At 37.0% G+C, this 144,179-nt stretch overlaps 1 protein-coding gene across 4 annotated transcripts; it reads right to left on the bottom strand.

Annotated features, from left to right (window-relative positions):
- Positions 1–50,034: 50,034 nt before the first annotated feature.
- Positions 50,035–127,440, bottom strand: crlf1.S (cytokine receptor-like factor 1 S homeolog). Of its 4 annotated transcripts, XM_041579946.1 has the most exons (9): positions 126,898–127,440; positions 95,295–95,480; positions 76,958–77,236; positions 69,657–69,786; positions 68,377–68,546; positions 65,634–65,791; positions 63,854–64,022; positions 59,910–60,088; positions 50,035–50,771 (listed from the first exon to the last, which is right to left on the bottom strand). In XM_041579946.1, exons 2-9 carry the CDS (start codon positions 95,314–95,316, stop codon positions 50,739–50,741), a joined length of 1,140 nt encoding a protein of 379 aa, XP_041435880.1. In that variant the 5' UTR covers positions 95,317–95,480; positions 126,898–127,440; the 3' UTR covers positions 50,035–50,738. The 4 variants fall into 4 exon arrangements, with proteins under 4 accessions (XP_041435880.1, XP_018099191.1, XP_018099190.1 ...); XM_018243702.2 differs by lacking the exon at positions 95,295–95,480 and having other exon boundaries at positions 50,035–50,808; positions 59,906–60,088; XM_018243701.2 differs by lacking the exon at positions 95,295–95,480 and having other exon boundaries at positions 50,035–50,808.
- Positions 127,441–144,179: the final 16,739 nt, after the last annotated feature.

Below are 144,179 nucleotides of genomic sequence, written 5' to 3'. Positions count from 1 at the left end.
ATGTAAATATTTATAATTTTTAAATGATTTACTTTTACCCTGTAATATTAAAAATGACACTTCTTCAGCCCTTAAAATAACCGGCAGTAATTGGCTAAAAATGTGAATGGAGGCCAGTATCTAAGCCACATATTATATAACAGAGTCCCACAAATTGGCTTTGTTGGGTAGTGTAAGTGTGTTCCTTTTAGAACACAGCGGATACAGCTTGGGCCATGATTTACTTTTGTGTGGTTTTTAACAGTATCAATTTGGACTGATCATGAATTTTCTTAGGATTTTATACAATGGAGGCATGTAACTGATGAATTGCAAATTAATTCTAGGGGGCACATTTACTAAGCTCGAGTGAAGAATTCGAAGTAAAAAAACGTTGAATTTCTATGTATTTTTTTGGGTACTTCGACCATCGAATAGGCTACTACGACCTTCAACTACGACTTTGATTCGAACTAAAAATCGTTCGACTATTCGACCATTCGATAGTCAAAGTCTCTTTAAAAAAGACCTTGACAACATACTTCGCCACTTTAAACCTACCAAGCTTCAATGTTAGCCTATGGGAAACTTCCCCATAAGGTTTCTAAGCTTTTTTTGATCGAAGGAAAATCCTTCGATCAATGGATTAAAATCCTTCAAATCATTTAATCGATATTCGAAGCCGAAGGATTTTACTTAGAGGGTCGAATATCGAGGGTTAATTAACCCTCGATATTCGACCCTTAGTAAATGTGCCCCTTAGGTGTATTTAACACCAATTCAATCTCATATAAAACTGATAATGAATTTTCATGTGCAAGTTGATGAATTCTTAAGTAAATCAGTTGATATAAATACATGCACTTTATAACTTTTTGTAATCTATTTATGTGCAGGCACAGTTAATATATTGATTATTGTAAATATGCATTAATTCATTTTTAATATTTGATAATGAACTGGGTGATCTCAAAATAATTAATAAAGATAGCAATTTGAAGTAAAATTACTGAGTGCGGAGTAAGATATACGTTTGTCTATAGTTTAAATTTATAAGTTGTTTATTTCCCGCACCACCCACAAACATGGGTAGTGTAAATCTTGTAAGATTTTAGTAGAGTGCTCCGCCATCTCTGTAATATTAAAACAGTATAAAGAAATACAGTAGTAATCATAGGCTCTGAGAGATATGAAACGCGTAAGGCGGTGAGGTTGCATCCTTGAGTTCTACAATAAATTACTATATGTATTGACAAGCCTGCATGGAAGACTGGTCTCTGCTAGTGAGTGCCTGTCCTTTTTTCTTTATATGGTGGTCCGCTCCCTAAGCTGAGGGTTCAGGGCGGTGCACCTGGACCTCCCTTCAAAACTGGTGAGTTCTACAAGTACCTAAGAATCTTTCTACGTTTTCCTGACTACTATTAACTAATAGTGTGTGATTAATATTCAATATTAAAACAGTACCATATAATTGATGGTAACAAAGCTGCATGAATCCATATTGAAAATTTAAAATTGAAACATAGAAATATGCTGCTCACTTTGGTTTGTAGCTTGATGCCTGCAAGTAATTTGTTGATTGAGACTTGTTCATAGTTTCTGAATAAGAATCCAGATTAAAGGAATGCTTAAAATGTTAAAATTATTATCATGCTTTATCATGGGTGTATACTGGTTTGATCTAGTCTAAGGTTTTACTATATATCTTTGTATCACAGTTGCTATAACTAATGTAGATGTTAACCTGCAATCTTCTGTTGAACAGATGTTGGAAATCTACCTTAGACAGCTGAACTGTTGTGTCCCAGCAAGGCTAAGTAAAGCAATATGCATGGTCATGTTTTACTTTGATATTTAGATTTGACATCATGCTCATATGTCGTCAATATAACAAAAACTCTGAAGAGCCAAACATAAGATCCTGCATTGCATGAGAGAACTGAAAGCATTTGATATATGGTCTTGGTCTAAAATAAGTGAGCTAATTTATTTCTGGCAGACGTATATCGAAATTCCAATGGAAATTAGCTTGTTCTGAAGACCCAATGTTGCATGATCCATTTACTCTATTATCAATTACTGTAATACAACCCATTTGTCTGATTGCACATATTATTATATTATATTATTATATTTCCTTACAAGGATTTCATTATGTTTTATCATTAATACAACACAATTTGCAGGTGACTGTTTAAAGGTTATTGCAGAACAAAGTTTTGTTGAATACAGAAGGAGTTTACAGTATTTTACATTTTTCAGGGAACCAGAAAAAAATGGTGTAAATGTAAAATCAGGGAAATGTAACATGGATTATATATATAGGTGTGGGGCCACAAAAACAATATAAAATAAGGGAAAACTTAAAATCGGGGGATGTAAAATTGTTTTTACTGTATTTGATTAAAATATATGACTTGTACAAACACTAAGGGGGTTATTTATCAAAGTCCGAATTTATCTGAATATTTTCTGCTACAAACTCCGATCAAATCCGCTCGGTTTTTTTACGCTTATTTATTATTACATTTTCTGAAAAATTTAATTTGCTTTGCCGACAAAAATACGATTTTCACGAATTTTTCGGACTTTTTCATTCGATTTTCACATTTCTTTCTTAATTTTAACTCGAAAACTTCAGGGTATTGCCCGAAACCCATCGCACGTCAAAAAATGATTGACTTATATGCAACCTCGACAGGTCTGAGATGCCGAATTTTCAGATAAAGACTTTTCCATCCTGGTCTGGTTTTATATTTAAAAAAATCATGAATTTTTTGTTATTTTTGCATTCACAGTTTAGTAAATAACCCCCTAACCAAAGAGAGATTTTTGTTTATTCTCAAGAGGAGTTGGCAGCTTTAATAATTAAAAATGGGATTGCACTGACACTTCTTTAGAGTAACTAATATAGCATCCCAGCTACAGCACAAGCAAATGTATTGCAAGCAGAACTGTGTACACAAGTTGTGAATGGCCCTGTATTTCTGCTGATTTCTTATCTAACAGAGGGATATTGAAGAGTGCTTACCTTGTTTTTTTTGGACATACATTTACTGTAGTGTGTTCTATATTAAGCATCCATTCTGTTTTGCTTAAAAATAATATTGAACTGCAAACTGTCCATATCACTGTCTATATCAAAGTAAAAACGAATCTAAAGGTTAACTACCTCTTGATTGCTATGCTAATATGCCATAGCTAGCCTTCAACTATTTTATACTAATATGACAATATGCTGTTATGCTATAAAGCCATGGAGTACACTGTATAGTAAAATATAACTGTTATGTTAGAACTGCTGGCACATATTTTTTTATTATATAAAGTAAAAACTTTTTTATGTTATATACAACAAATACATTTATTTATAAATATAGAACAAGACAGACATTCCTGCAACAGAAAGTCATAAAAGTTATAATACTCTTTTAAAAAGAAAATGTCAGTTCTGAACTAGTATGGACAATGTATTTGTAGCTCTATAATAACAGAAAACGTTATTAAAAATGGCATTCTAGAAATATCATTTATTTCTAAGGGTAGAAATAAATTGTGCACGTAATGAAAAAGAAAAATGGACAGCACTGTGGAAAGTACTTGGCTTACTTTTACAATAGATATGAATGTTTCACACTTGATCCAGCAATAATCATATCCTTTGAAAGTATATTCATGATCTATGGTGATATTTAGGCCCACTTTAAAAACAGGGGTAAAAAGCTACTCTATCCGTGAACATTAACTATATTCTAAAGATGGTATTTATATGCAGATGAGGCAGCAGATTCCAGTGCAGAGGGTATATATCAGGTTAGTAGAAACACAGGGCATACCAATACAGGTATGGGATCTATTATCCAGAACGCTCGGGACCTGGGGCTTTCCGGATAACGGGTCTTTCCATAATTTAGATCTTCATACCTTAAGTCTACTAGAAAATCATGTAAACATTAAATAAACCAAATAGACTAGTTTTGCTTCTAATAAGGATTAATTATATCTTAGCAGGGATCACGTACAAAGTACTGTTTTATTATTACAGCGAAAAAGGAAATCATTTTTAAAAATTTGTATTATTTGATTATAATGGAGTCTATGGGAGACGGCCTTTCCGTAATTCGGAACTTTCTGGATAACGGGTTTCCGGATAACGGATCCTATACCTGTATTTGTGAAGTACAGGGCATCATGCAGTCTGTATAATTTTCTATTAAATTTGATTGGTCTGAACTATACCATCAAGACAGGCTGGGAGAATTTGCATCATTAACAATTGAAGGTATAAATGTCTGCAGACCACAGTGGAAACAATTCAGGTATACCCAAATGTCAGCAGGTACCTATAAAAGTCAGTATACAACAGCAGTATATAGTATACAGTTAGGGGGTTATTTATCAAAGTTCTCATTTATCTCAATATTTTCTGCTGCAAACTCCGACCAAATCCGCTGGGGTTTTTTACGCTTATTTATTATTACATTTTCCCGAAAATTTGCCTCGCGGGAGAAAAAAATCAGATTTTCTCGGATTTTTCATCAGAAAAATTCGGGTAATCGCACAAAACCCACCTCACATCAAAAAATCTCCCATTGACTTATTTGCAACCTCGACAGGTCAGAGATGCCAGGTTTTCTGATTCTGACTTTTCCATCCTCTGGGTTTAATTAATTCCGAATAATTCGTGATTTTCGTGAAGTCTGATTTTATAAAAAAAAATTAATTTTTTTTCGGGATTTCTGCATTCGGAGTTTAGTAAATAACCCCCTTAGTATTCCACAAGCAGTATACAACAGTCAGAATTCACAGCAATGAATTTACACAATAAACAGCATAAATTAATACATAAATAAATGTTTAGGATATAACAGTTTACAAATACAAACATGAGCTGGTTATCTTTTCTTTGCACTAAGCAGATACAGATTATAAGGTACTAGATATTGTATAATATGAAACACAATGTAATTCTGTCTTGTGGGGCCACATATACTGTATGATACATTCAAACTATAATATGAGGACATTATTAAATATATATAACAATGATTCTGTCAAGATTAGTGATGGGCGAATTTATTCGCCAGGCGCGAATTTGTGGCGAATTTGGGCGATTCGCTGCCAGCGAATAAATTGCCGTTTCGCGAATTTCGGCGAAGCAAAACGGCGCAAATTCGCCCATCACTAGTCAAGATGCAATTACTGGGTCTAATATTCTCAGTTTCATTCAAACCTACTTGAAAAGGAGGAGATAACTGGAGACAAGAGGAACTAAAATGTTCTCCAGAACATACTCAGATGCTCAAAATAATCTATCCATTGACTGAAAAAATGTTTTGATTATCAAATAGAAATAAAAAGGCTATAAAATGAATATTAAAGGCAAATATTTGGTAACAGAGGAAAATACTTACTACGTCATAGAGTCAGACTAATGCTGTTGCATCTAAAGGGTTAAGCTATACTTTGTAGCAGTTCCAGCCTTGCGTTCCATCCAGTGCATACTTATGTAGTTGCACTCCCAACAGTGATTGCGGTAGCAAACGTTTCTATATAGTAAGCTATTAAACCTTGCACATTTTATATACATTCCATTTTGTCCATGTACGTTCAGGAAAAAAATGAAAAGGGCTGATTTGCGACCTAGTTTTATTGAAAACAGCAATTTGTTCAGTTTTCTGTTGTTTTATTTTTTGCAAGTATAGAGGCTCACACACATACAGTACACACACACACACACACACACATGGATAGTATATATTATAAATTAAAAATAACATGAAATCAGAAAATATATGTGCAAACCCCCACAAAGGGGAACTTATTTGTTTCCCTAATATTCAAGAACAGTTTAATAAGCTTGAAACTAGCTGCACATGTACTGTATGAAAGCCCTCAAGGGAGACTCAACGTTAGGAACATTGGCATTATCACAGCATTCAAAGATATTGCTTGTTTGCCCCAGTGCTCACTTCATTGTAACCCGCTGTGACACAGATGCTTTATAGGAGAGTGTTCATTCACGTATCCTGTATTTACATCCAAGCATGCTCCAAGCACTAACGGCCCTGTGCAAGAAGAAAGGAAATATAATGAAACCTTTCACACATAGGATTTATAGGAGGAGCAGGCCATTGGAGTCAAAGTCTATGCAAGCATTTTTCCTATATTAACCCAGATTTTACAGTTCCTAATTGCTTTGTGAAGCACATGTGTCACTATGAAACCCCATAAAAGAAAGGGTTGATACTGCAAAGCGTGTGTAAATCCTGCGAGGTGGCAAAGGTGTCGGATGCATGATTAGAGTAAAATAAGAAACACTTTTGTTTCTTTAATAATGCTTTTAACTAATAAAATATTTTAATCACTGAATGTCTGTGCAGCCATATTAAATTAAAAATAACACTTCTGCCCACCGGGTATTTTTTGAATTTGTACGATTACCTTTATGACTGAGTTTTAAATGCAATAAAAATCCTTATATCCGGCATGAGTCTTCATTATGCAAATTAGAAGCAGCAGGTCCCAACTAGGCCAAACCTCAGTCTGGGCATTTATTCATTCTCTCTGCAGGAGCGTGTGAAAGTGAAGCTGCTTCCAGACCAAGCTTCAGCTACAGCAGGCTCCACCATGTTAGTGCACAAGAAGAAGAGGATGTGAACGGGCAGCAGATAGCACCTGTGAACTTGCACAATAACATTAGCAGAGTAGAAATGGGACAGCACTACAATCCACTAGTGTAACTCTGGAAGTATATATAGGGTAAATGCAATGCCCATGGATGGTTGAAAGTTATGCATGGAGAACAATGATGCTCAAGTAATTCTGAGTATCGTGGTTAAATCTGTAAACAAGCCTTCTTGTATTCATACAATAAAACTACATAATGACATAGAGTGGCAGATTTATCAGTAACAGGAGTGTACTGATTGTGGGCTCATTTGACAATACCCCACATTCTGCACTAGCATGGGGGTTGGACTGGGTAGGCGGAATGCCGGGAAAAAACCCTGTGGGCCCAGGTTCTTTTGGGCCCCACCAGCCCAGACTTTCTTTAAAGTGGTACAGCCGTGTGTGCACGTTCCAGTGGGGGGGAGGGGTGAGAGTAGTGCAGAGAGGACTTAGCAGCTGGGAGGCCCAGGGGACAGTGTGAGGACCCCTGAGACTGCAAACATGGTGTGCCCTGGGCCCCCCAGGAGTGCACTGGTTGTGGAAGCACCATTCCTATGCTAAGCTGTGAGTGCAGTTTCTATTTTGGATTTTCATAACCATAGTGATATTGCTCCAGGTATGCAGGGAACATCTGCACCACCATAAAAATGTTTGCTTTTTTGTGTGTGGGTAAGCCACCACAATACTTAGATATATAATTACCCTAGTATTAGAACTGCAATTAAAGGACACATATGTATCCATATGCACATCCCTGCTCACTTTGGGAGGTCATTTTGGCATGGATTAACTGTTCTCTAAAGTTTGAAGATGTGTTGTAGGCTGTGCAGGGTAGTAGTGAAACCCAGATGGTCATGCATTTATCAAACTTACATTCCAGTTTCTCATGAATATGTTATTACCTTTCCCAGACTGTGCTGAAAATATTGTGACAAATGGAATTGTATTCTATTGGGGATCTCACTGTTCTGTTGAACGGAATCTCTTCCTTTTATTTTGACACTGTCAAGGGCTTAATACAATATATCTTGATCATGCCCCTGCTCTGTAGTCATTACCAATTGCCCTTACAGTGAACCTATCAACAATATTCACAGATCTCTTCTAAATAACTGACTAGGCATAACCTTGACTAGCATTTATGTGTGGGGTGGGCAGTGAACGTTGTTTAGACTGAAATAAGTAATATTTTGCTTTGGTTGTTTACTTGGTGGCATCAGTCCTAAAAACTTGAGTGAAAGAAGAGTAGGCACACACTGCTTTCCTATAATAAATTACCTCGATGTTTATGTCCATGAGTTTGATAAAAACAGAAATGAAGTAGTGCAGTCCATGCAAAATGTATAGTGACATATTTGCAACTGTTTTGCTATGCTGCTCAATTATTTCATGGCTTGTGCTAGTTACAGTACTGCATCTAGCTTATTGACACAATTTCCATGCTACGTCATATTGTATGCCTCATTGTATTAAAAAAATTATAATACACAAGAAAACTGTGTATCCACTGGGCAGGTTGGAGTCATAATAATTACTTAATGTGTTGCATTGAGACTGTGGCCATCTTTTGTCTAGGTTAGCTGACAATGCCTTGTATAGTATTGGCTGAGAACTTGCCCACATCAATTATATAAAGGCACTCTTTTTATTATGTCTAAATACTTTTGGATCTAAGAAACGTATTAACTAAATTTGTGATATATTATGAAGGGGAAATATAGCAACATATTGGATGAAACATACCCCTTTAACTATTTCTTTATAGGTTAATCTACTGGATTACGTCTTCAAGTTCTCAAGTTTACTTATTTATTATGTGATAGATTCTTCACAGATATTTGAGGTGTTTTGGTAGTGTTGGCATAATGAATAAGTCACCACATTAAGGGGCAGATTTATCAAGAGTCGAATTTCAAAGTAATGGGAACTCCCAGAACTTTGAAATTCGAATAAAAAAAAGATCAACCAAAATTTATCAAAAAAACGGAAAAAAAAAATTTCTGGGTGAATGGGCTGTTTCATTCGAATTCGAAGCGTACAAATCAAAGTAACAACGCAGTCGATCGATTCGATCCAACGTTTTTCAAAAAAAACAAACATTGATTTTTCAAAGTTCACAAATTGACTCCAAGGAGGTTCCCCATGGGTTAAAACAGCAATTAGGCAGGTTTAAGATGGCGAACGGTCGAAGTTGAATTTTTAAAGAGACAGTACATGATAAATTCAAATCGATTTTGGACTATTCCCTAGTCGAAGTACACAAAAATTAGCTCAAATTTGAATCTTTTTAATTAGAATTTTCACTTCGACCCTTGATAAATCTGCCCCAAGTGTTATTTACATATGTATGCTGTGATTTGTAGAGCTAAGAATTATTGTTTTGGGAAATCCAAAACAGAGTTATTGATTTGGGATGATTGTCCTAAGCATACAGTATGTACAACATGGTAAGTGAATCTGAGCAGGTAGGAGAAGTCAAAATTTGAGAAATGTCTGTACATTAAAAGCCTTTCTAAAGCCTGGTATATCTGCAGGTATTATTTCTTACAGTTACTCTGCCTCCCCAAAAATTACTACACTGTGAGTTTTTTCTGTTTGTAGACACTTCCTGCTGAAACAGATACAGAGCCTGCCATATCCGATTATTTAAAAAAGGATAAGGAGTTCAATGCCCATGGTCTTGGAACACACTTCCAACAACAAACATATTTAAATACAACTAGAACTTTGTTTAAACCCAGACACTTCTGCAAATTTTATATTTTAAAAGGCATCTTAGTGGTACTTGCACCCTTTTTATTACCAACCTAGCTAACATTCATATAGCAGCAATCAGTTCTGATGACTCTTAGTTTAATACACCAATTCCAATTTGAATTCAAATTCTTTCTGGAAAAATAAAAGCTCATGATATGCAGCATCCTAGGAGTCTAAACCCATTACATTCTCAATTTGTTCCAAAATTTTCTGATTGGTGATCAGTCACAGGATGTAACTTTTAAATTCTCCCAGCATTCATCTCTGACTAAATACTTGGCAAGATAATACTGATTGAATTAACCTTTAACCAATGCATCTTATCTTCAGATAAATGCCTTGAGAGTGGTTTGTCTATTTCTCATTTTAAACTCCTGTAGAACATTCCTCACGATGCGAATAATTGTGGCAAAATTGATATCATGTCTTCTCCCAGACATGTGTTTGAGATTTAAATAGAACCGAGGTGTGCTGGCCTGCAGATGTTCAGATTTACGACACACCTTGATCCTCTCTTCTCTCCAATTTTGTCAATAAAGGAGCATCAAGGGTTTTTTTATTTGTCATCTTGAGGATACAACACAAGGTAACTGTTTGCTTCTTAATCTCTGCTCCAGATTGAAAGTAACACATGGTTATGTTCACAATGTCTATGCTGAACTGCTGAGTAGGTTTGATAGTCTTGAAATGGCCAATTAAAATGCCATGTGCTTTTCATAGATCTGTTATATATGGTTGGAATTAAAAAGTTATCTTCAGATCTATGAACTCTGGAGTGTGTGGTGACTTAATTAACATAGCATTTGATACTCCTGATGTTCTTTGCATAGTGCATGTCTACTTTTGACTCTTGCATGTGCACTGCTCTATTGCTGCATCTGTAGGAGCCATGGACCTAGCACCGCTGTTGAAATCGTGGTACTGTAGCTTCAGGGTTTACCTGTGTCAATAGTTGCACTATGAGCAATACATCCAAACAGACTGGTGTGTGCACTTACATTTTGCAGCAAGCTGTACATGTAAAAGGAGCGTCTTTAGACTCCAGTACTTTTATTGAATGCTGACAATTCACCCAACAACTAGAGTAAAAAGTTGTGCAACTACAACTGTTGTGCTTACTTAAAGGGATACTGTCATGGGAAATTTTTTTTTTTCCAAAATGCATCAGTTAATAGTGCTGCTCCAGCAGAATTCTGCACTGGAATCCATTTCTCAAAAGAGCAAACAGATTTTTTTAATATTTAATTTTGAAATATGACATGGTGCTAGACATATTGTCAGTTGCCCAGCTGTCCCAAGTCATGTGACTTGTGCTCTGATAAACTTCAGTCACTCTTTACTGCTGTACTGCAAGTTCCTCGTTTGAGGAAGAACTCCCTCTTTGCCAAGATTGAGAAGTGCATCTTCGTAGTGGCCAAGATTCCTTTCCTTGGCTATATCATCTCTCCAGAGGGTTTCGAGAAGGATCCTTCCAAAGTGACCGCAATTCAGGAGTGGCCCCTTCCTTTGTGCACCAAGGCAATACAAAGATTCATCGGGTTTGCAAATTACTACCGACAGTTCATCAAGGGGTTCTCCTCTCGCATTGCGCCTATCCTTGCCCTCATCCGAAAAGGGGGTAAACCCAACTCATGGTCCCCTTCAGCTGTAGAAGCATTTCAGTCCCGGAAGGATGCTTTGACCTCTGCCTCTGCCTTCTGCCCTCCGACATCCAGATCCGATATTACCCTTTTTCATTGAGGTGGATGCTTTTGAAGTTGGAGCTGGCGCTATCCTGTCCCAAAGACATCCTGCTGATGGGAAACTACATCCTTGAGCTTACTTCTCAAGAAAATTCTCTCGTGAACTCTTGGCAGTAAAGCTTGCTCTCTAGGAGTGGCGTCACCTTCTTGAAGGATCTTCGATCCTGGTCACTATCTATACTGACCATAAAAACTTAGAGTTGAAGAGGTTGAATCCCTGACAGGCAAGGTGGGGGCTCTCTTCTTTTCTCGCTTCAACTTTGTTTTGACTTATCGCCATGGCTCCAAGAATCGGAAAGCGGATGCACTGGCCTGAAGTTTCACTGCAGTGGATCGTCTTCCTGAAAGGCGAGACGATCGTCAGAATTGATGCAGGTGTCAAAATTCGAGTTTTGCAAATTTTTCACCGTTTTGTGAATTTTTAATTTTTCGCTTATTTTTCGGCTAAGCGAAACGGGAGAAATTCGCCCATCACTACTCACCAGTGGGACATAATAAGAGACTTGACTCATGTGAGGGAAACTGGTTATTCAATGATCTACAGTATATTTAGTTTTATAGCAAACATGTCACAGAGATTTGATGTTAATTTTCCCCTATTTTCTGTGATGGTTCATGTTCTTTTTCCCAGATTCTTAGAACTTTTTATGTCTCCCAGATGTATTTAAAGTATGTTCGTACTGAACATCATCAGACAGAAAGTAGTTGCATCTGAAAGTTTGCAATAGCTCTGATACAGTTCTTTATTAGTTTTGGCAATGTATAGTGTCTTCTATATTCTGATTAAAATAATCTTCCTAACCTATTTTAACTTATTTACATATTCCTGACATTTTATTCAAAGCCCCACAGAATTCTTTAAAGAACTATTATTTTTCCTTGGTCAAGTAATTTTGTCAGTGAGTGGTTTTTGTAATGGTTTTGCTAACATGGATGTATTAAAAACAAACTTGTCAACATTTAATACAGCTACCTGACCTTAGTTATTGGCCACAACTCGGGGTCAGGCATTTATCATATCTCCTAACACTTTCCCGACTATTGCCCAGCTAGCTATAAAACCGAATCACCGAGACATAGCATGGCACCGCTACTTCCAACTTTCACATGCATTCACAGCTCAATTTGGTGCCCTGACTGTCAATACCGAAACCCAATTGCACGAAGATAGGCTATGGAACCCTGACCCTCAAAAATCAGTATCTGGGCTATATACGATACTAATATCCTCCCTCAGTAACCCATTTAGTAAACAAATGGAATGACATTATTCCTACTCTGGATGACGATACATGGGAAGATGTAACAGGGATACTATACAATTTTCTGATTTCTACCAAAGACAAAATGGTGCAATTTTGTATTATACATTGTACATATATCACCCCACTCAAGCCTAAGGCCATGGGTAGAATTCCCAATGGAAACTGTCCTAAATGTCAGCACTCAGATACCGGTTTCTTTCACCTGCTATGGTTGTGTCCTTTAATACATGGGTTTTGGGCCATGGTAATGGCGTATTTGTCCAATGAAATCCTGCTCCCTGGAATATTAACGCCAGAGGTATGTTTATTGGGGTTAGTTGATACCGCTGAACAAAACTAGATGCCTGATGCGAACTCTCCTTTTTTATGCTAAAAAACAGATTGCCATCAAGTGGATGAGCCCTCGGCCCCCCACGGTAAAACAAAGGGTGAAATTAGTCAATAGCAATCTCCCGATGATAAAGCTGACATATCTAGCTAGGCATACTTGAGAAAAGTATGGGAACCCTGTCTAGAGGCCTGCCAGAAGCAGACCCGATGACCCAATAAATACAAACGAATGGGACAACGTACTTAATATGTCTATTTTCCCCCCAGCCACTGTTGTATAGCCCTAATGCGATTTATGTCCTCTGTGACTAACCCCAAGTTTGTCTACCCCACGTGGATACGCTATATTGTGTTTTCAATGCTCCGAATGTGCAATTGTAAACCTTAATTCAATCAGCTGTGGTCCTGCGAGACTAAATATACTGCCTCAATAATGCCTATCTTGCTGTTGTTTTGTCATGTCTGTTAAAAATGCAAAATAAAATCCTTGTATATTTGTTTTTATTAATAAAACATATAATGCACCAGCATTATTTATAGCAATGAAGAATAGAAGAGTATATTCATCACGCATACACAAAGACTGACCAACACAGGATGTAAAGAAGGACTTGCGAATTAGAGTTTTTATTGTTTTCTAATGTTTTCGAGAATTAGAAAGATTGTGTAACTTTAAGGCTTACTTTATTGGAGAAATACTTTAACTTTTCATGTATTGAGCGGATGGTCTGGGTATATTTATTTACTTTGTATTTTACGGTTGCTCCCTATCCTAAGCTTTTTGCTGATCTATTTATTTTCCCCCATCCTGCACTATGGTGGCTCTTTGCAATACAGAGTTGCCAAATTTGCCCTCAAGGAGGAATATCAGTAAACATACCTTTCTGGGTTAGACTAATTTGTCATTCCAACTACAGGCTGATATAAGACTGGACAAATATTGGACCACAAAAGGGGCTAAAAGTGAAAATGCTATAAAACTTCTGCTTTAGTATCTTATGTCAGTCATCACGTAATAAAAAAAATCTAAGACATGCATTACTGGATGATACTCCACAGACTCATTTCAGATGACATCTTTAACCTGTGACTTCCTTGATGTTGTTGATCTACAGCTCCCAGCAACCCCACAACAGCTGAAGGCTTGACTATAGTTTGAAGTTTCCTGCATCACCACATTTAATTCTCTGGGTTACAGGATGTATTTCTGACCTGAAACACAGTCATCTGTACTCAACATGAGCCTAAAAGTCAAATGCCTCTGGTTTTAATTTTGGCAGGGTGAAAATGGAATTTAACAGTAACATTGTCCGTTTGCCTATTTTAGGCTAAAGCTTCTCTTAAAACGTATACCAAATCCGTGGATCCGTAGATACAGGTTTTCAGCAGGCAATACGTGTGGAAAGGCTGCTATTTGCCACAGTTTCTACATCACAATAATGGTAAGAGAAGAGAATAGACCCTTCATATCTGGCTATTAATCATACATAAAGCTGATGTGTTTGGCCAATGTTGCTTTCCAATCATATCAATTAAAGCAACTGAGCTTCAAAAATGCTTCATTTTCATTGAGAAGTAATATTCTTCTTGTGTTTCTCAAAGTGAACAGAGTAGAGTATTTAGGTAGCTGATACCCCATCTGATAAATGTTGTTAGAGGTTTCCAGTTGTAGGACGCAATTTATATTCCCAATGAACAGTAATCTACAGTAACATCTTTACTGACAGAAGACAAAAGTCTGGCTTGACCTTTAATCTCCTTCTATGTATGATACACAGAATTGTTAAAGAAGTTGAATATACAAGTTACTTTATCATCAAACAGATGGCTTTGGGAGTAACATGTCTGCCCTGATACATGTAGGTGAGGGCTAACACACATAAGAGTGTCTCCCACAGATATTTGGCATTAGAGAGGAAATGGAAATCTGTTCTAGAGTTCTTTTTCATTTTAAGGGGACTTAAAAGCAGTTAAATTACCTGAATCCTAAAATAATTGTAACAAAAAAATTTACTCCTTCCAATCCTGCAAAATACATTATCAAGTGTGAATAAAAAGGAGTGTGAAACATGATTGGTTTCAGTAAATCAACTCTTTCATTGAGCCCCGTGTAATGTTGCAAAGTCAAAAAAGCTTTGGGATTTAAAAAAAAGTATAGAACTCTTTTGTACTATTTTTATTTCTACCAGCTTGATTAGGGAAAGTTTTCATTTACAGGGGTTCAAGCATCTTTAGAAAAATATTCACACACTTACACTGTCAGTCATTTAAAATATTAGAATATTGTTGAAAAGATTGATTTTTAGATTTTTTTTAAAAAAAAAAACAGTCACCTTTTCAGTATGTGTATGGTTAATAGTACATTGTACATTGTAAAAGGCTTTTGCCATTAAAAACCCACAGCAGCCTGCACAGGCAGGTCAGATTGCTACTGGTGTTTCTCTTTCCACCAACAGAGAAAACATCTAGTGTGGCATTAGCCAAAGCAAATATATCAACCTACTGCTTGTCTGTCACTGGATTCTAGCTGTCTTTATCAGTGGTACTTACATAACACAATAAAGATGGGGTTATGAAAGTATATGTGATACCATAGTCATCTGCTTTTTTTCTTATCCTCTACTTTCCTTGTGTAAAAATATAATTGGCTGTAGAGTTGTGATATGAGAGTCTAAGATAGAAACCCTGCACTGGTTAAAAGCAGGTGAACTAAAGCTGCCTACAAATGACCACATTTGGTTGGACTTTTTGGCTCATTTCCACCATTCCACATTACCATATAGACATGTATGGCAAATTAAAGGGCCATTTAGACCGATAATCCTGTGATACAGTGGGATGAAGGATTAGAAATCTTGATGGAAATTTTTCATTAATTGGTCAAATGTAGAGGTAAAAGTAGAGGGCTTCAGATGAGATTCTTTTTACTTTCTACAGTTCCTAATAGCCCACAGTAATGCAACAACAATATGGTTATGCAGGACTTCCTGTCTATGGCTGCGTTTAAGGGGCCTATTTATTAAACCTCAAATTTTTCTGGTCAAGTTTTTAAAGAGGAAAAAAATAAATAAAAATTCTCTGAGATTTATTATGCTAATAAATTTTGAAGCTAAAATCTGTCAAAGTCATATGAAATTCAATGGCAGATGGTCCCTTTCGATTTGAACATGTTTTTTGCCTTCATGATTGTAGAAGGTTTCGGGCTATATGACGCTGAATTTCATTTGTTAATCCGAGTAATTTGAGTTTTTCGCGTGTTACATGATTTAAATTATCGACCGATTTTGTCGAGACTTTTCCTGCAAGGACAATTTTTATTCTGAATTGTTAGTAAATTAAAACAGATTGTGGATGGGAGTTTGACCCAATTTTTATCATTGAAATAATGGGAAATTTAAATGATATAGCTGGTGACTAGATATAATTTTTGATTTGTAAATAGTGATGGTATTCAGTTTTGTGAAGGTCATATTTCTCGTGCTATTTAGTAATAGATATAACTTTACCATCATATATGAAGTTATAAACAGTTGTTAATCCACACAGAGCTTGGAAGTATTTAGTAAAGTTGGGAATTCCCAAACCTCCTTTAGTTCTGTGTCTGGTAGCAATGTTCTGAGCCAATCTGGGAGTCCATAGGCTAATTTAAATGAAACCAGTACTCTAGCTATGGAAGGAAGGGTCATGCCCAGGCCCCAATTTGTGGAAAGGTCACCTAGGCACGGGCCTAGGTCGGCAGGATGTTAGGGGGGCGGCATGCTGTCCAACCACACCCACAAAAATACTGGGGTTGCGCTGGAGATACAGGATCGGGTACAGAGGGTGGTTGTTAATGGTACATTCTCTACTTGGAGTAAGGTTCTTAGTGGGGTCCCTCAGGGCTCAGTATTGGGTCCACTTTTATTTAACTTGTTCATTAATGACTTAGGGGAGGGTGTTGTAATGTGAGTAATGTATCAGTGTTTGCAGATAACACAAACGTATCCAGCCCAATTAATTCCATCCAATGTTGATGAATGTAAAGTCATGCACCTGGGATGTAAAAATATCCAAGCCACTTATACCCTTAATGGGACTGCACTAGGCAAATCCATTATGGAAAAGGACCTTGGACTCCTTGTATATGATAAACTTGGCTGTAGCAAGCAATGTCAGTCAGCAGCATCAAGGCAAATAAGGTCTTGAGCTGTATTAAAAGGGACATAGAGTCAAGGGAGGAGGGGGTCATTTTATTTTTTCATTCCACTGTATAGAGCACTTGTAAGGCCCCATCTACAATATGCCATACAGTTTTGGTCTCCATCACTCAAACAGGACATTATTGTATTAGAGAGGGTTCAGAGAAGGGCAACTAAGCTGGTAAAAGTTATGGAAAATCTTAGCTATGAGGAAAGACTGGCCAAATTGGGGATGTTCACGCTGGAGAAGAGGCGCTTAAGGGGTGATATGATAACTATGTATAAATATATAAGGGGATTGTATAATAATCTCTCTAATGCTTTATTTATCAGTAGGTCTTTCCAGCTGACACAAGGTCACCCATTCCGATTAGAAGAAAAGAGGTTCCGCCTAAATATTTGGAAGGGTTTTTTTACAGTGAGAGCTGTGAAGATGTGGAATTCTCTCCCTGAATCAGGTGTACAGGCTGATACATTAGATAGCTTTAAGAAGGGATTGGATTGCTTTTTAGCAAGTGAGGGAATACAGGGTTATGGGAGATAGCTCATAGTACAAGTTGATCCAGGGACTAGTCTGATTGCCATTTTGGAGAGGCTTCAGCTCTGGATCAACTAGCAGTTAGCAGATTAAAAAAAAAAAAAAAACTAAAAGGTTGAACTTGATGGACGTGTGTCTTTTTTCAACCTTACTTACTATGTTACTGTGATACAATAATTTTTTAGCTTTCCCATGCACCAATCCCCATTGCTTAGGTCCAGATGATGAAAATTTGCACAAATAAAGGGGAGGGGACAGGGGCGATGAGCGGCAGTGGGCCTAGGGGTGCCCACTATGCAAATCCGGCCCTGATCGTGCCTCCTTCAGTGTGACTGGCACAACTGCAGACAGTGCCGGGCCAATCCGGCCGGGAACCCTAGGCAATCTGGCAGACTATGTTGCCCCCTCCTCAAGTGTGAGTGCATATGCAGAAGCGCGCATGCCAAGGATACCAGAGTTGCTGCCAGTGGTGGGGGACACAAGAGTTCGAGCACAAGCACGTGCAGGCATGCGCCGAAGAGACAAGAGGAGCTGCCAGAGGTGGGAGATGCAAGGGTCTGATGTAGGGGAAGGTGGCAGAAGAGGTACCTGCCTGGCACTCTTCCACTTTTGCACCCTAGGCATGTGCCTCTTCTACCTACCCCTAGTTCCAGCCCTGACTGCAGAGGATCCATTTGCAGAGTCAGATTGTCGTTGAGGTAATGCTGGGCTAGAGGTGCCGCAACACTTAGGTAATATGACAAGTTCTATGGCTTTTTCTTTGAAATGTACCAGTGTCCCTTTAACATAAAATTTTGATGTTACCTGTGCTATACTTGGAAACTGTGTTTTTATTTGATGTTTACATGTTCCTCAACAAAAAGTGAAAGGCCATAAATGATTACATTTGGTTGGGGAGGTTGACCTATTTCGTCTATAATGCCTTACTATCTGAGCATATATTGCCTGGGCAGAAAACCTCAGATTGATAATCCTGTGATCCTGGCAGCTTGAGGATTAATGACCCTGTTGGAAAATTTCCGTTGGTCAAGGAAAAACAAAGTCAAGAGGAGCTGCATCTCTGCTTTCTGTTTCAGTCGTTGTGGTGGTCAGTCCAACATGGTGGTTGGAGTGATCGGCCCAATACATTTATTTAAAGAAAAAGAGTTATCTTTAGGATACCCTGGCATGGCATAGATACTATCAGTATGCATTTAAGATCATCTTCAACTAATGGCTATGGTAGGGTATTTTCTGGCGTAATGTGACTGTGTTTCATTGCCCTAAAAATGATTTTGTGTCCCTGCAGCAATTGTAAGATTTCCATTGTTATTTTAGTATCAGATCCCATTATGTGTCCTAATTTCCAAAACATATATCAGTTTTAATCAGCTATTTGGATGTGGAATTGGATCTACCTCAAAAGACACTGCACAAATAATTCAGCTTTTCATTTTTTGCAATGGATAGTGCCAGTGTTTCATCATGTTTTCTGTAATCGTTGTCTTTATTATGAATTGAAATGCTACATTCATCTACACTGCACTGCATTCCAAGCTGTTCGCAGCAACCTTGAAAAGTTCTAAATTTATGTTGATGAACTGGAAATAGACCTGCACCAATTTTTCTTTCTGTGATAAGGAACTCTCTTATTGGACATATTATAGCAACAGTCTAGAGTAAACATAACCTATATATTTTTTTTAAATAAGAGCTCTGGCCAGAGGATCTCAGATTTTGTGTTCTATTCTTTAATGCTGTGACCAGGCTTTAAAATAAACCATTTAATTATTTGTTATTATTTCACTTATTAAAGAAACACTATTGTCTATACAAAAGGAGAGTTTATTTGACCAATTTACAATTTGTACTGGTCCCTTCCCAACCTGTCAGTTAGAATTTCTAAGGGTGGTGGCAGACGGGTGGATTAGTTGCCCAACAACAAATCTCTACTGCTGGTGTCTAATCTCCCCCAAAATGGCTTCCCGCTGGCAAGAACATGAATCCCCGACGGGAAGGCATACGAATCGCTTTGGATTTCCGAAGTTGCCCAAAGTTGCCTCACTAAGAAACTCACGGGGACAAAAAGCCCTTCATTAGTTATTTCTAATTGCAATAAATTGTGAAATTTTGACTGACCATCCTGAAGCAGTTTAACAAGTTCTAGCCATCATATACTAGCAGCAAAGCATGTAGCATTTATTTTAGCCACAGCTACTGTAAGTAAAAAGTAGACAGAAATCTAAAATGGTTTTCTTTAGATTAGAAGGCAACCATGAGACAAGGAAGCCCTACCAAGGAGAATGTAATCTGCCAGCTTGGTAGGGAGTAAAAAAACACCAGAACAAAATCATGTTGTTAAATTTTTATCTAGGTATTGAAGTCATTAAAAATCATATAAAATACAATTTAATATCCTTTTAATTTGTCATAACATCTGCAGAAGCAATATTAGAATTTTGATATGCCCCATGTCAAAAGAAAACTGCTCTGATTTTTATTCCAATGACACAACAATTCTCCATGTGCGTTTATTTCCACATTGCTGTAAGCACAACATGTGCAAAATCTTGGATTCATTTGATCAATCCCAGCAGACAAGAGAGCACATGCTTTTAATTAAGTAGTAGATGCTGCTATAACTCAAGCCTATCTAGCTAAATATATATACAAGGAACTTACTGTTTAAGTTATATCCTGCAGTCCAGCAATCATAGGTGATGTGGTTAAGAAGGTGGTTGAACCTGAAGGACAGTTTACTTTTTTTAACCCAAATTAACTATGTCACTGTGCCATCAATTCAGGAAAATTGTTGTGGCAATTATTTCTAGAACATCTGATTCCTTTTTATACACTGAGTACTGGCCTCTCACAAAGCCTGTTTACAAGACAGCATAACACTTGGGTCTGATTGAGGAATGCCAGATGGTGTGCCCGCTTTATTGGAAGTTTACTTTTCAGGCCTGAACAAGGATCTTAGAAATGTGTTGCAGATGGATTATCTCAATTTCCGTTTTCAATAATAGACAATATGGTCCAGGCAAACATTAAAAGAGATATTGTGACGTTTTTAGTGCTCAGTTTGACATCTGCTCTAGAACTATTATGTATTGTACCAAGAATGCATGCCCTGTCATAAACAATTAAGAAGACAATCTCATGGTTTGATGAAGGTTATCACAACCTGCTTCATCATTTTCAGGGTAGGCATTTGGATTTGTCAACTATTCCACATATGTAAAACATGTTATTGTTATCATAACAATTTTATATTTATACAGTTATTTACACCTCACTTTATTAAGATCACAAAGCTCCATCATGCAGCCTTATCATATAGTGTTCTAACTACATTATAAACAAAAAACTGGATGCAGACAATCACTTTGACAATAAATAAACACAACTGCAACAACTGGGGACTATAGGACTTATTTTGCAATGGAATATGGGCCTTTATATAGACTGCATACCCTACAGTAACCATACATCATAGTTAACTAGAACAGCATGACTGCATGTACAGAATAAATAGCAGGAACCATGGGGATGCCCATACCAAGCAGCATATACAACTGGAACCATGCAACCATCCCACTGAGCACATGTGCAAACAGTATGTCAATAAAGGAACGTCACATTTGCTTTAATATGTTTGTGTTTTGTGTGGAACCATTGTAGTGTCATAATCCATTTACAGAAGGGAAGCTGGGATATGTCAAAATGGGCAGTTGGATGCAGTTTATGGGTATGGAAATAGGCATCTCAAATGGTTGACAGTGGACAAAAATATAAGCACTGGACAGAGAGACGCATATACTGTAATTATAGCAGCATAGATATCACCCAGCACCTAGTACAATTAAGTACGCAATTCTTTAAATAGAAGCTTTATAAAAGTAAAAGCATTTTAGCTAGTTTTGAATGTTTATGTACATTTTATGGACTATTTGTACCACAAAGGAGAAAGAAAGCAAAATGCTCTTATAAATCTATCCAGAACATCATTTGAATGAAGAATAAATCATTTATTTTACCCTACTTGTACCACTAAGGCCCTCCCCAACACATCAGGAACAGATTAATTCTCCCATATACACTATAAATTAACAATATTTCCATACTTCCCATCATTTACTTATGCATCATTAACAATATGCTCTCCCCATAGGCACATATATTCATTAATAAAGGAGGTCATTTTACCTGCTGTTTGCAGATCTTTATGGTATACTCTATCCTTAATGCAATCAAGGTCATGAAATGTGTTCCTGTTCTGGTAAGTGGCTAATTAAATTGTACTGCTCCATAAACATAGGCCAATATGTAAAAATAATTTGGTTTGCCAGATAATCAGGCTGAGCTGAAAGAAACAAGGGTATAATAGCTAGGATTCAGGATTTCTGTTTGCAAGCCTTTTGGGGGTTCCCTTAATAGGTCCATGAAGATTACCACAGGATCACTTACAAGAGCCTTTTTTTCAATTTGCATCTAAATTCCAATGGCATTTCTTCTCTGGTTCATAAAACTTAATGATTTTAACACCCGGTTCAGCTGGAAAAAGGTTTTGAAATCTCTTAAAAACAAAGTGTTTTCCGAAGGGCCCTGACACATATCTTATTATATGCAGTTAACCCTATAATACTATATAATTGTAACTATTAAACAGGTGGAAAAACTTGCCTTAACTGCTGGAAAATATTGTGATTATGGAAGGGCAGTTTACATAATAAACCTGCAAGTACAAACCCTTATAATGGACTGGATATTTGTAAGTGCTTATTCACAGCATGAGGATTTGTAAATGGAATAATGTACCTGCCATAAATTATAAGAGTATGGGAAGTCTTAGGGAGTTCTGTGACCTAAAGAGGTATTACAATTTTTTAAGCCCTGAGGGGTCGTGTAAAATCTTTCGTTATTTGCAGAGGTATTTTCTCTCACTTTTCATGAATGAATGCTAATTTTATATACAAGTGACTTGATACAGATATGTTAGACAAAATACCAATCACTAACAAACAATGCCTCTCTATTTGGTGTTTCTCTCAGTTTGTGTACTGTATAACAGTATAGGGCTCATTTACCGGTATTACTGACCACACAAAAGTGCAAGAACGTCCCCAATAAGGTGCACAGAACACTTGGTTGGAAACACATGGCATGCAGACTTCTGGCAGAAACTGAATATGGTATTAGCACCATATACTGTATGCATGACTTACAGTAGCTACACTGAGCACAGACACAAATTCACCCTTTTCCAGGAGACTGCAAAGCTTGTGTTCTCCTGTGCCAACCACTTACAACTCATCAGAACATGTAGAGACAACAGCGTAGAGAACCCTTTAGCGTCTTTAAATGTAGTTTTATATAATAAATTATTACGTTATGCTTAAAATGTTATGCATGTCCTTTTGTTCATTTTACATGACAATTATATTACAATTTACATTTTAATGAGTAATATATCAACTACTGTATTAAAAAAAAACATCTTTCTGTTTTAAGGCATTATGCCATGAATCACAAATATATTTTCTTATACATGTAAGGCTATAGTAAACAGAGTGGCACCTTTGCTCACCGCTATGTTTGCTCCGGATGAGACTTATAACTCTGAGGTGTGGGCCCTCGCAGCAGTGTGGAGGCAGGATGTAATGAAAAAGAATTATCAGAGCCAGTGTTTTTTATAACTTAACCCAAACTTATTTATTGAGAACAATCCACAAAGTAGATCAATGAAATAATAGACAGTCATTGAGAAGTCAGGACATACTAACAAACAACACTGGGTACAGAGTATATCCTTCTATAGAACATGTAAGAGGAATATCACCTGGCCCACCTAGAGTTCTCTCACTTCCTTGGTGGGCTCCTCTTAAAGGAACAGTTTGGTGTGAAAATAAAAACTGTGTAAATAGATAGGCTGTGCAAAATAAAAAATATTTCTAAGATAGTTAGTTAGCCAAAATGTAATGTATAAAGGCTGGAGTGACTGGATGTCTAACATAATAGCCAGAACACAACTGCTACCTGCTTTTCAGCTCTATAACTCTGAGCTAGTCAGCGACTTGAATGGGGGCCACATGGTACATATCTGTTCAGTGAATTTAAAATTGATCCTCAGCATTCAGCTCAGATTTAAAAGCAACAGATATGACCCATGTGGCCCCCCTCAAGTCTCTGTTACTGCCATGTAACCAGGGTAACCAGTCAGTGTAAAAAAGCTGAAAGGCAGGAAGTAGTGTTCTGGCTTTTATGTTACACATCCAGTCACTCCAGCCTTTATACATTACATCTATTTACCCAGTTTTTATTTTTACACTGAACAATTCCTTTAAAGTGGAACCTATCTAGCCCCTAGAACTTACACATTGTTTCCCTTTCTAAGCAACAATGCCACTGGGGATCTCTAACCCATTTTAACACTCTTTGTTGGAGCCAAAAGCTGCTCAAATAAGTAGCCCTGAGCCTATCTCTTCCAGAGAAATAGCTGCTCACTCACTAAATTATTTACTAACATGGGCTGCACTCTGACTTCCTTCAACCTAGGGGAGTCTCTGGCTAAAAACCCTTAGAAGCACCTGGATTCCTGGATATATTTTAGCACACTGCCACCTTGTGGCTAAACTTGGGAAACTAGGGGTCATGGGTTGACCCAGGAAGATGAGCATTACTCTCTTCATAAACATTATTGGACAAACTTTAGGGCATTTGACAATAAACGGGGAAACTATTTACAGCTGCCTGAATGTCCAGGTTTGACTCATGTAGAAGTCATGATTCTATCCAAGTACCCCTGTACAAAAGGCAGAAACTTGACTTCTTGACTATAAGGGGCATATGTATCAAAATGTGAGATTAGAACAAAAAACTTTCTATTCATTAGTATTAGAGATGCACCAAATCCACTATTTTGGATTTTGCCGAACCCCCGAATCCTTTGCAAAAGATTATGCTGAATACAAAACCGAATTCTAATTTGCATATGCAAAGTAGGGGTGGGAAGGGGGAAACATTTCCCTCCCAGGGATTTCCCTCCCAGCCAGTAATTTGAATATGCAAATTAGGATTTGGATTTGGTTCAGTTGGGCAAAAGGGTTCAGCCGAATACAAAATCCTGCTGAAAAGGACGAATCCTGGCCCAATCCCAATTTGGATCCTGGGTTCAGCGTATCCCTAATTAGTATGGGATTTTTAAAAGTGCACCTATCATCTAGTGAACAGTAACTTTCACCCATTGAAAAGTATGCTTCTAAAAATCCCATAGGAATGAACATTTTGATACATCTGACCCATGGAGGCTTATTTATTAAATGTCAATTTTAGTGGTTTTAGAGGTTTTTGAAACCATGATTAAAATCACAAACTATAAAACCATGAATGTCATAGAATTTATTTAAAGATCTGAATATAAAAAGTATGAACAAAAAAAGCGCTGAATGTTAAAAAAGCGAATTCCTCAAAAACCTCTAAAAATTTGAACTTTTCAGAAAATTTCTAACGGAAAAAAAAGTCCAAAAACCTCTAAAAGTCCGAATTCATTTATATCGGTCCAATAGGATCAGCGCAGCTCGCACTTCTATAGCACCTCAACAACATTTACTTGACAAATTTTTTGCATTAGTGGATTTCATGGTTTTTATGTTTAATAATTGTTTTGAGATGTGTGGAAAAAAAATAAAATTTTACTGTTAGTAAATGGGTCTCAAAGTCAGGGCCAGAACTAGGGGTAGACAGAAGAGGCATCTGCCTAGGGCGCAATGATAGGGGGCACTGGGCAAGTACCTATTAAAGTGTCTTCTGCCTACCCCTAGTCAGAGTTCTCTGACCTCTGTTGTTCTCCCCCTCCCATCTGTCACTCTCCCTCACCTCCCTGTTACTCTCCCCTCTGTTGCTCTCCCCTCACTTCCCTGTCCTGCAAACTTTGCGGTATGGCGCAGGTGCATGCTTGTGCGTAGGGTGGGGGACCAGCTGAGTTTCTTTGGGTGCCTGGCTGTCTTGGCCCACCCTGCTTAAAGTGTCTAAAGGTGTCCTGAGAATGACAATTGCCAGCCATTTGCCAGCTAAATGCCCATTTGGTGTAGCAAAACAACAATTGCACTAGGCGACTAAGTGCTGTAACATGTTCATTATTCCCGATTTTGCTACCATATGCTTATTTTTCAGAATAAAAAACCACAATTATCAAGTGAATATTACTAAAAATAAAGTTTATAGCAAACCACATAAAGTTCAAAAGAGGTTATGTAACAGTTTATACAATTTTACCTATCTACTAATGCATAGCAACAAAATATGGAATAAAGTTAACAGATTTTAAGATGGAAACCTACAGGGACCTGCTTCAGTGTTAATAAGCCACAACCCATAAATTCCTCCTTTAACAAACTCCACTCAATGTCAAACCCACATAGTTTATATTAAAAATATTTTTTTTCTAGATATAATGCAAGTTTATGCAAATCAAAGAATCACCAGAATTTAAACACAATTTAGTCAAACAATATTTCCAAGATCTGCTTCTTGTTAATTATTTACAAATATTTGCGGGCCATGTATGCAGTGTCAATTGTGTCTGTAATAGCCCAGACAACCAATTAGGATAAAGTGGCATCTTTAATGCTTCCATTGAACATACTGTAGTTGTATAAATCCAGTTCTGGCTTCAATTTTTTTATCCTCAGAACACGACAGTACAATACATGTTAACTTCATGTTTAATATTTCCAAAACATAAAAACATATTTCAGCTATCATTGCATTATTATTACAGTGTGGCATATGTGCAGCTCAAAAGCATCTCGATATTCCAATGCAACTGCCTTAGGGTTGCCACTGTCTGTTTGAATTTCCAAATTATTAAATCGGGACAGGACATTCAAGTTAATGACATTGTGGTCAGCCAATTGATGATTGCCACGTCATCAGTCCAGCTAACAACATAATCAGCCCCTCCCCCAACATCACCAGCCCGCCCCCCTGATGTCACTGGCCCAACCCCACAATGTCATCCACCTAACCCCAACATCATCCGCCCTGACCCCTGCGCAAATTCAGGGAATTGAAAAGATGGCAACCCTAAACTGTCTTCAAGCAGGTGTTAATGCCAGGGCTCCCTTATTGTTCGTCGTTTGCTCCTTGGTGCAAGTATAGAGGAGCATGTGTCAGTGCAAAGACCTTTGTGAATGGCAATTAAATTGATTCAATTCATGCCCATTTTTTTTTAATACTCTTTTTAATGGGAGGAGGTTAAATGAGAAAGAGTTAGGAATGGAAGGCACAGATATCATTGCATTTAGTGCCTATTTATTAAACCTCAAATTTTTTTGGTTGAGTGGCAAAACTCGAATATTTAGAGGAAAAAAACCCTCAAATGTCTCAAGTTTTATTATGCTCCAAAGCTGCTAAAAATCCAAATTTAATAATACTCCAGCTAAAACCTGTCAAAATCATGTAAAAGTTAATGGCAATTTGAAAATGTTTCTTGCCTTCATGATCTTTGAGGGTTTGGACTGGTTTTCGTTCGATAATCTCAAAAAAATGGCATGATTCAAGCATCAAATCGAAAAAGTCTCACAAATTGATTTGAATCGTGATAATAATTTGTATAAGAGATATTTAAGTAAGCAGCTACCCAATATACACTTGTCCATACATATATAAGAAATAAAGTAGCAAACAATCCAATGGCTCACATACATGCTGGGTTACATCAGCAAATGAATGGACAGAGCTCTGTCATTTCCTCCCACATTTCCTCCCATGTTGCATTATTTTATTAGGTCACAGCACTTCCGTTATTCTCTGTGTTGCTTTTAATGTTCAATTACATAACAGCGATATATAATATCGAGACAGCAATGTTAATGTTTCGGGAAGCATCTACTTCCTTTATCAAGCCATAAGTATGGTCTATCTATCACAGGTTTAAAAAGCACATCAAGTCACATTTTACAACCACATGATACAATAACATGATACAAAATCATGATACAATCACATGCTGCAATCACATCTCCCACAATATCTCTTACAAAGAAAACGCACCATTATAGTCTATGGTACAATACACATTACTGAGCATTTGCGAATGTTTACAAAACACAGTAAAGCATGTAAAGCATGTAAAGCATGTAAAGCATGTAAAGCATGTCAACCAAGTAAATAAAAAAGGAAAATATAAAACTAAAAAGCAATAAAAATTAAAGAAACACATGCATAATAATCCTTGTGAAGTCCACCTGGTTGCAGGGTTTTTAATCTATAGATCCAGTCCACCTGGTTGCATGGTTTTTAATCTATAGATCCAGTAAACCTATTTACATATGCAACATGTTCCATTTCCATAAACTGTATGTCATTGTGATTGTGTTCACACTCTACATACTGTCTAGGCACTGGAAGAGTCACATGTTTACATTTACTACTGGATCATACTTGATCATATGCTAGACTATTTTAAGTTGTATTTATTATTTTTTTTATGTTGTTTTTTTTTATTAATCAGATTTTCAGCATCTGGTTGCTAGGGTTCAGTTTACACTAGCAGTCAGGCAGTGGTATGAATGAGAGACTGGTAGATGAATAGAAAAGACCTGAATAGAAAAGTAAATAATTAAAAGTGACAATAAAAATAACATTGTAGCCTCACAGTGCAATCGTTTTTGGCTGCTGGGGTCAGTGACCGCCATTTGAAAACTTGCAAAGATTAGCCATTCTATAACTAAAATGTAACTTAAAGTTGAACAACTCCTTTAAATGTAAATACACCCGATATGTGCAAGATTTGTTTTTAAAGAAAGCTGCAAAATTCTGTGATTTACTAGGGCCCATTTGTATTTTGTAAACTGCATATTGGGACAAATTCACCCAGGGGCAGTGTGTCTGAAATTTCACCTCTGCCTGGCAGGCAAGGAGGGATGGTAACCTTAAATCTGATGTTTGTTAAATTAGTATAAAAAGCTAATAGGTTGCTATGGGCTACTTACGTAGTAACATAGTGCCTTTCCATACTTTTTACCAGCTTAGATGCCCTTCCCTGCATCAATACTCAATAATGTCCTGTTTGAGTGCTGGAGAGCAAAACTGTTCAGCATATTCTAGTGCTCTATACAGTGGAAGTATAACCCCCTCCTCCTGTGAATCTGTGCCATTTTTAATACAGCTCAAGACCTTGATGCTGCTGACTGGCGTTGCTTGCTACAACCAAGTTTATTATCTACAAGGACTCCTTTTTCATTATGTATTTGCCTAGTGCTGTTCCATTAAGGGCATAAGTGGCTTGGATATTTTTACATCCCAGGCACATGATTTTACATTTATCAACATTGAATCTCATCACTTAGCCGCCAAGATTGACAAGTTTGTCAAGATCGTGTTGCAAGGATGTCACATCCTGGATGGAATTAATTGGGCTGCATAGTTTTGTATCATCTGCAAACACTGATACATTACTTACAATACCCTCCCCTAAATCATTAATGAAAAAGTTAAATAAAAGTGGGCCCAATACCGAGCCCTGAGGGACCCCACTAAGAACCTTACTCCAAGTAGAGAATGTACTATTAACAACCACCCTCTTTACCTGATCATGTAGCCAGTTTCCTATCCACCAACAGATTTTAATTTAGAAAGCAGTCGTTTGTTGGGTACTGTATCAAACACTTTGGCAAAATCCAAATAGATCACATCTACTGCCCTCCCACTGTCCAGCATCTTACTTACCTCATCGTTAAAAGCAATCAAATTCGTCTGACATGACCTATCCTTTATAAAGCCATGCTGATTGCTGCTCATAATGCAATTCACTAGGACAACATTTTAAATGTGATCACTTAACAAGCCTTCAAATAATTTGCCCACCACAGATGTCAAATTTACTGGCCTATAATTGGCAAGCTGAGATATTAATCCCTTTTTAAATATTGGAATGACATTAGTTTTCCTCCAATCCATAGGCTCCATACCAGATAAAAGCAAATCAGAGAAAATCAGAAATAGAGGCCAGTCTAAAAACTGAACAAAGCTCTCTATCTGGCCCTGGCGCCTTGTTTACATTATTTTTTGATAAAGCTTTATGAACCATATCCTGAGTCTTGACTAGATTGAGCTGAGCCAACAGTGCGAGCCTGGGAACTCTGACTCCTCTACTATGTACACTGAAGAAAAGAACTGTTTAGCACATTTGCCTTTTCTGTATCTGTTACAATAATACGTACTATTATTTAAAGGAGCAACGTTCTCAACCTACATCTTTGTACAATTAATATACTTTAAAAACTTTTGGGGGTTAGTCTTAGCCTTTGCTGCAATGCACTCCTCATTTCCTATCTTTGCTATTTATTTTAGTGTTTATATTTATTAAATGCAGCTTCTGTCCCCACAGACTTGTAGTTTTAAAATGCCTTTCTCTTCTTTCCTATTAACTTCTTTCCTTTTATATTAAACCACATAGAGTGGTTCTTGGCGCTTCTACATTTACTTCTTAAGAGAATAAATTGACAAAAGTAACGATGTAATTTCATTTTAAATGACTGCAGGAGCTTAGCCTCCTCCTCTTCACTTACATTATGGGGTCTGTAGCATTCCCTATAATTAATTTGCTTGACTCTTTACAATCAGTGAAGTGCTTCACCCATAAGACTTCAGCCCCCTCATTTTCTAACATCACCTTCTTTCTTTATATTTCAAATCCTGCTAACAAACATACATATCCCCTCCTCCTTTTCTATTGCCTCTGTCCGTCCGAAACAAAGTATAGCCACTGATATTAAATGCCCAGTCATGCGACTTCAGCCATTATTCAGCAACACCAATCACATCATACTTTCCCTCTAGCACCTCCAGATCCAGCATGTTACCAGCCAAACGCGTTAGAACATTTTTTATTATTATACAGTCTTTTAAAGCACTTCAATATATATATATATATATATATATATATATATATATATATATATATATATATATATATATAAAATTCCGGTTTAAGCACTCCCACGCAGAGATGTCTATCAAACCCAGGTGCTAGTCCTTGCCATTTGTATACAAGTCCTCAGAAGTAGGAATGCACACTAGGAATTTAGTAAAATCTTCACTTTTATTTAGTCAAATATTAAAAGAAAACAGATCCAGACCTGTTTAATATTTGACTAAATAAAAGTGAAGATTTGCCCAGTGTGCATTCCTACTTCTATATATATATATATATATATATATATATATATATATATATATATATATATATATATATACACTACTCCTTAATCCAATAGTGTAAACTGGGGGTCAGACTGAGGCCTAATTATATCATCAAAGTAGTTTATACTAGTTGGATTCTGATTTAATGTTGGTCTGGGTCAAATTTCAAGCCTTTTGAGCTTAATATCCATTAACAGAAAGGCCAGTATCCATTAACAGAAAGGCCCATCATAAGTAAATTATATATTGCCTTTTACATATAGAACTTAACATTTGTTTAAATGTAAATATATGGCTGATATCAAAGCTGCAATCAGAACAACATGAAATAACACACATGTGAATACTCATGTAAAAAGAGGATGTCAAAAGTAATCCTTACACCAATCATACTGTGAAGACTTCTAAAACATTATAATACACTTCACAAAGTTAAAAGTAAGTAAATTACCTTCTCTAAAACCCCCACTGCACCCTATACACTTTAATCTGAGCTTTGTGTACTGAATCATTTGGTCTAACATAAATTGAAGTATGTAAAGGTTATTCATTTCAGCACCAGAGATTAAGTTTTCAGAATGCTCATTCAATTTCCATATACCCAACATGTGCAGCAATTGGCAATATACTGTAGAGATGGAGCCAAACAACAGAGACAACAGAGATAAGATACTCAGTACCGTGGCTTTGGGGAGCAGGGCCCAGGACTACAGCGGAGGCGTTGATATCTGGAGCCAATTCTGCTCACCCATGTCAAAGTTTGCAGAATTAGGGGTTCTACAACAGCTAGGAGGGTCACGGTAAAACCTAATTACACCACTGTCCTAGACCATTATTTATATAGAGAATTTTGCGTAACATGATGATATTATATATCAAAATTACAAGAGTTTGATATAGTGCACCACTAAACAGTGCCTAGTGTAGTCTGACTCTGGGACCATAGTTAAATTTTTTCGTTTTCTTGGTTTATTAATTTTTTTTATCCACTCATCTAAACAATTTGAAATGTGAAGCTTTCCAAAATCACTCTTGTGCTGGCATGTTTCAGGTCTGATTCTTTTAATGGCGTGGCAGGCAAGACACTTTGTGGCTAAGGGATTTTTTCATAGCTTTCTCAATGCTACTACAGGTATAGGATCTATTACCTGGAATGCTTGGGACCTGGATTTTTCTGGATAAGGCATCATTCTGTACTTCATCTTTTTGTATCATCAGATTCATTTATTCTGCATCTTCATACTTTAATGCAACTAAAAAAATTTCAATTTTAAATTAACCCAAAAGGATTGTTTCGCCAGCAATATGGATTTATGCAGCTTTGTTGGGATCAAGTATAACATATGAAAGGTACTAGAATTATTTGCTTAAAATGGACTCTATGGAATATTAGGGATGCACCGAATTCAGGATTCGGTTCGGTATTCGGCCAGGATTCGCCCATTTTCAGCAGGATTCAGGTTCAGCCGATCCTGTGGCTGGCCGAACCGAATTGGAATCCTTAAAATCTTGTGACTTTTCGTCACAAAAATAGGAAGCAAAAACATTTTTTAGCAGCGCACTCTCTTTTTCCCTCCCCCTCTCTGATTTGCATATGCAAATTAGGGTTCGGATTCGGTTCGTTATTCGGCCAAATTCGGGGGTTCGGCCGAACTCAAAATAGTGAATTCTGTGCATCCCTGTGGAATACTGACCCGTAATTTGGAGCTTTTTTACATAATGGGTTGTAGTTTATCACTTGGAGCACATGCTAGTTGGTTTTCAAATATTTCATACTTGCAGAGAATGTTCCCTTCGCAGTTAGATGAAATTAGAGAGAAGACTAATCAGTTCTTTTGGGTATAAATCTTTCTGCATTCATATTAAAGTGCCTAAGGCCTATTATAATAACAACAATAATTATATATTTATTTACATAGTGCTGTCATATTATTCAGCAAATAAAAATGTTCATTTACATTGATTCCTTCCCTAGAGGAGCTCACAGTTGTAGGCAGAAACACATTAGGGTCGGTTTGGTCTGGAGCTGATTAACAAGTCTGTATATTTCTGGAGTAGTGATGGGCGAATTTCGCTGAAAAATTTGCGAAATTCGTGAAACGGTGAAAAATTCGCCAAACAGTGCGTCTCATTTTTGATGCCGGCGCCAGTTTTTGACGCCGGCGACCGTTTTTTTTCGATGCCGGCGAAATTTTTTTATAAACGCCGGTGAATTTTTTCGGGCGAATTTTCACGGGCGTTTATTTATTCGCTGGCGGCGAATGGTGCAAATTCGCCACGAATTCACGCCTGGCGAATAAATTCGCCCATCACTATTCTGGAGTGTGGAAGATAACCATAGCACCTAAAGAAACCTCTTTAATCATGGGATAACATAAAAACTAGAGGCACACAATACTCTGAATTGAACCCAAGGTCTCCAGCAAGCATAATTACTTCCTATAAATTTAGAGACAGGATTTCCTTGTTACTTGCTAAATATGGAAAGATCTATTTCAAAGAAACAATGACTCCAGAAAATCATATATAAATGCAATAATGCTCTCTATTGCACAGAATATTTTATGCAAACTCTCTCTTTCTTATCAATAATCTTTCCAGTTCAGTAGTTCAGTATCTTGCAGTTACAATTGATACATGTTCACACCCTAGGCATGTGTGGTCATATTAATAAAGTCAGGTCTCACTCCTATTGCTCTTGTTTTTTACCATTCCAAATTGTCCCCTGAGAATCCCTCCCTTTCCAGCCACTTTAGAAGGCAAAACCTATAAAATAAAACCGTTCCTTTGTTCCATGTGGTAGGGTGTTTTGTAAAGTGATGTTTCCTTGCATTAGGGATTCTTTTAATGTCCTGGAATGCAGCCCATACTCCATAACTCCAGCCGAAGATATTATTTTAATCAGTTGCAGCTGAAACTGACATGATTTGCACACAACTGGCTTGTGTTACTAAATTACAATGTAAATATGCAGAAATTAATCAATAAACAAGAACTGTCTTGTATAATGTCGAAAATGGGATTTTGACATCTTGTTTATTTTCATCTATATTATTAGTTAATTTCTGCAGAAATCTTTGATTCACTCCTGTTTAAGAAAAACAAAAGTTTCCAGAGTTTATAGAGTTACATTGTCATACTCAAAATTCTAAAATATATTCCCAAAGCATTTGTATTACATTTCTCTCCTACAATTAAACATTAGAATGAATAGGGAGAGAATTAACTTTACCTAACATGGGAGTGCGACTGCTCCGTTTCCTGAATGTTGTTCTACCTCGTGTATTTTTCTATGTTTAAACTTACCTTGATTCTGATTGGTCAATTTTCAATCCCGGCCTTCTGATTGGTTGATTCAAAAAAGGGGCGTGGCTTCACGGGAAAAGCCGGCTATATAAAGGCAAGCCGGACGAACGCTCTTCATTCTTCACCGGCAGGCGACGCAAGAGGATCGATTGGAAAATCCCACCCACCCACCCTGTTATTGTATAACATAAAAAAAAAAAAAATATTGTCGCAGCTGTTAATTGTTGATGATAGAGAAAGTGTCATGTGGAGGTATGCTCCTGGCTAGGTGGTAAATTGGCGGGGCTTAATGATATTTGTTGTTAATCTTTAAGGCGGTCCGCTGCAGAGAGCTGATGCAGAGGCTGGCTGGGAAGATATGTATGAACAGGTATTAGTATCATTAGCAATGGTTAATGTTCTGATTGATATGATGTTTAATAAACAACAGCTGCGGCCATTCTCCACCATGTATGTGTCCATGTCTATCTTTGGGTTGTTATAATTGGGTTGTGCTAAGCAAGTAATGCTGTCTGCAACTCCCATGGCTGTGGATGGACAGATTGACTTCAGTTTAAGGCTTTAAGGTTTCTAATCTTGTCAGATCTTGATATATAGCACAATAGCACAATACACGTATGGCGCCTGTTATCCAGAATGCTCGGGACCTGGGTTTTTCCAGATAACGGATCCCATACTCCATGATCTTCCCCTTTTTGGTTATTCCATTTTTTATGAACCCCTGAAAGTACATAAAATCCCCATATTCTTATTTCAAAACCAGTGGCTTTAGATCATAAAAGCATGGTAATATAAATATTCTCAACACGTATAGGTCAAAATGCGTTTGCCCATATTTATAAAACTGCAAAAATCTAATTTTCTGCAGCACTTTTTACAGGGTAAAACACTTTGTAAAGCTAAAAAGCTGTAAAGAACCATCTGCAAATTTGTGTGTAGAAAAAACATTACTATTCACGTACTAAAAAAACCCATTGTTGCTAGTAAAATACATATGGTATGTAAGTTCCTGCAAAAGTTTACTAGACCAGCAAAATTTTTTTTCTATACTCTTCAATAGACTTTGCCAACTCCATTTGAGTACAATTGCCTTAAACACTTTGGAGTACAGTGAGTGCAGACTATTGTGAACAACATTGTTATAGTATACCCAAAGCTTAGGAATTCTCACCAAAGGATATTAGCTTGAAATTAGTATTAATGCCCCAGCTTTATGTTTTGGTATCTATTTTTACATTTTTTGGTAGATTTATGGGCAATTAAGGTGCATCAAGATTCTGAAGCAAGAAAGTCTGCAACTGGAAGCAAAATTGCTGGTGTAAAGGACTGCAAGGTACTGTGCGGGCTAGTCCATACCAGCAGGACCCGTGGGTTTACCAAGGGCAAGTTTGGGTTGACTCCTGCGCACCTTCTGTGGGTCAGAGGCAGGGTTGGGGTTGCTTCCTTCCGTTCTCCCCTTTCTTTCTACGCTAGCTTCTTGTTCCAGCTGTGTGTATTTATAGACGCTTGCCTGCCCTGCCCCCTTTTGTGATATCACAGGTGGGTGGGTCTCACATGGGCCTATAAAATGACATGCAGGATGGGTTAGGGGTCGGGTGCTGAATGGGAGCAGGTGGGTTAGGGTCAGTTGTGAGTCAATTTTTTTTCAACCTGCACTTCACTACTGGGAATCCATGGCTCACTTGCAGGGCCACCATCAGGAATCATATTGACCCATAACACTAAATTAGCAAGGCCCCCCATGATTAACCCTCTGGTCATCAGGGCCCTTGCACAGAGGACCCTGCCAGCAAGAAGAATGGGACCCCAATGTAGATAGAAGGGACAAGGCCACATCATTGATCCACCTCAGTAATGTCCACTAGCAACTGGTCTCAAGCTCACAGAGAGATCCTTAATCAGATCCTAGAGTTTGTGTATACTGGCAATACTTGCCAGGACCAAATCAATTTTGCACTAATGATCAAAGATAAAGGGCTGGTTTACCAGGAGATGCGAGGGGGTGGAGGGTAGCCAGTTATGGGACAATATATGGATTATGGAAATGGATCCATATACCATCTGACTTGGGGTTCAATACTTCAAACATCAAATATTGATTTATGAAGCATTCACATACTTTCAAATTATATCAGACAGGGTTATCCTATACCAACCTATTAGATTGGTTAGATTGAGTGATTTCTGGGGGGCTGGATTATCAGACACCCCTCACGTTTGGTATCATTCTGATCATCCACCTATAACTCCTTTATTTAAGCAGTATTTATGCTTAAGGTACCCAAACCCCTATCTTGTAAATGCAAAAGTAGACTTTTATGGGTCACGGAAAGAACACCTGCAGTTATGTAGATTTAAAGGAATTAAAGAGAGGGGAAACTGCAACACATTAGGGCAACATACAGAACAGTTTTCTGTTGGCAACCTTTGAAAAGTAAAAGAGTTGAATTTTGTAATGCATTATTTATTTTGCAATGTATTATCTAACTATATTAATAGTAGAAGTTCTGTTAAATTGATGCTCCATATAGGAACCCATAACCAAATCAATGGGGAGTGCAAACTTAGTTACAAATATTGCAAATGTAGTTAAAAATATACTGTAGCTGTTTAATATGAAAAAGAAATAGAAATTCTAAACATGTCGTCTGCATTGAATTATTAAGAAACAGGAGGCATTAAATACATAGTTACATAGTTAGTGACATAGTTAAATCGGGTTGAAAAAGACAAAGTCCATTAAGTTCACCCAGAATCCATATACACACCCCTCCTACTTTCACATAAATTTACCTACAAGTCTTTTTACTATCACAATTATTCTCCTATGCTTTTCATATTTAAATGGGTTTATGACAATTGCATGTATTAGATGTTTTCGATCATACTTGTTTCCCTTGCCTTTGTGTAGAATTTTCAAGATGTGGTGTCTGTGTTAGTGATGAGTGAACTTTTAGAGCAGTATGGCACTAACACGATTGTACGATGAATAAAATCCTCTGACTTCGAATGTCGGAGGATTCTATTCGATGGTCGAATTTCAAAATATTTTCCACTTCGAAATTCGACCCTTGATAAATCTGCCCCTAAAAATTTTATTTTCAAAATATTAGGGGGTTATTTACTAAACTCCGAATGAAAAAATCACAAAAAAATCGTGATTTTTTTAAAATATAAAATCAGACTTTTAAAAAAATCACAAATTTTTCAGAATTTATTAAACCCAGAGGATGGAAAAGTGTTTATCTGAAAATCCGGCATCTCAGACCTTTCGAGGTTGTATATAAGTCAATGGGAGAAGTCAAGGATTTTTTTCATGTGTGCTGGGTTTTGGGCAATACCCTGTAGTTTTCATCGTTTTCGAGTGAAAATTACAAAAAAAACTTGAAAATCGGATGAAAAAGTCAGAAAAATCTGTGAAAATCTGATTGTTTTTTCCCGCAAAGCAAATTTTCAGGAAAATGTAATAATAAATAAGCCTAAAAAACCTGAACGGATTTGATTGGAGTTTGTAGCAGAAAATATTGAGATATAACCCACTTAATGTACATTAAAAGTTACCTATAAGTCATGTTGATCATTTTTTACTGATAGGTCTGCTTTTGTAAGTTACTTGAAGTTCCTAAACCTGACTGTCTCTTCTCAGCCTGTCAGTTAGAGTTTCTAATGCTAATAGACTATTGCTGCACAAATATGGCAGCCCCCTCATACAGGAACATGGGGGTAAGAAAGGTAATGTAAAAACATCAGGCAAATAACTTTATGGCAAAATTATAAATAGGATTCAAAGACATTGTTGTGATAGATATAAAAAAAGGTTATTTTCTGGTGTCAGTATCTCTTTAATGCATTTGGAGACAAAGATCAAAAAATACCTTAAAAGTCAATCACTTCATTGACTTTAATGCATTTTCAGTGAAAAAAAAGTTGTTTGCATAAAATAAATTTGTCATCCATTGACTTCAAACTTTTAGAGTATCTTTTACCATTTCACAACTTTTTCAGCAGTTTCGTGGATTTTTCCACGTGGGAAGTGGGACAGATTCACTCATCATTAGTCAGTGTGTGTGGAGTAGAAATGAAGGTTCTATTGGATCTTACAGTTAAGGTATAGGAAGGACCAATAATTGAGTTATTAGATTTATTTTATGTTTTCTCTTTTTCTATGTTGCTTTAAGTAACCCACCTGCAAAAACCGAAAGGGGCAGCAATGAATGTTGCATGCTGAGTGCCCTAGTAATTTCTAATGTAATCTGAAACAGAAATGTGTGAAAAAGTCTTATAAAGCAAATGTGTTAAATACAAAATAATCTTATCATCAGAAACACGCTGTTGTTCATTTAGTGTAAGTAATGAAAAAATACATTTTATAAGACACATTCTCATCTTAGAAAATTGCCTGACAAATATTGAGTGGCTTTAATGAGTTACTGTGTATGTTGTGTTACCTTTTAATGGGTCAGCATAGAGCAGTTTCAAAACTCAAATGTTCGAGGCCTGGGACCTATTAAAAATGATTAAAAAGATTATGTCATATGTATAAAGCTAAGGCCTTTGTTGGTCACATTAGGCCAGTGGATTGCCAGGTAAAAAAACTAAACAAACATATCAGTTATAACAAATGTTGGTGATGAAACCTTCTGAACTGTATAGGCCCTAATCAATAGATGAAAAGATTTAACGGGATGATGAATAGCTTATGTTTGACCAATACTCACTGACAGTACCATTTCATTAATAATCTGGCCTTTTTTACGAAAACCTTTTTCAAAATTACAAGCCAACACTCTCTTAGATGCTGAAGGAATTCCACTGCTAAGGAATCAGGGTGAGCCAAGTTATTTAGTTCCAGAAGATGCAAAATCAAAAACTAAATATATAAAGGTAATGTGTTTTTTCATTTTCGCCTGCAATCAACCTTGCTGTTTGAAGAAGAGGCATCTACCTAGGGCACAATAATAGGGGCGCACTAGGCAGGTACCTCTTAAATTGTCTTCTGCCTATCCCTATCCTGTTTTTGCAGCCCCCTTTGGTTTTTGCCTCTGCCCCCTCTCACCCCCTCCCCTACATCGATCTCCCCTTTATCACTTCCACCTCCCCTTTGTCAATCTCCCCATCACTCCCACTTTGCCTCCCCTCAATCGCTCTTCCACCCCCCTCAGTCCCACCTCCCCTCCATCACTCCCACCTCCCCTCTGTCACTCTCTTCCTGCCGGCTGCAAACAAAATCACTGTCGGGCACGAGCACACGAGCGTGGGAGGGGGGAGCAGGAGCAGGTTGGTGCCCTAGGCAACCTGGCCGGCTTGGCTCCGTCCTATTCACAGGATCCTGGTATTCCAGCATAATCCATAAAGTAGTGCCCCGTCCAGCCTCTGGACTTCCAGCATCCTACCTCCTCCTCCCCTCTATATCATCTAGGGTGGGGATCCCCAATTTTTCTTTTCAGTTGTGAACAACATTCAGCTGTAAAAAGAGTTAGGGAGAAATGCAAGCATGAAAAGTATTTCTGGGTGGTGCAAAATAAGTGCTGTGATTGGTTATTTGGCATTTGGTAACTTTGGTAAGGAGGCTTTGTTTGGAAGTACACCTGGTCTTTATGCAAGCAAAACTTTCCTCCAAGCCTGGAATTTAAAAAAGCACCTGCTTTGAGGCCACTAGGAGCAACGTCCAAGGGGCTGGTGAGGAACACATTGCTCACAATCCACTGGTTGGGGATCACTGATCTAGGGACATCCCATAAAATACCAGAACTAAGGATAAACAGTTTCCTCCCTCAGGCTGATGTTCACTCATATCTCATACCCTGTTAGACAGAAAAAAATTTCCATCCCTACAAATATATCTGTATATGAAGGTTTCCTCCTCCTGTGAATCAATGCCCCTTTTAATACAGCTGAAGACCTTACTTGATGCTGCTGACTGCCATTGCTTGCTGCAGCCAAATTTATCATCTACAAGGACTCCAAGGTCTTTTGCATAATGGATTTGCCTAGTGCAGTCCCATTAAGGGTATAAGTGGCTTGGATATTTTTACATCCCAGGTGCATGACTTTACATTTATCAACATTGGATCTCATTTGCCACTTAGCTGCCCATATTGCCAGTTTGTCAAGACCGTGTTGCAAGGATGCCACGTCCTGGATGGAATTAATTGGGCGGATAGTTTTGTGTCATCTGCAAACACTGATACATTACTTACAATGCCCTACCCTAAGTCAGTAATGAACAAGTTAAATAAAAGTGGACCCAATACCGAGCCCTGAGGGACCCCACTAAGAACCTTACTCCAAGTAGAGAATGTATCATTAACAACCGCCCTCTGTACCCGATCCTGTAGCCAGTTTCCTATCCATGTGCAAACGACTTTATTAAGCCCAACAGACCTTAGTTTAGAAAGCATAGGGTAGGGTACAGTATCAAATGCTTTGGCAAAATCCAAATAGATCACATCTACTGCCCCCCTCCGCTATCCAGCATCTTACTTACCTCATCATAAAAAGCAATCAAATTTGTCTGACATGACCTATCCTTCATAAAGCCATGCTGATTGCTGCTCATAATGTTATTCACTAGGACAAAATTTTGAATGTGATCCCTTAAAAAACCTTCAAATAATTTGCCCACCGCAGATGTCAAATTTACTGGCCTATAATTGCCAGGCTGAGATCGTAATTCCTTTTTAAATATTGGAATGATATCAGCTTTTCTTCAATACATAGGTACCATACCAGATGAAAGCATTCACACTGCCTGCACCGGTCGGTCGTGGCAGGAAGAAAACCTGGTTGCGGACGGGGCCCACTAGAGCTGGGGGCCCATAGGGTTTTTTCCCTGGTGTGCCGCCGGCCCAGTCCAACCCTGCTTCTATATTAAGCCATATAGGGTGATACTTAGAGCTTCTACAGTTACTCCTTAAGGGAAATATATTGAGAACAGTAATGATTTAATGTCATTTTAAATGACAACCATTTCTGTTCTGTGTTTTTAGCTGAAAACTAGTGATGGGCGAATTTATTCAGCAGGCGCAAATTCGCAGGGAATTTCCGCGTTTCGCCACCAGCAAATAAATGTGCAAATTTACAGAGAATTGACGCCAGCGTCGAAATCAGCGTTTCATAAATTTTTCACTCGTTTCATGAATGTCGCAGGAAATTTGTGGCAAACAGAAACGGGACGAATTTGCCCATCAGTACTGAAAACATAATGCCCCAATCAATGCTCTGAAGGGAAGCCCTCAAGGCACTAATATTAGCTTTTCTGAACTTCATGGTGTTTTTTGCCCCAGTGTATATTTTTTTTTTGCACCACACATTAGGGTGCAGATTTACATATGGTCGAATATCGAGGGTTAATTAACCCTCGATATTCGACTACCAAATGTAAATCCTTGAAGTCAAAGGATTTACCGTAAATTGTTCGATCGAACGAAAAATCGTTAGATCGAACGATTAAATCCTTTGAATCGTTCGATTTGAAGGATTTTAATCAATCGATTGAACGATTTTTCTTTGACCTAAAAATTGTTAGAAAGCCTATGGGGACCTTCCCCATAGGCTAGCATTGCACCTTGCACCTTGGTAGGTTTTAGGTGGCGAACTAGGGGGTCGAAGTTTTTTTTAAACACATAAAATGTTATGCAACAAGTTTATAAACTTGTTCCCATTAACTGATCTGGCAGTACTGTTGCTCCAGTCAATATCTGGGTAATTAAAATCCCCCATTATCATTATATTACCCAAAGTAGCAGTCTTTTCTATTTGTATCAGGAGCTTAGCCTCCTCCTCCTCACTTACATTAGGGGGTCTATAGCATAGCCCTATAATAAATCTGCTGGACAATTGGTGAACAACTCCACCCATACGACGTCTGCCCCCTCATTTTCTAACATCACCTTCTCCTTTATATAAGCTTTTAAATCCTGCCTAACAAGCAGACATACCCCTCCTCCTTTTCTATATGCTGTGGTTCTAATAAGCATAAGGAAACTTCCAGGGCCCTCCAACAGCTGTTTCACATGTGGAAATGCTCTGTTTTTATATATGGAAATCTGTGTTTTACCTCAAGCAATAATAATACATTTTAAGACGTACAACCTGAAGAGTGAAGCAGTACTTTTCTAATTCAAACATGGTGACAGACCTGAAATTTTGATTGGCTCGTTGACAGTCTTGGATAGCCTGTTTTGTAATGAGATCCATTGTTGCATGTCTGTGAACAGCAAGACAAGATACTTTCATAACCTGTCCATGATATGGTGGCCAATTTTAGCAATGTTTATTTTAGGACTACACCCAATGTTTCTGCTTATTTTGTTCTTGATTGCAGTTTCATTTCTAATAAGTCTGGGTTTAATTATCATTTCCGCTTGTACAGGCCAAAATAAATAATGCTTTTTTTCCTAACATAATTAAGCTCTTCATATGTGTCCATCTTTAAATAAAGAGAATATTTATGAATCTGAACCTTTCCAAATTCAAGTCCGCCAAAAAGGCTGAAAGAGGCCTTGTTTGGTATTCTGGGTGAGGTGTAATGACGGCAATTCCATGGTGGACTTTTCTCACAACCTATCCCTTGACCTATTGTCTACAGTAACAGGAAATAAACATGTTTGTTTAAAAAACTGAAAGCCAAAAGTACGTTTTGGACATAATATTCAAGATTAAAAGAATAAACATTTGTGATGTTGGTGCATCAAAGATTTATCAAAGATAAATTAAAAGTAATTATTTGGGGGCAAAGCGGTCTATGTTGAGATCACCCAGACTCTGGAAACTGGAGCTAACATGACTGAAAGACTGATGTGAAGGCCTATTTTGATACTTTTTTTGTTGGTCACACAAACAATAATGTGAATAGGAGATCCCAATTATCCATTGGAGCCAATATTGAATAGCATGGTAAGGATACAAGTCACTAAAAATCCTTGGAATACAAGACTCAAATTGTGGGCCTACAGGAAACATGAGATCAGGGTCAGACTGGGCTGGCTGGACACCGGGAAAAAAACCCGGTGGGCCCCAGCTGTTGTTGGTCCTGCTGACCCAGATCCTCGGCCTGCACTGCTTCTTCTTATCGCGACGTCCCTTCTTCGGACAAACACATTGTGGCAAAAACACATTGCGTGCACACGCATACGTGCAGCGCAGTTGGGGGGGGTGCGGAGGGGGCCCTGAAACAGCAGCCCCAGTGGGTCTTGGGCCACCCCAGTCCAACACTGCATGAGATGCTTATAATAGGGTCTATGAATTGCTATTGCAAGCTGCTAATCAAACTTATTGGTTGCCCCCTATTTGAGGTTACAATAAGATGCATTTTAGGGTGATACATAGTGGGGGTCATTTGTAAAGTTTGCACAGCTCATATTTATTCACAAATGGTTGTATTGGCCATGCTTTTTCCTGAATGCTAAAATATTGCACTGTTGTGCTCATCTTTCCGGTTTTCACGAATTCGCATTGTGAATTATTTTGGTAAATGGCTCGCAAATGAGACGGGTGTTTGCGTAAGTTCACCCAGTGTTCAAGGTTCAAGGCCCCCTAGACAAAGTGCTGGGAAATATCTGAAACAAGTATAGGGCAACCTCTGTGGTTATGGCACATACAGTACATTTATTTGTCAAAGCACAGATGTTTGTATTTGAGGCATGAATCCTCAGGAGGTATAATTACCTGGGGACTTTTTCCTGGAAAATTATGCTACTTTAAAGGAGCAGTTTAAACCTTCATTCAACAAGAGTTCAAAGAAAAGAACTTGTACTAGGCATACTTTTTGTCTATTGTTGGAATCACAAAAATATGATTTCTTATTTGGCTACTTGTATCTACTTTTGGTTTTAAATATGGAAAACATAGATTTTTCATTTTTAAAACAATAGGCAAAACAATAGGCAAAAACTCATGTTGAAAAAAATGGGCATACTACGCCTCTAAATTTAACAATCAACTTATTCCAAAGTTATAAATGCGCTGCAAATCTTTATCTTTTTCATTAATATATTTTAAACATGTAAGTGAACTGGGTTGTATTCATTTGGGTTTTTGGGTTTGCAACTTGTAAAAAGGCCACATAATTAATATATTACACAAAATGACAAAAACAATTTGGGATTTATTCGCTAAAGGTGGTTCTAGTGTGAGAGAAGCAAATTATATCTCTTTTGCACTAAAATTCCTGAATTTGAATTGTGCTTTCAAATACTATTTTATTAAGCATGAACAAATGGTAAAACTTGAATGTAAAACTTCATGTAAAAGCTGCAGAGTTCATGCAGAAGTCAATGGTAGCATCTATGGCATTTTTTCTATATATGGGTTTTTAATCAATAATTCAAGTTGGTAAAAATATTAGTTTATTCGAAGTAAAAAAAACATAACACAAATTCAAATTTTGATAAATTGAGCTTTTAAGTTCAGCCTATTCTGAATGAATTACAGGCAAATTCATGCATTAATGGATCTGCCAGGATCCCTTAGAGAGTTGCACTACTGTCTTCCCACAATTAAATTATATGGGGCCTTTTTTACTAACATTTAAATATCTATTATTTCACAAATCTCTTTTCTATTTCTCTAAAATGCTAGAATTCAGGGTTTATTAAGTTAAAAAAAAACAAAAATTGTTGAGGTCCTATAAAAGTCAATGGGAGTTGCACTGATCCTGTTGGACCATTTTTAACCAATTCAAACTTTTATAGGTTTTCTCCTTTTTTGTGTTAGTAATTGACCAAACAAGCTCAAATTTAGATTAAAAAAACATTGTTATTGTTACCAGACAATCTCCACTTTAGCCTACAATTTCCCTCCTCCTTCATTAGTGGTTCAGGTGTTTCGTTAGTATATTAATTGTGATTAGGGACCTAGGGGCACATTTAATATTGGTTGAATATCGAGGGTTAATTAACCCTCGACATTCAACCGTCGAAGTAAAATCCTTCGACTTCGAATATCGAAGTCGAAGGATTTACCACATTTTCTTCGTTCGAACGATCAAAGGAAAAATCCTTTGAATCGAACATTCAAAGGATTTTAATCCATCGATCGAACGATTTTCCTTCGATCAAAAAAAGCTAGGAAAGCCTATGGGGACATTCCCCATAGGCTAACATTGGTGCTTGGTAGGTTTTAGGAGGCGAAGAAGTTGGTCGAAGTTTTTTTTAAAGAGACAGCACTTCGACTATCGAATGGTCGAATAGTTGAACGATTTTTAGTTTGAATCGTTCGATTCGAAGTCGTAGTCGAAGGTCGAAGTAGCCAATTCGATGGTCGAAGTAGCCAAAAAAATACTTTGAAGTATTTTTATTCAATTCCTTCACTCGAGCTAAGTAAATGTGCCCCTTATTGTCAGTGCACAAACATATATTTCAGTTTAACCATAGAATAATGAGGTGTACAAACATAATTAGCATTTATCTAAGCAATAATTAAACCACTGAATAAACTTTTTGTTTTTGAAAGAAAAAGTGTTTTGATACTATTATATATACAGTATATAGTACCTGAACACTGATTTAACATGTGCAATAAAAACATGAGTTAACTCGCATTATTTTCTCCCTCATGCTTTCATGTGTATTATGTATGAATTATATGTATGGAAAATCAGCAATGCTTATAAATAAGACAATGTGATTTTCACACGCGCAGCTTGGTTTTGGTTTTGGAGAAGAGGTGCCCTACACACAAGAGTTTATTTATTATTGCATCATGACAACTGTACTCTACATTCCCCTAAACTGTCACATTCTTCTACAAGTTAGTTTTCCTCTAACTGAATGTTTTATAAACAGTACCTTTATGATACATCTGATGTAATGCAAACCATATGAAATGTATTTATAGTTTCTGTGCACTCTTGAAGGATAATTAAAACCACAGGCCCAATCAGTCAAATCTTCTTCAAATACAAATAGTAAGGGAATAAAAGGAACGGAAAGAAAAATCCAACTGTTCTGATAAAAATCGAACATTATCTTAATGAATTCCTTTGTAAAAAAGGATTTCGTTCTGTGGCTTTTGTGCTGATTCGCTTAATTTTAGTGGAACAAAAATATGAACAGAACTTTTCAGTCCTTTATCAGAATTTTGCTAATGAGCTGCGATTGATACTGATTATAACAAATGAAGCAATCTGTAACTGGACAATGGTAACTATTAAGTGGAAAGTTATCTCTTCATTGACCTGAAATTAACATTGTTTTCAGTGTTTAAAATCAAACCCTGTAATTTCAATAACATGCATTATTGTGATAAGTTGTATTAGCGTTTTTTCCCCTACATAAGAGAAATAATTTTTATTAGCGTTTTTTCCCCTACATTTCCCGAATTTCATAAATTACCAAACATTGTGGGGCCATGCACTTTAAATGCAAAATGGTCTTAAGAATGAATCCTTTAAAATCATTTATTTCTCTACAGTGTTTCCATAAAGAAAGACAGAGAACCAAGAGTCTACCCTGCACCAAGGAACCATGGATAAAAGTGAGCAATTTGTAATATTAAGGGCAATTTCTTTAAATGATTCTCTTTTGTATAAGCGAGTTCCATATAGCCCTATTAGTTTTTATTTATTATTGTTAAATAATTATTTACTATTATTTCATTATTGCTGAGGCACTAGACTCTGTAAATGAGCCAGGCAGGGTACCTCTAGCCCATCTTCCATTGGTTACTTAGACCATAATAGGATGTATGTAAAATGCAATTGTTCTTAGCCAAGTAAAGAAAAAGAGTAAAAGCTATTTTGGAGTACCTACACAGGGATATAGATGTCCATAGTGGATTGAAGAAGATGTGTGACTCCTTCCCCCCTCCCCCTTTTTTTCCTTCTGTACCCTGTTCTTTTCTGTTTATGATCCATTGAAATTTCAATAAAAACTTTGATATAAAAAAAACCCTTGAATCGTAAGATTTGATACTGTGTGTATATATATATATATATATATATATATATATATATATATATATATATATATATATATATATATATATATATATATATATATATATATATATATATATATATATATATATATATATATAGGGGCCCAAGACTGAAGATTGTGACTTTTTTTGCATGCTTGAAATGATTCATAGAGGGTTGCTATAGAGAAAGTAAGCACACATTAAAGGCATAAATCATAATTATTAATATAATAGGAAAAGTTTGCCTGAAGGAGGAATTCTACTTATTACTGCACTAAACGCAGCTCGTGCTGGCAATGAGTATACCATGATGACAGGTTATGTAGACTACATAAGTCACCCTGATGAAAAAGAAGTTCCTTTAACAGCTGCTATTGTGTGTAATTTTCTAGGAGGTGGCACTGGCAGAAGGGGAACCCCTCTTAGAGGCAAGTCAAGAGCATGCCAAGCTACTGAATTTTATTATGCCAGTAGGCTGTTTTTCCACTGTTAATTTTGCCATACAGAAACTAGATGGGCTGCTGTGCCCCTCTTGAATAATAATCTAGTACATGTTATTGTAATTTAGAATATTAGGGAGAAGCAATTACCTAAAAATAATTCAGGGATCTATTGCACTGGGGATGAGCTACATTTGCCAGTATTTTCTGACAGCCAAAAGATTATTTGCATGCTAGCTTATTCTTTGATAATTTTATTATTTGCTATTGGCTGGTTGCCATCTCCCAGCATCCATTGAAACTAGAATTATAAAGCATATATAGCCTGCTTCAAAAAGTTTGTAGATAAACAACATAATGTAGTTCATTATGCTCTGAAGCTGCTAAAAATCAAAATCTGAAAATACTCTAGCTAAAACTGTCGCCAGTCCAACACTGCATGTAGCAGTGTTCTCGATAATTGGTTGTATGAGTAGCTAATTACCAGAACAAGTGAGATTATCATTGGTATCTCAGCACCATGATAATATTTAGTGCTACAGATGGAATAACTCAACTACAAATAAATACCTACTTCTTTTAGCAAACATCTCAGCACCCAGGTTGGAAAATACTAATTGTGCATATAAAGTATGATCTGTTTGTATCTGAACTACACCAACATCCAGTTGTTGAATGTGAATTTTAGACCCCACTTTTGTCTGTTCCCTTTCTTGCCTGTTTTATTTCTTCAAGTTTTGCCTTTTTTCTTTTTCTGCATTTTTCTTTTTCTCCTTCATTCTAATTTATCAGTTACTAGCAACAAAAATAACTATATAATTGAAATACAAAACAAATATGCCCCTATTATGTCTAACTCTTAGTACACGCATTTTGCACATTTGCTAGTGGATACTGACAAAGCTAGCTGGTGAACCCAGAAGCACTTTCACCACCAAATGATAATGACGGGTGTATATTCAATGTACTATGCCATGTTGGCCTGTATTCTCTAGCCCTTGTGTTAGCTTCTCTGATTTCTCAACAAATCCGCTTTTTGGTACTTTGAGGGTCAGGGTGCGAGCAGTTCTAAAAGTGTCCTGAAAGCCTTACTGATTCTATTTATCAGTCTATTTATTAGAAAAATCCATTACTGAAAAAAATCTAAACATATAGAAACCAGGGAATGATTGTTTTAAAAAGAAGGAACATTAGTTTGCTTTATGTTCCCGTTTGCACAATGACAAAACTGTACAGTGTTATGGAGTCAAACCAACTTATCTATGGATTTTCCACTGTAAGGATAAGCTGGATGGATTCGTTCTTCTTTACGAGCTGCCACTCTGTAGAGATTGTAGTTATTTTTAAAATAGATCTGTGCAGTTTGCATTTCGAAAAATCAATACATTTAAATCGCATACCAGAGTAAAAGAGAAAATAAAAACTAAAAATAAAACAGTCAAATCCTTAGTAATTTAAAATATATCTTTTATTTCTTTTGTAAAACAAAAAAGCACTGCTGTGTAAAACTGATTGGGCTACTAGGGAAAAAGTTTTGTGTGGTGAAAAGTCGATCACCTAAGGATTGTTATGTCAAAATAATGCTATAGCCTTTGTATTGCTCATTTTACTCAAAGTGCTGAATTGTAAATTTCAGTGAATTTCATTTAATTTTATTGCGATTGTTGCCTTTCTAATTCGAGCTTCATCAGAAGAATACACTCAGATCAAAACATATTGCACTGATCATAGAAGCCTGATCCCAAAGATCCTATTACAAAACTGTTTCCTAATAAGGTTTAAATTATATGCCTTCCTTTTCTGCCTCTTCCAAGCTTTCAAATGGGGTTCTCTGACCATGGCAGCCAAAAGCTATTTCTCTGTGAGGCTACAATGGTTTTGTTATTGTTACTTTTTATTCCCTTTAATCAAACCATCCCTCTAAATGATCAAATAATAGCTGTAGGTGGATAAAACCTCAACTGGAATTTCAGATGAAATATGAATAATTTTTTGTCTGGTGTTTGTTCTGCTATAAAAGCTTATAGTCAGAGCATATCTGGGTTGAACATTTTCAGGTCTGCTGCTGCTATGAGACAAGATGGAAACAGCAATAGGTTGTCAGGACAAGATGAGAGACTTTAGTTCCAGTAAAAGAACTCTTATACCATAGTTCCAAAAGAAAAATCTGAGTTGCAGTGCAGTTTTACTATAAAATATTTTTAAAATTCCTACTGTACACCCAAAACAATTTTGTTCCTATTTTGCCTTTACCGGCTTCTCTAGTGGTAGAGCATTACATTGTTATACTACTGAAGTCATTGGCAATTGAAAATCCTTTTTTCCATATCCCATGTTTAAAGTGGTAGTTCACCTTTAAGGTGACTTTTATTATGTTGTTTAACGGCCACTTCTAAGCAACCTTTCAATTGGTTTTCATTATTTATTTTTAATAGTTTTATAGTTAATTGCCTTTTTCTTCTGACTCTTTGCAGCTTTCAAATAGGGTCGCTGACTCCCTTCTAAAAAACAAATGCTATGTAAGGCTACAAATGTATTGTTATTGTTACTTTTTATTACTGATCCTACTATTCAGCTCCTCTCCTATTCATATTCCAGTCTCTTATTCAAATTAATGCATGGTTGCTAGGGGAATTTGGATGCAAATTGAATAGAGGAGCTGCTGAATAAAAAACTAAATAACTCAAAAACCACAAATAATAAAAAATGAAAACCAATTGCATATTGTCTCAGAATATCACCTTCTACATCATACTAAAAGTTATCTCAAAGGTGAACAACCCTTTTAAGTGAATATGCTTAGCCCAGTAAAAACAGATCAAGATTAAAAAAAATACTGTGATCCTGAAGAGTTTCTCCTCAACGACCCAAGTAAGTAACAAATATTTAACCAATGGAATGTTAATCCTTTCTTTCTTTGTGTTAGCAAAGAGAGAGCACAGCCTCAGAAACTGCTTCTTTTCTAGGACAAATGTCTTGTATTTTTTTAAAACAATATTGTTTTGCAAGAGGAAGTAAACATTAAAAAAGACATTAAGACATTGAATTATAAAAATGGAGACTCGAAGAAGGCTTTACAAAGAACATTCAGATTCTAGACTTACAAGAACATAGAAAGTACATCTGCAGGCATTACAAAATTGTTCTACATTTACAAATTTAAATAAAAAAATACAATTTAAAGACTTCAAATGAAGCACTGAAAAATAACCATATTAAAAAAAAGTCTTCCACAAGCTTATTTGGTCACCTTCAATCCATGAATTCAGGAGCTTAATGTTATTTACATTTATGCCAAAATGCGTGACTTCGTTTTTGCTCGCCTGTCTTTGTCAAACAAAGGTCCTCGCCTGGTTGCCAAAGATGTAGTTAAACGTCTTCTCCAGGGCGGTGCTCGTTTTTGGCTGCCATCTTGCGTTAAGCTTTCAGCTTCGTCTCTTTTGTGTTCTCTTTCTCGGCTGAAATAAGATGCTATAACTTATCACCTGGTAGAACCTGAAAGCATAGAAAACATCTTCAAGGTACTTTTTCAGTAGAAACACCTTTTGCTATAGAAGTTAATGTTGCTCCCCTGTTTTCATTACACCCAGTGATATACTTAAAGCTACATAGCTCAATAATAATGAGCCCTATTTCATACCTCTTCAAAAATGTTGCTGGTAAGTTACTATAAACTGCAGGAATTGGTCTTTTGCTGAACATACTTGTTTCTATTATTTTAAGAAATACCTATGGTGTTTGTAATTTCTGGCACTAATGATAAATTAAAGTAATTTTCACTTTCCCTTTCTGATCCTGAGAAACTGCAAAGGAGCTGATCAAACTAATAAGCAGTTGTCTGGGGAGCCCCTGATAATGAGCTGTTCAAAGGCTGTTGCTGAGAGAAGGGATGGGTTCGTTTGTAGGTAGATAGGGAGCTCTGAACAAATGTCCCTGTTTTTAAAGAAAGGCGGAGCTAAGGTCAACTTTCAAATTTATGTTTTATAAAGGCAAACAAAATGGATTTTTTAGAATTAGAATTACAACACTCAGAAAGTAATTTGCAGTCCTATTTAATCCACAAAAAAACTCACACACTTTCTATTCATTTCTATGGGATTTTTAGAAATGGTGAACTCGCCCATATGAATACTATTCTAAAAATGGAATATGTTTTGGAAAAAACTTCAAGTGCTCACTATAAACAGATAAGAACTTTTGTTGTGGGCAGGGATAGGGAAATGGTTGCACCCAGGCTTTTGTAGAATCTATACAGTTAAAGGAGAACTAAACCCCCATAAGAAAAGTCCCATCTACTACCCTAGATAGTCCCCCTTCCCTGCTTCTACAGCCTTGAAATCTCTTCCACTTTCTATATAATCCTATAGGAGTTGACCATTTGCTAAATACGCTTCTAAAAATCCCATAGGAATAAATAGAAGGTGGCGTGGGAGTTTTCCTGTGATGAGCTTATACATCTGCCCCCAAGTACTCAAGGTTGCCAGTCTCTGCTCATGTTAAGGGGCAGATTTTTCAAAATTCGAAGACCTGGAAGATGGAGCCCATGAGCTTAGCTATGCTACTGTGCATAAATAAGTGAGCATGCTGTCCAGGGACACTTTCTGGAATAATGCACTATGCAGGTAGGAAGCAGGGAGGGGGCTGTCTAGGGTAGTAGATGGGGCTTTCCTTATTGGGGGGGTTAGTTCTCCTTTAAGAACTTGTAAAAGTGTGCTGTTCTTCATCAGAATACCAAATATTTGGCTATGATTATTGTCAGTCATTGCCAGTGAGCTGAATGAACATTTAGGGGCAGATTTATCAAAAAATCTAATTGGCTTTTGATTCAAGAAAAAAATGGATGCAAAAATTCAAAAATTAAATATGCAAATATTTTCTAGAAGTCTAGAAAAGTTAGAATTGATTAAAGAAAAATAAAATGCAAAACATTCAAGATTTTCAGCCTTATGGAAAATTAGTGGAATAATATGGTTTCTGCTGGCATGCTACCTTTTTTCTGCAAAAAAATATGCGTGGTAACATTTTGCTATGTTTTTTTTTTCTTGAATAAGCTAGTATTTAATTAAAAAAGACGCACAGGTTTTGTCAGCCTTTTTTCCCCACAGCCACACTTTTTTTCTTACAAATTTGAATAATCCCTTTTAACATGAGCAGAGACTGGGAACCTTGGGTACTTGAGGCAGATGTATAAGCTCACCACAGGAAAACTTCCCCACCACTTTCTATTTATCCCTATGGGATTTTTAGAACCGTATTTAGCAACTGGTCAACTCCTATTGGATTAAATAGAAAGTGGGAGAGATTTCAAGGACCTGAAGATGATTCCGTGCAAAGGTATTTTAATCAAGGTTTGATTGTGAAAAAAGGACTCTTTTTAAGACAATGAATTCCTTCTAATGAAAAGTCCACTGTTTTTGATGGAATGTTTTAATATCCTGTGGTGATAACTACTGTCTTACATTTTCAATGAAGCTGGTGTGTGCTGGATTCATGACTTTAGTATGGTTCTTGGTCTCTTTTCTGCATAGTCTATTTTTGGAAATTATAAATAAAAACATATGTATATCTACTTGCCCGAGGCTACAGTTAATACTTTTCTTGAAAGAGCTGAAATCTTAAAATCACAGGAAGTTCCTTATCAATAGCAATTAGAGGAAGGACAACCAGATCTCAATCTCAAATAGTCTAATTTAAACCATGTGGCCTACAGATGCAGGTGTAGAGCAATATCATTATCAAAGCATGCTGATGAAAGTAAGTACTTATTTAATTTGTCTAGGACATAATTTCAGCACTTGTATGAACTATTTCCATCATGTTTCCATCAGTCTTCTAAGAAGACCCCTAATAGTTTAGGATTAAAACTCCAATAATTTTTTGACAAATTCTTACAGTGTTAATGAATTTACTTTTGATATTGTAGCTATCATTAAGGGTCAAAATGACAAACAACATAAATATAGAACAATGCATCCCATTGTAAAAAATTGTAGGATAATAAGCCTGTAAACAAGACTGTAATTTAGAAGGCATAGGCAAACATGAACGGGGGACAGTTCACAAAAGGGGGGTGATGTGGTTTTATTGCATTATTTTGCAAGTAACAGCATTCTTAATGCTCAGGTTCCCGCAGGTGCAGCAATAATGGTGCAGCACAAACACTGAGCCCATCCAACCAGTGCATTTTCTATACCCCAAATGTAGCCAATACACATGGAGACGTATTTTAGAGGTTTAGTTGAGTTTTTGGAAACCACAACTACACTCACAAACTCTAAAACCACAATTTCACTGAATTTATTGCTCTGATCATAAAAAGTACAAACATAAAAACTGCTGACCTATCCGAAAAAAATCAGAATACCACGAAAAGCTCTAAACATTTGAGTTTTTCCAGACAATTCATAGCAAAAAAAATCTGAAAACCTATTCTAATTGGTTTTAAAATGGTCTAATAGGATTGGCGCTCCTCCCATTGTCCTCTACAGCTATGTTAGCCTATGGGGACAACTTTTACTTGGCAAAGTTTGGCATGAAAGGCTTTGGTTATTTTTTTACTCGATGTTTTCGAGCTTTTTAGAAATATAGGAAAACCACAATTTTTTTTGTGATTTGTGAAAAAAAAAATTCGCAATTTGCTTGTTAGTAAATGGACCCCATAATATCATAGTTATGCTGCGCTCTTTCCAACTTATTAATATCCTTTATGTGGACTAGAGTCTAAAACTGCACTGCATATTGATTGTGAGACCTTACCAGGGACCTATAAAGAGGCAAAATGATGTTTTCATTCTTCAAGTTAATGCCCATTTTTATTTATTTTATTTGCTTTAGTAACCACTGACTGACACTGTCTAAAGTTTGTTATCCACAGAAATCACCAAATCCTTTTCAATGAAGAATGCCAACAGCACACTTCCTTTTATTGTATACATAGCATAACTTCATTTGCTGCCCACTTCTACAATTTCAAATCAAAGTGGCAGCATCCTGCTTGTCTCATATGTTAAAAAGCAAAGAACCAATGGCAGACCCCTGTTGTACCAAACTAAAAACACTTGTTCAATTAGAAAATGTTCCTTTTACCATCCTTCGGCCAGTTCTCTATTCAAGTACAAATATTATGTTCCAGGCCATTTCTAAAAGCCATACTAAATGCAAAGCATATTGCAGAAAAAAGTACAATAAAAGTCCAAACGAGTGCCAAAATACCCATCCAGGTCAATGTCTGATTACTTCTATTGCAGGAGGAGAGGTGATATGGGTTAAGCTCCTTTTATAAGCTGGACCTTTGTTTACTTTCAATGATTTGATCTCTTTTGAACTTTCACATGAGCAAAGCAGTCACCTATAATCGTAAGCGTATTGAATTGGGTTTGGAAAAGGAAGTCTTCAATAAATGGTTCGTAACTGGTGTAAAACAGTTCAAAACCTTAACTTATGCTATTTGCATCAACTAATTTACCTGACTCCAATAGTCCCACACCCTCCTGGTGCTTGATTGGCCTACTTGTGCGTAATAAATGTTTTTGCTAACTTAAAATGCACTGAATATTTAAAAAAAAAATAGCTTACAAGGCCACTTTATATTGCTTTGCCTATCGTCATTTTTAAGACAATGAGAAAAAGAGCCCTGCTGAAAAGCACCCTCAGTTATTGTGGGAGAGATATATACAGTATATCTACACTGAAAGCTCCTTTTTTACTTATGTCTCTTCTAACCTTTCTTCTGTTGGAATTGCACAAATACTGTAAACCAGCAATGAAACCAGAAAAGCTCACTGACTGAAGGATAAAAAGAAAGCACGATGTATACTGATTGTTTATTAAAAATGGCATGCAATGGCATGCATGACCCAACGATCTTGTTAGTGCAATCATTAGAAATGCTATCACTGATACACTACCCTATTTTTTAAACAAATTTTATTTGCTCCAGATGTTTGAAGGTGAACCATTCTTAAAGGTGTAAGACAACACCCTGCCTATTTAGATGCAAATACAAGATTAGTTTGTTACTTTAAAACAAGGTTTCAATTACATACAAGAATGATCACAACTTGGCTTGGGATCAAAGTGAATGCAATAAACTAGTCTTTCAGATAGCTGTGGCTGCATTAACACTAAAACATCCTCTCATTATTAGATACATCTTTTATAATATCACAGTTTAAAAGAACTGCTTAATCCTTGCTGAAAACAAAGTTTGCACACTTACAAGCTATGCTCCCTCCATAGCTATGCTACACAAAGCCTTTACTATTAAACTGAAATAATTAAAAGATGTAACAATTACAAAAATTACAATTCCAGTTGATAGAATCTAAGGTAGCTTTTTGATGTTAAAGCTTAACTTCAGAATAAATGTTTTATAAAGAGCACCACATGGGCCAGACATGACTGACTGTGACTTCTATTCTTGGCATCTTTACATTACACTCCTCCAATATTTCCTCCCAATTGCCCGATAAATTCAGTTGTGGATGTTCTATTACCAGTTCATTCCCACACATAAAGGTTCATAGTAACTAGATTAATACTGCAATATTTTTTTTTATTGACAAATAAGCCAAGAGGCGTCAACCCTGTTTCAAAAGCCAAGAGCCTTTTGAAATGGATGGAATGTTCCTAAGTTACTAGTTCCTGTCCAGGACTCTTCATTAAAAATAATGTTAATGCTAAAATATATTTGCACTGCCTTTAATGGATTTAACACCATTAATCCCAAACTATCATCTGGATCCATGTAAGGACACATATTTGAAAAAATGTCATACCTGTATGTGAGCAGGATGTCTACTTTGAGTGATACTATTTGTAGATCTAGATCTCTGCTTCATTTTGCTACTACACAGAGTATTTGTTCAGTTACTGTCCTCCAAGGTGCTGAATTATAGATGCTGACTTACTGAGAATAAAACAATTACTCAGGATATGTGAGACTATAATTCATGGAAAATGAGCCCCTTTTTTGACTGTGTACCATTATTCAAATATAAGTCCATATGCTCTACAATAGCATAATGATTAAGAAAAATAGCTCAACATATTCTAAAGCATATTGCTAAAGAAGTAAAAGTGCAGCAAATATAAAAATGATGCAGTCCTGTCCTGGACATGCTTGTTAAATGATGAAAATAGATGTAAGGTAGTAACATACTAGGTTCATTGGATTCTGATAAATTGACCAGGACATGTGTAAATGTAATAGAGACATTAGATTGTAAACTACACTGGAGCAGAGGCAGCTTTGGGTAATGCTCTGTATGTCAGTGCTATTTAAATAATGGATAATAAAATAAAACCAAATACCTATGTGTATATACCAAAAAATTACACCGTCAGGAAAGAAACAGTATGGGTTTTATGAGCTTATATTCACCATTTTAAAAATTCCATTACCCTCAAAGGTCTGGTTAGAGTCTGCAAAACCATCAGGTGTATTGAAGCTCTTTGCTCTCCTTGCTTTTTCCTATATTTTTATTATTTACTAGCGCTATTATTTTGCCCTCACTATATTTTTGCAGCAAATGTCATTGCATTTTTAAGCAAATATGACATGGTAACTAAATTAGCCTTGTGAAATGAAACATCCCATTAATCACAGCAAAACTGTCCTCAGAGTCCCTTGAAAAGTATCAAATATTCCCCACATCTTTGCTATTCCAGATTCTCCACTTTATGGCAAGGGACTCAGAAAACACATTAAGCTCAACAGATTTGCCAAACTTCATTAAACAAATGACTATATTTCCAGAGATTAAAACAAAGTAAAAGCTGTAATATGACCAATTTGTTAAGCCTCATTGCAGATTTTCCTATGATATCTCAAAGTTTATTCTGTTTAAACAAAGTACAGTATTTACAAAGAAGGCTACTAAAAACATTAACATTCTTTTTTATATGGACTTCAGTCTCAATTAGGGGAGAGGAGGGTCTCTTGGGATAACTGGATAAATATGTTTATATTATTTATACCTAAGTAACAATTTGCAAATTGTCAATATGACTAATATTGTTATATTTTACAACATGCCATATATAATATATATAAGGCATCAGGAAGTTTTACTTTGTCTCTTGGCCAAAAACATAAACATGACATGATGAGTCAAATTGAAAATAGATTTAATATAACCTTTCCAGAACCCTCCAGAAGAGGATCAAAGTTTTCTTTCTTAACTTGACAGAGCAAAATAAATTCTTCCCCAACTGCAAAATAAATCAGCTAGTGCCTTGAACTACAACTCATTTAATAATCCTAAAGATACATGATATGCCCTTTCTTGCATGGAAGGCATCCATCCAAATATGCTATTACCCCAAAAGATGAATCATTGAGTATGAAGTTTCTCAGATGGGAATTCCATATCTTGATTATGTGAATTTCACATCATTACAGTCAAGAGAACTCTTTTTTGCTGTTCATTACACCTATACCTTCCTATCTTTTTTTCACTTTTTAATGACATTACAGCTACATAATTCAGCATGAGGCTTTAAATCCAGAAACAATGATAGGGCAAACTTAAAAATCTATTTCAGCTGGTGAAAAAAAACAGGCAATGAGTCGCTAATAATTTGCACCTTACTTTTCTGACTCCAATATCTTCAGTACATTGTCTAAAATGATGTCATAATAGAGCTGAACCTTTGTAAAAAGAAACCATCTGTGTGAACGCTCTGTAATATCATTTACATTGTGCGCACATATGCAAACACACAAACATCCCTTAGATAATTCTGGTTGAGTCATTTTTTTTATTTATTCAAACAAGGGCATCCAGATGGCATCCGCTGAACTGATGATTATCAATAAGATACATCTGGAATGTTTTTTTTTTTATTTCTGGGAATTTAAGTTTTCCTGCAATCATTTTTATAGTTGTGCAAACAGGCCGAAAAAGGTACAAAGTGAGGAAGCCATATCTAAATCTATCCTGAAGTTCTGTTGTAGCTGAACAAACCTGTTGCACCTGGAATATTTGCCTTTATTTCTTGAATACATGAAGCATTACTGGGCCCTCGGAACATAACGTTCTGAAGTGACCTTCCATGCTTGCTTTATTTTAACAATTTAAAAGACCAATCATGGATATTGTCTTATTCGGTTAACAAACTGAATTCCAAAACAGTGGGATGGACCGTACTTGCATAAATTCTGTTTTAAAAGCTTTTTTGTTTGGCCAGCAACTTGGGATGGCACTTTTAACCACTGAAAAGTGCATTATATAAACAAGAGTTATTGGGTAGCTGCTTAACATCCCAGAAACATGGGTCTTTATGGTCTTATAAAAACATGTATATTGTGGGGTATTCATCTCTGAGAAGGCCTCATGTGTTTATAGGCAGCAATTAGAGAATGGTATGTATCAGAAATTTGAAATGAAAATATACAAGACGTTTTTAAAAGGTGAAATAGCTCTCCCACAACCATAAACGGCACTTCTCACCAACAATAACCCAGTGAATTTGGCATAACATCTGGTTCCCACAGCAACAAATATAGGTAAATGCAATGGATTTCAAAATATGACTTTTTATTTCACATCATAAAAATAAATAGAGTTGGAGGTTTTATTTAGAGAAAGAGTGTCCCAGGGCAGTCACTAAAGCATTGCTGGTTTCAATACCACAGTATAAAACTGTGCTCTGCAACATCGTTAATATAATAATAATAATAATTCATAAATTAGTAGTATTATTAACAAGAACATTATATCTACAAAAATTAATTAATTTATGCCCCCTTTTTAAGAGATAAGTACTTTAATAAATAGGGTTGTACCTACACCAGGACTGCCATGATCACATATTGTCATACATTCCTCTCATACTAAATAGATTAAAAAGGCTTTTCCTACCATGGAAATAATGGCCAAGCCCAGCTGCAAAGAAAGTATGATTTTGTTAATTAAACAACCTAAACTATGACATTCTGTTACATTTTAAGCTGTATTCTTGGAAAAGGAGTGGTAAAACATTGGAAATACTGGAAGGTTATGGGACGTGTTTACAAAGTCTCCAAGTGCATATTTTAGAACATGAAGGGGAGTGTAATCATATTCTCTGCACCTATCATTCCCTGCTTCTGTCAGGTGATCCCTGTAGCTTCCAATGAAAGGGCAACCATTTCCCAGTCATTATTATTCAATGGACAGTATATTGCAATATATGGGCAAACAATGCCTGTATTGCTTCTTTTTTAGTAGTTTGTATAAATGTGGTTTAATAAATTGATATAAGTGAGTACAGAGGATTTCTTTTGTCCTTGGACTGTCTAACCTCTTTCAGTTAACACACAATCCAAATTACTTTTAGGGTATATTTTTAGACAATCTTTTTTTAATTTAAATTGATTTAAACTTGTTTTAGAGTCCCAGAAAATTATAAAGAAATGGATCCTTGACCAACATTTATAGCTTTCATTAATACCAATGAGCAACAAATCTTAAGAAAGGAGATTAATCAATAAAACTGTATTATCCCCTTAGTGGTTTTACAGAATTAGAGCCTCTTTCATCACAAGAATCTTAAATGTAGCTCTGGGAGTGTTAATGTAAAAATAAATGAATATTAAAGAGTGCCTTACCTACCTGGTTCCGTGTTTTGTGTGATTTCTGCAGCCACACCCTCCACTGGTCATACAGTTTGATACTGAGGTTGGAACAACCATATGCATGTTTTTTGACCCATCCAAAGAACTGCTTTAGCTCTCGTCGCAGTGTGGAATTCTGCTCCCCACTTTTTGGCTCACATACACCAGTTATTCTTTCTGGAGAACACAACAATTAAGAGTGAAGATTTTAGTATAGAGGTGTGTGAACAAGTGGGTTAGACAATCATTATCTCTTCTCATGTACAGTTTTTTACCTGTGTTTAAAGGGGTACTTCACCTTTATATTAACTTACAGCATATTATACTGTATGAAGTTTTCTGAGCAACTTATTCTTCACTTTTTTAGAATCTTGAAATAATTTGCCTTTTTATTCTGCCTCTTTTGAGCTTTCAAATGGGGGTCACTGACCCCTACAATCAAATAAATTGTTACTCTGTAATGTTACATTTTTGTTGTTATTGCTACCTTTTAAATAATTATATTTATGTATTTATGTTTCAGTCCTTAGTCCTATCTATCTATCTATCTATCTATCTATGTATCCATCTATCTATCCATCTATCCATCCATCTATATACAGACAAATACAAGAGTCCTCTGCACTCAACCCATTATCAATATATTTAAGACAGAGACATTTTGTGCATACTGCTACTGAAAAATGCCTTACCCTTTAAACAAAACAGGGATTGTTTGTCCATATATTGCAATATATTTAAGCTGGCCAACTACATCAAAGTCATCCCATATCTGGCCAGTCCTACGCTTAATTTTCATCTTATTCATTAAGAATTCTATTGCTTCATTATACATTTTACAAAGGGACTAAGTTTTACCTGCAACTTACTAGCTGCTTTCAAAGTAAAACTCCCAAACTTGGCTGCCTTTTTATTAGATTAGTATAATGAAGCAGGCAGGAGCCATTTTGTGGACACTGTTATTAAGGAAAGTCTTGCATCATCTCAGAATCTTGTTTGTGCACCTGAATGGGGGACCTGATGTCCGTCCCCATGCACTGGCTACACAATTAAATGGTGAAGAGAACGGGGGAATGTGGGGAGAGCAGTGGCATCTAGGAAGTGCTGAATGGAAAGTGAGGCATAAAATAGTGGCAGGCAATATTTGATTGACAGCTGAGATTTTTAAATGAGCTTACAACAGCTATGAATGCTTTAATAAAAACAGAAATTGGATTTCATTTATTCAGATTTTGTGTCTGGGTGACAGGTCCACTTTTAGGGGCACATTTACCTAGGGTCGAATATCGAGGGTTAATTAACCCTCGATATTTGACTGCTGAATTGAAATCCTTCGACTTCGAATATCGAAGTCGAAGGATTTAGCGATATTCCTACGATCGAAGATTAAATCCTTCGAATCGAACGATTCGAAGGATTTTAATCCATCAATCGAAGGATATTCCTTCGATGAGAAAATTGTTAGGAAGCCTATGGAGACCTTCCCCATAGGCTAACATTGGCCTCGGTAGGTTTTAGGTGGCGAACTAGGGGGTTGAGGAATTTTTTAAAGAGACAGTGCTTCGACTATCGGATGGTCGAATAGTCAACGATTTTTAGTTCGAATCGTTCGATTCAAAGTCGTAGTAGTAGTCGAAGGTCGAAGTAGCCAATTTGATGGTCGAAGTAGCCATATTCGACCATTCGGATTCGAAAGTATTTTTTGTTCTATTCCTTCACTCGAGCTAAGTAAATGGGCCCCTTAGTGTATGCAAAGTCCTTTTATTTTCCTAGAGCTACTGAAGTGATTGATATAAACTGAAGAATTTTGATTGGGAAATGGCAAAGCAAGAAGAAGGGATGAGATCTGGGGCACCCAAATAAATAAATGATATTTCAAACTAAATTCAGTATTGTTTCTTTTTTTCTAAACCACAAGTAGACATTTGTATCCATTAAATCCTTCTTTCCAATTTTTATTAGCGGAAGTTTACACATTCGTTCTGCTGATGTTGAAAACTTCTCCAAAGCTTAGGAAAAAAAGTGATGTAATTGCAAAGTCTTTTTTGGAGAGTGTCTGTCAAAAAAAAAATTTTTCTAAATTGTTTCAGCAACTTGGTTTTAGAAAAACTGAAATACATAAACATTCACGCACGCACGCACGCACTGTATTATATATATATATATATATATATATATATATATATATATATATAATTCATATTATGTTGGCCTGGGATTTAGCAGAGCTGTTTTCTTCAAATCCTGTTTATATCCAGGATTATAAAAAACGGAAAAATAATAACACTGAGATCAGTTAATAAATAAGAAACAGAGGGCTGTTGAAATCTGCTGGCATTAGATGACGTATAAAGAAACAAGAGGTATTTCCCCACTGGGAAATAATATTCAGGGATTGGCTTTTCTGCAAGAACACCAGGTGCCTGAACATAGTTAAGAGATTCCTGCCTAGGATAGGGAGCAGTCTGTAGAATATTATGTTGTACGGCCAACTATCCCCAAACATCATCCATTTTTGAAAGAAAAGAAGATAGCAAGCTGCCGTATAAGTCTCTGTCAGTGTTTATGTCACTATACATACAGTCAAAGCCTAGTCACGCAGAATTGTCAGAAAAGATAGAACAAGATAATACTGGCACAAAACACCAGGTCATTGTTATGTGTGTAACTAAAGGAAACCAATGAAAATGATTTGCCTAAAAGTAAGCAAAAAGTTTGTTCAGAATATCTTCATTGATTAAATGCCCTATAAAGCCTTTACATCAATACTTTAAAACTGGCAATGCAGTGGAGACTTTTAGAATATAAGACCAGCAGACTAAGAAAGACTTGAAATTAACAGTGAGTTTGGGATCCTTCGTATGATAAAAATATTGATCTCCTATATGCTGTTTTGTGGGACCTGCTGATGATACAGCAGGTCCAACAAAACAGCATATAGGAGTTCCATATTTTTTGGTTAAAAAATCCTACTTTGTCACAAGACAAAGGATTATAGGAAATGAAAGAGTCGTTTCAAAGGTTTATCTTCTGCCATTCTAAAAGGTTCAGCAGAGTAACTGCTGCAAAATAATTTTGCAACACTTTAAAGGAAACATGAGAGTTGAATTTCTGCTCATTTCAGCCAAAAGTGCTCTGCTCATCTCTGTGCACATCAAGGAGTTGTGTGTGGCTAAATAAATGACTATGGAGCTTGCTTATATCCCGCTTTGATAGATCTCAGAACAGACTACGTTTGCTAATTTAAAGAAGAGGTACTAATATGGTATACATACAGTAGGTCAATGTAGTAAAAGCAGTTCATGGAAAAAATGGCAGTATAAAAAATATTTCCTTTGTACAGTTCTCTACTGCATAAATTCACACATTTTTTTGTTTTTGTCAGCTCACAAAAGTATTTGCTAACCCATGCACAAGTAGAAAAACTATTTGGGGATAGACATCTATACTGTGATACAGAAGCCCAAAACAGCTTTGCCATATGATTTCGTAAATTAGTAAACAGAATGTATTATGTATTTAAACAGGTCAACAGAATTATTTACTGAAGACTTTTATTGTCAAATTATTTCATTTTGGAGTCAAGGGAGCACTGAAGAAAAGGCTGTTCACATCTCTTTCAATAGTATTTGACTATCATAAACATTTAGCTGCAACAATAATCAACTCATGTAGCATGTGTAAACTAAGAAAAACACACATTTGTTAGGCTAGATCGTGGCCTAATGTTTTGAGCAGTAAGCTACTGTGGAATTCCAGCTCCTAATTTGTTACAAATACCTGAATTTTATGTTCATGTTGATGAATGCCTTCCTCTGACATAAATAGATTTATATTGAAAACTTCCCTTTAAGCTGTGATAATGATTAGTACATTTTATCATAAAGAAGTCAGTATTACAGCTTTATAACAGTTGTGTAATAGGAAAACTAGTAAACTCACCACTTCTAGGAGTGGAGGCAGCAGTGGGATTGCTCCAGTCACTCCAGATGCCAGCCTTTTTAGAGCCATAAATTCCAAATGGATTGCATCGGACCTGAACAAAATACACCGTTCCTGGCTGCAGCCCAGCTAGTCTGCAGGATGTCTGGTTACCCACATCATCAACCACCTGTAATGTACATTAGACACATGCTGTTATTATTATTAGTACTACTTCAAAATTGTGTAAGTTTTCTATTTTCAAAATCAACATAATAATGAATAAAGGCAATGTATTAGCTTGCATAAAACACTTGCCATTGGAACGCTTTCCAAAAAAACTCAGAGAAGTGAACAAGCCACCTGCCATGTCAGCTAACCGCCTAAGATAGACAAGTGAATGCAAGGTAAGCCTCATTACGACCCCTAGGTCCTGGGACCAGTACCCAAGAAGGTAGAAAAGAGAACATGGAATATCATTCACTCCCAACTATTGAAAGCATTCCCTGCTCCTCCCAGCTTTGGGCTATACATGCCGAGATATGGTCAAGCAGTTTGAATTACACTGCTTTACCATCTGGGCAATCCTAGTGGATCAAGCATTATCTATCCAGATATCCATCTGTTTGGCCTGCAGGCCCATCATTTATGAAACCGTATTGGTTGGCCCATGTATGGCCACCATAATAAAGCCTCCCACATTACCCCAACACAAAGCCCTGCACACTAGCCTCAAACTGACAGGATGGGAGGACAGGATGCTGCTCCAAATAGAGTCAGGTTAAAATAGCTAACATTTCCATTTTTTGTGTGTAAGCAATGCTTCTTTTTCCACCAAGCTTACTACAATTAACTGTTTCCCCCTTGGGTTCCTATACTGGCCAAAGCTCCCATCTCTTAAAGGAACAGTAACACCAAAAATTAATGAGTTTTAAAGTAATGAAACTGTTGCATTGCACTGGTTCAAATGGGGTTTTTGCTTCAGGTTCTCTTCTATAGTTTACATAAACAAGCTGCTATGTAGCCATGGGGGGCAGCCATTCAAAGCTGAAAAAGGAAAAAAGGCAAAAGATACAAAGCTGATAGTAGATAAGCACTGTAGAATACAACAGGATTCTTCAGAACTTCTGAAGCAAACATCAGTTTTACCAGTGCAGAGCAACAGTATATTATATTGTTTTTCCTTTAAAATGTAAGGAAAAGCATATTTACTTGGGGGTGCCAAAAGTTAGGTACCCCCAAGTGATTGTGTATACTTACCTGACACCCTGGGCCAGTGCTCCTATCAGGTGAAAACTGCACTGGTCTGGGGATTCTTCCAGTGAGCACCACGGAGTGATCAGCTTCCTTCTTCTTCTTTCTTCAAATTTCCCAGGGCAGACTCATGTGCAGTATAACCAAATAACAAGCTTTATCGTTAAAGTTTGCTTTGGCACCCCCAAGTAAATACCAACTTTTCTTCTACTTTAAAACACTTTCAGTTTTTGGTGTTACTGCTCCTTTAACCTCTTGTCCTCCAACAAGTTTCAGTATTAGAATGTTCTTTATCTCATCAAATGTCAAATCTATATTGGTTCTGTTATACCATTTTAATGCAGATAATTCAGAATTCAGCTAGGTCCATACCATTATGCAGAGAGTACTTTCTCTTACTCTTTTCCAGATGTTATAGCTGCTGTTTTTTTTTTTATATCAATTAACCTAAATAAAACATCACCTTTTGCATTTTAAATGAAAAACCTTATTTAAGTGAAACACTAATAGCGACACAAAGCAGATAACCACATATAATTTGCCATACCTTCCATTCTGTACTATCTTCAACTCTGTAGCGGATCTGATATTTGTCTTGAAAGAGAAAATCCTTCAAGGCAGGTGGAGAACTCCAGCGCACACTTAGCTGATCCTCCAAGTCACCAACTCGACTCACATGGACATCTGATGGTGGGTCTGTGGTCACTGTAATGAAAAGCCAAGAACACCATAAAACAAAGAGCAAAAGATCAAACTGTAGAATAATGTTGATAATATATTTGATTCTAAGATTATTTAACATGCTTTAGACCAAGGTCATGTAGCTTCAAGAAGGAACTTTATTGCCCCTGTTTAAGAGTGTGATGTATTTTTTGTATGTTATCATAATTTTTTTCCCAAATGTTTTTTTTCCCCATTTTTGCATAACAATAAAACACTGCAGGTTTCCCCCAGGCAGCAGGAGTGGTGGGTTAGAGTATCTACTGCCTTTTTACCCTGGTACCCCTAGGATTCTGCAAGGTCTCGCCATACCAAGTCATATTTCTGGGAGTACCCTCTTGCAGCATAGGTGAGCTGTATCAGAGGGAGCATACTTTTGGGTATAACAGATTGTGCAGTTACGTTTTAGGCAAGAGTCTGGACCTAAAAGGTTTGGATTCAAGGACACTGCCAGGTAAGTTAGTTTGCCTCTGGGGCTCTGCATTTGGGGCACTGGAGTGAGTCTTTCCTTTTCATACAGAATAATCGGAGTGGGGTTAAGTGGAGTTGATGTAGGATTTTAAATTTAATGAATCTATCTTTAGTTGAGACTAAGTAGTCATAGGCCCTGTTGGTTGCCTCTTCACAATCATCATCCTCTGTCTATGCTTGTTTGTGTTAAATGGAGGTTCAAACGAGAACTAAAGCTTAACTAAAGAAGTAGGACAGAAATGTTGTACAGTATGATTTGGGCTTCTATACCAGCCCAAGGCAACTACAGCCCTTTAGCAGGGATGATCTATACCTTCAAAGATTCCCCAGTAGCTCCCCATGTTTTCTGCTGATTGACTGTCCTGAAGGGAGTTTCCCCATAGAGGTAACTGGGATGATGGGAGAGGTGGTGCTAGGTTGCATACTTTAAGTACTGCCATATATTATCATTATTTTAGTTAAATAACGATCATTATACATAGTTACATAGTTCATTTGAAATTAATAAAGCCAACAGTCCATCAACAGCAGCCCTTCGGTGTATCTCACAGCACAATTTACCCACATTATGGTAATAGCACATGAAGGGTCAAACAATTTGACACACCCAGGGGGAGCATTATTGCTAATGCAAAGAAATTTTATGCAACATTTTGCAGCCTGCCCACAAGCTAAAAATCCCATGGGTGGCAAAATGCTCAATTTCCATGAACTTTTAACTCTCTGTATAAATATATAAATCCCTTCAGCACTATAATTCCATGTTTCTCCGCATCTTCAGCTCATTAATGCTTATTGGAAGCAAAACCAGCCTATTGGGTTTATTTAATGTTTACATGATTTTCTAGTAGACTTAAGGTATGAAGATCCAAATTACAGAAAGATCCATTATCCAGAAACCCCCAAGTCCCGAGCATTCTGGATAACAGGTCACCCCATAAGGTGGATCTTTTTGGACAATGGGTTTCTGGAAAAAGGATCTCATATGATGTTTCTTTTATTAAACCTTTTCTAGGTTTAATTATTTAATTTAAACAAAACAGTTAATTTAAGGCATACCTGTATATTTATTTTCTTTTACCATATATACTCGAGTATGAACCAAGTTTTTCAGCATCCAAAATGTGCTGAAAAAGTCTACCTCAGCTTATACTCGAGTCAGCGGGCAGTAGCTGAGATTGCAGTCACTTTTAATCATTCCTATACCAACAGTTCACTTGGGGAGAGACTGCAATATCCCACAATGCCCTCTGTTGGTTATATGAAAGAATAACAGTGCGCCCTCTGTTGGTTATATGAAAGAATAACAGTGACTGCAATATCACACAGCGCCCTCTGTTGGTTATATTAAAGAATAACAGTGACTGCAATATCACACAGCGGCCTCTGTTGGTTATATTAAAGAATAACAGTGACTGCAATATCACACAGCGCCCTCTGTTGGTTATATGAAAGATTAACAGTGATGGCAATATCACACAGCACCCTCTGCACATGGTAGTGGGACAGTGGGACAATGCACACAGTAATCCGTTTGGCAATTCTCTGTCACCATCAACTTTGCAAAGAAGTCCCGTTGATCGCTGGGGGGTCGCTCTGGCAGAATGTGCGCTGCTGGGAGACAGGGCTGTAGTTGTGTCTAGGCTTATACTAGAGTCAATAAGTTTTCCCAGTTTTCGTAGGTAAAATTAGGTACCTCGGCTTATACTCGGGTCGGCTTATACTCGAGTATATACGGTAAATGGCCTTTGTGTAAAATGCTTTCTAATACATATCATACATACATCATACATTTACAAAAAATCCTATCATGATTATGACATGCATCACCATTATAAAATTAATTTTCTTTACTTCTCCTACTTGCTTCACACCATGTACGAGGCACAATACAGAAGCACAACTTAATTTGTTTAACCTGAAAACAACTTTTTTCTATGCACCCTTTGAAATATTTGTACATTTAAAGTTATCCTGAATGAACTTCTGCCATTTAAAGGCTTAAAGAAAAAGGTTACAAGGTAAACTAATTTGCACAGTGAATACTTCCTAGGGCTATGTTGTAGTGGGTCAAAGGCACATGTTGCAATGTATCTTACCCACATCAAGAATGTCCAAGGTTATTATGTCAGAGGTGGTGGATCCAAGTCTGTTTGAAGCTTCCACCCAAATTTCGTAGGGTGTGAAGAGAGCAAGATCCTTTGGGATATGGCAGGAGTAAGGCCCCATGGTGTGATATTCTAAACATGTATTATCTCTGCCGTACCACCTGGAAAATATAAGGCTCCTATTAGCATTCATCTGGTCCCAATTTAACACTTTTTACTATTATACCTGATTAGCTACAGAATATTTCATCACAAGCCCCTATCAAAATCCTATTTGACTTCAGAAACATTCCTAAAGAAAATGTTAAATGAATAAATATCCATGAGTTGTATTTTACCCTAAACCAGACTTGTACTCAGTGGAAAGTCTAATTCATGTTTTAAATTAGAAATACATGAAGAATGCAGACAAAAGTCATAAAGAGGAAACACAAGATCAATATATTTCTGCAAGCAGTGCTATGCTTTTTTGTACAGTAGAATAATTCTCAGCTGTAGGCCACGAAAACGTTTATTTTATGGATAACTCAACTGATCAGCAGGTGAAATTGTAGTAATAATACTAACCATCTCACCTGTATAAAATCATGCTTATACAAAGAACTGGCAAATAAGATACGTAAGTGGCCTTTAAAGGAGAAGGAAAGCTAGCAAAGCAGTTTGTTGCCAATAGATTAGCCACAACAGTGCAAGCTATAACACTATTTATTCTGTAGAATGCTTTACCATACCTGAGTAAACAGCTCTAGAAGCTCTCTAGGTTTGTTTAGGATAGCAGCTGCCATATTTTCTTGGTGTGACATCACTTCTTGCCTGAGTTTCCCTGCTCATTCATAGCTCTGGGCTCAGATTACAGCAGGGAGGGGAGGAGGGAGGGGGAGAGGAGCAAACTGAGCATGCTCAAGCCCTAGCCCTAGAGGATTATGCTGAAAACAGGAAGTCTGATACAGAAGCCCATGTGTACACAATAGAAGGAAAGAAATGCTGTGTTTCTTTTGACAGAGGACTCGGAGCAACATTACTTTGAGGGTTTACTGGTGTATTTATATAGACCTTTCTGATAAAACTTACTTAATTTTAGCCTTTCTGTCTCCTTTAAATTACAGTGACCACAGTTTATAAGCCATAATTTTAAGTCACAAAATAAAGACCTTTGGTTCAGATAACAACAATAGGTCATACAAACAGACAGAATGAAAATACATATTTAATAATAGATGCTTTAGATGTGTATGTCAGTATCCAGCATATATTTGTACTTAGAATCATACCTCAGTTTGTATTTCAGTGTGTAATTTGTATGCAGATATGTCTCCCCTTCACTTCCCGGAAGCCATTTGCAGGTCAGATCTTTCATATTCTTCGACCAGCAAGTTATATTGGTTGGCTTTTCAGGGGGCACTACAAAAGATAAAAAGCACATACAACAATATTCATGTTAGCAAAAAAAGTCAGGCAAATTCAATGCAACGTAATGGTTGTTTTTATCCAAATAATTCCAATTTTTAAAAATGATTTCTGCCTTTTTGTCTGTAATAATAAAACAGTTACTTGATCCCAACTAAGATATATTTAATCCTTATTAGAAGCAAAACCAGCCTATAGGGTTTATTTAATGTTTACATGATTTTCTAGTAGACTTAAGGTATGAAGATTCATGTGTGTCTTTATCTATAGCTAGGCTGTCATCATGGCATTATAGGCTGCCTGAATTATTATACTGTTGCATTTCTGTTAAAACCAAAAGTGCCAAGCTAAAGGCATCAAAGAAATCTAGTACAACTTATGTTTAGTACTCTCTCCAAACTCTCATACACTGCAAGGTGTTCCAGAATTATCATTATATTCATTTATCATTATATTTATATAATGGTGCTATTATATACAAAGATGTACACAACAAAACAAACCCTTGCCTCAGGGACCTTGCATTTCACATTTGCATAACATTGCATAACATTAACCAACATGTGCCCTATTAGTCATAGAAAACAACTATACGTTATAGTACAGATACACTATTAAACATTATGATCATGTTGCTTCCTACTGGTAGGGCATAACCCTAGATTGATCATTTAAGAGTGCAAATGCAGTGTATCCCTAAATGCCTAAATTGCTATGTGTTTTACCTACAATGCAGTGTTTTCCACCATAATTCCAACATAATTGCCTGAGGCGGACTAAGCCAGCCTAGGCACCTCACCTCCTAGTACCTGACCAGCACTCCATCATTGTAACCTTTGCAGGTGCCTCTTCTGCCTAGTTCCAACCCTGATAATTGCAGCCACTAGGTTGAGTTGTACCAGATGGTGCTTTACCATAGACAATGCAGTGTGACTATGAAGATTTTCATTCATCCAGGTCATGGTATATCTGGTATAGGTAAATCTAAAGCAACTGGACTTGCTGAGTAATCATAGAAGACGTTTCACTACTCATCTGAGCATAGACAATGCAATTGCGTTGGCATTTTTCATTATCTGTACTCTGCACTGATGTGCAGAATACTCATAATGTACTTAGTGTAATGACACTGGAGCACTCTTAAAGGAGAACTAAACCCCCCTGATGTTAAGTTCTCACTGGCCCCCCTCCATTGGCCACTCTCCCTGCCTCCCCCCTGCGCAGTCTTATCCCAGAGTTCTGTCCCCTCTTGAAATAGTGACCACACATGTAGAGTGAGCGCAGCGGAGCTCAAGTGCGCCATCTTCTTCTCTTCAGTAATCTTTGTGTCTTCTTCTTCCCCTTCGGCAATTTCCATCTCTTTCGGCGCATGCGCAGTTGTTGCGAACCGGAAGATTGCTCCAACTGTGCATGCGCCATTACGCTGCTCACTTCACAAAGATTACCGAAGAGAAGAAGATGGCACTGCTCTGCTTACTCTGTATGTTCGGTCACTATTTCAAGAGGGGACAGAATTCTGGGGTAAGACTTTGCAGGGGGGAGGCAGGGAGGGGGGCTGACGGAGGGAGGCTAGTGGGGACTTACCATTGTGGGAGGTTTAGTTCTCCTTTAAGCTCCAGGGTTCCCCAATGTCAACAGATGAACTTGTGCACACTTTTGGACAGGGTGTGGAAAAGATGTAATGGAGCCAAAGCAACTATGCAAAAGTTGAAAGTATATTTAAGGAATGCTTGCAGCAGCGGTGCCCCTTTTTGTATCACCACATCTGTTATTGCTGGTCATAAATAAGGCCTCACAGATTTAGGAGGAAGCACAGGGAGATTCACACAGTCAGGTTGATGACAAGACTTAATCCCAGGATTTCCCACCAAAACATTGTTCCCCTAGTCTATTTAATATGGATCCAATGCATTTTAATCACTCCGGTACTCAAAAAAAAATTCAGTATTAAATCATACACAAGAAGAGAACATTGCATTCATTTTTGTTTTTTTTGCTTTGTGCAGTGGATACATTTTTTGGGGTATATTGGTGTTTGAGAACAGATGTGGATTAATAATGGCCGATGTATTTTGTACACTCCTCATCAGAGTAGCCCCAGGTAAACGACAGCTTTACATTGACAAGAACTCTAAAGCTGAGACTTGTTAGAACATCCAAGTTTGTAATAGTTAATATATAAGATAGGGCTTTGAAATGAAAAATCAGCTAGTTCTACAAAAGCAGCATTCTTGTCCAATTGCTTGTTGTATGTTTGTGAAGGAGGATAAATGTAAGTACAACAAGGAGATTCCACTCCATGGATGTTAACAGAATAGTCCAGAGGCAAAGACAGAGTACTCAAGGAATGACTAAATAGAATACAGTGCTTGAATAGAATTGGAACAGTCTTTAGCATAACAGAAGGATGAGCATTTTAAAACATGTGAGTTTTTTTGTATTGTAGTTAGTATGCAGGTACTGTATACTGGATAGGGAGGCAGTATGTAAAATTACAGCCAGAATTATTATTGCTGTTCCAGACAGAAACTTATAAACCTGTAATTTTGCAGCCAGGTGAAAAAGCAAAACAAGTATCGTTTTAATAACCTTATGTGTTATAGAAGCAAGAATCCGTTGCACCACATAGCGTCATAACTACACGTTGCAAGATGTCCCTGCAAAAATATCTCTGGAAGGGCCAAAGTTCATCACAACCCATACTCACCCCCTGACCCCCACCTGCTCTCTTACAGGTAGGAGAGGGGATTTATCTACAGCTAAAGAGAAAACAATCCCTTTGGTCCAGACCTCCCTGCCCCACGTGGGATCTGCTTTCTCTACGGGTATTCCACTATGAGAGCGCAAGTCACGCGTGTAGCCTATTCTTTAGGGTGGTGGCACACATGACTACTTGGGGAAATTAGTCGTCCAATGACAAAATGCCAAATCTACGGACGACTTATCTCCCCAAAATGCCTTCCCGTCGGCTAGAATGTAAATCGCCGGCTGGATGGCACTCAGATCACTTCGCTTTCTGAAGTTGCCCAAAGTTTCCTTGTGAGGCATTTTGGGGAGATAAGTTGCCCGAAGAAGAAGCAATTTGTCGCAGGGTGACTAATCTCCCCAAGTAGCCACGTGTGCCACCAACCTTAGACAGAAGGATACTAAGGGAACCCTGGTCCAGGCGTGGGGGTAGCTCCAGGTTTCCTTTGCATTAATAGGTGCAGAAATGCTTGATTTGGAACAAGAAGGCAGAGGCAACTACAAGGAAGTGCAAGGAGCATTTGTGATGCAATTACCTTTAATGAATGGGGTTTTACTTGTAACTAAGGGGAAATTTGTGTGAACGCAAATGGCTTGCAGACGTAAATGGGCCCTATCATTTTGCTTCATCCATTATATTCTACGAGATATTCTATATAGATTTCTTGCATAAAAATTCAACAACTGTTGTTTATTACAATTATATAACAGATAGCTCACCTTTTCATATATTTTTGCATATACAGGCAAATAAATGGCCGCTTCCAATTTTATCCGGATAGCCGCCTATTTGCTTTTTATTCCTATGTTTGCATTTAATTTCTTTATGTGCCCATGTATACTCAGCACCCTACTAGTGAATATTAAAGTGTCTTTGAATTGGCAATGCTCTTACTTCTTTATAGCAAAAAAACTACTGTTTCAATATTATATTGTCTCATTAAATAGGACTATGTTGAAAATAAATCTTTTATGTGCTGTTAAAGAGTTGCCTTTTTCCCTTGGATTCTATTTCAGGTTGAACAGAGATCTGTCCTTCCAAAGAGGAATAAAGATATCTTTTGTTCCTATAAATCTTAATTAAAATGTAAATCTTGATAAAACACCTTTATTTCTGACATTTTTATAGTACTCATTAACTGCCCATTAGTCATCTGAAAAATAGCTAAATAACCTTTAAGTACATCTTAAATTTATGAAAACTACTGGATTTAATAAGAAATGTTCAGAAAAGAGGTTTCTCTGCCCCTGAGTAAGCAGCCTTGGGTGCATTTATCACCATGGCAAGACGACTGGGAGAAAATTATCAGAAAATGAAATACAATATTTAAAACAGATCTTAAATATTTAGAAGTCAAAGAAATAAACACTAAACCAAATAGAGTCGTACTTCACTTATTTGTAATTTTTTTAGCATGTAATGTTGGTTTTCTCTCTGCTCGTCTTATCTAAAGTTTATTATGTCTTAAAAGAATTGTTCAGTATAAAAATAAAAATTGGGTAAATAGATAGACTATGTAAAATAAAAAATGTTTCTAATATAGTTAGTTAGCCAAAAATGTAATGTATAAAGGCTGGAGTGACTGGATGTCTAACAGAGTACTACTTCCTGCTCTGCACAGATTGGTTACCAGACAGTAACCAATCAGTGACTTGAGGGGGGCACATGGGTCATAACTGTCTGCTTTTGAATCTGAGCTGCATGCGAAGGATCAATTTCAAACTTACTGATGTTATGTCCTATGTGGGTCACTGACTAACTCAGAGTTAGAGAGCTGAAAAGCAGAGTGTTCTGGCTTTTATGTTAAACATCCACTCACTACAGCCTTTATACATTACATTTTTGGCTAACTAACTATATTAGAAACATTTTTAATTTTGTACAGCATCTATTTACCCAGTTTTTATTGTTCCTTTCACAGAGCTTAGAACAAGCTCACGCAATCTATTAAGATATATGTACCTACTACATAAACTGTTATGTCTTTTGGGAAAACTTCAGTATCAAACGATGGGTCTAGAATAGTGAAAATGTGGTTAAACTAAAACAATATGTCTTTATATTCTCCCTCCCCCTACAAATATACATACATTTACTAGTATATTTCATTTTGTATAGCTTGCTGTGTCTTTACTGCCTTGACCTGAAGAATGAATTGCATTGTACTTGGAGAACAATTCATATTTATGCAAAAATGGAGCTCACACACATGTAAAATGAAAGAAGAAATGTTTGTAAGTATGTATTGGCCTCGACTTAAAGGGGTGGTTCACCTTTAAGGTAACTTTAATTATGTTGTAGAATGGCCAATTCTAAGCAATTTTTTTTATTGGTTTTCATATTTTTTATAGTTTTATAGTTATTTGCCTTTTTCTTCTGACTCCTTGCAGCTTTTCAATGGGTGTCGCTGACTTCCTTCTAAAAAATAAATTCTCTAAGGCTACCAATGTATTATTATTCAAATCAATGCATGGTTGCTAGGGTACTTTGGACCCTAGTTACCAAATTGTTTAAGATGCCAATTGAAGAGCTGCTGAATAAAAAGCTAAAAAAAGACATTGGATAAGACTGCAGATACCGATTTACCTGTATGCACATTTTATAGTTGCACCTGTTATTATTTTAAAGATAGGTGTTAAAGTCTTTGCACAGTTTTTTGGTGTGATGAACAGATGTGAAAGCTGTAACACCTAACTTCAAAGAGTAGGGCCTTTAATACAGGATTGGCATCTTTGCACCAGTGTTGTTTTTGCAACAAGGCTTCCACACTAAATTAGAGCCATACTACGTTACAGCTGCAATATGTTCTCTCGTACTTGTTTTCTAAAATAAATATTCCTCTTCCTGTAACTTTCTGTTTATTTTACATGTGGTTACTAATGGAAAGTCTAAAGAGAACATTTTACTACAGTAAATAATTGTAGGCATTAACCTTGTCATTTGCTTATTGAAGTAATTGGCCTAATGGCCTTACCTTTTGAGCTTTGTCAATGAAACACAAAGAAACCTATTAAAATGGCCATGAGTGAACGTGGGCAAAATACAGCATAAATGCTGATCTCTAGTTATTTTTGCATTCTCATAGTCAGGTTATTAGAATTGTGTCCATTTGTGTATTTTAAGTTTTGTCTGATTATTGTAGTATCCTAGACGAATCCTAGACTGTGGGGCTGCCCTCTCATCAGGGACAGTTAGTATGACGCTGACAACCTCTGCTATAAGTAATTTGCCTCTATTTAGTATTGGAAGCAGCCAAACTTAACTGGCTTGCCTACAAGTTGTTCATAAGCTATTACAAGTGCAGATAATGTTTATGTTTTTGGCTAGAAACCTTAGGGGTATATTTATTATGCTGTGTAAAAAAACAGTGGGATTATACACCACACATCGCCAGGCTTCAGTCTGTAAAAAACGGTGTAAAATTGGTACATACTTTTACAATATCAACATCAAATCTGGCATTTGCATGGCGTAAAATCACACAATGCTTGATAAACTTGCCATTTATTTTACACAGCTTTTTACACTATTTTTTTCCGGTGACTTTCATTTTAAAACGCTTTATCAACATGCCCCTTATTGTTTATTGATGTTTAGATACTTAAGACCAAAAACCGACCCTTTGTTAATGCAAGGTGGGGAAAACACATTATGAATGATTTAATTAACTTATGTTTAGTGCAGAAACTTTATAGGTGATGTTAGCTCTATAAAGTATTACTGTATGAATATTACTATAGCTTGTAGATCAGAGATATTATAATGTCAGAAATTAACCATTCACCCTAAGACTACATATGCATCACGTAGTCACCCAAAGTTGCCTTGTGAGGCAACTCTTATGCATGTGAGATGAATATGTTTACCACCGGAGATTTAAATTAACCCCATCGGAATGTAAACAACATTTTGTTGCCCATGGTGACATTAAGCTCAGATGACAAAGCATCCTGTCTGCCTTAAAGTCAGTAATCTACAGTATACTATGAAGCATCCAAAGGTTACAGAAGCACACCTTCATAGATTTTAGAAAAGTATAAGAAAAATTAAAAATGGAAGATTAAACATGATATAGTTAATGTTTTGGTTTTGTCAAAGTTACAAAAACCACAATGTTAACCTTAAATAAAAATAACAATGTTTTCTAATAAAAGTAGATGGGGGGTTATGTTATATTGGATAACTCCAGAAATGATCTCCTGTATGAAATTTATAAATTTTTGGAGAGCTTTCTAGAATGAGGTCCTGTATAGAAAACTAGCCTTGAAACTCTCACTGGCATGCAAACAACTGATATCTTCTTGTCTAGAATTGTCTAGTCTTGATGATAATGTAATGTTAACCCACCAGAGATACACAATTGGGCATCCATTCAGTATACATGCCCCTGTTTTCTAAGCCTGAGAATTAAAAACATACATCCAACATAAAGACATGAGCCCGCCAGGATTCTCCCGTCTTTGCCGTGACACACCAGGTTATCTCCTGACTGCTGCTTGGATCCATTCAGGTTGTTCAAGACCACACTTAAAGATGTGTTGTTGAGTATCTTATACAGCTCTGCTGGGAGCCTTCTCCCATTTAGGGTCCAGGACAGGTCCTCAACTTTCAGGTTTAAATCTGGGTCCACTGAGCAAGAAGCAGTTAGTGATGTTCCTATTGTTATAGTTGGGTCTTGTGGGATTATTACAGCAGGATCTGCAGATAAAATGAGAAGTAATTAGTGGGTATGTTACGCAGGCATTCTAGCTGCAGGCTTAAATTAGCATCAACAATATTTACTGGTTACTTAATCTGGTATGTGTAAGGCTTCTGCGTGAATCATTATGTACCTGTTTATTATATTTAGTGTGTTACCATGTATCGTTATGGCTTCAGATATTTTAGTAATTACAGTTAATCTCCAAGGAAGAGAGGGAACAATTTTAAATTGTCTGCAGCTTCAAACATTGATCATTACACATATCTTGTCTTTCAACTTTTTTTTGTAATGTAACAAGTTTAGGTGAATAATGAGCTATATTAATGATGTTTCCCTCAAGCAACTGATATTGTGACAATATAGGAGCAATTTCTCAGCTAGGCACAAGAACAACATTGAAAGTAACATTTTCTTTTTGATTCATAAAAACTATAACACAATTCTACATCATATGAATAAACCATAAGGAAAATTATATTATTGCAGAATTGTCAGGCTCTGCTGGGATTCAAGCCAGGAACCTTTACCTTAACCACTGGGCCAGGTGAGCAGCCTGTAGGGTTACCCACTGTATATTACCTGACAGTTGCAGTCCCAGTAGTCAGCCAATCAGGGCTACTCTGCCCTATTTAATGCCAGCCCTCCGAACACTCCTTGCCTGAGCATTGGCGTCCCAAAGTAGCAGTGTGGCATTGTCGCTAGCTAAGGCTACCTGCTCGAGCCTCCTTTCCTTGCCTTGTCTGAACTCTTCCCTGTCTTGTCCTGCCTGGCTCTGAACCCTGCCTTACCTTCCCCTTCCAGTTCTGCTCCAGTCCTGCTTTATACCTTGATCTTTCCTTGCTTTAACCTTGCCTTGACCTTACCCTGCCCAGCTTTCCTTGCTATTTTAAATCTTGCTCTGCACCTCACTCCAAACCCAACCTTAACTAGTACCTTTTCCGGCCTTGTCCTTGAACCGACCGTACCTTGCCTGTTCCTGATTACTGCTTTCTGTTCTGCCTTGCACCTAACCTGTCTTATATCCAATCCTCTCACTATCCAGTCCTCTCGCTATCTAGTCCTCTCGCGATCCAGTCCTCTCGCGATCCGGTCCTCTCGCGATCCGGTCCTCTTGCGATCCAGTCCTCTTGCGATCCAGTCCTCTTGCTATCCAGTCCCCTAGCTATCCAGTCCTCACACTATCCTGCCTTTCTGCTCCCATCCTCTCGTTCTGCTCTAGTCACCTTCTGCTCCAGTCTACTACTGCTCCAGTCTCCTTCTGCACTCTATCCCCAGTTTGATCCAATCTACACCTGTACAGTCCTGTCCCATTCAGTCTGTTCCTGTCCTGACCCTTGTCCTCTTCATCCTGTCTAGTCCAGTCCGGATCTTCGCCCTCTCTGTCCTGTTCTGCTCTGCACCTGTTCCAGTCTGATTCATCACCCTCATCACCCTGTTCCTGCCCATTTCCTGTCTGTGTCCTTTGGGTTCAGTCAGCTCTTGCCTAAAAGACTTGCTTTCCTCCTGCTGCCTCCACAGTACCCCCTACGTTATCCCTTACAAGAATACTATCTTGTGTGTGCACTGAGCCACGTTTAAAAATCCTTCTTTTCACAAGAACTTTTTTTTCATGACGAGACCCAATAAACGAAACTATGTAGACTCTAATATAAACAAACACGTCAAACCCTGGATCTCTGAAAACGTAACAATTAGGTATTTGCTTTCAACCAACAGAACCACAAATATCTCCTGACTGGTTTACTAAAACTAAGCAAACTTTGCATTTTTTATTACATTATGCTCTTGTGAATCCTCCTGGCTTTGCTGAAAAACCCCCATAAAGAATTACACGGAGGCTCAATTTAATTTACATCTGAAAGTGCATTCAAAATATCAGTATATCTGTTTCCTAACTTTGTACCAGATGTTCTGAATTTGAAGAGAAGCACTGACATTAAAATACAGCAAAATAAATTATCCATAAGTATCTAGAATTCAGTTGCATTAGTTCCCAAGTCTGTGCATTTGTATAGAAAAAAAGTCAGATGTTTCCATTCATATCATTATCAAATAGATTTTCTTGTAACAGAGCCCTTATATATTTTTGGACCCCTTAAGAGATATTCGGTCTGCTATCTCTACTGGTTTTATTAAAAGAAAGAATACAAGCATGACAACTCAGAAGTATATGGCACCATATATTTATGTATATTTCAACCCTATTCATGCATAGGAAGGCTGAACTGAATGGCATCATGTGGGATTCAGTGCACTACACCTATATGTGGATTAAAATGTAAACATATGGAGGAGCACATACAATCCATTAAGGATTATGGAGAAAGGCAGACACTAATGGAGGATAGCTGAAAATCAAAAAAAAGAAGAAGAGGCAAGGGCTTAGAACTCATGAGAAGTATGAAGAAAGAGCAAAGACAATGATGGGTTGTAATAAACGTTAATGTATTAACGCTGTCTTGACTAAGACACCACAGTGTAAATCACACATGTAGTAAAGGGATTTGGCTGGGTGATGTCCTAAATGGATGTCTGTAGATGTGCCCCAAGTGTTACTCAATTGATCTTTATTATTATTATTATTGTCCAACACATTCCCATGTAGTCCATGGTGCATGACCAAGCATCACAGCAAAATTTGTACAGAATATCAGGAATAATGTACTACAAATGTTACAAAATGTCAACTCCTATCTGCCCTCTGATGACATCTGTATCTCTGCAACACCTGTCATAACACAGTTTGCATACTTCTGGCCTGCAGAGTATCACACTAAGACAGTGGTCCCCAACCAATGGCTTGTGAGCAACATATTGCTCACTAACCCTTTGGATGTTGCTCTCAGTGTCCCAGCAGGTTTTTATTTTTAGATTCCTGGTTTTGTGGCAAGGTTTAGCTGAATAAAAACAAGATGTACTGCCAAACACAGCCATACTATAGGCTGACAATACACACAGAGGCTACCAAATATCCACCAGGAACTTTTATCATGGTTGTGTTTCTCCCCAATGAGTAAGAAAGTTTGGTAACTCCTGTACTAAGACATGGATAGAGGCATGGTGGCTCTGTGCCAGGCAGCATAGTGTTTTTAAGTTACTGATTTTATTAGTGGTGCTGGACATAACTCAGCATCACTAGATGTGTTTCATACTGTTACACATTCTGTGCCTTTGCAAAAGCCTTAAGGGATACTGTCATGGGAAAAAAATTTTTTTTCAAATGAATCACTTAATAGTGCTGCTCCAGCAGAATTTTGCACTGAAATCCATTTCTCAAAAGAGCAAACAGTTTTTGTTATATTCAATTTTGAAATCTGACATGGAGCTAGACATATTGTCAATTTCCCAGCTGCCCCAAGTCATGTGACTTGTGCTCTGATAAACTTCAATTACTCTTTACTGCTGTACTGCAAGTTGGAGTGATATCACCCCCCCCTCCCTTTTCCCCCCCAGCAGCCAAACAAAAGAACAATGGGAAGGTAACCTGATAACAGCTCCCTAACACAAGATAACAGCTGCCTGGTAACTTAATTTCTTTTTACGAGAATGTAAGTAGAGACCTCGATTCTGGGATGGCAGTGGATGTGATTTACTTAGACTTTGCTAAAGCATTTGATACAGTGCCACACAAAAGGTTACTGGTTAAATTAAGGAATGTTGGCCTGGAACATAGTATTTGTACCTGGATAGAGAACTGGCTAAAAGATAGACTACAAAGAGTGGTGGTAAATGGAACATTTTCTAATTGGACCAGTGTTGTTAGTGGAGTACCGCAGGGCTCTGTACTAGGTCCCTTGCTTTTCAACTTGTTTATTAATGACCTGGAGGTGGGCATTGAAAGTACTGTTTCTATTTTTGCAGATGATACTAAATTGTGCAGAACTATAGGTTCCATGCAGGATGCTGCCACTTTGCAAAGTGATTTGTCTAAACTGGAAAACTGGGCAGCAAACTGTAAAATGAGGTTCAATGTTGATAAATGCAAGGTTATGCACTTTGGCAAAAATAATATAAATGCAAGTTATACACTAAATAGCAATGTGTTGGGAGTTTCCTTAAATGAAAAGGATCTAGGGGTCTTTGTAGATAACACGTTGTCTAATTCTGGGCAGTGTCATTCTGTGGCTACTAAAGCAAATAAAGTTCTGTCTTGCATAAAAAAGGGCATTAACTCAAGGGATGAAAACATAATTATGCCTCTTTATAGGTCCCTGGTAAGGCCTCATCTGGAGTATGCAGTTCAGTTTTGGACTCCAGTCCTTAAGAGGGATATAAATGAGCTGGAGAGAGTGCAGAGACGTGCAACTAAATTGGTTAGAGGGACGGAAGACTTAAATTATGAGGGTAGACTGTCAAGGTTGGGGTTGTTTTCTCTGGAAAAAAGGCGCTTGCGAGGGGACATGATTACACTTTACAAGTACATTAGAGGACATTATAGACAAATGGCAGGGGACCTTTTTACCCATAAAGTGGATCACCGTACCAGAGGCCACCCCTTTAGACTAGAAGAAAAGAACTTTGATTTGAAGCAACGTAGAGGGTTCTTCACAGTCAGGACAGTGAGGTTGTGGAATGCACTGCCGGGTGATGTTGTGATGGCTGATTCAGTTAATGCCTTTAAGAATGGCTTGGATGATTTTTTGGACAGACATAATATTAAAGGCTATTGTGATACTAAACTCTATAGTTAATATAGGTATGGGTATATAGAATTTTAATTAAAAGTAGGGAGGGGTGTGTGTATGGATGCTGGGTTTTCATTTGGAGGGGTTGAACTTGATGGACTTTGTCTTTTTTCAACCCAATTTAACTATGTAACTATGTAACTATGTAACTATGGTAGATCTAAGAACAGCATTCAATAGTAAAAACCCATGTCCCACTGAGACACATTCAGTTACATTGAGAAGGAAAAACAGCAGCCTGCCAGAAAGCATTTCTCTCCTAAAGTGCAGGCACAAGTCACATGACCAGGGGCAGCTGGGAAATTGACAAAATGTCTAGCCCCATGTCAGATTTCAAAATTGAATATAAAAAAATCCGTTTGATCTTTTGAGAAATGGATTTCAGTGCAGAATTCTGCTGGAGCAGCACTATTAACTGATTCATTTTGAAAATTAAATTTTTTCCCATGACAGTATCCCTTTAGTATATTGCGTCATATTCTGGGCATAGCTGATATTGATATTGCTAGAACAAGATATGGAAAGCATAACTATAATTATATTTTGTAGTCATATATAGAGATGTTTGAGGTCCTTCCTGGAAATGTCAAAAACTCAGCACAGAAGTCTCCCGGCTCATTCTGTTTATGATTCAATGGACTTAGAAATGTTATTGTCACATGGTGTTAGCATAAATCAGTGATCCCCAACCAGTAGCTCGTGAGCAACATGTTGCTTTCCAACCCCTTGGATGTTGCTGTCAGTGTCCACAAAGCAGGTGCTTATATTTGAATTCCAGACTTGGAAGTGAGTTTTATTTGCATAAAGTAGTGGCAAGTAGAGCCTCCTGTAGGTTGCCAGTCCACATAGAGGCTACCTAATAGCCAATCACAGCCCTCATTTGTCACCCCAAGGGACTTTTTCATGCTTGTGCTGCTCCCCAACTCTTTTTACATTTCAATGTGGCTCACTGGTAAAAAAAAGGTTGGGGACTCCTGACATAAAATGTAACACATTGGTTTAAATTAACTTGATGGAGATTAAAGTACTTAATCAGTGCTCCTGATTGTGCTACAAGCGGATAAAGTAATTAATTGAAATAATATATTTATGCAACACATTACATGTTATAAATACACGACTAAAAAAGTGTGAGACTGTCATCAGACAGTTGATTGATTTGATTTATTATTATAAATATACCATGACCTGGATGAAAGAGAACCTCAAACGCTCAAACCATAAACAGGCTTGATAATTGTATAAGACTACTGGAATTTGGAAGAATAATCTTCCAGCTTCTGACTGTCTAATATGTTTATGGAGGGTTTAACACATTTAAAAAAAAAACAAACTTCAATATAACTGTAGACATTTACTGCACTATTGATTTGGTCAGGAACGGTTGACCTAGTTAAGCAATTATTTCATCATAATACACTTAATTTAACATTTACGCATGAGATTAATGTTCACTCAATACAATTTCGGGATATCACCTTTAACGCTGAGGGGAGTAAAGTTGAAACAACTATATTTAGGAAAGAATGCTCAGCTAATGCAATTCTGAAAGCAAAATCATGTCATCCTAGATACTTTGATAAGAAATATATCCTTTGGTCAAATTGTTACATCCTGTATGTTCCAACTATGATGATTTTTTTTTAAATCATGTAAATAATGTGTCAGGGGATATACTATGGCGCAACCTAGCTAAGTATGCCTCATTTGATCCCTCAATTTGTTAACAGTGACAGGGATATCTCCTCTTGTAGGAAGAGTAATTCTCAGCTCTATATTGTATGATTGATTAACTAGAATCCACTATTTGGGGAAACAAAACACATTAGAAATAAAAACTAAGCAATCCTACAGATAGATCCTACATTAAATGCTGAATATGAGCTGTAGGCTTGTGTCTAGGAGGACAAGATCATTAAGTGCTAAACTATCCTGTAGTCTTATTTAAACTAATAATAATAGAGGCACCTGGTCAACCACTGTAGCATTTTACAAGGGTGGTTCAAAATTATGTATTACTTGTAATTATGTACAGAATACCCAAGGATTTAATTAATCTACTAAAAACAAAAGAAATAAACTTAGACATTATATTATCTGTAACTACAAATATGTACATATTTGTTTATGACAGTATATTGAAGATATCTTCAACTTTCAGCCTTAAACTTAAAAACAAACTTTTATTTTATGATTGTGTCCCCTTTAATACAGATGAGTACGGAAGAGTTTATGACTTCTTTGCACACTCAGCAAAACTGAAATACTCAAAACTAAAACTCACTGTAAGAATTCCAGTAGTAGTTTTTAGTAAGTTCAGGGAGGGTATATTAACTTGTGTAGGGAAATGCATATGCCTAAAATTTTGTTTACGAGTCATCCACTCTACCCATAAAAACAAAAATATTTTATTTTCAGTACCATGGACAAGATTTAATACATCAGCCTGTAAGTCTTCAACTTCCTCACACAGATATACCAGAATTAATTACCATATTGATGTGAACAATACAACTTTCCATTGGCAGTGAACACTCTTAAATTCTGTACTAAGCTGTTCTCTCTCTCTCTTTCATTGTCTTGCACACCCACACAAGTAAATTAGTTCTACTAAAATGCATGCATACAGGATAGTTATCTCCAACAAAACCAGTCATTGGCCAATTTCCCACTTTCTCTTAAGGATACAAGAACAAACTTATCATCATCTCTAATTAAATACAACATTTAATACATACTCCCCGTAGAGAATTATTGTGCACCTTAGAAATACCATGACAACCTTTCCTGCACCGAGCTTTGGCAATATATAGAAAGAAATCTATTATTCACACTACGCTCATAAAATGGAGAGAATGATTCTACTTGCGGTACAAAGGTTAGCAATGGTGGCTTGTGCTGGGGTCCTAGGTTTGATTCCAGCCAGTACACAGAGCACAAGGAGTTTGTATTTCTACTGCTCAACTGCCTTTTCTCTGCAATACTTTGAAAGTACCTTCCCATCTGAATCAATGCTCTTATCTCTATTAAGCTGTCACCTAAGAAACCCTGTCCTTTCCTACACATTTGCATTTGTACACAATTATATGCCATCCTACTGGTCCATTTTTGCAGGTTGATACCTGCTGTCAGTCACTGGGCTACTCATGCAGGTATAAAGCATTATGAGCTGCAAATAAGTAAATAAATCAAAATAACAAAATGTTTCAATCAATTTCAATTGATTATGCTTGATTATGCAAAAGTGGGTGATTGCATCAATTATAAACGTTGCTATACACCCTATTCTGTCCTTGTTTTGCATTACCATTTATCCATTATAAAACAAGCATCTTAATCACAAGGACTTTTATAATTTTCATTTTAAATGCCTTTTATTTTTATAAAATATTTTGCCTTAGCCTGCCATCTGTTGGCCATAACCAATGTCTGCAGCTTTCAAATGTTCAACTAAAAATTATCTATATTATGGAAAATAAAAATAGGCGTTTTAAAGTTTTATTGGACTATAGCAGCCAGAGATGTTTTAAAAGGAAGTACTACAGGTAGTAGCAGCTGGAGAGTCACATTTTAAATACCAAAAAGTCATGTTGCTATTCTAATTATATCACTTGAGCTTGAGTATTGTGGCCTTCTGATTTTGAATGCAGATTTGTTTGGTTGGGCTTTTTCAGTCCTTTTCAGAATTTTAAATGGGTATTTGCAGGACGAATTACATGGCACAAAACTAAAGAGTACCTAAATTCATCTTCTCACCCAGCCAGGTTGAAGATTAAATACAGATTACAAAAAAAATTAATAATACCATGACTGCAAACATTAAGGGCTATCTTCCTGTTTAATTCCTGGGTAATTGGAAGCCAACAGTATTACAATTGCAAAGATCATCAATCCAAACAACTACTGATTTCTAAGTAGCCTCTATTTATGTATTAGGATATTTGTTTGCCTTTCCTATTGTATTACAATGTAATAAGTCGATTTAGTTAAAATAACTATACACATAGCTCTGTTTTTGCAGGAGCCAGAAGACTTTACCAACCACCGAAATTACAATCTGGCAAAAGACAATTAACGTTCGATTATTTTAGAGGAAGTGTCAGTCACCATGCCTGAATCACAGCAGGCTGCCATCTCAGTTTGCCTGCATCCTTGTAATAAGATGATTGAATCAGAATTGTTATTGTATTCTTGTCTAGCTGGCTATTGTCCCAAAATGTTTATCCAGTCCCATGACCATTCAGCTAGATGCCTGTAGCATACATATTTAAAATTAAAACTTCTTATATACCACCTTAAGATCCTATTTTGAAAGGGCACTCCAGCACCTCACCTATCCACTAGCCTGGACACCATGTTATTACTGAACGTACATAGAAAGTAACTGTGGCTAGTAGAGATATACAGTAAAGGTATTGAGAAAGTACCAACTGTGAAAATAGGTTTACTAGATATATAGAGCATTTTCACCTACTGAAAAATGAGAATGAACTGAAAAATGAAACAATGACCACTAATGATGTTAATGAGACTTCTGGCTTTGATATTCTTACAAGCCCAAAAGACTAAACACCCTAACTGTACCCCTTAAGAATTATTACAGGCCTTAATGAATTGCAATATAAAAATCTTTAAAAATGTTTCATTAAGTTTCAGGCTATGCAACAGTTTAAAGGCAAAGAGCATCTGCTTTCATTAGCAGAGTGTCTAACCAACTAAATTACCTCATATTCCAAAAGATAATTCCTGCAACTCAGAATGAGTTAATTTCACCAACAAGTAAACAGTGTATAAGACCCAAATCATCTTGCCAATCAAGCTTACTCAAGATAAAACCTTAATGCTGCCCCTTAAGGATTATTGAAGTAGAAACAATAATGCAATTCTACTATGCTTTATCTATCCCTGTTTTAGGAGTAAAGAAAACAGTAACTGTTAAAGCCTTGTCCCTGGCTGTCTTACAATCCGAAAAAAATGAGTGCTCCACAGCACAAACTCATCTTTCAGCCGCTCTAGCTATGAAACGTTTCCGCCCGAATTGTAAAAACTAGTGCATGGCACCACTGTATGCCCTCAAATACTACACTGGTGGAAAGTCAAATAGAACACAAATCAATCAAATAGACAAAAGAAGCCTAAACACCTCCAGTACAAGATACACTTGTGTCCTGCTCATTGGAGTATAGCAAACGTGTATCTTCCATTTGTCTATAAATGATGTCAGAAAATCGTTATTATCTACTAAAAATGTATGCTGCCTTATCTGGTTATATGGGTGTACAAGTTGAACTTGATCTCCAAATTCCCGGGATAACTTCTGAAGTTTTTCAACCTGCTGCTTGTACTGAACCAAACCCAAAATTGCCTGGTAGACATATGCAGAGTGGAGAAAGGGTAAGGAGGGTTCATAATACCCTGTATAGTTATTATTCTCTACCTTTTGAAGGATATGATTTTTCATAACAAAATAGTTTGAATGTACCTTATGTTAGTGATGTTCAGTTCTTTCTAAGATAAATGTACCAAATGATTAATAAACTGAGGATAGTGAGGATATTGAGGACTACAACAAAGCTAGCTTAATAGGGCTCCCAGATAAGTCCTATGATTATTTCATGGTTTAATTTACAATGGTTGACTATTATAAACCACAAAGAACTCTATCACACAACTTGTGTTGTCAAATCCAGGGAACTATTAGGCTGTTTTGACAATTATCTGTTCTCTTGCAAGAGTGTAATAAACCGCGGTTGTAAATAAGAGGGGTCATTTGCTTATCCATGAGATGCAACAGGGTGCTCCCCTTAGGGCTTTCTTAGCAAATATTTTACCCCAGATAATTAAAAATCCTATGTCTGTACCAATCACTAATATAGTGGTGACTAACGAAGTCAGTGCCAGCACAGAGACCTGCAGCCACTCCTATTTAGTAAAACGCAGTGTGCAAACTGCAAAAAAAACATGTAATCAATTTCATAAATAACCCCTAAAGTCTTAACCTCTCTTAATTGTTATGTACCTATGAAATCTACATGGTGAAAGTGAAGGGTTTTACCATTGATCACATTTCTAATCCATGTTACTTAAGAGTGCTTTAATTATTCAGGTTAAAATACTACTACTTTAACCTTCCATCTAATGTTTCATCCGTATTCCCAAGCTTAAGATTTGATGGTAGAACAGACAAAATTTCTTGTTGCTATACAAGGCTTTTATTTTTTTTGCTTAATCACTGTTTTTAGCACACAGAATTTCTTAAATTTTTATTTTCATGCTGGCGTTAATATAACTACTAATTTTGCAACTTTTACCAAAACATGTACTTTAGTAGAGATGTGTGACATAATATAATGTTTTATTATGTTATATTATGTTTATTTCTCTCAGTATATTAAGTTATTGCTGAAATTGCCCAATCTCTGTATATATAATTACACGCTATTCAACTATGAATTCACTTTCTACTTTGGATGTGCGCTCAGTTTGATAATATGTCATTCCCTCTGTGTTAAATACTTTCCTGAAAAGAAGTCACACTGGAATATGTATTTTCCTTTGTTAAGTCAAAAGCAGTTAAACCCTTCAAGCAGTCTGATTTTACAAGACAAGGTCACAGTTAGAAATGAACTAGTCAGGTGGAGAAATTGCCCTATATTGAGTGTAATTTAATTTGACAGGAACACCAAGTGTCCTTCAAAATATGGTATCTGCATATTCCTCTTTGCACATATTTATTTTTTTCATTCCTAATTGGAAAGGAGAACTAAAGTTAAAATCACTGGGGGTGCCAAAATATTAGGTTACCTGATACCCTAGACAAGTTCCCTGTGGCCATATAATGTATCTGCTTGTTTTTTAATGTTGCCAAACTAGTGGATCCTTCCATTCCATCTGATTGTGTGATTGGGATACAGGCAATTGGGGCAACAGGGTTTTCAATCTGCCCTACTGACATCAGGCTGATTTTCAGACAGATATTATTTGAGGGGCCCATACATGCACTAGGTCTTCAGCAGGGATGTAACTACAGAGGAACCAGACCCTGCAGCTGCAGGGGGCCCCAGGAGATATAGGCCCTAATTTATATAAAATGTCAATAAATATTGGTAAGACAGGGCAAACTTTAGACATTTAGGGGGCCTGAAAAATAATTTGCTGTAGGGCATAGTACTATATAGTTAAGCCACTGTCAGTCAGCAGCTTGTATGGTCACTTTAAAGAAGAACTAAACCCCCCATGGTGATAAGTCCCTACTGCCTCCCTCCTTGCCTCCCCCTGCAAAGTATTACCCCTGAATTATGTCCCCCTCTAGAAACAGCGACTGCACATGCAGAGTGAGTGCATGGGAGCTCACGGGCACCATCTTCTTCTCTTCGGTAATCTTCGTATCTTCTTCCTCCACTTCGGCAATTTCAGTGCGTGAGTAGTTGTTGCAAACTGGAAGATTGCTCCAACTGAGCATGCGCCAATACACCACTTTACAAACATTGCTGAAGAGAAGAAGATGGTGCCCACGAGCTCCGCTGCGCTCACTCTGCATGTGCAGTCACTATTTCTAGAGGGGGCAGAATTCAGAGTTAAGACTGTGCAGGGGGGAGGCAGGGAGGGGGCTAGTGGAGGGGGGCCAATGGGGACTTATCACCATGGGGGGTTTAGTTAATTTTGTTATTAAGTGATTTTAATGACTGGGTAATGCCTATCATTTGGCATCCCCAGTAATTTTAACTTTAATATAGTAACATAGTAACATATTAAGTAAGGTTGAAAAAAGACACACGTCCATCAAGTTCAACCTTTTTTTTTTTTTTTAATATGCCTAACTGCCAGTTAATCCAGAGGAAGGCAAAAAAAACCATCTGAAGCCTTAAACAATTTGCCTCAGAGGGGGGAAAAAATCCTTCCTGACTCCAAAATGGCAATCGGACTAGTCCCTGGATCAACTTGTATTATAAGCGATCTTCCATAACCCTGCATTCCCTCACTTGCTAAAAAGCCATCCAACCCCTTCTTAAAGCTATCTAATGTATCAGCCTGTACAATTGATTCAGGTAGAGAATTCCACATCTTCACAGCTCTCACTGTAAAAAACCCCTTCCGAATATTTAGGCGGAACCTCTTTTCTTCTAATCGGAATGGGTGACCTTTTGTCAGCTGGAAAGACCTACTGGTAAATAAAGCATTAGAGAGATTTTTATATGATCCCCTTAAATATTTATACATAGTTATCATTTCACCCCTTAAGCGCCTCTTCTCCAGCGTGAACATCCCCAATTTGGCCAGTCTTTCCCCATAGCTAAGATTTTCCATACCTTTTACCAGCTTAGTTGCCCTTCTCTGTACCCTCTCTAATACAATAATGTCCTGTTTGAGTGATGGAGACCAAAACAGTACGACATATTCTAGATGGGGCCTTACAAGTGCTCTATACTGTGGAAGAATGACCCCCTCCTCCCGTGACTCTATGCCCCTTTTAATACACCGCAAGACCTTATTTGCCCTTGATGCTGCTGACTGGCATCGCTTGCTACAGCCAAGTTTATTATCTACAAGGACTCCAAGGTCCTTTTCCATAATGGATTTGCCTAGTGCAGTCCCATTAAGGGTATGAGTGGCTTGGATATTTTTACATCCTAGGTGCATGACTTTACATTTATCAACATTGAATCTCATTTGTCACTTAGCTGCCCAGTTTGTCAAGATCGTGTTGCAAGGATGAAACATCTTGGATGGAATTAATTTGGCTGGATAGTTTTGTGTCATCTGCAAACCACCCTCTGTACCCGATCCTGTAGCCAGTTTCCTATCCATGTGCAAGCGACTTCATTAAGCCCAACAGACCTTAGTTTAGAAAGTCAGAAAAGCCACTTTAACACGTGATGTTACAAATCTCTATGTGTTTTTTTCTTAAAATCTTAAGCATGTTAGTTCTGGGCCCTCAGGTGAATTTTAATGCTATAATGCAGGTGAATTTAATGCTAAACTGACCCCATGGTCTGGGAACAAAAGTGTTCTGGGCTCTCAGTTCAAAAATATCTTCAGAGGGGCCCAGAATTCATAGCTGCTTCTGAGTGCTACTATTTAAAGAAGAGTGGTGGGGAGGGGAAATTTTTAATGCTATAGAGGTAACTCCATGTTCTGGGCACCCCTGTTTCCTGCCCCCTCTTTGATGGGGTCTGCTTCCTCTATAGATACACCACTGAATGTTAAAACACTCAAAAACTAGTAACACCAAGGTATCAACTAACCCCATTTTATGAAGTAGATAATGATCCTGTCCTGGATATTTTTAAACATAATTTGCCTTAATTAATTGTTAGTACAAAATAAAGTGTCAGGAGATTATCCCACCAGTGCACAATGGATTCTAATACGTTTTGTGGCTTTGTCATAGAATAGATGTGATATATTTCACTAAACAAATATCTTGTAAAAAAACAGGCTTTCGTTAAAGAAGCAGGTTTCATGAGGTTTTATTTTGTTTCATTGTTTTTAAACTATGTTCTCAGACTTTGCAGTCTGCATTCAGTATACTACCCTTTGAACTCCAGCTCTGTAAAACAGACGGCCCTGGGCAGTAATTAATACATCTCTTCCTAACACCAAAGTAATAATAGCCTGGAAGTGTTCATCCATATGTCTGACAGGTTCAAAAGCTTTAACACTGTAAAACATCACACGTCATTTGGCAATACAATAATCACATGGAGGCTGCTGCTTTAATGGCCTCACCCTTAAGAAGGCCTCATTTCCCTTGTTGCTGTTTCCCATTTTCATGTCAGTGGGACAGTCCGCTTGTGAAGTGAAACACTTTAAACTCTGTTGCCTTTAGGATAATTGTCTTCTCAAATCGATGGCAATTATCTTTTTTTCTTACATGAAATTAACCTTGACAAATGTGGAGTTTCATTCATTTCAGCTGAAATAACTAAATATTAAATAAAATGCAGACACTAGGTGCTGTGGTATTATAGTTATGTTTAGAATTAGAAATGATCCCAACTCCAGTTAATAATGAACGCTGCTGCCAATCTCATATACTTTTTAATAGAATAGAATTAGTTCTTCTGCAAGGCTACCTATTTTTTAGTAATCTTAGTTTGCCATGTTTCAGTGTCACCTGAAAGATACCCCTTGTGCTGTACTGTTATTGGCATTATACAGGCAGGCCCTGATTTTTGGAAAGGTCCCCTAGGCCCGGGCCTAGGGCAGCAGGATTTTAGGGGGGGCAGCATGCTGCCCAACCACACCCACATCGGTTCAAAAGCACGGGGGATGCGCTGGAGATACAATCATTTTTTAAATTTCCCATGCGCCAATCACCATTACTCCAGCCAGGTGATGAAAATGTCCAGGAATAAAGGGGAGGGGACAGCGGTGACGAACGGCAGTGGGCCTAGGGGTGACCACTATGTAAATCCAGCCCTGTATACAGGTATGACAACCCACAAAGCCTACAAAGCTCTGAATTATAGAAAGGCCATCTCCCATAGATTCCCATTTTAATCAAATAATTTGTTTTTAAAAATGCTTTCCTTTTTCTTTGTAATAATAAAACAATACCCTGTACTTGATCCGAACTAAGGGATAATTCATCCTTATTGGAGGAAAAAACAATCCTATTGGGTTTATTTAATGTTTAAATAATGTTTTAGTAGCCCATATGTAATAAAAGGCATTAAGTTTGCCCATAAGCAGTAATACATAGCAACCAACCAGATGCCTAATTGGTTGCTATGGGTTACTGTCCCTGGCAAACTTAGTGCCTTTTATTACATAACCCCCCATAAGCAGTAACCCATAGCAACCAGTTAGGCACTTGCTTTTAAACAGGTGACCAATACATTCTATAGGTTTCTATGGGTTACTGCCACTGGGCAAAGTTATTACCTTTTATTACCTAACTACTTTAAGTTATGGAGAACCAAATCACACTCCATCTGACCTTATTGTATAAATAAATAGCCATTGATTACAATTCTCTATCAGCACATCTGCACTTTATCCTGTTCTTTATCATGTTCTTACTACTATCATATCACAATGATACACCCATCATGTCTGACATTTAGCATTATAACTTAACATATTACATCTGCTGAGTGTGCACTGTCTTGTCCTGTCCCTGCACTATACTGTCCTGTCTTGCAGGAGTTGCATATTTTTGCACTTGCACTTTTTGTCTGTTGTCAGGTACTTCTATGTTGTGTGTAGCACCCTGGTCCTAGAGGAATGTTGTTTCATGTCACTCTGTACTGTACAAATGTATATGGATGAAATGACAATAAACTCACTCTTGACTTGACTCTTGACCTTACCAACAGTTAAATAAATCATAAATAAATCTATAAGAAAAGACCATATGCCATTTGGACTTATATGAAATTAGCAAACATATAACATATATGTTTTTCTAAACTAGGCAAACACTGAAATTAAAAGTAAAGTTGTATACTACTTCTGGTTCTTATGAGCACAACTGAAACAAACCAGCAGTCCACTGACAAGCAGGCGTGCTTCGCCAATGAGGCGAGTTGAGGCTGTCGCCTCAGGCAGCAGCTCCCCACTAGGTACCAGGGGCAGCAAAAATGCTGCTCCTGGTACTTTAACAGCGAATTTCTGGGGGAGGGGGGGCAGCAGCAACTGCTGCTGCCTCAGGCGGCAGAGGGGCCAGGATCACCCCTGCTGACAAGCCATAATGAGTTGCTCTTTATCTTACAGCCTAATAGGCTGGAGTTGGGGATGGGAAGGATTTGAATGTATAAAGGACATTCATAGTGGACTGCTGGTTTGTGTTGATTGTGGTTACATGAACAGAAAGTAGTATGTGACTGTACTTTTCAAATCAAAACTATTTTCTAATTAAAACAATAGGCAAAATGTATGTTCAGCCCAAGCCCTATCCATTGAATTTATGTTGAAAAAGTGGGTTTACTGCAATTTTAAGTATAATGATTAAATTTCTGTCCTCAGAGCTCATTCGTGCCTTCTAAGTAAAGTTCTACCAATCATTATGACAGAGCATTATATGACAATGAATAAAGAGCATTCAGACAACAGTGATCCTTTCTGAACTCCATTGTTGGACTGGGCCAGCAGGACACCAGGAAAAAAACTGGTGGGCCGTGGCCCTCATGGGCCCCCGCTGGCCCAGACCCGCACCCCGATCACCTGGCCCCATAAAAAAAGCAAAATGCGGCCTGGCGCACCGGCGTTCGTGCATGCGGGGGGGGCATGGAACTTTGGAACCTGATGGGCAGTTGGGCCTCCGATGGTCCAGTCCAACCCTGGCTGGACCCACCAAAAAATGAAAAATATTAATTGGAATTGACATACCAATTATTCCTATCTTGTAAACAACAATTTCCTTGAAGTACAAGTCCTGTGTTATATTGCAGTATGTTTGCTAACAGTTCTGCTGTGATCAACCATCTTTTATCTATTGCTTAAATAAAGCCTAGTCTATAGTGTTCAATGAAACGTTAGATAACAGATATTCATTACTTGCCCCCCCAAAAGCTCAGTAAAAGGAACCATGTGTATTTTTAAATTAAAATAATATGCTTCCATGAGAAGCTTTTTAAAAGTACAGACTAAAGAGCAAATTTATCAAAAATGTAAAAATTCTTTACGAATTTTCTCAGTGAATCCCACTTATGAGAAACATTGCTGATCATTTTTAGCTAATATTTTCTCACGCGCAAAAACGTTTAAGAATATTTTTCTCACTTTGCTCAAGGTTGCCGTAGACTTTAATGGTAATGCAAGTCAAAAAGGCAGGAGAAATCACGAGGAAGTATTTATTATAATTATTATTAGTTTTGTAGAACCATCATTTAATGCAGTGCTTGACAGACTAAAGAGATACAAATACAATACCAAACTTTAACACTTACAGACAAACATTTCTCTAAAAATTATTTAGCGTTACAACTGGAAATTGTTAGAAGACAATGGGGGAGGGGCCTGCTAGCAAGAGCTTACAATCTAAGAGGGAGAGGAAGTGAGATGTACGGTAAGGGGAAAGGGTGGTCAAGTTGCTAAGGGTTTAGGTTGTAGGCTTGAATAAAGTATTCCATCAAAATAAACACTTTAAACCCCAGATTTTTCTTATCAAAATAAACTCCAGTCACAAGATGCAAGAATTGATATATACAGGAATGGGATCTATTATTTGGAATGCTTGGGACCTGTATTAATACAAGTAGTAAACTTTTCAGCACTGAAGCACTTTGATCTTACTGTGCTATAAGGTATTTCTGAACATATATACACAGGCTTTATCAGCTTGCTGTGAGTGCAATTGCACGCAAACTGCAAAGTACAAGTTGCATAAACAACAGGATTTCCAATCCCTGGAAATAGTACCTACCTTTTGGATGTATTACTTCCATGGTGTCTTCAGTGGGAATTTGTGTTCAGCGAATCACATGCTAATACTGTTGTTAACGCTGCATGCATCATCATTGCACACTAATGTGGGTCCATATTAGTCCATCATACCAAAATTGCAGGTTCCAGTAATTAGTGCAGCAAGCTGGAGTTCTTGGGAAACATCCTGCATTGCGGGTAAAAATATGGTAATTTTATATCCTTTCTTCTAAGAATGTGATACTTTGTCAGAATGACTATGTTAATATTCTGTGGTCAATGTTCCCTCTAAGGTGTGCACTCGTGCATGCGCAATTAAATTCTGAGGCCAGCGAATGCAACAAATTGTGATGCGCACAAAGAATTTTGTGTATAAACAGAACATGTTTTTATTAATTCTGACATGAGACAACAGTTTTAAAAAACTGCGCACACAAGTTGCACACAAAATATTTTTTTTTGGTGCACATAGCCGAAAAGGAATTAGAGGGAACATTGTCTGTGGATATCTACACAGCAGCACAGGTGGAATGACTAGTACTTCCCATCCACCTACTGATGCACCTGTGAGGATATCATTGCACTGCTAATGAGCCCCAAGGGCTGATCTAACAACTTTGAATGTGCAGGTGCAAACTGGTTGTACTGCTCAAGGCAAGTTATGTTACATTAAACTAAAAGGATCTAGCACGGTTGCTAACAACATCTGATTAATTTTTTTAAATGTTTCGTTTTTTTAATAGGACCTAATTATAAGCAATTACAGGCTTGCTACAGGTTAATTAAATTCAATTAAACAAACAAATAAATTCATAGTCTGCAGCAGGGATGGACAACCCCAGCCTTCCAAATTAATCTACAAGTTTCAGCACCCCCTGATAGCCTGCAGTTGAACAACATCTGCACAAATTGTCCATGTCTAGAATCCAGTTCTGCTTTTAGAATCCCATCAGCAACATTGATAAAGAAGTGACCCTTCTCTGAAGAGAAAGGGCTCCATTCCAACATTGGTATGAAGCAGCAAGGAATAATTACAGTCAATATAAATTAGATCAGACCTTTTAGTGTTTCTCTGACTCATGATATCAATAAGTAGAGACATTTCTTATTAGTCATTGCTATATAATATTAGTCATTGCTATATATTATATATAATATTATATTATATATAATCGATCTAAAGATCGATTATATAGATGTGTAGAGGTTCTTTGGCATAACCATTCCTTAGTATGCTCTAAGCGTGTAACCTTGTATGTGCTACAGAGGTAAAAAATATGGTGCATGATGCTCAAGTTCCAGCATCTCAAGTTTCTGGACACTACAAAAAAGGGTTAAAAAAGGTGTGTAGGTGTGTGTTTATGTTTTTTCATTATTTGCATATCTGGGGGACCTTTCCACAATGCTTCACAATGGTTTTCATCTCTCTTTTCATTTCATACATGTAGAGACCCCCATTTAAAAATCAGTAAGGGTCCTCCCCAAAGTTGGAAAAGGATATAACATAAGAAATAGTTGGCAGTACAGGAGATTTGAAAAACAGATCTTAGTAAGACGAAAAGGTAATGATAGGCCAAATGTAGAATTGTTTCCAGATGATTCTAAGTAATCAAAAGGAATATTTTTTACATTTTGGTTGGTGATGTTAGGAATGATAATAAGGCAAGGCCAATTGCCAAGATTCCCCAATTATAATGTGGAATGATTGGTCCTGCACATAGGCTTCAAATCAGCAAGCATCTAGAACAAATATACGTTTTCATTATTTAGCTTTCAAAGAAAGGAAAGTTCATACAGTATCTTTTCATCACTGCACGTTCCTTTAATTAGCAGGAAGAACCAACCCACAATAATTTAGAAGGCAGCATACTGGCTCCCCACATAATTCTTTTCTCCACAGCTCCATTGTACCTTTAGTTTTGTACCAGAAAAACATCACAAAAACATTCTTTCCATTTTTCAGTTGTGAATTTCTCAAAGTATATCACAGGGTCTAACTAGGGATCCCCAAAAGATCACACAATCTTACCCATTAACTTTAATTCATTTGGACAAAATAGTCGTGCGTATAAAAATTGTCGACATTGTCAAAATTGATGTGCGTCAAAATTATTTTGATGCCCATTGACTTTTCGCGTTTCGCACATTTTTGACACACAGACAGATTCGTGCATCACTAGCTGTGTCTGCTAGTGCTTCCTAACCTGCAAGTCCAAATGACCTGCAGGTAAAGGGGTTTGAAGTGGGAAATAGGGGCAGATTGCACCTAGGCTCACACCCCCTCGTGGCCTTCTCAAGCTGATGTGAATACCTACTGAAAGTTGCATCCGGAGAGGGGGAGGCCCAATTCCGCTGCCTGAACCCAGGCCCCGGCTCTGATAGTTACATTATTGGTGGAGAATACCTACATGCCTCACCCCAGTACTGAATGCAGGCAGCACTGTATACATGGGGTGAATACAGGGCTCTCTGCTTTGTTTTGGAACACAGAAACCAGCAGCAATTTTTTATTGTGCAAAAACATGTCAGATTGCATCAATATTTTGCTCTTTGCAACCAGCTCTGCAGAGTTATAATAATAAGATGCAAAAACTAGAAAGTTGACTGCACTTCTGGACTAGTTTTATTGTAGCAGGTAGCTGTACAAAAAATAAGCCTATGATTAAGGGATCTTATCCCGAAACGCGTTTTGTACAGCTACCTGCTACAATAAAACTAGTCCAGAAGTGCCGTTAACTTTCTAGTTTTTGTGTGCAATACAGTGGGGACACTGGAGACTGAGCACCTGGCAGGGGGAGAACTTAGCGGTGAGCTTGAGCGGTCTCCATTTTTGTGTGTGTATAATAATTAGATGCCACGTGCTAATAGACATAGAATTACAAACAAGAGTGGGTTAAAACAATAAACGCTCAATCTGTCACCTGATTGTTTAATCCCAGTGTCTTTTGAACAGTCTCTTTATAATATCAATGGTAAAAAACTATATTGATTCTAGTTATCTGAGAATTTGCTTCGGGTTTGTAGATTCAGTCTAAGGCTGCCCATAGCCGCAAAGATACAGTATGTTGTATGAATCGAAGTTTCGTACAATTTTTGGACAGTGTGTGAATCGTCCTAACGATTTTCGTACCACTGGTCATTTAGTCGATTGGACAGGTTAGAAGATTTCTGTCGCCTAACAATATCACTGCATGTATTGCCTATCTGACAATATCAATGGGTGACTGTCACTACTATTGGTTGGACATAACATTCGTACGATTGCTGTCATGGCAGAATATCGTTTGATTTGTTCTTTATTTTATCTGTTAGTGGCAGGTCGTAAGATTGTGATGTCCGATCTTTGTCAGATACAAGGGTAAAATCTGCACATCTATGGCCAGCTTTAGGCTAATGCACAATGAGAATCAGTCCCTACACTGCAAACAGTACATTACCTCGCCGAAATCCACTGCATGTGCCTGCACCTGGCCTTACACAATGGATCAGGATGCAGGCTGAGTTTCAGCCCGTTGTGACATTAGCCTAATGTTTACAGCAAATGTCTACTGAAACTGGTGATCTAGGGGCAAAGTTTTCACAATGGCTGAAGGCAAATAAGGTGGAATGAACTTCACCCATAAAAATATATGCAAAACGCTCCACCTTCTCAACTAATTTGTCTTTTATATTTAAAGACTTGTGAACAATAAAGGACTATAAACTATAGCCCTTGCCAAATTGCTCAATCTGTTTCTAAAAATTGCATATGTCACCAGATTTCAATGGGGGAAGGTATAGGAACCTTGAAATGATTATTAGGAGTGATGAAATAACTAGAAAAACATGGTTCATATGCAAAATGTTTGGAAAAGATGACAGTCCAAGTCTACAGCTCTTTAATTATTTAAGTTTTATCTAAGCAAGCAGATTTCTGGGGAAGTCTCAGTCTAGCTGGAACACTTTATATAATACACGAGCCAAATCTATGTCAGTAGCAAAGAGATCCCATGCACAGGTGGCTACAGAAACAAACAGCCTGTGAAAGTTCATTATTTTATCATTCAGTAAGATAAATGGTGTGCTTGTGGCTGTGTGGGTGGGGTTGAGTGAAATTTATAAAACGAAAACTGTTATTTTTTATGTCAAGATTTCTTTTTTTTCTGATAAAATATATGTTGATCTGGTGGAATTAAAAAAAGAAATTTGCTTTGGCAGACATTTCTACATATTCTAACAAAACCTTGGCCAGTGCACATGTTCATTTTTTTTCTTATGTTACTAATAATACATTCTATTTTATACTGTATAACCTAAAATGAATTCGGACAGGTGAGATCTGTCATGGTCGGCACCCAACACCAGAACAAATGCCAAGCACCCTGGTCTCGGCTCGTGCTTCACCTGTAGTGTGACCGCCTTTGGCCTCGGGAGGAGCCCTCAGCTACTTGGATGCCACCAGGACTTAAACGAGAGGTGCAAGGCTAGAGGTTCTGGATAGGCAGAGGGGCACGACTGTTAGCTAGAGTCTTTAGGCCGAAGGTCGCGGTACAAGACGTTAGGCAATAGTGTAGTCAGATCAGGCCGGGTTGGGGCAGGCAGAGAGTAAACGTAGTCAGGCAGGCAAGGGTCAAACCAGGAAGTCAATCAGAGGGGTTGAGCTGAAGAGATAGTCGGTATACAGGCAAGGGTCAGGATTCAGAGGTCAGAATAGTCAAAAGCCAGGCAGGGGGTCAAACAGGAATCAAACAGGTTCAAAACAGATAGCAAAAGCTCAGATAGCACCAGGAACAAGATCCTATAATGGGCAGTTTGAATGAAAAATGGCCCTTTAAGTACATTTGAATTTTCGCGACAATTCGCGCTGATGTCATCATGCCAGCGCGCCTGTGCCTTAAAACTAGGAAGAGGCGCCAGGCACGCACTCTAAGAGACCGGCGCCTGCGGTGGAGGGTCCCTGCCGTCCCCCCACTAGACCACCAGGGTGAGTGGATTATGTTACAAGATCATTATACTTCAGAAGCATACACGTGCATAACCAAGTAAAGGATATCAGTAACTGGTTATGTAACAGAAATGGAAAGTCATATTGAAATTAACCTTCAGATTGCTCATTAGGTTTTTTTTTTATTTATAGTATATATTTAGCTGACTGACAAGACTGGAAGACAAAGAGCAGAGGATTTGACAAGTAAAATACATAAAAAAAATCTGAATGTTATAGCTTCACAATCAATTACTGGCTACTAGGATCCTAGAAACCATATAATAATAGAAAACTATCATAGAAATAGAAATAGCATTCTATTTAAAGCTAAAGCTGTCTACAAAATACAAAAAGTATGTATGAGGCTGGCAATCTAAAAGCAAGAATATAAGGGATTCATTTTATGGGATATCAATGAATTAGGCAGTTAAAAAGATTTGCTGTTACTTATCACTAGGGTATAAATAGCAGTTATATCGATTCAAACAAATATGTTAATTGTTTTAACATTATAGTTATAAAATCTGACATAGCTAGAAGAAGAAAACTTTTTGTAGACGTTTTGAAAAGGTTCTGCTCTCAAAACAGTATATTTCTTTTGGGCTTCAGTGGGCTACACTACCATACAGCTGCCCAATTATCAAGCTATAAGTAATGAAAATACTTCATCTGATCAGGCACAGTTTCATAACTAAAAAACACTAAACAAAACTACTGAAGCTTCAGTTACTCTTGTTGCTACTTGAGGGATGCACCGAATCCAGGATTCGGTTCGGGATTTGGCCTTTTTTAGCAGGATTCGGATTCGGGTGAACCAAATCCGAATCCTAATTTGCATATGCAAATGAGGGACAGGGAGGGAAATCCCGTGACTTTTTGTCACAAAACAAGGAAGTAAAAAATGTTTTCCCCTTGCTGGTATTAGTTTTAGTCCTGTTGGGACCAATTAAATGTCAAAGAGAAGCTGCACCTTTACCTCCCCAGTATGAATCAATTTTATTCACAGGTATGGGATTTGTTTTTCCGAATGCTTGGGACCTTTAACATTTTGATTAGTTAAAAATGGTTCAATAGGATCAGCGGTCCTCCCATTGACTTCTCCAGCACCTCGACAACTTTTACTTGGCCAAGTTTGCCATGAAAGGCTTTCGTGGTTTTTTTCACTTTATAAATCTCAAATTTTTAGAGATTTTTAGAGAGTTTTTTTGTGAGAAAAAAATCACAATGGGCCCTAAATGGGGGAGATCCAAATTACAGAAAGATCCTTATCTGGAAAATCCATGTCCCGAGCATTCTGGATAATAGGTCTAATACCTGAATATTATTAATGAAAAAATAATGCAAGAATGTGATTGGAGCATTTCCATCCTGGGACCAAATTTAACGCATGGAAAGGATGTACCTGTGGATATAAAACTACTACAGTAGTGATGACAGGGTTAACCCTACAGATTGCTGTATGTTCATTCAATTAGCAACGCCAGAACAAATCCCACGGTTAGGGCATAAAAGGGCTGCCAAATGTAACTATTATAAATGAATTTGTGTGTTTAAGAAAATGTCTGCCTCATCCAACACAAAAGATAGGATGAATTATATGTTAACTCTAATAAACAGCACATTTTGGGGATTAAATAGAAACATATAATGCATTGTACACATAAAACTGTCCAAGAAGTAACAACTCTTGACCTTGTATACTTACACATGTGCCCTTATTTATCATCAAGGAAATCTGATTTATTTCTGTACTGAGTATAAACTAATTTAACTCTTCTACGCACACAGTAAAAGCTTTGTTTTTTTTCTCTGTGTTTCAGAGATCCAAAGATTCCATGAACCATTGTGTGTGTGTAAAAGATTAGATTTTGACTCTTCTTACAACACATCCCTTAAAATGATTCTCATTGGTTCCAGTAGCTATTTTCATAAACGTATTCTGAAGTTATTTTACAGTATCTTATCTACAAACCAGTTTAGAACAAGCTGGTAGGATACAAGTTGAATGCCTGTTTTTACAATTATACTTTTCCCTTAAATCTTAGCTTTAAGTACTTTTGCTGACACTTAAATGAAAAACAGACAGGATAAGGGACTTCATGTATTTTTCCATCCTGCAAAATGCTGTAGTTGTGTAGGTTGTGTTTATTTATTCAGTTTTTTAATTTTAGAAAATATTTTAGGCACTATTGCCCCCCCCCCACTATACATGAAACACCAAATGGGCAGCATAGCTATAAACATCTTGTGCTTTCCAAAATTTTCAGATATGAAAAACTTTAAATTTTTAATTATGGACAATTATCATCCTAAGCATTCTTCTCTGTGAACAGAGAAAAATAAAACCCACTCTAAACTCTACGCATACAACGCATACTTATGGGATATGTTATCCAGAAACCCATTACATACAGTAGAAAGCTATAAATTATGGAAAGGCCATCTCCCATACATTCCATTTTATCCAAAATAATCCAAAAATTAAAAAAACTATTTCCTTTTTCTTTTACAAACTAAGATATAATTAATCCTTATTGGAAGCAAAACCAGCCTATTGGGTTTATTTAATATTTACATGATTTTCTTGTAGACTTAAGGTATGAAGATCCAAATTATGGAAAGATCTATTATCAGGAATCCCAAGTACTCTGGATAAGAGGTCCCATGCATGTAACATCAATGCAGCCAAAACTGTAGAAGAATCTACATATCTTTTTAAAATTGCAACAGGAACATGCCCAACTAGTTTCGAGTTGTATAAGCCTTGATCATATGCTTGGTGGCTATAATGAAGGTTATGCAGCATATGATGCATATAGCAAAGCAAAGCAATAACTGTGCAGAGGAAAAACTGTTGCATTGTTCTATTTTTGCCATGCTGACACCACTAACAGGAAAAGCACAATGAAGTTTCCTTTAGATATCAATGGTATTTCATTTTATCATTAATATTAATTCTCAAAGACAGATTACTATGGAAACATGCTGATTGGATCTTTATAAAATGCTTTTCACACTTAAGAAACAAAAATGGCAGTGCAGTTTGCTTGTTCCTAATCACAACACTTCCTAATAGGGTAGTGATTAGGAAAAGAACAAAGCCAAAGATGGCCTTCAACACTTTGGGGCACATTTACTTAGGGTCGAATACCGAGGGTTAATTAACCCTCGGTATTCGACTGCCGAAGTTAAATCCTTCGACTTCGAATATCGAAGTCGAAGGATTTACCGCAATTCGTTTGATCGAACAATTAAATATGGTCCTTATCACCAAGTATGTAGATGTGTCACACCAATAAATAAAACAAGACATTTTTCTGCTGCAGGTTGGTATCTACTACAATAAGTTGAATTGTGCTACGATTTAAACAAGCTGTCACATTTATGCTTGCAGTAAATCTGCTGTTTGTGGCTTTAATGCTGATGTCTTTCATCTGTGTTTTCATGTGTTAAACATTTTCATCTTCTAATTTGTGACTAAGCCCAAGAGTGATGACATTGGAGAAGGGGTTTATGTACTGCCAATGACAAGGAGTAAAGGAAGCAAACCATGGCTATATAATCATCACAGCACAGTAAATTGGTACAATTGTAACACGGCATGAAATTTGATGGGTTATATCCAAAGCACGAGTTCTTTGCACCAATTCAGTGCAGGTATGGGACCCGTTATCCAGAAACCCACTATCCAGAAAGCTCAAAATTATGGAGAGTTGTCTCCCATAGACTCCATTTTATCCAAATAATTCCTCCAAAGAATTTCCTTTTTCTCTGTAATAAAAGAATACTACCTTGTACTTGATCCAAACAAAGATATAATTAATCTTTATTGGAGGCAAACCAGCCTATTGGGTTTATTTAATGTTTAAATGATTTTCTAGTAGACTTAAGGTATGAAGATCCAAATTACGGAAAGATTCCTTATTCAGAAAGCCCCAGGTCCCAAGCATTCTGGATAACAGATTCCATACCGGTACCCCGTTTTAGCCTCTAAAAATGACAGAGATTTATACATGTTCAGTCTGACCACCCTTTCAGAGTTGTGGAGGAATCGGTGGAAAATCTGATATAAATATGGTGCGTGATCTGAAACATTTTTATATAGGTTCTCACAATAATAGCAAATCACTATTAACTGTCCCCGAAGTAACTATGAACTTTGAACCAAACTGATTCCAAGGAAGTACATGTATATCTGCAATTGATTTCATGTTAATGTGATCCATCAGACCCAAAAATGGATTCTTGGCAATCCAGGTTTGATGCTTTTGGCTTACAGAGTCATGCATCAACATAATTTCACTATTGTTAAGAAAACTGTTCATCCATTGCAGAATTTGGCACAGAGATGGAATTTATACGAGAGAAAGTGTTTTGTAACTGATCCCAAATACATCATTGTAAACACTAGCTAGCAAAACTATCTAATCAATGTAAACTGTGTGTATTTGCCCCAAAGCCTTTCCTGGCACATGTTATTGCCAAACAATCCTTTTACAAATGTGGCACAGAATGTAATGGGGGTGTTTGAGGGTGGCAGGATTTGTAGTCAACAGTCATTAGTATAAGAGATGCTGGCTGGATATCCCTGAACATTATGGTTACAATACTTCCACAAGCATCAGAATACACTTACATATATCTACAGGATGCACAAATCAGTTATATCTAAGGGGTAATATAATATATGGTGCTACCTTTGCACCAGGTCCAGTTACCCATAGCAACCAATAAGTAGGCAGGATATATTAGTCACCTGTTTGAATACACTGTAGGACACTAAACCTAGTGTCTAAACCCTCACAGGTAGGTAAAGTATATATATATATATATATATATATATATATATATATATATATATATATATATATAAGCAGGCACATCCTAATTATTTTAGATGCCTAAATGGGTCCTAATGGGGACTTGTGTCAATGCCCTGTTGTTCTCGGAGTGTACTGTAGATGCCACTGTGCTATAGTATAAAGGTCTGGGTAACCATGCGGTCTAGGTTCATTGCTTTGGCCCTTACCATGCAGACAGGAAGGGAATGGGTAGTGGAACCTAGGCACTTCGGCCCTAGTAAAGTGGATAGCTATACACTTTCATCTATCACTCTAGGGGGTAAATTTATCAAAGAGTGAAGTTCTGCCACTAGAGTGAAATTCCGCAGCTCTCATTTCATTTCTATGGGATTTTGAAAGGCGTATTTATCAATGGGTGAAAGTGAAAGTTCACCCTTTGATAAATACGCCTATAAAAATCCCATAGAAATGAATGGAGAGTGGCGGAATTTCACTCTAGTGGCGGAACTTCACTATTAACTTCACTCTTTGATAAATATACCCCTAGGAGTGATAAATAGCTTATATAGTTGAGCAGCTCAAGGCTCCAAAGAGGACTGTCAGAGGGATTAAGATCCTGGGTAATAATAACCCAGAAGTAGAGACTAAGTGCATAGACTTAGGGATGGTAGAATTTCCCCTAGGTTCCACTTAGGGCACAGGCTGAAAGCTGGGAGTACCTTCTCAATTGCTGTTTAACTACTGCTGGCAGGTTCCCTTGCCTGCAGGGATCCAGCTGTTCTCTGGTGCTGTGAGTATATGTTATCCTTTATGCTATATGTTCTATGACCTCCGATGTGAATCATCTTGTAAAGAAACAAGTTCTATATTTAAGCATAAAGAACCACTGGCACCCAGTTCTTGTGCATAGCACATTTGTTACAGTTGCACTACACCCTGCCTCCATACCGTTGTGAGGGTTTACACCTGAGAGAAAAGGTCTCATCCGTGGCACAAATATGTTTAAAAGTAAGCTCATAGTACAGATGGTGCCACTCTAATTTACTATAGTGCTACATATATATATATAAAATCCTCCAATGAAGAAGCCACACTCACAGGACTTATCATTGAATAAATTGTTTATACTTTGGATAAGTCCTGTAGTAAGTTCTTCATTGGAGGATGGTATGTATACTTGTGGCGTGCACCCAGGCAATGAGAGACGACTTATAGTGAGTGCTACGATTTTGGGGATTGAGATATATATACACACAAAAACCAAACAAACATCATTCATGCTTATCAAGCTTGCTGCACTAGAACAATCAGTTGTGCTACCAGATCAGAGCAGAGCAACTCTACACACCTGCTGTTGTGCTTTTTCATTGCCAATTTAGAGATAAAATGCTGGTTACTGCAAGCATTGATAATGCTTCCCAAACTGAGTAGAGTAAATAACTATTTACTCTCCTAGATATCCCCAAAAGCCTAGCTTGAATGTCACAGTTAAGGTGAAAAATTGCATGAAAACATATTTGCTGTTCTAGACGTTTTTGGAACTATGAATGACTGGTACATACTGATGAGCAAAATTTTTCGCCAGGTTTCACAGCAAAAAATACACCCATAGACTCCAGTCTTCAATTAATTTTAAATGTGACTTTGCTTTAGTTTGCATTTCATGAAGTTTTTTTGAGATCTTTCTCTTCACCAGTATAAATATCCCCCAAATGTTACAGACAGTGCCTCTGCAATGTCTATCTAAATTCATGATATGTAAGGCCCTTTTTTTTTAAATGGGCAGTATCTACCTTGTTCAACATGAGTTCAATGAATAGGACTGAAAATACTTTTTGCTTATTTTTTTAACAGCAAAATAATCTAACGCCATGATATGCCATGCATCTGGATACCTGTTAAGCCGTTGTCCTAAATTAAATTTACTTGTTTTTGAATTGGGTATATAAAAGACAGAGCAGAGCTCTTGACAAAGTGGAATACTGTAGGTCCACCCTCCAGGTGATGCTAAAACTAAAGCTGGGTTGCTGTACTCCAACAGTATGAGGAGACCCTCCAGTTGCCCGTCCCTGCTGTCAGGGCCGGCCTTAGGCCAATTGGACCAATTGGGCCCAATTGGGCCCCGCACCTCTGGGGGGCCCCGCACCACAGGGCAGCACAGATAATATTTCCCTCAGCACATGATGCTGCCTGGCCTGCCCCCAACTTTGAGAGTCCAGCCCATCCCCAAATCCATAGGTCTAGCCGCCCCCAACTCTCATAGGCCCAGCTTTCCTCCAACCTTGATAGGCCCTGCCTGCCCCCAATCCAACCAAGCCTGCTCCCAAGCTGAATCGGCCCAGCCCCAAACTAATTGGCCCAGTCCACTCTCCTATTTCCTCCCTCTCTCTCTTACCCTGTGTGCCCCTATTATGTTACCTTGTCTGCCCCTTTCCTTTCTATTTTGTGCCTGTATGCCCTTATTTTCCTAAATACTTGGTGTGTCAGTAGCCAGCAACACTTTGTCTAGGGGCCCCGCCAACATGGTCCCAATTGGGCCCCACATTTGATAGGACCAGCCATGCCTGCTGTAGGTCACAGGTCCACTGGGCAAAACAAACATATGCACCATTTGTTTTTATCAATGCAGCTTCTTTGAATAGTCTAGTCATCTAGTGAAATACACTTTCTGCTTTTATGACCCTGTATTGTTATTTGTTATTATTGTTTATTGTTTGTCACTATTCAGGGAACTAATGATACTAACCTGCCTAGATTGAAATGTTGCATTCAATGTTTTTTTTTTTTTGTCCTGCTTGGTAAACCAATATACAGACATGACAGCATGATCTTAAGACTGCAGTTGCAACAATCTGATCTTTTTTCCCCTAAAAATTTTTAGTTCTGTTTCTTTTTAAAACTTCACAGAAGATCTGCATGATGTGAACTCATGTGTTTTGTATTTAAGACTCATTTTACCTCTGCCTATTAATTAAACTCAGAAACTAATGAAGAAATTCAAACGTACATACTTTGTACAACAAAGCAGACAACCCATGATCAATCAACAGGCCCAAAATGTAAAATGATATTCAGAAACTGAAGAAGCTCATGAGGTGTAAAGTGTAAAAGGACAAGAAACATCTCTTTTCAACGAGTCCTATAAATATGACTTGTGTTCAAAGTGCATTCTGCCTATTATTACAATCAAATATTATCTAACCGTGTGGAACAGTTATAATGATAAAATATTCCCAAGCACCGCTATATATATATAAATGTATACATACATACATACTGAATCCACTTCCATTTGATCCTGTCTCCATACAAACTAGTTGAAGGAGGGGAAGGTAGTTTATTAAATTACCTTTTCTAGTGAAACTATGGGGCACATTTATCAAGGGTCGAATATCGAGGGTTAATAAACCCTCGAATTTAAATCTTTTGAATTCGAAAATCGAATTCGAAGGATTTAGCGCAAATCCTTCGATTGGTCGATCAAAGTAAAAATCGTTCGGTCGAACGATAAAATCGTTGGAATCGAACGATTTTAAGCGATCGATCGAAGGATTTTACTTTGATCAAAAAAAGGTTAGAAAAGTGATGGGGAAGGTCCCCATAGGCTAACATTGTATCTCGGTAGGTTTAAACTGCCGAAGTATGTAGTCAAAGTTTTTTTTTAAAGACAGTACTTCGACTATCGAATGGTCTAACGATTTTTAGTTCGATTCGTTCTAATCGAAGTCGAAGGTCGTAATAGCCTATTCGATGGTCGAAGTAACCGAAAAATACTTCGAAATTTTAAGTTTTTTTCATTCGAAACCTTCACTCGAGCTTAGTAAATGTGCCCCTATGTGTATAACTTCGCATTATCATATTTAGATTCCTTAATCTCCCTCAGGAATGGGCAAAATAAGGCTAAAAACACAATATTTCATAATTGAATCATAATAAAATCAATCATATAGACAGAATACATGTTCAATACAGACATGGGGTCCGTTATCCAGAAACCTGTTATTCAGAAAGCTCCAAATTATAATAATAATAAAACAGTACCTTCTACTTGATCCAAACTAAGAAATAATTAATCCTTATTGGAAGCAAAACCAGCCTATTGGGTTTATTTACTGTTTACATGATATAGTAGACTTAAGGTATTAAGATCCAAATTATGGTCACAGACAGTGACTAATATGTTGGGTTTGTAAATTACATTTCCTAAAAAACATTTTGCACAATACCTGTTGAGTGCTGTACTCCACTGGAAATATAATTTTGTGTGAGTGCTCTTCCATTTTTTTTAAAAAAAAAATATGGTTTGTTTAGGTTTCTGTAGATATTCAATACTCGAGTCCTGAATATATACAAAGCATGTAACAGTTTGGGTAAAAGAGCATAGAAGGAGCGCCCAGTGCATTACCAGAACTTTGGTGACAATAAGGCTTTCCAATATAATATATTGAATTTAAAAAGTAAATAAAAGATATAAAAGTTACAATGGCCATTAATATATTAACATAATAAATTTACCCCATCCTATATGATTATAAGAATAAATGGGATTGAAATTTATACCTATTTGCATTTTTCATACCATATCTGCACACATTTTTTTATAGCATATAGGAATCAAATCATCCGTAATATTGTAGATCTAACTTACATTTGTCAGGCCTAAAAACCCCTGTGTCACACAAATATTCTCAATTAATATATTAATTTCAAAATATAGAAATGCTTTTTATGCACTACATAAAATATATAATGCGAAGAGACTTTTCCTATCATTTGTAAGAATACACACAGATAGAAAGATAGATGATAGATAGATGATAGATAGATTAATAGATAGATAGATAGATAGATAGATAGATAGATAGATAGATAGATAGATAGATAGAAATACAATATTCTCATTGACAGAAAAGCTCATGTCTTGTATGACAAGCAAAGGGTTACTTGTTGTACCCTGTAGAGTGGAACAAATCTAAGCCAGATTCTAACCAAGAACTTCTGTGTACAAAGGATTCCAAGGTTGATTTTTGGTAACATAAACACAAGACATATTTCCATGTGTATAGCACAGGTCTTTTTTATGGGATTTCTATGGCATTGTGGAAATATAAAAAAGGTTTTAGTGGCATGGAAACAAGATCTGTAAACACTACAGAGAAACTGCTGTCCTAGGTTACACAGTGGTCTATGCAAGGCAATGTTGATGAAGTCCAAGGAATATGGATCCTGGTATATCTTTAAGAGCAGAAAGATAACACACTTGCAGTACATTATTTACTTATTCCTTATACACACAATTCATATCTATATATATATTATGCGCATGCGTCGGACCGGGAGCTCCCTCCTTTAAAAAAAACGACTGTTACCCCCAACCGGAGTGTAGGCTCTATTATGCCACACCTTTGGTCGGGGATAGTATATTTTGCCAACAGGTGCCCTTAAAGCCCATGTAGATTTTATTTAAAAGGCATTATTCTTCCAACGTATATGCCATGATTAGTTAGCTGTACAACTCTAAATATACAGCCTTTCCAGAAGCATATTAATTATATGACAAATGCATATGAAATTTGTCCTTTGTCTTTAGACAGCAACATAACATTTGATAAGTATCAATGATCAAAAATAATCTACACATCACTCATTTAGAAGCATGTGTATGGACGTTCATGTTTGCTGCCCTTCTGGTCAAAAGGTGAGGAATTCTTGTTGCTCTGTGTTGTTATTACTGCTCTCAGTGGTTCTATGGAATGATTTTGCCGTCACAGCACAGGGGAGGTGCAGAGATACTTTAATGCAATTTGATTTCAATGGTTCATTTCTGTAGGCCCCACAACTCCTGCAAATTATTTTCCCTTGCCCAAATTCATCTGGCAGCAGTGGTTATGTCAAAAGTACAAAAACGAACGGCATGCTGCTGTTGAATTAAAGCTTTATTTTACCAAATGTTACAGTGCATAATGTCCATTACTACTGACGCATTTCGTGCCCTTTGGCACTTCCTCAGAGTATATACTCTGAGGAAGTGCCAAAGGGCACGAAACGCGTCAGTAGTAATGGACATTACGCACTGTAACATTTGGTAAAATATATCTTTAATTCAACAGCAGCATGCCGTTCGTTTTTGTACTTTTGATGTTGTGAAGGAAGTTCCACTGCCAGGGAACACACACGACGGACATGTGACAGTCCTGGACCAATCAGCACGGCACTGGTGAGAAAGTAGTAAGCAGTGGTTATGTGGCCAATTATTTCAATATATTAATGTCTTAGTTTCTTCCCTCACATGTTGCATTGAGAAGGAATTGGCAGATCACTTCTTTTTTTAAACTTGCTATCACTGAACTAGCATTCAAAGTATATAAAGCAGAAAGAATATAGACAGTTGAAACCAGACCCAGTATTTTACAGTGTGGGGGGAGAAACCTTCTCAAAATGAACATGCAAGTGGAATACCGCTTTACAAGGATCAAATGCATTTTGTGCATCTGGAATGCTGCTGAAATCTGCCAGCGTGTGTTAGGGATAGTCACAAATCAACACAAGATCTACTTCTTTTTTCACTATATGAATTATGTTCCAACAGACAAATATACAGTAGAGATAAAAGACTAGACCACAGGCGGCTTCCTATGTATATATATTATCATGAAGCTCTAGGGTGGACTTTATTAAATACAACAGTTCTTATTTCTGACATCTTTTAAGTGACTTATTGCCTACAGTCTTATATCATTTTGTTTAATTTGCACTTAGCACCCCATCGAGAATTCCTCCCTAAAGATTGTCCTGCCTGTAGTATAACTGTTAATGATTCTGGAAACTACTTATCACAATCAGTAGGTCATTTTTTACCCTAGAGCGGTGCAAATTGGGACCCATGGGCCACACCTGGCACTCCAAACAACTTTATGGCCCACAAGGGCTCCACAAACTTCTTTGTATGCCATCTTGGTTTCAATACATTTCTACTACCAGATATATAATATAGGAAAGAACTGCTCCTCTTCAATGGAAAATATGGTCAGTACAGGTATGGGATCTATTATCTGGACCTGGGGTTTTTCATAATTTGAGTCTAAAACATTAAAGAAACCCAAACAGAATTGTTTTGTCACCAAAATGCAGCTTGGTTAGGATAATAATGTACTGTTCTATTATAACAGAGAAAAAAATTGAATTATTTGCTTAAAATGGGGATTGCCTTCCCATAATTCAGATCTTTCTGGATAATGGGTAGCAGATAAGGGATCTCATGCCAGTCGGACTCAAGAATAAATGTAGTATACCATTTTTTCATTCTTCTATTTTCAAAGCTGTCGCTGAGCAAAAGTATTTCCAGGAAAAAGGTACAATTTCCAAATGGTTTTCATAGCTTTGACAAAATGACAACATTCATATAACAGGGACACACATTCTCTTTATACTGATTCTTAGGGCAGATTTTTATTTAGACATCTGGAAAGTACTAGTTTTTTGGGGGGATAAGCTCCTTCATCAACTGTATGAATGAGGATATTGCTCTTAAACAGTGCCCTGTGCAGATGTCCACATAAATCTACGCTAAGGTTCAGCCTAAACAAAGTTCCTGTTATATGTATATGTGTCTGGATAGTTCAGTAGGCCATTAAATTCGTTAAGGCAATAAGTACAACACCAGTTCTATATGGAGTTAACTAGAAAGCGAAGGTGAACAACTAGCTTTAACAGTAAAGCTACAAGTACTATATTCTACAGTAGTCAGTAGAGAGAGAATAGAAAATACAGCAGGTAAACTGATACAAAGTGATCTCTACAAAAGCCTCTCCCATATGTATCCTTATATTTTACAGTAGGCTGCCTAAAGGGCTTTTGTGTGTAAGAGATTGATTGAACAAGACTTTTCAGGATCCTTCTACCCACAGTGATTTGATCTCCTTTCTTTTATAGTTTAGCAAAAACACAGTAATAATGTCATTGTTATTAGGAGAGGACTATGTAAAACTGACAATGCACAGCTAGGTATCAAATGGATTAACAATGCATCACAACATTTCTTTCCCTGAAATGCTCTATTGGTCTGTTAATGGGTACTGGATTTTTGGGGGCATTCTGTCTTTAACTCTGACACTATGATAGGCCATTTATTAATTTACAAAGATGAATCTCTCCCATAGCTAAAATCAGTACTGCAATTAAGGTGTCATTTCCTTAGTGCTGAGTGTTCCAGCACTGGGATGGTGAAAGTACCCAAAACAGAAAAACATAGAGGTGTGCAAAGGAAGATTATATTTGAAGATTTTTTTTAAGGAATAACAGCACAAACATAGGCATGAATTGACTTGTGTACCAACTTACGTTCCACTATGGATCACAACTATGCATACACTTATACTGTATATACAGTACTGTTAACATAAATTGTAATTGAAGACCGTATTCAAAAGTTCAGAATGAGCAGGACATTCCCTTTTTGTACTAGTGTGCATTTTCTAAATTGCTGGTGACTAGTGCATCTTGTATCGCACAGCAATATAGTTCTTAATATGTGCTTCAACATTTTAATTGATATTACACACCTTTATCAGCACCTTCATTAGGATAATTGTCTCAGAAAGACATTTAAGACTGGTGTTGTGGTGACATGCTTTCTACCAGCATAATGCTGAATGAGTAGGTTTTTACAAATAACAAATACTGAAATATTTAGTGTAACACTTAGGGGGTTGTTTATCAAAATCTGAAAAGTTCTAATTATTTTCTGAAAACTACTCTGACAAAATCTGCACGGACATTTTCCCCCTATTTATCAATACATTTTCACAATTTTTTCGTAAAATCAGACACAAAGCTACGATTTTTTCAGGAATACAAGTGCAACTCAGGGAATCTTCCAGTTGTTAGCTGACATCTGCCATTGACTTTTACATGTTCTTGGCAGGTCTGAGTTGGAGTACTATTTTCATCTGACTTTTAACACAATTGGACTATATCCCAAAAAAATTTATGGGTTTTTTTCACCTAAAAAAATTGTATTTTCCCCTTTAAAAGTTTGACCAGAAAAATTCAGAGATGAATAAATAAAACCCCTAAACTTCACTTTGGGAAATGCTTGGTTGAACCACTTAAATGCAATACTAGAAATAATGGAATAGTGACATTAATTCAAGAACTACATGGTAGAATACTGAATAGCAAACAGGAACTGCTTTAGACAGAAAAGCAGCTGGTCATAGCATATGGGCAGTAACATTTATCTGTAGGGCAGACAATATTGGTGACCGGCGCCAGTTGTGTATTTTTTTTTGTCTTTTTATATGTATGCTGTAAATTAAATAGGTGTGCCCACCCTACGTCACACTCCTAATTTGATGCCTACCCAGTTTACTGGACTAATTTTTTTTTTACATCTTTTTTTCTTTTATGGATCATCACACCTTAAGTCTACTATAAATACTATAAATAGGTATTATTTCTATCTTAGTTTGGATCAAGTACAAGGTACTGTTTTATTATTACAGAGAAAAAGGAAATCATCTTTAAAAATTTAGATTATTTGATTATAATGAAGTCTATGAGAGACAGCCTTTCCGTAATTCAGAGCTTTCTGGATAATGGTTTTCCAGTTAACGGATCCCATACCTGTATTTACAAATTAAAATTTGGCAAAATTCCAAATTCATGTCTTAAAATCACTCTCCTAGAATATTATTAGATTTCCCTGAGGTTGAATATTAATAAAGTTTTTTTGGTATCCCAATATTTTTACCTGATTTAAGTTTCAAGTAGAAAAAATGGATTTATTTAGATGAAAATATTGATGTTTTATTTTAATGTAGTTTTGTAGTATTCATATAAAAAACATAGCATTCTTCCACTTGCATTATATTACTTACTTTTTACTTTATTTTACCTTGCAACTTTAGTAAAAATAGGAAATAACAAGAAATATGAGGTACAGAAAAACAAACCGGGGAAGTGTAATTATGTAAAAAGTATTTACTATATTTAAAAACAAAAAACAGTTAATACATTGCTAATTGTAATTGTGCATAGGACATTTTTAAGACCTAGTTGAGGTTGATGTATTTTTATGGTTTTAAAAATAACTATTTTCAGTGATAAAAACATTTTATTAGAAACACTGCCGCTACCTGGCAAATAGGTTACTAAATGTTTTTGCGGGCTTACAAAATCTATATTAAATATATTTAAAAATTTGTCACCCCAAGGAAAACTGTTCACAGTATATATGTTTTCCTTGATGTTTCTTACATTCCCCAATAGTGGGTAAAGTAATTTTGTTGTTCACTGCACTGGATCCGCTCTCATACCTAACGAGGTAAAGAGTGAAAAGGAGCAGGGGCGTAACTATAGAGAAAGCAGACCCTGCAGCTGCAGTGGATCCCAAGAGGTATAGGGGCCCAATGAGGACCTATTTAATGAGCAATTTCAATATATATAGGTAAAACAGGACAATCTTTATATGATGGGGGCCCTAAATTTAATTTTCTGTGGCCCCGTACCATCTACTTACTCCACTGATAAGGAGTTACCAAAGTAGTTGTTTACAGATTCTTACTATTTGTGATAAGTGACTAGATACCCTTGTCAACTCCTGCCAAACCTCAATTTGTTTGGTTACTAAATACAAATGATGATGGCAGGTAATATCACCCTTTTGTACTGATATCATGTTGTTAGTTATATGAACTAATATTGCTTTTTAAAAATCTCCTAGTATTTATATAGTGCCGTCACATTTATGTAGCACTTTACAAAGATTATACAACATTCATGTCAGTCCCTGCCCCAGTGGAGCTTACAATCTATGGGCCCTATTACATTCACACACAGTAGGGTCAATTCTATCAGGAACCACTTAACCTGTCTGTATATTTTCTGCATGTAGGAGGAAAGAGGAGTACCTGGAAGAAACCCATATAGACACAAAGAGAACTTACAAGTTACTCTATCTGCATTTAGTAGCCAAGCCAGAGCTGAATGTTAATATTACTTTGGCAGTAATAACATAAATTCTTTGCATCATCACACAAAAAGGGGTATACAGTGCCAAAATGTTTAGCAAATTTTGTGGCAGTCTTTCACCAGCAAATAAAGTTTAATGAAATAGTATAAATGTACTACTTTAGTTAATTCCTCCTGGATATACCAGTATTAAGGTTTTCTTGCTGAACATTGTGTAAGGCATTTCTCACTAATGCATACAACTATAACAACTTTGAGGGAAGCAGAATCTGAAAATGAAAATTCCTGAATGTGCTAAATATAAGAAGGGCAACAAATAGAGCCTGGAATAGCCTGAACCCACACACGTGGTAAAATATACACAAATCTGACAGTCCTACAGGGAGTTGAAGGTTTTCTGCCATGAAGTCAAATAGCATACGATTTATAATTATTATCAGTATTTCTTGTCTTATTTAGAAATATCAGTGGAGGGATATGGATTTTAATGTGTGGCACACGAGGATTCTTTAAAAAGCATAAATACTGCCACACTTTCCATTTAACTCTTGTTCATATTTACAGACTGTTCTGAAAACAAGCACATACAGACCTGTATGCTTAAGCATAACAATAAACACTATATCCATACCGAGACATGTTGATACAGATAGAAGAAGAATGCAATGTTTAAGTCTTCGAGGGATGTTAATCGCCCCGTTTTATCCACGCTTGATTGCAAAGCAACCAGTCAGCAAATCAGTCACTTTGATTGACACATCTATTGCAAGATATATTTGTTAGAGGTGTTTGTTTACCAATATTAGTTCCCAGCATGAAGAGGACAACAGGCACAGTGAAAGAGAAAGTCCTGTTATTGGCCTGCAGATTTTGTGAGCAACACAAATTATATGAAAAAGCAAATGATTAATGTAGAGCAAAGAGTTTGCTGGAAAGCAAAAGTTGGGCTGAATCTGGGCCACTTTTTGTAGGTTGTAAACTCATACAAAGTGCACAAGGGATTGGGCAAAATATTTGTACAAAACGAATAATCACAAAGGTTAACTTGAATACATGGTTTCTGGTTCAATAGAAAAACATCACACGTTGCCACCACACTATACCCCTAGCTATTAAAAGAACCATCCATGATATATATATTTATATCACCCTTGTGCCCCATAATTATAATTTATTTATAAGTGAAGCTGCCACTGATACATACAGGGCATGAGGCACTCCAAGAAATTTGTGCCATGGAGATCTTCAACAAACATTGCAATCATAGCTATAAATATTTGTACATAAAGCCAATAGGTATCTGTAAAATCTACAAAATGTCCTGTTTTATTGGTGGGTGAAGAAATGTTGAAAACAGGCTAACAGAAAGGTTTAAAATTGTGCAAGTATACATGTTCTCAGCTTAGAATTAAGCAAATCGGACATTCTCCATTTAAGAGAAAATTACATTTTTTTTCATTAGTACACCATTAAAAACAACATTAGCCTTGGAATCCTGACATTTATGGTTGTCTGAAGCAACTGTCTTCTGAGGCTATAAAATTGGTTGGCACTTTAATGACTTAAGAAGGAAACAGTCGTTTGTGATGTCAAGTAGGTCCAAAATGAACAGACGTGGTAGCACACTATATCATGCAATAGTAGGGGCAAAAAGCTCAAAAAGGAGCCTTTTAAAAGCTACAGATTAAGGCAAATGTGCATCCTGTCAAAAATGCATACTGCTATTTAAAATACAGAAAGTCAGAAACCATAGGGATACTCACAAATCAGACCGATAGAAAAGCCTGTTTTATATGTAATGGAAGATCTGCTGACATGGGTATGGTATTCACAGTTCAGCTACTGGAGCACTAGTTTAAAAATGAAAAGCTAGATGTATGGATCACATACAGAAGGACATATTATACAAAGACGTGTCTTCTCTAGTGACAACAGAAAGGCCTTCAGAAGCTTAGTGTTATCACTTTGAGAGAAGCCCATCTAAACTGAATTATTAGTGCTATTTTGAAGAATGAACAGAATGTCTTTTTGTCCAAGTTTCAAAGACCTTTGTACCAAAACTTGTGATTTTGTTATTTGTTTTATGGCTCATACATCTCAGTGTACAGTATCTCAGTGCCCTAATCCCCTATCCTTGACCCCTCCACATTCACTTCTCCCAGTACTGAGGGAGTTAATAACAACCACATGTCTTGTAACAGCAAGGATGTGTTAAACTAGACTACGTAGTATGGGACATTTCTAAAGCAAAACAAACATATTTTCTAATAAGGGACAAGGTAATGTTATTCTATTAAATGAGCAAGAACGGATTGCTTTAATATGTGGATCTGTTTATGACATTAATGTATATTGAAAGGAACAGCTAATGATGCACTAATTCATTCTTAAGTGCCAGGAAAAAAAAATCAACTACAGTTTAAAGGGTTATAGTTCATTAATAAACTCTACTATATTAATAGCTGTATACTCTAATACAGTCGAGCTATCATTCTAAATGAAAGGAAACATTAAAAGCTTTGTTATTTGTGTAGCTTTCTTTATTCAGGGTGCACTATATGGAGGCTTTGGTTAGATTGATCTGTCTGTTTCACAAAAAACATTATTGTGGGATGCAATAAATCAGATTAGATCTCATAATATGTATATGTGCACCATTTAAATGTGTTCCAGTGATTCTAGCACACTTGTTACACAGCTTGTTTGATGTAGTGGTTGCTTGCAGCGTTTTAGTACAGATTTAATCATCAGCTGTGTTATGTTATATTCTGTACAAAAAAAATCCATTTTGTAGCATGCAACTCAGTATGGAATCACTTCTACAGGTGCGATTTAGGTATCAACTCAAGTGAGAATTTATTGTATTCTCCCCTGCTTATCACACAGACAATAAAGGAAATTCTTACGCAACATCTGCTCTAATATAAAGGAGCCCAATGTGAGAATAATTAATGGGCTAGAAGTTTCCTTCAAACCAGAGATTTTTTATTCTGATTTTAGAGATATGTCTTTAAAGGCTTGAAATATCAACGGTATTTATGCTATATGACATACCAATACATTTAACCTAATGTATCCATTATGCACAGTGCCTCTCCTTAGCTGTGATGCCAGGTCCGAGTGAGTGCCATTTCTTTCTTGGTGACTGACATAAACAGACATACAGTATTCTTATGTGTATGGTGGAAACAGCTGCCAGTAAATTCATTTTCTAACTTTCCTCTTACCAAAGCTGTAATTTAGTCACTGTGTCTAAGCAATTGTCTATGGGATGTCAATAATGTGTAAGAGATTTCAGCAATGTCAACATCATGTCCCTTCTGCTGTTATAAACAATTCACAGAATTGCTAAAGATACTGGGAGATGTAGTTCAGGTATGGGATCTGGAAATCAGTTATCCAGAAAGGTCTACATTAAGAGAAGCCCCTCTGCCATAGATAGTGATAGTCAGCATTACTCCAAAAATACTCAAAATGCAGCAGATGGTTAGCAATTTTCCTGCAGACAGGTCCTAAACTTCATGAAACATGCTCAAACCGCCTGTATGAGACATCATTTCTGTACTTAACCTTTAAGGTTATTTATTTATTATGAACGTATAGATTTTGTTTGTGTCTTTGCATGTGGTATGAAAATTGTAAGGAGTTTACAACAATGGACAGAATAAAAATAGAGAGAGTGGTTCCTTCAGGAGATAAATGTAGATAAAGCGTTAGGAACATGAACATGTATGATGTGGTTGTGTTTTCCTTCTCTTATTGTAAATTCTACATTCCAAAATACCAGTGACCATAATTGGACTTGGCAGTGTTTCTTTCTATCTTGTATGTTAAACATTTTTCTTCTTTGAGGTTCTTAGATAATACATATTCATACTGCCCCCAAAAGCCCTACCAGAGAGACAGCAGCTGTTTTTGTTTAAAAATATCCCACCTTCTGGAAACACTGCTGAATATGTTATCATTGCAGACTAAAGGCAATGGCACATGGGTTATACATGCATTTTAACCTCTGCATTTTTGAGGAGCTCAAAAACTCCACAACAAAGCACAAACACCACCCTCATAGGCTTGCAAGCATTTGTGAAAGCACTTGCTGATTCACATGCAAGTAATGCTTCACAATTCACAAGGAAGTATGCTGAAAGTGCCCACAATTGTCACTAAGAAAGTTATTTGTTTGCTCTATCTTCCTGGTGAACATGCCCCGGGGAACAGTGATGGATTCAAGGTGAACTGCAATTTTTGTAAATGATTTCTATTGCAAAACCACATTTACATTACAAAGTCTACTGCCAACAGTGATGGGGCTATAGGAACTGGCACCTATTTTGCTAGAGTAGAAAGGAAAACTACACATATATTCATTCCAGTACTATTTTTAAGTAGCACAAATCATTTCTTTCTCATAACAACATGTAGGTGTGATGGACTCAAAGTTACAAGATTTACATAGAAGATAGCATCAACATCAGCATCTGGGAGTTATGGGTAGTGTTTCAGTTATTATGCATGCAAGCAAGCTTGTAAAATCAGAATTCAAATACAGTTAAACTGAAGATAAGAATGATTGAAGAATGATTGTAGACCCATAACAATATTATTCTTTTTATGAAATCATAGGCATTGAGTATAAAGTTCAATGGTGCTGTATACTGGATAAAACATAAACTATCAGTAATAGAGCTTCACAACACAGTATTGTTAATGGTGCTAAACACTGCCTTGTAATCCTTCCCAGTTTCTCTCTATCAAGTTCTTGAATTCACTCAGGTTTTTCAAAAGTGTATTAAAATACAGTTAACTGAGAAAGTATATTGAAGTTCTTTGCATGAAACACATGGGTAATTATATAAACACAAAGGGGCAATTTTACTAAAGGGCGAAGTGGCTAACGCTATTGAAAATTCGCCAGCGTTACGTAGTTTTGCAACCTACTCTAGCGCTAATTCGCACCCTTACGCCAGACGAAGTTGCGCTCTGGCGAAGGGACGTAACTATGCTAATTCACTAAGTTGCGGATTTTCGTGAACGTTACCTCTTGCGCCAGACTTTACTTCGCCACCTCAGACCAGGCGAAATGCAATAGAGTAGATAGGACTTGGTCAAGTCCCAAAAAATGCTGGCGTCTTTTCCTTTTTTAAGGGTGATAGGCTGAAAAAGATTGTACATTTTTTGGGTGGGTACCCTCCTTCCCCCTACATTTCCTAACATATGACACATGTATAGGACAAAATAACAACTCTATTTTATTGTGTAGTGTAACGTATTTGCTACTACATATACGTCCATTGTACTTTAACTTGGCGCCGTATGCAAATTTGCAATCGGTACCGCAACTTCGAACCGCTGATCATAACATCGCTAGCGCAACTTTGCAAACGACAGGTAACTTGTGCGCAACTTCAGATCTTTGTGAATTTGCGCAGCCCTGGCGAATCTACAACTGGCGAAGTGCAGCGAAGCCAAGGCTGGCGCAACTTCGAGGTAAGTAAATTTGCCCCATAGAGTATGAAATAGAGTAGCACTTGCTGGAATAACACACAGGTTTAGTATCCAGCCCATATGTATTTATCTCTGTCCCAGATTCTACTTTTAACTTACTTTAATGAAATGTACCTTCCCTTTTGGTAAAGGTGAATTCAACTAGGTACATATCAGCCACTATTAAGCATTAAAAGAGTTTGTGTTCAACAACTCAGCACTAAATTAATTCTAGGAACTCGAGCCATCTACCATGACAGTTTTATTTAGATATTCTAGTTAATGGGCCCAAGACATGATGTTGCAATACAGAAAGCATTTTTATTATTTGAATACTGTACAGCTGAGCTGCTGGTTGATCTAGTAGACGTGTACATTCACTAAGAAGAAACATAGTTCAATTTGTTTTAGAAATGCTTGTATTAATTATGCAGATACATCTGCATCACTATATATGATTTGCATTAGTAAAAATAAGTAAAAATCAGGACATACATGTTTGTAAATACAGGTATTAGATCCACTATGCAGAAACCTGTTATCCAGAAAGCTCTGGATTACGGGACGGCCATCTCCCATAGACTTCATTATAATAAAATATTAAAATAAATATAAAAATATAAAAAATATAAAAATTCATATATTTAAAAATGATTTCCTTTTTTCTCTGGAATAATAATAAATAATGCAGTTTTTCAAAGTTCACACAAAAAAATGATTTCAGTGTAAAAGGCATAAGTTATGCCATTTAATGATTGCTACAGAATTTTTCTAAGAAACTATAACTGCTTCAAAAAGGTCAGATTCCCAGTGGACAGCTAAACTCAAATTAAAAGCCAACATCAATAAAAAATTGAATGCTTGAAGTGAAAATTAAGATACTTCGTTTTCAGAAATACAATTTTTTGGTCAATCCTCTAAATATTATGTTGTCAACCCCCAAGGACCAAAAATATTAAAATACAGGAATTCTAAATCTAGAAAATTACCTTGTGAAGGAAACAATTGTATTTTCACAGTCTGAATAGGAATTCAAGACCTAAAGATATGTATTAAAAATCACTGAAACTGAGCACACATCATCCATAATAAGGCAAAATATGTTCCATAACTGTTTTGATCTTTAATTGCACTCCAAAGAATTTTTAAGCATGCAAAGGCAAGGTCTTTCATTTTGTAGCTGTTAACAAGCAACATAAACTTCAGAAATTTCTTTTGCAAAATCAACTCTAAATATTTTCCTTTTTAAAATGTACAAGGAAAAAGATCTTGTACATGTAATTAGTAGAATTACAGTGATTATCAGTTAAGGGCAGAAGCGCTTTTATTTTGCAAGAACACATGGTCTAAGGAAGAAGGTAGACATAAATAAAAATAATTGAGAGCATATGATGTGTAAATTGAAAGTCAACTTTAAATTACCACATGTGCTTGATGGGGGCAGCTGCAGACACACCAAAGTGGCATTTAGTAGTAAAATGTTGATTTGTATAAGCTATATATGTTGCTTTTAAAAATATGCTTGGATCAGGTCTAATTGAACTCATTGAGTTAAAGAGGTCAGGTTTAAGGATATTTATCTGAAAGTGTTCTCTCACAGTGAAATATAAAACAAGAAAAAACAAACTGAATTTCCTGAACAGACATTTCCAGGGGCATAGATTTGTAAACACAACCTTATGGTTACCATGCCAATTCCATATATACATACATATATTTATATATTGAATTCTGGATAATGAGAGGCTATCTCCCAATCTTGTCTCTCTGTAATATTAAAACACCACCTTGTATTTGAAGACTTGATGGTAACTAAGCTGCATTAATTCATAGTGGTGGTCCCCAAGTCCTACAAATGTTAATGTTTAAAAAAGAAATATTGCTAGCCAGGAGTAAAATATTAAATGAAGGAAAAGTTTACTGTTTACTAAGAGCTAAGTGATATACTCATACATTTGATTTACTACTGCAAATGTCCAGCCTGTATATACTGTATGTATATATGTATATATGTGTATATATATATATATATATATATATATATATATATATATATATATATATATATATATATATATATATATATATATAAATATATATGTATATATATGTGTGTGAATTTGGATGGATGTGTGCATTTGCACATGCAAAGAGGACATCACTATAAAATACTGGGGAGGCTTAATTCTGTATTAATAGCAAATATGGGGGTTAGTGTTTAAGAACATTGAAATCATTTCTGTTAGTAACCCCTTTTCTGTCTGATTTATAATACATAATTAAACCTGTTGAAAGCAACATACAGTGCGTTTGTGTAGCTGTGAGAGAGCTAGAGTAGCACTACCAGTACCTGAGAAGCAAACACAATATATGCCCCTAATAAATAAGAATAAACATTCTATCCAAGACATTTACTCCTGTTTTCGTTTAATAAAAAATCTAGTCTAAGTTTCTTAATGATGTAGAGCGGTGACCATTAAAACAGGTATATGGATTTAACAAGTACAAGATGTTTGTAACACAATTATTTGAACATAACCGCAGGTGTACATTCCGTAATGGGTTTTCACCATAATTTTAAGCCATCACTAGACTTTCTCTCTAGACTGGTACTTTTTGACATACAAGTAAATCAGCATTTGATATTTTGTAAGCACGTGCAGAAGTTAAAAAGCAAACAAACAACAACAAACAGAATGCATTCCCTTGGTAAATAATGTGATTATGGATAAAGAGTTTCAGATATCCAGTAACTGTCCAGTGATCCCAAATCAAATGGCTAAAAAAGAAAAGTTCTGCAATAAAAAAATGCACTATAATTAAAGGAATCCTGGAACTCTGTTGAGTCAACACACTTAATTCTGGAATGTAGATGCACAAATGGAAAAACAGCTCTACTTTTTTTTAGAATGAAGGGTCAAACTCATTATGCAGAGCGCAAACATTTAACGTGCTATGAGACGATTTCTGCCTTCCACCAGTTTTACGTGGCCTCTGGTAAACAGACTTCGGAAGAAATTTTACAGGCAAAAAACAATGACTGTGTCACCTATGTCAACTTGTAGCCGGCAATAACATTTTCATAACTCAGCACAGGTTGTCAGTTACTGTTATTTACAGTAGCTACCAACCTTTTATTGTTAAATTGCAAATGTTTTATCATTTTATTGTACGTAATTCCCCATGAAAGTAAAACATTTAGCACAATCATGTAATTAAATATGTTTGTGTGTGTTTGTGTGTGTGTGTGTGTGTGTGTGTGTGTGTGTACATGTGTGTAGATTGCAGAGAACTAAATCATACTATATTAATTACTGTGCACAGATAAAATATACACAATTATTGTCATATATTCAACCCTTTAGAAATGCAAAAGAATGCATAATGAATGGCTTAGTGTTCTGTCTTAGAATCATCTCAATTCATATTATCCTTCATTAAGAATCAGCATTTTAGTCATTTAGTTACACTTTATTTACTATAAATGACACACATATATAAATAGGTGTATACAATGGGCACATAAAACTTTAATATAGGGGCAAAGACTTGCAGAAAACACCTATAACTATAATGCGTGCACACAAGGCTTAAATATGTATTCCTCTTGGTACTGCACTTCTGTGCCTCTGTATCCACAATGTATTTTTAACGGGTTTTAATGTTCTAGGGCATGTACCCAGAGGGCTCTTTTCGTGCTACTACCAGAGGGTATTTGCCCTTATCTAATACTTTTACTTACTGAATATACCTTCAAGTGTTTTTTTATGCACAACAGCTATCCAGGGTAAATAATTATTTCTAGTTGGCACAGAATGGAAAATGCTAAGAACTGATGGCATAATGAATAAAGCATGACAATATTAACAGAGCATGTCAGTGACACTAATTAGTGCCAGAGGCTTCTGACATGACTCAAATATGTACAGCAAAAGCATAGAGTAAATAGTAATACTACAAACCATGCATCTTGAGCCATGATTTCTGTGGCATGGTTCAGGGTACATGCTGTTTTTTTTTTTTTAATATACTGCATACATACAATTTATAGAAGGGGTCTTTTGGGGGGACAGTTTTAATAGATCCCCAAAATGTTATTAATAATACCAATACGATGATTAATCTCAAACATTTTTACTTATTTTTCCTACCTGTGAAGTAGTAAAATACAGGAAGACCCTAGACATACACATACACAGTCAGAAATGCTTGTATGGAAGTTGTCGGTTTCTAAGAGAGCATTTAATATTGTCAATAAAGTGATAACCTTTATTAGTATCTAAAACCAGATGTTCTATCCACTGCTAATTTTAAATTTGATTTATACACAGGCTGTAATAAATCACTCTTACTGGACTTTTGACTAGCAATTATGGATGCTTTTAATCATTTTGCCTAAAGAACTAGAGAGGTACCAAATACCTCAATAGCGCTCCTTGCTTCATGACCTTTGCCTTAGCAGTGCTTCCTAATGCTGCTTCTCAATTAACGTGCTGCTGCAGGCAATCAGATTATAGTGCAGTTCACCCATTGAAAGTCTAAGAAAACAATTTTTTTCTGCTTTCATGCAAACACTCAGAATCAGGTATTCAACAACAACTAAAAACAAAACAAAACATATGTTCGCTTGCCTACAAAGTTTTCAGTCCCCCTTGTGTATCCCCCTGCTCATATATAAGAATGCCAATTGCCAAAGCATAACTGTACACAGAATAAACTGCATTTTTTTTATTTCTGCACGTGATTGCACACTGCTTTTTTTAGGAAAAAAGACATAGCATTACCTCTCTAATGTTTTCCTAAACTATGCAGCAACTATTTCTAGCTTTCCTTTAAAGACAGATCGCATCTGTAAGCCTCATTCATCCTGCAAAAGGATTTCTGCTTGTGGCTGTTTGATTTCTGAAAATTTAATCCACATATCTGTAAACCTTCTGATTTAGGAGCGTTTTGTTGAAAAGAATCAAATGAATGAAGAACTGCTTGTGTTTCTGCGCTATAGTACATGAAGAATGGAGCATGTTAATCTATTTATTTTTCTAACCGTCTACAATAAAGTTCAAAAACAGCTTTCTTCACTGAACTCGCAATTCTGGTTAAAGGAGAGCAGGCATTTTAACAAACAGATTTAAGCAGTTGCTTTGAAAAAAAAAAAAGAAAAAGAAATAGAGGTCTTCAAAATATTTGAACGCACATAACTTCTTTATTTCACTGCCTAAATGCTGACCAAATCTTTATGAAACTCTCAGCAGCATAAAGAACTCAACTTTCTCTCTGCGAGTCTCAGAAGTGTGTTCAGTCAGCAAGGCAGTACCACTGCTTTTTAGACTACTGGCAAACTTGCACATGCATTACCTAAGAGAAAACTAAAGATTACTTACGAGTCAGGGAGTTCACAATTAATGTGCATATCCATAGGAGCAGTAAACCGATCATATTTCAGGGGTTTTTTTTTAAAATCCACTGGAGCACTTTTAAAAATTCCACCTTGGTTTCTTGTGAATTCTAGAATTTTTTTTTCCACTGGTACTGCTGCAGGGGTGTCTCTTGTCTATATGGCTTTTTTCCCCTTTAATACGTACAAGAGAAATAACTCAAGCATGCAAAAAGGAAACAGACAACTTGCAGGTTAAGGAAAACCCTTTTGCAAGTCTGAGCAACTGAAAACTGACAAGCTAAATATGCCTGTAGCCCGATTCATTTCCCCGCCCACATGGGTTACCAAAATTACCAAGCCCTACACAGCTTGAGAGGGATCCTTCACTTTTTCTCCTCTGCCCCCTTTATAATATCCCTTTATTTCACATTTTATGTCTGTTTGCATATACTGCAAAGGATTTATTCTGTTTTTTTCTCTTCTTTTACTCAAGATTCATAAAAAAACATTCAGATGTGAGTCATGGTGAGAAATTATCTGACTTGCTAAAATGAGGTCACTTGATATATCACCGTTCCAGCCAAAGTTTCATCTGTGATGTCATTTAAATTTAAGCAAGACCTAATATAACAACTTTGAATATAAAATGCAATGTGTCGTTACATAAAATATATTACCAAGTTACTAGTAATATTAGCACCCCGTTCAATATTAATCCATAAAGGTGATGATTATTTTGTTTGAAGCAGTCCCAAAAATTCATAATTTTTAGCCAGACAAATTTATTTACCAGTAGGTCTTTCCAGCTGATGCGAGGTCACTCATTCCGATTAGAAGAAACGAAGTTCCGTCTAAATATTCAGAAGGTTTTTTTTTACAGAACTGTGAAGATGTGGAATTCTCTCCCTGAATCAGTGGTACAGGCTGATACATTAGATAGCTTTAAGAAGGGGTTGGATGGCTTTTTAGCAAGTGAGGGAATACAGGGTTATGGGAAATAGCTCATAGTACAAGTTGATCCAGGGACTAGTCCAATTGCCATCTTGGAGTCAGGAAGGAATTTTTTTCCCCTCTGAGGCAAATTGGAGAGGCTTTAAATGAGGTTGTTTTGTCTTCCTCTGGATCAACTGACAGTTAGGCAGGTTAAAATAGAGTTCAGAGGTTGAACTTGATGGACGTGTGTCTATTTTTAACCTAACCTACTATGTTACTATGTAAATTAACATTTAACATGTGTTACCGAGTCTTACATATAGGGTTGGCAAAAAGAGGCTTTATGGAAAATTTAATGACAATTCAGTGCTGTTCAGACTGTGTTTTAACCCTAGGGGGAAAAAGATGCACTTATTAGGCCTATACAGTTAATAAAGTTTCATTTATTTGCAAACGGATTTATGCTGAAGTTAAAAAACAACAGACAAATGCTATTTGCCCCACCATGAAGGTAAAACAGTAATTTATGAGAAATATATTCATATCTTTTAAAATAATAGCCTTATTGAACTTTTTTTTTTACTGTTTAATAATATACGCTTTACACCCTACACTTGTATACACTAGTAGATATAGAAATACCATCAGACCTGTCACACCTACTTTATTATACCTTTCGGAACAACCAGCTCACATAATACACAGCACACATGTTCACTTTATGCATTCCCAGCTGCTGTTGATATCCCATAATCCTCAGACAGGCATTGAAATTTTAGTGGCTGGAATGAAACAGTACAGGCATTTGTGACATAAAATGAAAGGGCAATATGCCCCGGTACTAGGCAGAGAACCAGACATTTCAACTTCAATACAAAAAAAGTAATAACTGCTATCACTGGAGCATTGACAAATGAAATGGAAATTGGAAAACTTAATATTGATGCAAAGGATGAGCAACAGACAGACAGACAGACAGACAGACAGACAGACAACAATATATAATCTTATTCTCAGTGCAAGGCACAGACCACAGCCCTGGTGTTCACTACATCTTTGTGCCTGTTTGTGACAGTTTCCCTTGCGTTTTTATAAACTGGCGTGAATCTCAGGTTCTGTTGTGATAAGAAATATTTAGATACACCTACATCTGTTAACATTTATAGGATTTTTTCTAGTAAACCGCTGTTTACTAGAAAAAAACGCTGTTTGTTATTACTGCCCCTTTAAATTAGCATAATGTCAGTTGTATAATCTGTTCATAAAACAAGCAATCCAACAGTGAGCAATCCTGCAGTAATCGAAAGACCATGATAAACATAATAGCAAACAAAAATACCTATTGCCGGTGACCACCAGGTGGTGTATACCAAGCAAAAGAGAATTAGTACTTGTATTTCTTATACACTAAGGCTATGGTTGCTGGGGGAAATAACAAATATATTTTTTGTGACTTTACATAAGATTTAGACAGAGAGAGAAGTGGGGTAAAATCTTGAAAAATCAGCTAAAATTATTTATTTAAAATAATGAAAAAGGCAGTTTTTGTGTGATTTCTGCACTGTCGACTGAAAAATATATTTATGATAGCCTTACAGTTCCCCAAACTTTGGTGACTGAACTTTTGGATGGAAAACTGCCTGATACACCCTTTAATTTTTGATGTATCTTTTTCATTTGGTACAGGCTAACGATCCACATTACTGTTGACTGCCAATAATAAAGAGAAAGGAAATAGATAAAAGGCATATTTTTTTTTTTGTGGGCTTTATTTTTATACCCAAAAGCATATAAAATATATCTCAGTCCTTCATCAATAGTAAAGCATACTAGGAATTTGAGAGACTATGGGGCATGTATAAAACAGCAAATTCCTGTTGCTTAAATTCTTCACCCAACATCTCCCTCTAAGTAGGAAGTCTCACTGAGACCAGAAAAATGTTGGTCTTTGTGCCTTCCTGTGTTTGCATTGTTGGGCTCTAATCCCCACCTCCATGTCCCAATAATGTGGGTGTTCATCCGATCCCTATTCACCATCTGCTAGGCTTAAAGGAATTGTTCAGTATAAAAATAAATAAAAACTGGGTAAAGAGATAGGCTGTGCAAAATATAGTTAGTTAGCCAAAAATGTAATGTATAAAGACTGGAGTGACTGGATGTGTAACATAATAGCCAGAACACTACTTCCTGCTTTGCAGCTGTCTTGGTTTCCACTGATTGGTTGCCAGGCAGTAACCAATCAAAGTCTTGAGGGGATCATGGGTTATAAATGTTGCTTTTGAATCTGAGCTGCATGCTAAGGCTCAATTACAAACTCACTGAACAGTTGTGTCCCATGTGGGCCCCCTCCAAGTCGCTGACAAACTCAGAGTTAGAGAGCTGCAAAGCAGGAAGTTGTGTTCTGTATATTATGCTAGAGATCTAGTCACTCGAGCCTTTATAGATTACATTTTTGGCTAACTAACTATATTAGAAACATTTTTTATTTTGTGCAGCCTATTTACCCAGTTTTCAATTTTACACTGAACTGTTCCTTTAAGGTAGGGAGGGAATATTTAAACATAAATGGTGTTTCCCAAAATACAGCCAGCCCAGAACCTGTTCTGGAGTATGTGGTCATTCAACCAGAGGGTGTTCATAAAAATCCACTCTTCTGTCATGCCATGCAAATACACACTGAGCTAAATCTGACCCACAGCCCTCTCCCCTAGCATGGAGAGAAAGCTTTGTATACTTTCTCTCACCTCAATTAAAGGGATCCTGTCATCGGAAAACATGTTTTTTTTTTCAAAACGCACCAGTTAATAGTGCTGCTCCAGCAGAATTCTGCATTGAAATCCATTTCTCAAAAGAGCAAACAGGACATTTTGTCAATTTCCCTGGTCATGTGACTTGTGCCTGCACTTTAGGAGAGAAATGCCTTCTGGCAGGCTGCTGTTTTTCCTTCTCAATGTAACTGAAGGAGTCTCAGTGGGACATGGGTTTTTACAATTGAGTGTTGTTCTTAGATCTACCAGGCAGCTGTTATCTTGTGTTAGTGAGCTGTATCTGGTTACCTTCCCATTGTTCTTTTGTTTGGCTGCTGGGGGGGGAGGGAGGGGTGATATCACTCCAACTTGCAGTACAGCAGTGAAGAGTGATTGAAGTTTATCAGAGCACAAGTCACATGACTTTAGGCAGCTGGGAAATTAACAATATGTCTAGCCCCATGTCAGATTTCAAAATTGAATATAAAAAAATCTGTTTGCTCTTTTGAGAAATGGATTGCAATGCAGAATTCTGTTGGAGCAGCACTATTAACTGATTCATTTTGAAAAAAAATTTCCTAACTAAGGGCACGTTTATTATATATCTTGGGTGGCTGCCCTACAATAAATAAGCAGGAACTGCTATTCTGGTTTATTCTAGGCCATAATCTGAGAATTAAAAAGTTTCACTCACCCAAAAGTAATGAATGTCAAATTATCAATATTAAGGGACACCATAATAGAATACTTTGTATAAAGTATATTTGCTCTTTATGCTAGTGGTTGGAACTAGCCTTACCCAACAACCACTACAGAAAGCAATGAAAATTTCATAGGTTCTACTTGGTGTAAAGCAAGACTTGGGTGCATATTTATCAAGGGTCGAATTTCGAAGTGGAAAATACTTTGAAATTCGACCATCGAAATTGAATACTACGAAATTTGAAGTCGAATTCGTAGGATTTTTTGCATCGTACGATCGTATTCCAATCGATGTACTATCATACGATTCGAACGATTTTATCGTATGATCGTATGATTTTCCTTAGAATACGAAAAATTTAGAAATATGCTCTGGAAGGTCCCCATAGGCTAACATAGCACTTCGGCAGGTTTAAGTTGGTGAAGTATTGAAGTCGAAGTTTTTTTAAAGAGACAGTACTTCGATTATCGAATGGTCGAATAGTCGAACGATTTTTACTTTGAGTCGAAGTAAATTCGAAGTCGTACCATCCTATTCGATGGTCGAAGTATCCAATAAATTACTACGAATTTTTTTACTTTGAAAATTCCCTTGAATTCACTTCGACCCTTGATAAATCTGCCCCTTACAGTTATGATCTTATTGTCAATATATGGCAGACATGTTATACAACTTGTGACCTCTCAGAGGCTACACAAAGTGGCCCATTACAAATTCCAAGTCTGTTCTTGTAAATACATTTATACATGTTGTTACAAACAGCATTTTTTTCTCAAAACGTCTTATCAGAGAGGGTAAAAGAGAAGACTTTTTTTCTGTGATAAGAGTCTTTGTAGTCTTCATAGAAAGATTTCAGTGCTGTCTGGTAAAGCCCCATCAGAGAAAATAAACAGCCACACCTGTGAGCACAAACAACATTATCTATAGGCTTCTTGCAAAAAATGTCAAATGTTTTTAATATTACAAATGATCTGATTAAATGAACATGGCATAGGGTATATATTCATAGAATGGCATCTGACTTGTCTGGCTGTCTCATGATAAAATAGAGCTTGGGTGGCATTTACAGACATGGCTTCCTGTGATTTATGTTAGATGGGTAAGGGTAAAACTCCACAAGCGCATTTCATCAGATTTTGTGTATCAGATTTTATCTGATCCCCCATGCAACACCACGCAACACCACACAACAGCACAAGATTTTGTAGGATGCTAAAATCTCCCTAGGCTAGAATGTAAAGTCGGAGTCAGATGAAGTCTTTTTTTCAGGCATTTACATCTGACAATTCAATATATTTCAATGAGAAAAAAAGTCTTTCCAACACCATCCTTTTTTTATCTCGCAGCATGCAGCGTCCACATCCAAAAGTCGTGTTGTGTCTTACATGTAGTTTATGCATCAGTCCCATTATATTTTGACCCATGCAACACCATTTATCTTGTCGGATGCATTTTGTCCATCCAACACCATCCTTCAAAAATACTACTCGAGTTTAGCTCTTACACAGAGGACCAATAATTTGCCAACATGAGCAGGGTTAGCCAAGTAAGCTGACAGTATTTAACTGTGTATAAGCAGATTGCTATTGTCTATAACTAATAAAACCCACATGTTTTCTAGTTAACATTATGGCATCAAACAAACTGGATGGGGAGGGACTTCTTAACAGGAAAAATAAGAGGAGGGGTCAGTTTATGGCTGCAGGCTTTATGTTTAACACATTTTGTAGCTGGGGAAGAACAAGGTGCTCCAGAATAAATTGTAAATGACTCAACGAGTAGTGAAAGTGGTCCGGGTGCCCCAGCCCCAGGCCCCCAGCTTTAGGGAGCAGTACAGCAAAGAAGAAACCGACCCTATGCGTTTCACACCCATTCAGGGCGCTTAGTCATGGGCTCTTGACTAAGCGCCCTGAATGGGTGTAAAATGCATAGGGTGGATGGAGATGAAGATTTATATATATTTTTAACTTTGTATAAATAAAATATTCTTTTAATTCAATCTCTCTGGTCCTGTGGATCCGTTGAGTGCCGGTTGGCCTACTTTCTTCTTTTATGTTTAACACCCCTGCTGTATACCTTAGCATTAGTTAGGATCAAATACCTATAAAGTACAAAATACAGGTTACATTTTGTTTTGGCAGCGAGTTACAGAAAGTTGTATTTTCCTGTTAAGTAGTCCGAGCCTGGATTACTAATGAAGATGTACAGGTGGGATTACCCTTTGGAACCGTGTCTATTATGATGTCTGACATTTTGACGAATTATTCTTTAAAATTAGAGATGTCGCGAACTGTTCGCCGGCGAACTTGTTCGCGCGAACATCGGGTGTTCGCGCTCGCCGGAAGTTCGCGAACGTCGCGCGACGTTCGCCATTTTGGGTTCGCCATTGTTGGCGCTTTTTTTTGCCCTCTCACCCCAGACCAGCAGGTACATGGCAGCCAATCAGGAAGCTCTCCCCTGGACCACTCCCCTTCCCTATAAAAACCGAAGCCCTGCAGCGTTTTTTCACTCTGCCTGTGTGTGCTGAAGAGATAGTGTAGGGAGAGAGCTGCTGCCTGTTAGTGATTTCAGGGACAGTTGAAAGTTTGCTGGCTAGTAATCGTTTTGATACTGCTCTGTTATTGGAGGGACAGAAGTCTGCAGGGGTTTGAGGGACATTTTAGCTTAGGTAGCTTTGCTGGCTAGTAATCTACCTTCTACTGCAGTGCTCTGTATGTAGCTGCAGTGGGCAGCTGTCCTGCTTCTGATCTCATCTGCTGACTGCTGCAATAACAGTAGTCCTTGTAAGGACTGCTTTTATTTATTTTTTTGTTGTTTTACTACTACTACTACTACTACTATAAGAGCCCAGTGCTATTAGTCTAGCAGTGTTGGGGAGTGGGACTGGTGTGCTAATCTGCTGCTCCTAGTAGTTCAGCAGCACCAACTTTAATTTTTTTTTTTTAATATTCATTTTTTTTTATTTTACTTTTTTTATTTTACTACCGCTGTAGTAGTGTATAAGTTGACCTTTTAGGCATTATTTGCCCTGTAGGCATTATTTGCACACTGTTTTCTTCAACCCGCCATCTAGCTGTGTGACCTTGTTCACATTCTGTCTAAATATCCATAATATTACCGTCTCCAGAAAAAACACCGGAGTGACTTTTTTCAAGCAGCATTCATATATTTTACGTAATCCGTATCCACCGCTGTAGTAGTGTATACGTTGACCTTGTAGGCATTATTTGCACAGTGTTTTCTTCAACCCGCCATCTAGCTGTGTGACCTTGTTCACATTCTGTCTAAATATCCATAATATTACCGTCTCCAGAAAAAACACCGGAGTGACTTTTTTCAAGCAGCCATAATATATTTTACGTAATCCGTATCCACCGCTGTAGTAGTGTATACGTTGACCTTGTAGGCATTGTTTGCCCAGTTTTTTTGGCCGCAGCCACTGAAGCACAGAGGCCAGAAAAAATATGCCATATAAATGCTGAAAATAGTCATTTTTTGCCATACGTTGACTCAACGTATATGGCAAAAAATGACTATTTTCAGCATTTATATGGCATATTTTTTCTGGCAACTGTGCTTCAGTGGCTGCGACCAAAAAAACTGGGCAAACAATGCCTACAAGGTCAACGTATGGCAAAAAATGACTATTTTCAGCATTTATATGGCATATTTTTTCTGGCAACTGTGCTTCAGTGGCTGCAACCAAAAAAACTGGGCAAACAATGTCTACAAGGTCAACGTATGGCGAAAAATGACTATTTTCAGCATTTATATGGCATATTTTTTCTGGCAACTGTGCTTCAGTGGCTGCAACCAAAAAAACTGGGCAAACAATGTCTACAAGGTCAACGTATGGCGAAAAATGACTATTTTCAGCATTTATATGGCATATTTTTTCTGGCAACTGTGCTTCAGTGGCTGCGTCCAAAAAAACTGGGCAAACAATGCCTACAAGGTCAACGTATGGCAGTTGTTTAAAGAGAACAGTAGATTACTAGCCAGCAAAGCTACCTAAGCTAAAATGTCCCTCAAATCCCTGCAGACTTCTGTCCCTCCAATACAGAGCAGTATCAAGCAGATTACTAGCCAGCAAACTTACTATCATCTGTCCCTGAAATCACTAACAGCTCTCCCCCTACACTATCTCTTCCAAGCACACACAGGCAGATTTTTCAGATACATTTTTGCCCTTGATCCCCCTCTGGCATGCCACTGTCCAGGTCGTTGCACCCTTTAAACAACTTTAAAATCATTTTTCTGGCCAGAAATTTTTTTTTTAGATGTTAAAGTTCGCCTTCCCATTGAAGTCTATGGGGTTCGCGAACCGTTCGCGAACCGCTCGCGTTTTTGCGCAAGTTCGCGAATATGTTCGCGAACTTTTTTTCCGACGTTCGCTACATCCCTATTTAAAATATCAATGTGCCATTTAAATAAAACTTTGGAGCGGCATCTAGGGCAAGAAGATATTGTATTCTGAAAAATTCTTACTGATGCTTTACTAACACGTAAGAAAAGTAAGATTGCAGTGCATTTAGAGAGGAAAATAGAAAGATTTTCCTCAGATGTTTGGAATGTATAAGTGGAATTTTTGTGGGACTTAAGGACTGTTAATTAACATGACATAGCTGGTAAAATCCCAGTATACCTGCCTGGGATAGCAGTGGTAGCCACCAATGTGTTTAAAGTATTGCAATTTTAAAGTATTCAACGTAGATCGTACTAGGCTGTCAAGACTTGATGAGAGTTGCAGTTCATCAACAAACAGATGGTTAGTTTGTGACTTTCCTTGCCATTATAGGACAAACAACTAAATGTGGAAAGTCAATGATTTCTCAAATCCATATTTTCATCTGTATTAGGTCAAGAATGGAACTTACAAGGGGTCAGACTACCGTGTCCTAGGGTACCACTGGTCTTGTAATATTTGTGTTGTTCAGGATTCTCCATTCTGCTTGTAGAAAATATCAACCAGTCTAATCTTTGATGTATCTTAACTATTTAGCTGGGCATTTCTAACAATGATACAATATAAAAATGAAACGTATCCTTTTTGGGTGGTCTGGGTGTGAATTGAGGATCAAAGGCATTCGTTGTCTAGGATGAATATTACCAAATGAGCAAAATTAAATTGGAAAAGCAAAATTACACAGAATTTATAGGGGGAAAGTCCCCTCACTGAGCCCCCATCTCAAAAAGTAGGAGTTCCTTTTTGCATACATTTGAAAGTCTCCAACCCGAAAGTTGGGAAGGGGTAAAAAGTAAGGATGTCAACCTTTTTCAGCAGGATTTGAATTCAGCCGAATCCTTCTTCCCAGCCAAATTGAATCTGAATCCTAATTTGCATATGCAAATAAGTGGCAGGGAGGGAAGTCACAAAACAAGGAAGAAAAAAAATTCCCCTTCTGACCCCTAATTTGCATATGCAAATTAGGATTTGGTTCGGTATTCGGCCGAATCTTTCGTGAAGGATTCAGGGGTTCGGCCGAATCCAAAATAGTGGATTCGGTGCATCCCTAGTAAAAAGGTTGGTGATAATAGAAAATTTTGCTGGAGATTTGGCCATATCATTTTGCCATCTCACCCCTGGCTACTACAACCCGCTCAACACGCAACCCATAGCAACCAACCAGTGACTGGCTTTTTTCAGCCAGCTGCAGGTTGAACAATGAAAGCAAGCCTTTTAGATTGGTTACCATGGGTTACTGCAAATTTGAATTTGTACCAGAAAGAAAGGAACTGCAAAGAAGAGCTAACGTGGTCACACAGCCTTGTTAATAAATATAATTAGTAAATATATAATAAATATTATTGTGTGTATAACTTGGAAACCATGAAAGGAATAATTAATGCCTTAAAAAAAAATTTTGATGAGTGCAAATGAATTCATTCAAAATAAATTCATTGTGTCCACGCTTTGATGTGTTGTCATTATTATATCTTGTGATGAACAATTAAGAGTTAATAAAGTGCAATAGTGTAAGGGGTGCTAATTACGTAAGCAACAGTTCGCATTCTACTAGTCTGTAGAAGAAGGAATTACTCAATAAAACATAACATTTAATAGTTCATCAAAAGAGGGAATTAATGAAATATAAAAACACTTAAAAATATGATGTATCCCGATCTGGTATCACAGTTGTAAGGATTGCAGTATATCTGAGTAATGAAAATACTGGTCCCACCTAGATCATTACATCAGCCTATATGCCCTCTAATAGTAGTATGGGGTGGGGAGCAGGAGGGTGTCTATAGTAAAAGAAATTAGGTAGCTCCCATTGTGGGAAAAACAACAGACAAACCAACACCTTGTATGCTGAACCTTGAAGTATCACACAAGTGTTATTTCCAAAATGGTGTGCAAGGAGAGTAAACTGACACTTTGACCTCTCAGAGGCACCTAAGTAGGTATGACCTATTCCCCATGTCTTGTGTTAAAGCAACACTAAAAGTTTGGACATGAACACAATAGGTTAAATAACCAAAAGTAGTGCATACAAACGGAGGACAGACCCAGTGTACTGTACCTTGCAGTGTTATACAGACATATATGTTTCTAGTACGGTGTGCATAGAGTAACTGGCGCTTTGTCCTCTCAGAGGCACCTAAGTAAGTGTGGCTTATTCCCTATCGCTATTGGGGGGGGATAACTTGTCAAATTCTAGCAGATTATATCTAAGCAGATATTGTATTATGATTTTAGATCAAATATCATTGACCAATGAAAGTGTGAAGTGACAGGCTTTCATTCAATCTGCAAGGGATTAAGGTGTTAAGTTTATATATCCAACTGCGCTCATTAGATAATAGTTTCTGATCCAAATCACCCTTTCTGATGCCCAAAGATAGTTTTTCTAAGAGTCACTTCTATTCCCTCCAATTTTCCATTATTATGTAAATAGATGTGTTTTCCAAGTGGGCTCACTTTTTTATTTTTATTGGTTTCCATTTCTGTCCTGTTCATTACAGTATAGGTGGATTTTATACTTGACAGACGTTCCGAAATTTCTTCAGAGCTCTCTTGGTTTTGCCTATGTAGCGTAATTTGCAAGAACATGTGATCATATAGATCACCCCTGCTGTGTTGCAATTGCTCCAATGTCTAAGATGGTATACTTTTCCATACCTATCTACAACAAAGGGACAGATGTTACATGTTCCACAGGGAAAAGTACCCTGATTACAGTTTGTTTGTAACTTGTTTTTACTGTTACAAAAATGACTGCGTACCAGTTTGTCTTGTAAATTAGAGGCTCGTCTCGAAGTGATCTGTGGAAACTCTTTAATATGGTTGGAAAGCCCAGTATCAGTATGTAAAATTGGCCAGTGTTTTTTTTAGAATTGTTTTAATAGCATGCCACTTGTTACAATATGTAGTAATAAATCTTATAGTTTCAGGATCTCCTTCGTTTTGGAATATAAAGTTTGTGATCTGGGTGTTTTGAAGGCCCTTCTTTTTCCTTCTCTAATAGTTTTGTTACTGTAACCACACTTTTTAAGTCTGCTAGTTCCTGAGTTCTTTTCTTAAAGATGGTGTCATCTGAACAGTTTCTCCTAATTCTCAGGAATTCCCCTATTGGGATGGCCTTCTTTACATTATATGCATGGTGGCTGGAGAAATGTAATGTGGAGTTGGTTGCTGTTTCCTTTCTATGTACATCGGTTTGTAAGAAGCCATTTTTATCCTTTATTATAGTAATGTCCAAAAAGTCAATTTGGTGCAGATCAGCTACAAAGGTTAATTTGAGGTTCAATTTACTGTCCTTCAAAAAAGTGATAAACTGCTGTAGAGATTCATGTGATCCGTCCCATATGATAAGCAGATTATCAATATAGAGTATCCATTCATTGATGTTACAGGTCCATTGGTCTGTCTTTTCTGAGAAAACATAATACTGTTCCCACCATCCCAAAAATAAATTGGCATAGGTGGGCGCAAAGGGGGCTCCCATGGCAGTCCCCTGTGTTTGTAAGTAGTATCTGTCATTGAAGACAAAATTTTGTGTAAGGCAGAAATGTAATAAGTCTGAAAGAAAGGTTCTGAAGTCCATGCCAAAATCGCTTTCACTTTCGAGAAAAGCATTAACTGCTTTGATACCTATTTTGTGGTCGATACATGTATATAGCGATGTAACATCGCAAGTTGCCAATGTAGTTTCTTTGCCTACTCTGATGTCTTTTCGTTTTCGCAGGACATCTCCTGTGTCATTGACATAGGAGGTTAGCGATAAAACGAAGGGACATAATTTCCTATCGATGAATTGGTCAGCAACTTCACATAAGTTGCCATTACCGGATATAATTGGTCGGCCTGGAGGTTTATCTTTGTTTTTATGTATTTTTGGCAGCATGTAGAAAGTTGGTATCCTCGGGTTCAAATTAGTTAGTGCTCTGTGCTCCTGTGGTAATAGCACTCCAGAATCGTTAGCATCTTTTAATAATTTGTTGTATTTTTTGCTAAATAAATCTGTAGGGTCGTAACGTGAAACCTGTTTTTATGGGGCTTCCAATAGATTGCTTCCCACAGGAGAGTATACTTATACTGTATATAATACACAAAAGCCATGAATATCTTGTAAATTATATCCTTATAAACAGTGAGTTCTGATGTCATCAGTTATAAACGGTGAGTTCTGATGTCATGAAGCTCCTCGGTAACTTATAATATCCTTATATTTTACAAGAGGGGGTACTTTATTCACTATATCATAGTTGGTCTTTTATAGGGGCAGCTAAGATTTCCCTATAAACTTTAAATTATTCTACACCCATGATCTCTAGAATAGGGCACTGAATGCAACAACTTAGGATAAAAAAAATAACACAAAGGGTCTTTTACAGTGCTAGAACACTAAGGGGTGCAAATAGTGCCCCCGAGTGATCAACGTAATAACTGGTGTCCTGCAGGTCCTGTTGCAAAAGTTCCCCATGTGCTGAACAGCACCGAGGATGGCGCTCACTGCACAGTAGGGCTCATATATTAATACGAGCAGAAGTGCAAAGCACAAAATCATTGCATCTATTAAAACACTATTTACAAAAGCACTTGCATGAATAGACATTGTTATCCTTGCATAAAACCTAGTTGTGTCTGCATTGATGCATAAAGTGCATACGATGCTATTTAGTATCGGCATTAGAAGTTGAGGCATTCACAATTATGCTAAAAAAACACTGCATTGTGAGTAAAAAAAATTCCATTTGTATCTGCTTATTGATTTCAATGCATATCAGAATCTTGGAGACTTTCTGTAAACCCTATCAAAGGGGAAATTCCAAGTACTTTACATGTGATTCCTTTCCTTTTGATTAATAATTATAGTAAAAAAAAGTTATGAGCAGTTTCAGATCAATGAAATTGCAAAGTATGACATAACTAAACAGGGGCCTAAATATTACAGGGGTTATGCAGACTACTACCGGAATCTTACTGGAACATGAACGTCCTCACTGGAGAGTTTTATTTAAATTTCTGCTGCACAGGCAACCAGACTGGTTACGGTTAGGCAAGCGGAGAACATGAAAAATGGAAAACTCTTTAGTGAGCAATTACAGTATCTACATCTAGCCTCAAGCTGATGTTCATTTTGCAGTTTTAGAATTAGGGCATATGATCACCAACAGTAGATGCAAAGTAGCAAAGATGCAAAGTAGGAGCAGCCAGATATATGTATGTATATATAACTTTATTTACTGATTATAAAATCACTGTTAAGGAGCCACAGTGCAGTACAATGCATAAAAGTACAGTATATATAAGTAAGTATACACAGAAAAGACAAATCAAACAATAAATATACACAGAGCTCATATCAGGACAAAGAGCTTAAGTGCTATGTGGTAAGAGACACAGTGGGAAGGAGGTCCCTGTCCCATAGAGCTTACAGCCTAAGTAGATCTAAGCCAGATCTGGACAACAGCACAGCAGTAATCCTTGCACTAAAATATGGATTCACTTGTTTGAATTATGCTGAATGCCAGCCTGCAGAGAACAAGCCACATCTTTTCATGTTGTTAATGTGACCTTTTGAGTCTCCGGAGGGTGATTCTGTACTCATACAAAGCTGGTGCATGGTCACAATTACGTGGTAGTAACTGAAGTAGGAAATTCTTTGCAGTTTTAGTAACAAGACCAAAAGGCACTTCTCCAAATACCATATGCGTTTATATAATACATGCAGCTTCATTTACAAACATGCAGCAAGATGCAAAGTGTGGAAAATAGACACAAGACCTGAGGGTCATATGAGTTCAGGGCATCATATTAGGTCTAGCAATGAGTGGATCACAGGGCAAACTTCCCTCAGGGACTGTACTTGCTGGTGATGTCATTGCCCATACCCTGCCTATTTCTATCACCAAATGATGTGGGCAGGTGAAGGTCTAAAGAAACCTCAAAATGCTTGGGTTGGTTTATGAAAATAGCATGATAGGGTTGGGTCTGGGTCAGGAAATTCTTGCATTATGATTTTAGAACCAGCAAGGTGGAAGCATTAGAGGTAGCAAGGTGTTGTGGTGCCCAGTACTTACCATTTGCTTTTGGTAAATACAGGGTTTTCAATACATTACACGTGATTGCTGCCCTTAGAGCTCCTGCATTGGTGCTTAGCCATTAAGTGAGACAGGAGTATTTCAGTGTACTAAACTGTCAATTATAACTTTAAAATACACAAGAGCCATTAATATTTGGTAAATGATATCCTTATAAATTATGCTTAGTGATGTCATAAGTTATAATCAGTGCCTAGTTATTACTTTTAGGAAACATGTGTATTCAAAAGAATCTATACACCCTGTTGTAGAATAGGATATTAAAAATCAGCTAGGATCTGTATATCCTATGAGGAGAGAAACAGTGGGCAGTAAAATGTTTTGGGAAGTAGAAAAGGGGATCTAGTTCTAGGAGGAGAGGTCAGAAGAGCCCAACAATTTCAACCCAACACAGAAAATTAAATTTACACTCACCATATATATAGTAGACTATGACACATGTTGATTCTCTGGATATCACAATAAAAACTTTGTGGCACAATCTATCTCAAGTCTGCTTGAGGTCCAACACTGAGTATAAGAGAGTATAACATTAGCCTTACATCAGTAACAGGCTTTCATCAGAGAATGCCATTTACAATGTCCCCCATCTGTTGACACTCAGTTTTATAAAACATACTTGCAGTGTTTCAGTGACTCAGGAAACCCTTCTCTATGTTTCTCTCCTTATTTATTTTGATTGTGCTGTCAAAGTACACAATTACAAACAAAACAATTCCTAAATTTATACACTAAACTTACTTATCCCAAAATGTCTGAGCCCTTCAGAAGACTAGAGTCTCAGGGAATGTTTACAGCCTAAGTAACATGTGGGCTATAGATATCTCTGTGAACCCAGTACAGTTTCAGATTGAAGTTTTTATTTTATAGTCTAAAGGTGGGCATAGACGCACAGATAATATCGTACGAATCAAATTTTTGTCCGATATTCGGTGTTTGTATGGTGGAAAAAGAGCTGACCGATATCGGCAGAAGACTTGGATATCGTTCGGCTCGTCGATCGGGCTGGACGGAAAATTTTGATCGGGTGCCTTTGAAGTCACCCAAACATCGGTAGAATTCTATTGTTTTTACCTGTAATCTACCAGTATATCTGACGATTCAGCTGTACACGTGTGTATTGAAACGAATGATCTTTCTTGGAAAGATTTTTTCCAAGAAAGATCGTAATTGTTACGTCTATGGCCACCTTAACTTTAAAATGTTTCAAGAATTGTATTGTTCTTCATACTAAAGCACTTCATAAGCCTGTACCGTCCAAGTAAGATGTTTCTAATAAACCTCTCAGAAAATACAGTAGTTAGGGATGTAGCGAACGTCGGAAAAAAAGTTCGCGAACATATTCGCGAACTTGCGCAAAAACGCGAGCGGTTCGCGAACGGTTCGCGAACCCCATAGACTTCAATGGGAAGGCGAACTTTAACATCTAGAAAAGACATTTCTGGCCAGAAAAATGATTTTAAAGTTGTTTAAAGGGTGCAACGACCTGGACAGTGGCATGCCAGAGGGGGATCAAGGGCAAAAATGTATCTGAAAAATCTGCCTGTGTGTGCTTGGAAGAGATAGTGTAGGGGGAGAGCTGTTAGTGATTTCAGGGACAGATGATAGTAAGTTTGCTGGCTAGTAATCTGCTTGATACTGCTCTGTATTGGAGGGACAGAAGTCTGCAGGGATTTGAGGGACATTTTAGCTTAGGTAGCTTTGCTGGCTAGTAATCTACTGTTCTCTTTAAACAACTGCCATACGTTGACCTTGTAGGCATTGTTTGCCCAGTTTTTTTGGACGCAGCCACTGAAGCACAGTTGCCAGAAAAAATATGCCATATAAATGCTGAAAATAGTCATTTTTCGCCATTACGTAAAATATATTATGGCTGCTTGAAAAAAGTGACTCCGGTGTTTTTTCTGGAGACGGTAATATTATGGATATTTAGACAGAATGGGAACAAGGTCACACAGCTCGATGGCGGGTTGAAGAAAACAGTGTGCAAATAATGCCTACAAGGCCAACGTATACACTACTACAGCGGTGGATACGGATTACGTAAAATATATTAATGCTGCTTGAAAAAAGTGACTCCGGTGTTTTTTCTGGAGACGGTAATATTATGGATATTTAGACAGAATGGGAACAAGGTCACACAGCTCGATGGCGGGTTGAAGAAAACAGTGTGCAAATAATGCCTACAAGGCCAACGTATACACTACTACAGCGGTGGATACGGATTACGTAAAATATATTATGGCTGCTTGAAAAAAGTGACTCCGGTGTTTTTTCTGGAGACGGTAATATTATGGATATTTAGACAGAATGTGAACAAGGTCACACAGCTCGATGGCGGGTTGAAGAAAACAG

This window comes from Xenopus laevis, chromosome 1S (assembly GCF_017654675.1).
Source record: "Xenopus laevis strain J_2021 chromosome 1S, Xenopus_laevis_v10.1, whole genome shotgun sequence".
Classification (NCBI taxonomy): domain Eukaryota; kingdom Metazoa; phylum Chordata; class Amphibia; order Anura; family Pipidae; genus Xenopus; species Xenopus laevis.
Note: the sequence above shows the minus strand (reverse complement) of the source record. Positions and strands in the feature narration are given on the sequence as shown.

Bases quoted from the DNA above. Each gene is read 5' to 3' on its own strand.
- crlf1.S (XM_041579945.1), bottom strand. From the start codon at position 126,952: ATGATCGGTTTACTGCTCCTATGGATATGCACATTAATTGTGAACTCC. The intron at 69,787-76,957 runs GTATGTTTTTAA...TATCTTTTGTAG, and splicing joins CTCATGTCTTTATGTTGGAT to TGCCCCCTGAAAAGCCAACC. The intron at 68,547-69,656 runs GTATGATTCTAA...TATATTTTCCAG, and splicing joins ACACTGAAATACAAACTGAG to GTGGTACGGCAGAGATAATA.